The sequence below is a fragment of the Hibiscus syriacus genome, unplaced genomic scaffold, assembly GCF_006381635.1.
Source record: "Hibiscus syriacus cultivar Baekdansim isolate YM2019G1 unplaced genomic scaffold, ASM638163v2 tig00013680_pilon, whole genome shotgun sequence".
Lineage (NCBI taxonomy): Eukaryota > Viridiplantae > Streptophyta > Magnoliopsida > Malvales > Malvaceae > Hibiscus > Hibiscus syriacus.
Genome location: NW_024062306.1, coordinates 149453 through 293631, shown reverse-complemented (window position 1 = coordinate 293631; position 144179 = coordinate 149453). Strand labels below are relative to the sequence as shown.

General features: G+C 35.3%; 11 protein-coding genes, 1 non-coding gene and 3 pseudogenes across 12 annotated transcripts; 7 read left to right on the top strand and 8 right to left on the bottom strand.

The window, feature by feature from the left end:
• Positions 1 to 7492: 7492 nt before the first annotated feature.
• Positions 7493 to 11841, bottom strand: LOC120206289 (annotated as a pseudogene).
• Positions 11842 to 14708: 2867 nt separating this feature from the next.
• LOC120206287 (LOB domain-containing protein 12-like) lies at positions 14709 to 29674 on the top strand. The gene is made up of 4 exons (XM_039205985.1): positions 14709 to 14719; positions 19065 to 19070; positions 29086 to 29268; positions 29357 to 29674. The coding sequence occupies exons 3-4, from the start codon at positions 29113 to 29115 to the stop codon at positions 29672 to 29674; spliced, it is 474 nt and encodes a 157-aa protein (XP_039061916.1). The 5' UTR covers positions 14709 to 14719; positions 19065 to 19070; positions 29086 to 29112.
• On the bottom strand, positions 19218 to 27877 carry LOC120206288 (annotated as a pseudogene).
• Positions 29675 to 35439: 5765 nt separating the features above from the next.
• On the top strand, positions 35440 to 35510 carry TRNAG-GCC. Its single transcript has one exon. It is a non-coding gene; the product is annotated as a tRNA-Gly (tRNA).
• Positions 35511 to 35564: 54 nt separating this feature from the next.
• Positions 35565 to 36279, top strand: LOC120206272. Its single transcript, XM_039205974.1, has 2 exons — positions 35565 to 35668; positions 35765 to 36279. The coding sequence occupies exons 1-2, from the start codon at positions 35629 to 35631 to the stop codon at positions 36241 to 36243; spliced, it is 519 nt and encodes a 172-aa protein (XP_039061905.1). The 5' UTR covers positions 35565 to 35628; the 3' UTR covers positions 36244 to 36279.
• A 584-nt stretch (positions 36280 to 36863) lies between these two features.
• Positions 36864 to 39821, bottom strand: LOC120206312 (malonyl CoA-acyl carrier protein transacylase-like). The gene is made up of 10 exons (XM_039206000.1): positions 39516 to 39821; positions 39286 to 39371; positions 38700 to 38766; positions 38433 to 38575; positions 38166 to 38214; positions 37941 to 38078; positions 37740 to 37820; positions 37412 to 37588; positions 37248 to 37334; positions 36864 to 37148 (listed from the first exon to the last, which is right to left on the bottom strand). Exons 1-10 carry the CDS (start codon positions 39765 to 39767, stop codon positions 37086 to 37088), a joined length of 1143 nt encoding a protein of 380 aa, XP_039061931.1. The 5' UTR covers positions 39768 to 39821; the 3' UTR covers positions 36864 to 37085.
• A 19696-nt stretch (positions 39822 to 59517) lies between these two features.
• Positions 59518 to 61874, top strand: LOC120206311 (SWR1 complex subunit 6-like). Its single transcript, XM_039205999.1, has 6 exons — positions 59518 to 59620; positions 59705 to 59811; positions 59917 to 60019; positions 61315 to 61421; positions 61498 to 61703; positions 61796 to 61874. Exons 2-5 carry the CDS (start codon positions 59707 to 59709, stop codon positions 61684 to 61686), a joined length of 504 nt encoding a protein of 167 aa, XP_039061930.1. The 5' UTR covers positions 59518 to 59620; positions 59705 to 59706; the 3' UTR covers positions 61687 to 61703; positions 61796 to 61874.
• Positions 61875 to 62351: 477 nt separating this feature from the next.
• LOC120206310 (laccase-3-like) lies at positions 62352 to 64694 on the bottom strand. Its single transcript, XM_039205998.1, has 6 exons — positions 64551 to 64694; positions 64305 to 64456; positions 63985 to 64229; positions 63774 to 63902; positions 62742 to 63695; positions 62352 to 62634 (listed from the first exon to the last, which is right to left on the bottom strand). Exons 1-6 carry the CDS (start codon positions 64665 to 64667, stop codon positions 62504 to 62506), a joined length of 1728 nt encoding a protein of 575 aa, XP_039061929.1. The 5' UTR covers positions 64668 to 64694; the 3' UTR covers positions 62352 to 62503.
• Positions 64695 to 81287: 16593 nt separating this feature from the next.
• LOC120206309 lies at positions 81288 to 85538 on the top strand (annotated as a pseudogene).
• An 8667-nt stretch (positions 85539 to 94205) lies between these two features.
• On the top strand, positions 94206 to 96388 carry LOC120206308 (exocyst complex component EXO70B1-like). The gene has a single exon (XM_039205997.1). The coding sequence runs from the start codon at positions 94275 to 94277 to the stop codon at positions 96189 to 96191; it is 1917 nt and encodes a 638-aa protein (XP_039061928.1). The 5' UTR covers positions 94206 to 94274; the 3' UTR covers positions 96192 to 96388.
• A 211-nt stretch (positions 96389 to 96599) lies between these two features.
• LOC120206286 (GDSL esterase/lipase At2g31550-like) lies at positions 96600 to 97836 on the bottom strand. Its single transcript, XM_039205984.1, has 3 exons — positions 97210 to 97836; positions 96880 to 97138; positions 96600 to 96796 (listed from the first exon to the last, which is right to left on the bottom strand). Exons 1-3 carry the CDS (start codon positions 97834 to 97836, stop codon positions 96600 to 96602), a joined length of 1083 nt encoding a protein of 360 aa, XP_039061915.1.
• Positions 97837 to 113433: 15597 nt separating this feature from the next.
• Positions 113434 to 113907, top strand: LOC120206285. Its single transcript, XM_039205983.1, has one exon. It carries the CDS (start codon positions 113434 to 113436, stop codon positions 113905 to 113907), a length of 474 nt encoding a protein of 157 aa, XP_039061914.1.
• A 4001-nt stretch (positions 113908 to 117908) lies between these two features.
• Positions 117909 to 120166, bottom strand: LOC120206307 (WRKY transcription factor WRKY24-like). Its single transcript, XM_039205996.1, has 5 exons — positions 119810 to 120166; positions 119514 to 119702; positions 118815 to 119431; positions 118548 to 118709; positions 117909 to 118338 (listed from the first exon to the last, which is right to left on the bottom strand). Exons 1-5 carry the CDS (start codon positions 120149 to 120151, stop codon positions 117912 to 117914), a joined length of 1737 nt encoding a protein of 578 aa, XP_039061927.1. The 5' UTR covers positions 120152 to 120166; the 3' UTR covers positions 117909 to 117911.
• A 3416-nt stretch (positions 120167 to 123582) lies between these two features.
• On the bottom strand, positions 123583 to 127692 carry LOC120206306 (F-box/LRR-repeat protein 3-like). The gene is made up of 8 exons (XM_039205995.1): positions 126900 to 127692; positions 126351 to 126476; positions 126073 to 126177; positions 125591 to 125984; positions 125388 to 125517; positions 124789 to 125083; positions 124443 to 124694; positions 123583 to 123906 (listed from the first exon to the last, which is right to left on the bottom strand). The coding sequence occupies exons 1-8, from the start codon at positions 127563 to 127565 to the stop codon at positions 123844 to 123846; spliced, it is 2031 nt and encodes a 676-aa protein (XP_039061926.1). The 5' UTR covers positions 127566 to 127692; the 3' UTR covers positions 123583 to 123843.
• A 10441-nt stretch (positions 127693 to 138133) lies between these two features.
• LOC120206305 (U2 small nuclear ribonucleoprotein B'' 2-like) lies at positions 138134 to 140358 on the bottom strand. The gene is made up of 4 exons (XM_039205994.1): positions 140226 to 140358; positions 139692 to 139782; positions 138712 to 138794; positions 138134 to 138492 (listed from the first exon to the last, which is right to left on the bottom strand). Exons 1-4 carry the CDS (start codon positions 140256 to 140258, stop codon positions 138214 to 138216), a joined length of 486 nt encoding a protein of 161 aa, XP_039061925.1. The 5' UTR covers positions 140259 to 140358; the 3' UTR covers positions 138134 to 138213.
• Between the last annotated feature and the right edge of the window lie 3821 nt (positions 140359 to 144179).

Genomic DNA, 144179 nt, shown 5'->3' with positions numbered 1-144179 from the left:
TAATGCAACAGTCCTCCATAGGTCTTAGGGTTTCTCCTACAAACGCTTTCAATTTTTAAATAGAGAAAATAACCTCAGTGACCGAAAATGCCTTATAATATATGATTTTAACCAACTTTTTTTTTATTTGCCAAAATGACCAACAAATTCGCAACGCGAACTCCAATTTCGCAACGCGAATATGTAAATCGCATTGTGATTTTCCAAATTCGTAACGCGAATCTGTAAATCGCAACGTGAATTTGTAAATCGCAACAAAGAAGTCAAATTCGCAATGCAGAAGTCGAATTCGCAACGCGAAACACAATTTATTTTCGCAACATAAATGTAAACAATATTATCGCAAATCATGACCTAAAACCCTAAATCACAACTCAGTCCCATCTCCATCTCTCACTCTCTACGGCGACATCCGTCCCCATCTCCGGTGAAATCCGTCTATCTCCATATCTCAGAGCAGCCCTCACAACCATTCACGGTCAGAAAAATCAACCACCGAGGGTTAGTTTTTAATCTCTAATTTTTATTTTGAAATTTTTGTACTATTATTAGATTTTTCTTATATTGATGATAAATTTACTGGTAATTTCAATATTTATAAAGATTAACCATTTCACTGAGATTGCTTAGTAAATTCATTCGGTTGCTGCCAATACTGTTAAATTGTTTAGTCTTTAACCCTGTGAAGTTAGTATTTGTCTTTGTTTTGTCTTTTTGTTGAAGAAATGCAATTCATTCAAGTTTCAATTTGCAGAATAAGAGTAGTTTCTGAAACTTAAATTCGCAACGCGATTTTAGTTTCGCGTTACGATTTTCATTTTTCGTGTTGCGAATTTAAGTTTCAGAAACTACTCTTATTCTGCAAATTGAAACTTGAATGAATTGCATTTCTTCAACAAAAAGACAAAACAAAGACAAATACTAACTTCACAGTGTTGCTAATTTAAGTTTCAAGAATAAACTACTACTATTTATGTTATCCTTGAACCTGCACTAAACCTATATGTTGTCCTTTTAAATGTTTATATAAGTGTTTACTTCTGGAATGTTATTTGATGCATTTTGTGAACTATGATGGAATAATGACAGCATGTGAATACCGTGCTAGTTTGAAACATATTTGGCTTTGTTTTCACTGTTTAATATCATGTCTGTTTATAGTGTATAATTTGTAGTTTTTGGTATATCTAACTTGGTATGTTTATTGTTTTTGTAGAATTTTTTTTCGGCTGCATTGACCTTAAGGAATAAATTAAGCCTAGCCACTAAAATTGCGTCGACGCTTACACCTCTACAAAGGAAATTGTTTGAGGATACTTGCTTCGGGCCATGACTGAAAGTACAACATACGGGTAGAGATGCTATGTTGACACATTTGTTTCTTCAGACCATGACTAACGATCTACCCGAGAGGATACAATGTGGTGATGAAGAGATATGGTTTCATTTTCCTCTGGCACCGGCATATACTTGTTTTGGGTGGGAGGAGTTTTGCTTAATCACTGGTCTATGCTTCGGACACGATGAAGTAACCCGGTACACTAGTCTTATCTCTCGCCCATCATGGTTATCTCGGGTTTTTCTTGAGCTGGCAAAGTCGAAGCCGAGTTTACACGTCGATGACTTAAAGAGATTATTTGTTAAAGATGGTTTTACTCAGATGGATGACCTTGATATTGTCCGAGTATGCCATTTGTTACTTTTGCATGCCCGTTTTTTAGGCAAAGAGGGAAGACAACCTAATATTATTGGTAGAGGACCTAAATGCATGGAACCTGTTTCCGTGTGGTTCATATCTATGGAAAGCTACCTAGAAAAAGTTGTCGTCTGCCTTTGAGGACCGAAAAAGTTTGTGGGGCGATGGTTCTAAATACACTTTGACAGGCTTTACTTGGGTCTTTAAGGTAAGAATTTCTATATAACGTTTCCAAAATTATATTAATTATTTAACAATTACTAATGTTTGTGTATTATATTGTTTTGTAGATTTAGATATTTGAGGCTTTCCCCAGCATGCGGACATATGCGATAAAAAGAGCAAATGATGTTCCTAGGGCTATTACCTGGAAGAGGATCCACATGTTAGATTGGGAAGAGTTACTCCCATATACGACGATGAATGATGTAAGTTAACAAACAAATAATACCATATATAAACAAGTTATTACTAGTACAAATTTAACTTTGTTTGAGCATTTATATTGTTAGGAGGCTAACTATCCATTACAGAGACTGACACCCACAGATGATGAGCACCCCCACTTCGAGAGAACAACTGAACAGATCATAGCAATGTTCAAACTCAAGCTAGCAAGCTTTTATATTTGACTTTCGCGTTGATCGCAACATACAACATCAAGTTATATACAACATCAAACACATTCCAAGCTATAAATACAAGCTAAGGACACTTGAAGAAGCAAGAGAACAACTATCCAAGCAATCAAAAACAAGAGAAAATCCCAACATGATAACAACTGAACAGATCATAGCAATGTTCAAACACAAGTTACTAATATATGTCAAACTGAAAATGTATGCATTCACACATAAAATACACATAATACAAAGTTTGCATTTAAAAATCACCTAAGTTAATAAGTCCCAAAAGGTGAAACCAGTAGTGATTGGGATTTTGATTTTGATTACGATTTTGATTTCCTTTTGCTTGGCACCATATGAGCTTTGGACTTTAATGAGGATCCATTTTTCGGTAGAGGAAAAGATGATTGTGATGGAACTGGTGATCCACATGTCAACCTTGTCTGACCACTTTCCTTGCACCGACTACATGTCGATATCCTCTTCTCTTCACCCTTAGACGGTATACGATTGTGATTTTTTGGTCGGCCAGGTAGCCTGCTGTCCATGACTGGTGGCAAAACTGTTTGTAAGTCATCTGGTATGTCCCACTCAGAAGGATGTGGACATGGGTAGACAATCTCGGCATAAGTCTGTCGATATACTTCTGTAGTGTAGCAATCCATAGCGTATACACTTGAATCATCTTGGTTTAGATAAAGAGCAACTTTTATAACATGGCCATACAGATAACCAGATGTTTGCCATTTCTTACAACTACACGTCTTTGCATTTAGATCGACAAGCCCATTTAAGTTATTATCTAATACTTCAAACAAAGTGTTTGAACATGGTTCAACTCTCCATGACGTTGACTTCACAACACGTTTCGTTATCTTTTTTTCAGTCCATGGTGTAACACGATGTTCCAATGTTCCTGTAAATTTAAATAAATAATACTTAGTAAAATATATGATAAGTTACGAATTTAAAGAAATAATACCTGTATGGTTTCTTTTCTTGTAGTACCACTATTGAATAGAGGCTCGAAAAAACTCCATTAACATAGTAATGGGTAATTTCCGAGAATGAGGACTTAGAGCGTTGATTGATTCTGCACTATTAGACGTCATGAAACCATATCTTTCTCCAAGTTGATGTACTATTGACCATCTTTCAAACCCGACATCTTCTAGTGTTTGAGCACATTGAGGCAAAACACGTCTTAAACAATTTATATGCTTATTAAAATCCACTTCCCAATAAGCTTTTCAGCCTTCTAGTATGTCCATTTGTGATTTTTTATACCAGCATACCTTGATTTTAGATTTCTGTACAAATGAACACCACAAAGTCCATGAAAAGCATCTGGGAAACACCTTCTAACAGCGTTGTCAATTGAGTTTTCCCTATCGGATATGATTATCATATTGCTAATAGGACCTATGCAATCCCTAAGATGCCCCATAAACCATGTCCATGAATCAGAGGTTTCAGATTTGCCAATCCTGTAAGCTATTGGCAGTATCTCATTGTTAGTATCCATGGCTATTGCTAATAAGTTTACTCCAAGGTATCGACCTTTCAAATGTGCTCCGTCAACTATAATAACTAGGCGCATGCAAGTAATAAATGAACGAATCTACAAAATCATATACACAAGAAATATAATCATTTAAATGTGAAATGCATGCAACTAACAAAAATGAGTCAACAAAATTATAATTATTTACTAACCGCAGCACCAATGGCGATAAACAACAACTCAAAGCGTCCATCTCTATCTGTTTTGATATGAGTTACCGACCCAGGATTTTCCAGCTTTAAATTGTGACAATAAGCCGGCAGTTGGGAAAACGATGCTTCTGGCGACCCCCTCAACAATTCCAAGGCATAACATTTGGCTCTCCAAGCTTGAGAATATGAGATACTAATCTTGAACCAAGAATTCATTTTAGTCATAATTTCATGTCCCCGATATACCCTTCCATTCAAAAACATTAACTCAGCCAGAAAACCACCCAACACCTTTTTGTTTGCCTGTCTATGGTGAGGAAAACTTGGGTTCTTGAACATGTATGTTTATCAATAAAAGTCCTAACTTGAAACATTTCGCAATCTTTTATCCTCTTTGCAATCATACGCCACATACATTTTTTGTCAATCATACACCTTGTTTCGAAATGATCTTTGCTTGATTTGTTAACTTTTAGTTGATAGCCATCTTCCACACATTTCGTATACAAAGCTATCTTCAAGTCTTCCTTTGTATCAAAACAATCATCTTTCTTGATACGAATAACTTTTGTATAACAATCAACTGCTATCTTTACCAACTATTCTTCCGGTATATGAAGTAATTCTGGCATATTCCAGTTATACTCCCGTGGCATTTTATTCTTTTTTTCTTCTTCGGGGACTTATTCTTCTTCTTTTTCTTCTTCAGGGTTATATGAATTATAGAATGGATGTTCAATAAGTTCATTCACAGTCGTAACTTCCTCCTCATTATCATCAACAACATCTTCTTCGGCAGCGGTTGTTTCATCATCAAAATTCGGGTATTGACCAATATCAAAATCATTACATGCAGGGTCTGTTTCTTCTTCCATCACATCATCAAAATCCGAGTATTGGCCAAGATCAAAGTCCGAGTATTGACCAAGATCAAATTTCGAATACTGACTAGTACTCACAATTTTTTCTGTTGGCTCATAATCGTCTAACTGGTCAATACGAAAACCGGAATTTGGTGTTGAAAGTTGATTGGGATTTGGATTAGGAAAAGGTTGTGGGTTTTGAGATTGTGTTTGGTATTGGAAATGTGGTGAAACAAAATTTTCTTGCTGATAAAAATTATGGTGGAACCATTAAATTTTGAGGTTGATAATAACGTTATACATTGTGAGCACCATAAATTGGGGTTGAAGAACTTAGTTGATTACTACCCGCTACTGACCCAACTTCACTACTTATAGGTTCAACAACATACAATGTAACATCATCTTCTTACTAAACACTAATGTAAGCAATGAATCGTTCAACATCTTCATTGTCGGTTAACAAATAAACTTTACATTTTCTCTGATAAGATATCCTAAATCCACGTAGAGGCTCTAAATTCAATTTCTTTGCAACACGTAACATTAGAGTTTCATAAGTTAACTTTTTTAATGACAGTTTTAGTTGAAGATTCATGGGTAAAGACACATATTGTAAAACACCATGAACATTATCTCATGACCCTCCAAAACACAAATCTATCCAAACATGATCAACACTAGATGATTTCATTCTACAAATTGTAAATTAATTTTCTAAACAAACGAGCTATAAACTACATATCATCACTAACATAGAGAAAAACATACCTTTATTAAGTTGATAGTTGATAATTTGGGAGAGAAATCATTGAAAAATTATATAGAAATAAAATTATGTAAAAAAAAATTAGAGACGGGGAAGGATATCGTTGGATATAGGAACGAATGTCGCCGGAAAGAGTGATAGATAGAGATGGAATGCGTTGTTATATACCCAAAACATTTATGTTGCGAAACTAAAACCTGTTGTGAAATTAAATTTGTGTTGCGAATTCGAAAATCTAGTTGCGAATTTGAAATTCAGTTGCGAATTTGAAATTCCGCGTTGCGAATTTGACTTTTGTGTTGCGAATTTGACTATCGCGTTGCGAATTTGACTTCTGTGTTGCGATTTACAAATTCGCATTGCGATTTACAGATTCGCGTTGCGAATTTGGAAACTGGGTTGCGAAATTGGAGTTCGCATTGCGAATTTGTTGGTCATTTTGGCAAATCCAAAAAAAGTTGGTTAAAATCGCATATTATAAGACATTTTCGGTCACTGAAGTTATTTTCTCTTTTAAATATTCTTAAACTTCAGTCCATGTCGGATCTCATTAATTGCTTCTACGTTTACTAATGTATGCTGTTAATTTTTTTTACTAATGTATGCTGTTAATTTTTTTTAAGGCAAAGATGGATGGAAGGGCGAAGTTATCACTGAAATTTTTAAAAAAATTTATTATGATTTTTTTTGTTTTCTAAATTTTTATAAACTAATTTTTCTCTATAATTTTATAAGTTTGTCTCCCAACATAAAACTTTAGGTTTATCTTTTTGTAGAGATAAAGATGGTCAAAATACACGAACCCAACGGGTCCCGACCTAATCCAATCCTATAAAAATATTTTTTTTGAAATTTCAAAGTTGGTGGCTGGGCGGAAAGAGTTATATAATATATAACTTCGGGTTGGGACAAGGTCTAGTTTAAGGTAAAAAATTTACCGAACCGACTCGACACGATGTAAATTATTAATTTATTTTTTATATATAATATATTTAAGAAATATTTTATTTATAAACGTACTTAAATAAAAATAAAAAGAATTAAAAGAATTAAAATTATTTTGTTATCAAGTGACATGGATTAATAGTGCTAATATATATTAATAATAATATTAGTTAAAATGAACCAAAATAATAATTTAATATTGATTTGAGATTCAAAGTTAATATATATATTCTTTGGTGTTGTTTTAAATTTATTGGAGGTGGAGCATACCAATCTTGATTACTAATTTGAAGTTGTCGCGGTCGTCTTTTGGTCGGGTCCGGAATTAGGCTTCGACTTGGATTAAATGAATTGGAGTCACCACTGACTATTTTAAAATAAATTTAGGTGGGTCGGACACCGTCTTACCTGATATATGTTGTACCAGAAACGTGTCGGGTTCGGGAGTCGGTTACGGTTAAGGAAGGATTAGCACCCTTGAGCCGCTCTTTAGGTACCAATTAATTTATCGGTTGTTTTAATCACAAAAACTTAAATTTTCAATTCGAATTAATTACCTTTGATTGATTGAAATTACCCCTAAAGAGGATAAAAAAAGGTTAGAAAAAAATAAATATTAAATAAATCAAATATAAAAATAAATAAAAATGTAAATGATCAAAATAGAAAAAAAGGTTAAATGACTAAAATATCAACAAAAAAAATGAAAGTACTAGAACAGAAGAAATCAAATATTTAAAAGATTGAAATAATAATTAAATCAAATATAAAAAATTTAAAAACAACATGGCCAAATTAAAATATCAAAGGAAACTCACAAAACAAATTAACTAACCATTCCACCATTCCACAGCCAATTAACTAAGAATTAAAGCCTTTAACGTGTACTCCATAGCAAAGTCCAGGCGGACACATAAGAGAGTTTAATCATTTCGATTTTTTTACCTTGTTTCTTCTTGATAACCTCGTCAATGTACATTATACCTTTGCCTTTGTAAACTTCTGGAGGCTTGCAACTTCGAACAGTAGCGACAAACTGATGCACTCTTTACTGGTCCAGTCCAGTACAACAAACAACATTGTTTTTTAAGCAAAAAAAACACGGACAGCTGGAGGAACGGTGAGTTCGACTTCGTGACTGTATCCTAGTTTCAGAAATAAAAGTCTTCCCTCGGCTTCAGATCTGGCTTTGTAGCCGACTCCAACGATTTTAAGAAACCGAAAGAATTTTAGCTTCCATGACGATCGAATGCAACAACCTTATTCAAGTTCAGAAATCCTTCGTTGGACGCTGATTTGCCCGAAGTTGAAAGGTTCGCTCACCGTCTTAGTGTTTTGCTTCTCATTTTAACAGATTATTCTCTCACAAGCGTATCCTCTTTTTTCTGTATATTTTTTCTCCGTATTTCGTATGTTTCCCTGGTAATTTCCGAATTTCTCATTGATTTTCTTTTTGAATTTTTGCAGAGAAAAAAAGGAACTTCGTATGCTCTGAATATTTTTGAGATTTTGCTCGTATATTTCTTGTATTTCCACTGTAAAATCGTGTACAACCTCCCCCGTTCAATGTATCGATTACAACGTATTTATAATAAAAAAGAGGTTATTTTTAGATTTCCCTAATGACACTAAACTTGCTTGGTTGGTTGGTGAGTGGGTTGTTGTTATTACCGAGGAAATCGCCGGGAAAATCGACACCAGTTAACCGAGCGGTTGAGGGCTCTTCTGTAACATCCGCAATACCGGGTTAGTGACCAAATTGTAAAGTTTCAGAATTTGGTGACTAAAGTATAAGAATGAAATAGTTCAATGATTATTGGATATATATGTTGAAGGTTATTTAGTAATTAGTAAAGGAAATAAAGGGCAAAAGGGTTAATTGACCAAGAAATGAATAAAAAATAGGATTTGTAAGGATAAAGGCACGTGGAAAGGGAGAGAGTTCTCCAGAGTTCTCTTCTCCTTTCTTCTTCTTCTTCACGTGGAAGCCAAGAGCCAAAGGTAAGTTTCTTTGTTTATAATTGAATTGTTGATTTTAAGGTTAGGTTTTAATTATTAGATGATAACTAAGCTTAAGGAAAGCTTAAATCATCTTAAAAGCAAAGGATGGTGGAGTTAGGAGAGATTAAAGATTTAGAGTTTACAAATGAAATCTTGGAATAAAGTTCATTTCTTAGATTGGAAGTTTAATTTGACTTGTCAATGGTTAAATTAAGAGATTTGGAGTGATAGAATTGGATTTATATCATATAGAAAATTTGGTATGATTCTTGAATCTCATAAAGAAGATAGGATTTTGAGGTTAAAGATGATTTACATGAATATAAGTTGGTTCAAGTTATAGTAGTTGAGTTTAATGTCATAAGAGGAGCTTAAAATAGAAGAATTAAGGGAAGAGTTAATGATTTACGTGCTAAAATGTCAGTTCTGGGCAATGTGCATCGATGCACATTCATTGTGCACCGATGCATCGATGATAAATACCAGAAATTGTTTAAGGTGCATCGATGCACATGCAGTGCATCGATGCATGAATTTAAATAGAAAACATCGAATGAGATTTATGCATCGATGCATAAGGAGTGCATCGATGCATCTCCATTAAATACAAACATCGAATAGGATTTATCGATGCATGGTGTAGTGCATCGATGCATACCTTCATTAAAAGATGAAATTGGCTTTTCTTTGAGACTAAGGAGTGATAGTTTCGAATATATCAATCAGTATACTGATAAGTATTAATGTATTATTATGTAGATATAGAATGAAAGCTTGTTCCGAAACAAACTAAGGATTAGGATTAATTCAAACAACGAGGCCCAGGTGAGTGCATACTAGTGATATGTAGTGTTTAATGGAAATAAGACTTGCGATGAGTCTATTTCCTAAAGTAATATGCATGAAGTCATGGACATGATTATGTGTGGTTATAATTATATGTGATTATCTGTATTACATTGATTGTATGTATGCATGACTAAAGATAATGATATGCTTTGTATATGTTATATGATGTATGTAAGACTTTAATATATAATAATGGAAGAACATGAGATAAGTTATATGATAGAGTCATAAGAAATGAAATGAATATGAGAGAATAAGATAATAAAGTATAAGTTATATGATATGGTATAAGTAATTATACGAGAAATATTAGGAGACTTTAAGAGAATAGTATGAATTCGAGGGCATAAATAAGGATACATAAGTAATATAGGGAAGATTGATAAATTAAAGGAAACTATGGTTTATGTATTATAGTGAAGAGCTACAAAGTTTTATTAAAGAGTATTGTGGAAGTCATGAGAAATTGAACTAAATAAATAGATGGTTGATGTGAATAAAAAGGGAAAATGATATAAAATAAGTTATGAAATTATAGGAATATAGAAGATAAGTCGAGAGATGTAGGGAAATAGAAATATATGTTTATTAAGGGTCATAGGAGAACAAGTATATGTAATATGATAATGAAATATAAGACTATGTGGATATATGGTTATGAGATAAAATATGTAATAATAGGAAAATATGATGAAAGTGAGTTTATAAGAATTGATATGAACTAGGTAAACATGGGTAACAGTATATGCATAATGGAAACATGAGTTGGACAAGTACTTAGTGGTATGATTTATTATGAGAATTAGTATAATGGAGCTATATGAAAAGATTATAATGAATATATGAAATTGAATTAAGTAAAGAGATTAAATTAGTACCTAAATAAAAATACTATTAAATGATATATGTTTAGAAATACAACATAATTTATAATCTATGGGAATACAAAGAAATAGAGCATAAGGTAGATAATATGATATCCGTTATTATATATCTATATGATATATGTCATCAGGTAATATGAAAGAACTCTGAAAATTGATATAAGCTAGGAGGAAGTGTTCTATGTGTTATATGTAGCATATATGATCTTATGTGAACAAGATATGATAAATATGTTTACATGAATAAATGTGATTGGGGTGAGAAATGATAGAAATTATATGAAAACATGATATATGTGACATGAGAATGATATGAAAATGATCTACGTGTAAGTGAACTATGTGACTATGTGATAATATGAAACGAAGCTATGTGATACGTGATATGGGAAGTGAATTACAAGTTTATGTGAAATGATAAGTATAAAAGAAAATGCCCATGTTATGTGTCTTGAGAGCTAGGGGTATAGTTGGCATGCCAAGAGTAGAGGGTCTACGCGGTCCTTCGGGACAATATTCTACGCGGTCCTTCGAGACAATATTCTACGCGGTCCTTCGGGATATATATATATTCTTTGGAACATGTGTGAAGTCTGGTGAGACACATATATGATCCCTAGCATATGTATATGATTCTTAAGGAATTCTATGTGGTCCTTATGGACATCATTATATGGCACTACGGTGCAATTCTACGTGGCACTTCGGTGCATTTATACGAGCTGTGGTGACAGCATAGTGCACAACCTCACAATACTCAGATACCTTAGGTTCTCAATATGATATCATGGGCCAAGAAACTCATTAATACAAATTCATGAATGTTAAAGTAATATGCTTACAGGTATGGATATTGGTGATATGAGAACAATGTATGTGATATATGTATATGATTTATGATATGATGTTGTGTGTGTGTATAGTGTTTGATTGAAAAGGTTAACCATAAAAGTATGTGACTACAAGATAAACTGTTAATGATGAATTATGTGTATGTATGTATTTACTGTAATTAATCTGATATGAGTTTATAGGATACAAAGAATGCATGGTATTGGTATAACATGATAGAACAAAATATGCATGTATTAATATATGTTATAAAGTGCATTATAAGTTGTTATGCCTCACTAAGTCTTCGACTTAGCGTGTGATTGTTTCACACGTAGGTTTCGAGAAGAGTAAAGAGTAATGCGGAGCAAGACAGGTCAGTTCTCCTTACCAAATGTCGGATCAGAAAATATATGTACTGTTTATAGAGTGTAGTTGGCATGTAGTCTAAAGATATAAATTGTATGAACTCTGATATATTTTGTAAACGTTTTGAATAAGTTAAATGTTATCAAAGTTTTTAAATTACTCACTATTTTATACGAATAAATGTTTGAAAAGTCAATGTGACACTTCGGACTCGTATCCGGGTCGGATACGGGTTGGGGGTGTTACATCTTCGAAGTTTACGACCCTGTGGAGATGGGTCATTGTTGGCCATTGCTGATTTAAGTGGGCTTTTGGGTCTTGGTCATTGTAATAGACTTGTAACATAAATTTTCGTTCGGCATGAAAGAGTCTCTGAGTCTAATTAACTATGATATTGCAATTAGAAATAACTCCATGTCAAATTGAGTTGTGGATGACTCATCCGTCGCGAAGCCGAATCTATCTTGAAACGATGTGAAATTGAAGTCGTAGTTCGGAATTTGAATCGGATGTGGCTCTCGTTGCCAAATTGTAGTCAACTTCGGTCTTCTTCTCGAATTAAAGATCTTGGTTTGAAAATTCGACTGGAAAATGGTTCATTGACTTCACCATGTGGTTGATAGTCCCTCGAGTTAAATGAAATCGAACTCGAAGGGTCTTTGTTGACAGATAATTTTTCTTGACTTAAGCTACGCTGTCGGAAAACGATTTCTTGTCACTAAGGCACGGTTAACCCAGGTCTTCTTCTCGACTTGAAAACCTCGATTGCAACCGGACAGTAGTGTGATTGAGGTGTTATCGAGCTGAATCGAACTCGACAATTTTATTGACAGATAACCTTTCTAGCCTTGAGTTATGTTGTAAATAATGTACCCTCGAAACTGAGTGTAATCGAACTCGAGGGTCTTTAGAAGATAACCCTTCTCGACTTAAGCTATACTGCAAACGATGCGCTTTGGAGCTGAGTGTAGTCGAACTCGAATGTCTTTGGTTGGTAGATAACCCTTCTCGACTTAAGTTATGCTGTAAATGATGGTGCCTTTGAGCTGAGTATAATCGAACTCAAAGGTCTTTGGCAGATAGCCCTTCTCGACTTAAGCTATGCTACAAATGATGTGCATTGGAGTTGAGCGTAATCGAACTCGAAGGTCTTTGGTTAGTAGATAACCCTTTTCGACTTAAGTTATGCTAAAAATGTTGGTGCCTTTGAGCTGAGTGTAATCGAACTCGAAGGTCTTTGGCAAATAGTCCTTCTCGACTTAAGCTATGCTGCAAATGATGTGCCTTAGAGCTGAGCTTAGTCGAACTCAAAGGTCTTTGGTGACAGATAACCCTTCTAGCCTTGAGTTATGCTGTAAATAATGTGCCCTCGAAGCTGAGTGTAGTCGAACTCGAGGGTCTTTGGCAGATAGCCCTTCTCGACTTAAGCTATGCTGTAAATGATGTGCCTTGGAGCTGAGCGTAGTCGAACTCAAAGCTCTTTGGTTGGCAGATAACCCTTCTCGACTTAAGTTATGCTACAAATGATATGCCTTAGAGCTGAGCGTAGTCGAACTCGAAGGTATTTTGGAGACAGATAACCCTTCTAGCCTTGAGTTATGCTGTAAATTTGATATGCCTCTGAGCTGAATGCAATCGAACTCGAAGGTCTTTGCGTTTCAAGAGAAACACTTTCAAAGGTTTTTTTTTCAAGTGAAACACTTTCAAAGGTTGGTGTTTCAATGAAACTGTCTCAAAACTTGTTTCAAGGGGAACTGATTCAAATATTTTGTGTTTCAAGGGAAATATTTTCAAAGTTTATGCTTCAAGAGAAACTGTCTCAAGGGAGACAAAATATGCTTCAAGAGAAACTGTCTCAAGGGAGACAAAAATTGTTTCAAGGGAAACTATCTCAAGAGAGACAAAATTCATTTCAAGGGAAATGTTTTCAATGTTTATGTTTCAAGAGAAACTATCTCAAGAGAGACAAAACTTAGTTCCAAAAGAAAATGTCTCAAGGGAGACGAAATTTGTTTCAATGAAAAGATATTCAAAGATTTTGTTTCAAGGGAAACTGTCTCAAGAGAGACAATGGTGAGCACGATTCCCTTTGTCGTGAAGTTAAAACCGTGGATGGCCCATTCGTTGTGAAGTTGAGCCTTGGAATTGGATATCCTTCGTCGTGAAGTTGAAATCCAAGTAAGTTGTATTGTTCTGAGTCCAATATCCTCCGTCGTGAAGTTAAAATTGGCTCTGGAACTGGGAAATCGTTTGTTGACAACCAGTTGTCCCTTCACTATGAAGTTAAACTTGTGTTGTCTCGAGTCCAATATCCTTCATTGTGAAGTTGAAATTGGTTTTGAAACTGGGAAATTGTTTGTTGACAACCAGTCATCCCTTCGCTGTGAAGTTGAACTTGTGTTGTCTCGAGTCCAATATCCTTCGTTGTGAAGTTGAAATTGGCTATGAAATTGGGAAGCCCTTTCGTCGTAAAGTTGAGCCTCAAATGGAACGATATCCTCCATCGTGGAGTTAAAATCGTGGATGTGTGGGTACGATATCCTCCGTCGTGAAGTTGAAATTACGGATGGCCCATTCGTCATGAAGTTGAGCCTTGACTTGGATATCCTTCGTCGTGAAGTTGAAATCCAAGTATTGTATGTTGCGGGTGGACACGATTCCCTTCGCCGTAAAGTTGAAACCATGGATGACCCCTTTATTGTGAAGTTTGGCCTCAAGCTAGATATCCTTCGTCGTGAAAGTGAAATCTACTCTCGAGCAAATTGTGTCACTTTGAGTTCAATATCATTCGCTGTGAAGTTGAAATTGACTCTGACTGAAACTAGAAAGTTGTTTTGTTGTCAGACAGTCGCCCTTTCGCTGTGAGGTCGAGCAACCACTATCAACTTTGAATGTGCTTTTGAATCGAGTATCATTCATCTTGAAGTTGAAACTTGACTCTAAAAGCTGCAAAAACTTATGTATACAAAAAATGATAAATGCGATGCTCTTAAGTATGTCTAAGACGTATGTAACATGAATTAGTTCTGTTTTATCCCCTGGATGGAGTCTCATGCTTTGTGTGCTTGTTCCTGCAAGTGGAGGAAATGCCTTCAGAAGGTCTGATAATTCGCATCAGGATGTTGAATTCCCAAAGATGCCCTAATATTCGATGTTGAATCTAAAAAAATGTCCCAATATTCGATGTTGAATCTAAAAAATGCCCCAATATTTGATGTTGAATCTTCAAAGATGCCCTCATTGTTCCTGATTTCTTGCTTCAGCATTGATTCTAAGCATGAGCTTTGTGTTTGAGAGCCACATGTCATTTACCAAGATCCACTCTAGAGAGGTTGTCTTGTTTTGAAAAAAAATGTTTTTCTTTCTTTTTTATTTTCAAAGTTCTGAAAATATAAAAAAAAGCTTTGAAAAAATGTTTAATCAAAAGTTTTGAAAATATTGCCCCTTTCACGGTTTTATAATTGAGACAAATCATAAAACTAGAGTTAATTGGATATTAAAGAATTAATTACATTGTTAATCATTCAATAAATTATAACTGTTTGACACGTGCCAAGATCAAATCTATTTTTGGGAAATGGTTAAGTAAGAAACATATAAAAATGTCTCAGGTTATTGTGTTTGGTCACAAGTTTGGCATTTTTGTTTATTTTATGTTCAAAGGTTTGATGGGGTAGATTGTATGCTCTTCTTACTAGAAGTGTTCTCCGACTCCTAGCTTTCATGGTCACGCTTGGATTGTGTGATGACTTATCAAGGAATTTGTGCGATCGTCTCAATTGTACAATTTTTATATTCGAGCCGCCTTTTCAGGTTTTCAACTCGAATTCTCCTTTGGTTTCAAGACGACATTCAAAATTTACGTCTTGAACCCTCCTTTGTTATTTTTCTCTATCATGCATTAATTACACTATTTTTTTGCAAATAAAAATTAATCCTGATGGGCGGGATGAAATCTGAAGATAGTCTCTTCTGTTCAGAAATCCATGTATGATTAGAAGGGACTTTTAAGGCACGTAACGTAGGTCATGGTTCATGGTTATGAAAGAAATGGATAAAAGGCCCAAACAAGTGTTTAAGGGTGATTGAACCAAGGATCAATTCATTCTGATGTCTTCAATCATATCTTGCTCAATTTGAATCTGCTCGTATGTATCTCTCTCTTGATGCTCTATGATCTTCGAGTGAAGTGATTCAGTGATTCGGAAATGATTGTGCTTGATCAATCTCATTTGATACTCTATGATCTTCGAGTGAAGTGATTCAGTGTTTCGAAAATGATTGTGCTTGATCAATCTCATAGTTTGAATCTCGATGCGTTGTTTGAATCAATAGAATCTTTGCATATGCATCTTGTCTTCTTTTTTCTTCAATTTTTCTTTGTTTTTTTCTCTTTTTATTTTCTCTTTTTTCTCTTTTTTTTTCTCTTTTTGTTCTGATTGAATCTTCGCACTTGGCATTTGGTTCACCTTTCGGTATCTCATCTGAATCAATGTCTTCACTCATGCGAGCAGATTTTCTCCACCTTGCCCCTCAGTGTGGAGGGTGATACTATAGGCTCAAAAGGGGACACAAAGGATATATATTTTCTCTTGTTGTGAAGGGATGAAGAAAGAAAGTCGTTCATCATTTCATACATGGAAATCCTCACAGAAGAGGTATCCCCAGGGGGATAGATTTTTCAGGATTATTTTTATTAACATGAAAACAGTGTAATTAATGCATGGTATAATTATTTCGAGTGAATTCTTCTTTCTGCTTCTTGCCCCCAACATGTCTCAATGTTCAGGCTCCTTGCGAGATGCCCAAGTTGTGTCTTAGAAGAATGCTCATGTTCAAATGAACAACTCAATGCCTTGGGTTTTAATGGTATAAAAATGTCAATTTTGAGTCTAAAAAGACAATGGTGTGACTTTATTAACTCAAAGAAAGGTATGGGTGTATCAAAAATATAAAGGCATTGTTAAAAAAAATTTAAAGGGAGGTAATGTCAAAATTTGGTCTCTTTGGTAATAACCATGAGTTATGTTGGGTAGAGAAACAAGGTATTTTATTTTGGGGTTTGAGATAGGATAAAAAAAGGTCTAATCTTGCCTTATGTCAAAAATCTACAATTCTTGAAGAATTAAAAGAATCCTTAATTCATTTAATATTCGAAGAACTAAAGATTCAAATTTGTTCAATTGCTCCACCTTAGAAAGTAGCATAAATTCAATTGTTTAAAAGATTAAGCGAACATGAAAGATCAAAGACGTGTTCAAACAAAACAATCCTCTGAGTGTAAATGATATATGCAATACCCCCTTCTTCGGCTGTCCATGCCCCTGAAGTCATCAAGTTTTGGATCTTGCGCTTCAGTGCCTTACAGTTCTCAGAGGAATGTTTGGGGGTTCCTATGTGGTAACTGCAAACAGCTTCAACATCGTAGCCCTTAGAAGATGTGGACTCTTTTCTCAGATCATCCTGGCAGGCTTAGTCCTACAATCAGCTGATCGAGCTCCCACTGTACTGATTTCAGTTTTTTCTTTAATTGTTAAAATCTTGCTTCCATGTGGTATCATGTGGTTAAGACCACTTCATCGAATCCTCCGTGAAGAAATTTCATGCTTATGAAAATGCTTAAAAATGAATGTAGATGCAAAATGCAAAAATGCATGAGATGTTCGAGGTATTGATCCGAAAACATGTATGTTATTATAAATAATCTTTATTGGGACAAAAGTGTTTTATCTTTTAAGAGACAATAAACATATTTAAAGGTATATCCGGACTAAATCCTCTAGACCCTGAAACAAGTTAACTAGTCATTTACCTTCATCTTTCACCGGTTGAATAACCTGTCGAAACGTTCCGGCCTCTATGGATGAACCGTGAAAATGTTGAGTTATTTTTTGTACTGGTTCCCAAAAGTATCGAAGGACTGCATCTCTGGCTTTCATCCTTTGCTGAACTTGTTATATAACGAAAACGGCATTGAAATCCTCCATCAAAGGGATTATCTGAAGTTCATTGAATTTGTCGACAATGGCTTCCAATTCAACTATCGTTTTGTCATCTTGTTCTTGTTGTCTTTGAAGGGACTCTCGAGGCCAGTAACTCATTTTTGAAAAGTTAACTTTTGATCTATTTGATTGTGGGCACCATGTCTTCTTGATCGAATGTGACACATAGTTGTTTTGCAGATTATCCTCATTTTCTTTCTAAGTGTTTTCTGACCATAGCCGGACCCCTGAGTTTTTCACCTCTTGTATTACAACCCCTTTGTCCATTAATACAGATTATTCATGTTTTAACAAACACGTTTTTGGTGGATCAACACCTTTTTTAAATGATGTAAATAATGAAAAAAAATAAAAGAGAACAAAAATTAAAAATAGTTAGTAAGGTAAAAATAATAAAAAACAATAATGAAAATAAAAGTTCTACCCCACATGATATCTACTCGGACATGATCTCTATCCCGCATGCTAATTCCACACAAATCCTAACCACATATTTGTCTAGTTCGCATGCTTTGAACAGAAAGTAAAGCATTAAACAAAACAGCCTAGGGTTTGGAATGAGGTTTTGGGGGGGCTCTAATTCTTCATAGCCTCTCGGTTTAGGTTCTAAAAAACGGTACCCGAGTTCTCCTTGTCGGTGCACCCTTGGGCTTACCAGACCCTTAGTCCTAAGCCCATTACAAGCTTATGTGGACTAAGTTAAACTCGAGAGGAAATATTCCTTTATGCCCATACGGAGAATAAATTCACACGAAGACATAAGGTATATGAATCCCGAATGTTACTTGCTAGGCCCATAGGGTGAATAAATTCACACGAAGGAGTCGCTTTTGCCCCCATTTAAAAGGGTTCGGAGCTCGGGTATAGAGCCAGGGATGGAAACTTTTCAAAAATATGAAATCATTGAAAAAACGTCAGTACAACTATTTACTTGAAAAAAATAATCAAAGATAAATAATTGGAATCGAATAAATAAATTAAAATTTAAATTAGTAATTTTCGCTAAAAAAAGATAACCAAAAATTAATTTCGGCCTTACTCACTTACCTGTCCCAAGCGGAGTCGCCAAGCTGTCGCGGCCGTCTTTCGGTCGGGCCCTGAATTGGGCTTCGACTTGGATTAAATGAATTGGAGTCGCCACCGACCATTTTAAAACGAATTTAGGTGGGTCGGACACCGTCTTACCTGATATACGTTGTATCAGAAACGTGTCGGGTTCGGGAGTCGGTTACGGTTAAGGAAGTATTAGCACCCTTGAACCGCCCTTTCGGTACCAATTAATTTGTCGGTTGTCTTAATCACAAAAATTTAAATTTTCAATTCAAATTAATCACCTTTGATTGATTGAAATTAACCCTAAAAAGGGTAAAAAAAGGTTAGAAAAAAATAAATATTAAATAAATCGAATATAAAAATAAATAAAAATGTAAATGATAAAAATAGAAAAAAGGTTAAATGACTAAAATATAAAAAAATGAAAGTACTAGAACAGAAAAAATCAAATATTTAAAAGATTGAAATAATAATTAAATCAAATATAAAATAATGACTAAATTAAAAAAATTTAAAAATAACATGGCCAAATTAAAATATCAAAGGAAACTCACAAAACAAATTAACTAACCATTCCACCATTCCACAGCCAATTAACTAAGAATTAAAGCCTTTAACGTGTACTCCATAGCAAAGTCCAGGTGGACACATAAGAGAGTTTAATCATTTCGATTTTTTTACCTTGTTTCTTCTTGATAACCTCGTCAATGTACATTATACCTTTGCCTTTGTAAACTTCTGGAGGCTTGCAACTTCGAACAGTAGCGACAAACTGATGCACTCTTTACTGGTCCAGTCCAGTACAACAAACAACATTGTTTTTTAAGCAAAAAAACACGGACAGCTGGAGGAACGGTGAGTTCGACTTCGTGACTGTATCCTAGTTTCAGAAATAAAAGTCTTCCCTCGGCTTCAGATCTGGCTTTGTAGCCGACTCCAACGATTTTAAGAAACCGAAAGAATTTTAGCTTCCATGACGATCGAATGCAACAACCTTATTCAAGTTCAGAAATCCTTCGTTGGACGCTGATTTGCCCGAAGTTGAAAGGTTCGCTCACCGTCTTAGTGTTTTGCTTCTCATTTTAACAGATTATTCTCTCACAAGCGTATCCTCTTTTTTCTGTATATTTTTCTCCGTATTTCGTATGTTTCCCTGGTAATTTCCGAATTTCTCATTGATTTTCTTTTTGAATTTTTGCAGAGAAAAAAAGGAACTTCGTATGCTCTGAATATTTTTGAGATTTTGCTCGTATATTTCTTGTATTTCCACTGTAAAATCGTGTACAACCTCCCCCGTTCAATGTATCGATTACAACGTATTTATAATAAAAAAGAGGTTATTTTTAGATTTCCCTAATGACACTAAACTTGCTTGGTTGGTTGGTGAGTGGGTTGTTGTTATTACCGAGGAAATCGCCGGGAAAATCGACACCAGTTAACCGAGCGGTTGAGGGCTCTTCCGTAACATCCGCAATACCGGGTTAGTGACCAAATTGTAAAGTTTCAGAATTTGGTGACTAAAGTATAAGAATGAAATAGTTCAATGATTATTGGATATATATGTTGAAGGTTATTTAGTAATTAGTAAAGGAAATAAAGGGCAAAAGGGTTAATTGACCAAGAAATAAATAAAAAAATAGGATTTGTAAGGATAAAGGCACGTGGAAAGGGAGAGAGTTCTCCAGAGTTCTCTTCTCCTTTCTTCTTCTTCTTCACGTGGAAGCCAAGAGCCAAAGGTAAGTTTCTTTGTTTATAATTGAATTGTTGATTTTAAGGTTAGGTTTTAATTATTAGATGATAACTAAGCTTAAGGAAAGCTTAAATCATCTTAAAAGCAAAGGATGGTGGAGTTAGGAGAGATTAAAGATTTAGAGTTTACAAATGAAATCTTGGAATAAAGTTCATTTCTTAGATTGGAAGTTTAATTTGACTTGTCAATGGTTAAATTAAGAGATTTGGAGTGATAGAATTGGATTTATATCATATAGAAAATTTGGTATGATTCTTGAATCTCATAAAGAAGATAGGATTTTGAGGTTAAAGATGATTTACATGAATATAAGTTGGTTCAAGTTATAGTAGTTGAGTTTAATGTCATAAGAGGAGCTTAAAATAGAAGAATTAAGGGAAGAGTTAATGATTTACGTGCTAAAATGTCAGTTCTGGGCAATGTGCATCGATGCACATTCATTGTGCACCGATGCATCGATGATAAATACCAGAAATTGTTTAAGGTGCATCGATGCACATGCAGTGCATCGATGCATGAATTTAAATAGAAAACATCGAATGAGATTTATGCATCGATGCATAAGGAGTGCATCGATGCATCTCCATTAAATACAAACATCGAATAGGATTTATCGATGCATGGTGTAGTGCATCGATGCATACCTTCATTAAAAGATGAAATTGGCTTTTCTTTGAGACTAAGGAGTGATAGTTCGAATATATCAATCAGTATACTGATAAGTATTAATGTATTATGTAGATATAGAATGAAAGCTTGTTCCGAACAAACTAAGGATTAGGATTAATTCAAACAACGAGGCCCAGGTGAGTGCATACTAGTGATATGTAGTGTTTAATGGAAATAAGACTTGCGATGAGTCTATTTCCTAAAGTAATATGCATGAAGTCATGGACATGATTATGTGTGGTTATAATTATATGTGATTATCTGTATTACATTGATTGTATGTATGCATGACTAAAGATAATGATATGCTTTGTATATGTTATATGATGTATGTAAGACTTTAATATATAATAATGGAAGAACATGAGATAAGTTATATGATAGAGTCATAAGAAATGAAATGAATATGAGAGAATAAGATAATAAAGTATAAGTTATATGATATGGTATAAGTAATTATACGAGAAATATTAGGAGACTTTAAGAGAATAGTATGAATTCGAGGGCATAAATAAGGATACATAAGTAATATAGGGAAGATTGATAAATTAAAGGAAACTATGGTTTATGTATTATAGTGAAGAGCTACAAAGTTTTATTAAAGAGTATTGTGGAAGTCATGAGAAATTGAACTAAATAAATAGATGGTTGATGTGAATAAAAGGGAAAATGATATAAAATAAGTTATGAAATTATAGGAATATAGAAGATAAGTCGAGAGATGTAGGGAAATAGAAATATATGTTTATTAAGGGTCATAGGAGAACAAGTATATGTAATATGATAATGAAATATAAGACTATGTGGATATATGGTTATGAGATAAAATATGTAATAATAGGAAATATGATGAAAGTGAGTTTATAAGAATTGATATGAACTAGGTAAACATGGGTAACAGTATGCATAATGGAAACATGAGTTGGACAAGTACTTAGTGGTATGATTTATATGAGAATTAGTATAATGGAGCTATATGAAAGATTATAATGAATATATGAAATTGAATTAAGTAAGAGATTAAATTAGTACCTAAATAAAAATACTATTAAATGATATATGTTTAGAAATACAACATAATTTATAATCTATGGGAATACAAAGAAATAGAGCATAAGGTAGATAATATGATATCCGTTATTATATCTATATGATATATGTCATCAGGTAATATGAAAGAACTCTGAAAATTGATATAAGCTAGGAGGAAGTGTTCTATGTGTTATATGTAGCATATATGATCTTATGTGAACAAGATATGATAAGTATGTTTACATGAATAAATGTGATTGGGTGAGAAATGATAGAAATTATATGAAAACATGATATATGTGACATGAGAATGATATGAAAATGATCTACGTGTAAGTGAACTAAGTGACTATGTGATAATATGAAACGAAGCTATGTGATACGTGATATGGGAAGTGAATTACAAGTTTATGTGAAATGATAAGTATAAAAGAAAATGCCCATGTTATGTGTCTTGAGAGCTAGGGGTATAGTTGGCATGCCAAGAGTAGAGGGTCTACGCGGTCCTTCGGGACAATATTCTACGCGGTCCTTCGGGATATATATATATATTCTTTGGAACATGTGTGAAGTCTGGTGAGACACATATATGATCCCTAGCATATGTATATGATTCTTAAGGAATTCTATGTGGTCCTTATGGACATCATTATATGGCACTACGGTGCAATTCTACGTGGCACTTCGGTGCATTTATACGAGCTGTGGTGACAGCATAGTGCACAACCTCACAATACTCAGATACCTTAGGTTCTCAATATGATATCATGGGCCAAGAAACTCATTAATACAAATTCATGAATGTTAAAGTAATATGCTTACAGGTATGGATATTGGTGATATGAGAACAATGTATGTGATATATGTATGATTATGATATGATGTTGTGTGTGTATAGTGTTTGATTGAAAAGGTTAACCATAAAAGTATGTGACTACAAGATATACTGTTAATGATGAATTATGTGTATGTATGTATTTACTGTAATTAATCTGATATGAGTTTATAGGATACAAAGAATGCATGGTATTGGTATAACATGATAGAACAAAATATGCATGTATTAATATATGTTATAAAGTGCATTATAAGTTGTTATGCCTCACTAAGTCTTCGACTTAGCGTGTGATTGTTTCACACGTAGGTTTCGAGAAGAGTAAAGAGTAATGCGGAGCAAGACAGGTCAGTTCTCCTTACCAAATGTCGGATCAGAAAATATATGTACTGTTTATAGAGTGTAGTTGGCATGTAGTCTAAAGATATAAATTGTATGAATTCTGATATATTTTGTAAACGTTTTGAATAAGTTAAATGTTATCAAAGTTTTTAAATTACTCACTATTTTATACGAATAAATGTTTGAAAAGTCAATGTGACACTTCGGACTCGTATCCGGGTCGGATACGGGTTGGGGGTGTTACATCTTCGAAGTTTACGACCCTGTGGAGACGGGTCATTGTTGGCCATTGCTGATTTAAGTGGGCTTTTGGGTCTTGGTCATTGTAATAGACTTGTAACATAAATTTTCGTTCGGCATGAAAGAGTCTCTGAGTCTAATTAACTATGATATTGCAATTAGAAATAACTCCATGTCAAATTGAGTTGTGGATGACTCATCTGTCGCGAAGCCGAATCTATCTTGAAACGATGTGAAATTGAAGTCGTAGTTCGGAATTTGAATCGGATGTGGCTCTCGTTGCCAAATTGTAGTCAACTTCGGTCTTCTTCTCGAATTAAAGATCTTGGTTTGAAAATTCGACTGGAAAATGGTTCATTGACTTCACCATGTGGTTGATAGTCCCTCGAGTTAAATGAAATCGAACTCGAAGGGTCTTTGTTGACAGATAATTTTTCTTGACTTAAGCTACGCTGTCGGAAAACGATTTCTTGTCACTAAGGCACGGTTAACCCAGGTCTTCTTCTCGACTTGAAAACCTCGATTGCAACCGGACAGTAGTGTGATTGAGGTGTTATCGAGCTGAATCGAACTCGACAATTTTATTGACAGATAACCTTTCTAGCCTTGAGTTATGTTGTAAATAATGTACCCTCGAAACTGAGTGTAATCGAACTCGAGGGTCTTTAGAAGATAACCCTTCTCGACTTAAGCTATACTGCAAACGATGCGCTTTGGAGCTGAGTGTAGTCGAACTCGAATGTCTTTGGTTGGTAGATAACCCTTCTCGACTTAAGTTATGCTGTAAATGATGGTGCCTTTGAGCTGAGTATAATCGAACTCAAAGGTCTTTGGCAGATAGCCCTTCTCGACTTAAGCTATGCTACAAATGATGTGCATTGGAGTTGAGCGTAATCGAACTCGAAGGTCTTTGGTTAGTAGATAACCCTTTTCGACTTAAGTTATGCTAAAAATGTTGGTGCCTTTGAGCTGAGTGTAATCGAACTCGAAGGTCTTTGGCAAATAGTCCTTCTCGACTTAAGCTATGCTGCAAATGATGTGCCTTAGAGCTGAGCTTAGTCGAACTCAAAGGTCTTTGGTGACAGATAACCCTTCTAGCCTTGAGTTATGCTGTAAATAATGTGCCCTCGAAGCTGAGCGTAGTCGAACTCGAGGGTCTTTGGCAGATAGCCCTTCTCGACTTAAGCTATGCTGTAAATGATGTGCCTTGGAGCTGAGCGTAGTCGAACTCAAAGCTCTTTGGTTGGCAGATAACCCTTCTCGACTTAAGTTATGCTACAAATGATATGCCTTAGAGCTGAGCGTAGTCGAACTCGAAGGTCTTTTGGAGACAGATAACCCTTCTAGCCTTGAGTTATGCTGTAAATTTGATATGCCTCTGAGCTGAATGCAATCGAACTCGAAGGTCTTTGCGTTTCAAGAGAAACACTTTCAAAGGTTTTTTTTTCAAGTGAAACACTTTCAAAGGTTGGTGTTTCAATGAAACTGTCTCAAAACTTGTTTCAAGGGGAACTGATTCAAATATTTTGTGTTTCAAGGGAAATATTTTCAAAGTTTATGCTTCAAGAGAAACTGTCTCAAGGGAGACAAAATATGCTTCAAGAGAAACTGTCTCAAGGGAGACAAAAATTGTTTCAAGGGAAACTATCTCAAGAGAGACAAAATTCATTTCAAGGGAAATGTTTTCAATGTTTATGTTTCAAGAGAAACTATCTCAAGAGAGACAAAACTTAGTTCCAAAAGAAAATGTCTCAAGGGAGACGAAATTTGTTTCAATGAAAAGATATTCAAAGATTTTGTTTCAAGGGAAACTGTCTCAAGAGAGACAATGGTGAGCACGATTCCCTTTGTCGTGAAGTTAAAACCGTGGATGGCCCATTCGTTGTGAAGTTGAGCCTTGGAATTGGATATCCTTCGTCGTGAAGTTGAAATCCAAGTAAGTTGTATTGTTCTGAGTCCAATATCCTCCGTCGTGAAGTTAAAATTGACTCTGGAACTGGGAAATCGTTTGTTGCCAACCAGCTGTCCCTTCACTATGAAGTTAAACTTGTGTTGTCTCGAGTCCAATATCCTTCATTGTGAAGTTGAAATTGGTTTTGAAACTGGGAAATTGTTTGTTGACAACCAGTCATCCCTTCGCTGTGAAGTTGAACTTGTGTTGTCTCGAGTCCAATATCCTTCGTTGTGAAGTTGAAATTGGCTATGAAATTGGGAAGCCCTTTCGTCGTAAAGTTGAGCCTCAAATGGAACGATATCCTCCATCGTGGAGTTAAAATCGTGGATGTGTGGGTACGATATCCTCCGTCGTGAAGTTGAAATTACGGATGGCCCATTCGTCGTGAAGTTGAGCCTTGACTTGGATATCCTTCGTCGTGAAGTTGAAATCCAAGTATTGTATGTTGCGGGTGGACACGATTCCCTTCGCCGTAAAGTTGAAACCATGGATGACCCCTTTATTGTGAAGTTTGGCCTCAAGCTAGATATCCTTCGTCGTGAAAGTCTTTACTGGTGCAGTCCAGTACAACAAACAACATTGTTTTTAAAGCAAAAAAAACACGGACAGCTGGAGGAACGGTGAGTTCGACTTCGTGACTGTATCCTAGTTTCAGAAATAAAAGTCTTCCCTCGGCTTCAGATCTGGCTTTGTAGCCGACTCCAACGATTTTAAGAAACCGAAAGAATTTTAGCTTCCATGACGATCGAATGCAACAACCTTATTCAAGTTCAGAAATCCTTCGTTGGACGCTGATTTGCCCGAAGTTGAAAGGTTCGCTCACCGTCTTAGTGTTTTGCTTCTCATTTTAACAGATTATTCTCTCACAAGCGTATCCTCTTTTTTCTGTATATTTTTTCTCCGTATTTCGTATGTTTCCCTGGTAATTTCCGAATTTCTCATTGATTTTATTTTTGAATTTTTGTAGAGAAAAAAAAAGGAACTTCGTATGCTCTGAATATTTTTGAGATTTTGCTCGTATATTTCTTGTATTTCCACTGTAAAATCGTGTACAACCTCCCCCGTTCAATGTATCGATTATAACGTATTTATAATAAAAAGCAGGCTATTTTTAGAGTTCCCTAATGACACTAAACTTGCTTGGTTTGTTGGTGAGTGGGTTGTTGTTATTACCGAGGAAATCGCCGGGAAAATCGGCGTCAGTTGACCGAGCGGTTGAGGGCTCTTCGAAGGTTGCTACCCTGTGGAGACGGGTCATTGTTGGCCACTGCTGATTTAAGTGGGCTTTTGGGACTTGGTCTTTGTAATAGACCTGTAACATGTAAATATAATAAACGTAAATAATTATATAATATAATTATATAATATAATAATAATAAAAACGGACGAAATTAGGTGTCTTCAGAAGCTTAATTCAAAATTAGATGAATAATTGGACAAGTCACTACAGGACCCTAGTTTCTATATAAACAAAGTAGAATAAGAAATATTTATATTTTTGTTTACAAAAAAAATATATTTATATTGGCATATATACGATACTCGTTTTTGGATTTGGAGACAATCGAGGATAGTTATTTCTCTGAAATTTTCAAATTATTTTATATTTGAGATATTTTTTATTAATAATTTATTTTTATTTCTTAAAATTTTATAGATTCGTGTGTATGCGAATCATATTGAAAAAGTAAACGTTCATTAACGACACTTTAATTTCACATTCTCACTCTATATTACTTTAATTGTTCTCTCACTCTATAATTACTTTAATCCCGTTTAGGACATTTCTAATTTTTAACTTAATTTCACATTCTCACTCTATATTACTTTAATTGTTCTCTCACCTCTGACAGTGTAATTAAGAAGTTTTTTTTTCACACATTATCACTTAATTCTATTATATTATATTTTTTATTGGGTACAAATATTTGAAAATGAACCTAATTCTATTAATTTTATTGTCTTACAGGTTCATGTATAAAAAATATTATGAGGAGTCAAACAAGAGGAACGTGGGATCTACACAAGTGCAGCTTGCATGGATGCCAACCTATCACGCGCCGAGCCGGTGGTCTGGTCAGCTCATATCCCTTGTTGATCTTATTAGTGTGAACTGACCTCACTGCCCTTGACGATATTATGATATATATTTTTTTTTGAAATAACTTCGTTTGATGATATTGTCACGGGCTAGAAACTTGGGTCCGAGACATTGGTGTAAGCGGTCGACCAAGAGGTTTAATACTGAGAATCGGACTTACCGTGACCATCAGACTTAGCCAATTCTTGGAGAATGCTTAACAAGCCCGTGAAGGAACTATTCCGAGGCGTCCGAGAGAAGCGACGAGGGCGATGGGGGCAGTGTTGTCGAGGCTCGTGGATTCGAACCGAGACAGGCGAACAGATATCTGTAAGAGAATTATACAGACTATTGGGCTTGCCCAGAACCATCAGATCTGGCCGTTCCTTGGAGGATTCTATAAGGATAAGGTTAGGTGGGATTTCCTTGATTTAAGGGATTGGGTTAGGTGGGAATCAATCCTAGCCCTTCATGTAAAACGATCTTAGCCATCGATTGAAAGGGAGCTCCCCTATAAATAGAGAGCTCTCCTCCTCATTTGTATTACTCTGAGGCATTTGCTCTATTCTTTCTGAGTTCTTTAGTTCTTTGTTCTTGTTGCCTATCTTGGTGGCCAAGAGTAGCCACCTTCGTGTTAGCACTTCCACACGATAGTCCGACCTTGTGGCTCGGAGTAGCCACGTTGGTGTTTTAAAGCTTCCGCAATCCGAAGCCTTGAGGGCTTGGTTCAAACCTTTGTGAGTTTGCACACTCACTTAGCTTGGGTAAGACTTACTTAGTCGCCGAGAAGACCGAGGAGCGTCTAAAGCGTCTAAGGCCGCACGACCCGTCAGGCCTTGACTCTGATATTCCGACGGTGTGAGGCGTCGAAGTTCTGGGGGCGTGACAATATTATGAATGCTTGTGCTAAATTGGGACATAAGTAGAGATGAATCTAGAGGAGGAGACAATTTTATCATAATACCATTTAAAAATAGTTAATTATCAAAATAATATTTATTGATGATTATCTTCGATCTAGCATCTATTTTTGTTATATAAGTAGTCTCGCAAGAAATGTTTTTTTTGTTGATCCGGCAAAAATGTGTTCTACAATAAACATTTTTAGTTGATCTCAGTTAAAATGGTAAATAATCTTTTTGATTATATTCGAGTAAAACAACCTCTAAAAGAGGGAGGTGGGGATGGTTGTCCGTTAAAAATTTTAAATTCTTATATATTTTAGATATATTTTTTTATATTTTTATTAAAAATATGTTTTCACCCCTACTAAAATTTAATAAATTCTCTCCTATTTAAATTTTATAAGTTCATTCCTTTATCGTAAAATCTTGCTTACATTGCTTGAACATGAATGCAAACTGAAACATTAGTTTGCTTAATATGAATTAAAGTTAGTACGATATTTGATTAACATATATAGAATATTAGTTGGCCGCCTTTCATCAATTCGATCCCAATGGTAATTTAGTTATTAAAAAATCATGAAATATGTGGAGCAATCCCATTCAACCGTTATAAATACCCCTTTTAATCTCCATTCTCTTCAGAACTAAGACTTGGAGTTTCGTTAAAGTTTCTTTTTTTGGGAGTTGATCAGTAGATAATGGGGGGCTCTTCGCCATGTGCGTCTTGCAAACTGCTGAGGCGTCGATGCGCCAAGGACTGCATCTTTGCTCCTTACTTCCCTTCCGAAGATCCTCATAAGTTCGCCATTGTTCATAAAGTCTTTGGTGCAAGCAATGTTAGCAAAATGTTGCAGGTTTCTCTCACCTCTCTTTTCTTCTTTAAATTTCTTATCTTCATTTTATGATTTATGTTTGAAAGTTATGATGCATGTTTTGTTATAGGAGCTCCCGATTGAGCAGAGGGCGGATGCTGTAAGCAGCTTAGTTTATGAAGCAAACGCAAGAGTGAGGGACCCGGTGTATGGATGCTTAGGTGCCATATCCTACCTTCAAAATCAAGTTTCACACTTACAAATGCAGCTGGCGGCGGCTCAGACCGAGATACTTTGCATTCAGATGCAGCACGAGTCAACTCAGATCGATATACACCAACCCACTAATAATAACTTAGATACCATCTCCCGATACCTTAACTTTTCTTCTTCTACCAATGTAATCCAAGGCCCTGTACCTCTCAAGAGAGAGTCTCTTTGGATTTGAACAAAAAATCTTTTAATTATCATCTCCTTTTGCCTTTCTATTGCGAAGAAAATCATCGACCATGGTAGTTTGTCTTTATACCATTAGAATTTAGAAATGGGGTTTGACTACCAACATTTGGGGTGCTAATAAGACCTTAAACATGGCGTTAAATTAAAGTCAAAAATTAAGAAAACCTCATTAACAAGTGTGTGTATTCTTTAGGTGGGAAAAGGGAAGATCAATTATGATCCATAGGGTCAAACTCTGCATGTGAGGTACCGATAATTTTAGGGTTTGGACTTTATAAAGCTCCTCTTCTTTCTTGACAAAGACGCCATAACTAATAACCTACGATTCTTCGAGTGAGGAGGGGCTTTCTTTATGGGGAAAGCTTAGATATTTAATACTAGATGATATATATATATATATATAGGGTGAATTCACGGGATAATGTTCTCGATTTTTTTTTCACGATATGGTGCACATCCCAGATTAATTGTTGAAATGGGGTGAATTCTACAGTGATGCCATAGGACGCCATGCAATCCAGGCGATCTTGTAGGACGCCATGCAATCCAGGCGATCTTGTAGGACGCCATGCAATCCAGGCGACATACGGGAACATACGAGCCAATGGTTCTCCCCATGCATACGAGCCATACGAGCCAATGGTTCTCCCCATGCATACGAGCCATACGAGTGCGAGCCATGCGAGGTGGCCATGCAGTGGAATAGAGAGGTCGTTCTCCCCATGCGAGGTCCCCATGCATACGAGCCATACGAGTGCGAGCCATGCGAGGTGGCCATGCAGTGGAATAGAGAGGTCGTTCTCCCCATGCGAGGTGGCCATGCAGTGGAATAGAGAGGTCGCCATGCAGCCTAGGCGACCTTGTCTAAAGTACGTCTCTTTCACCACACTCGCTATTGGGAGATGGCGTGTACCTTTTAGTACCGAATTAATGGCCTCAACAAGGTTTGTGGTCATATGTCCGTATCTCCGACCTTCATCGTATGCTTGCGACCATTTTTCCCGCGGTATTTTTGAAGCCCACTTCCAAACACGCTGATCATCGTAAAATACCTTCAAATTCTCCAATCTCTTGTCAAAATTTGGTCGACGTAGTTCGTATCCTGTTCCATAATATATTGTGTTAAACCGCAATTAAAAAAACCACGTAAAAAATACACAAATATTGAAAATAAAACTTACCCATGCTGACTATCTCGCTACGAATATGTGCGTTATGAAACTGGTCGATACTATTCTTGCCAATATGACGGATACAAAATGTCGGATATGCATACGGAGGTATCCAACGACTTCCTGGTCGTTCAATTGCCGCCAAAATACCCGTTCCTCTATCGGATATCAAGCAAACTCCATCTTCACGAACGACATATTGACGTAGATTGGTCAGAAAGAAATCCCAAGCCTCTGTTGTCTCTCCCTCAACAATGGCGAATGCAATTGGGAAGATATTTCGCTCACCATCTTGAGCAACTGCCATCAAAAGTACATGCCTATATTGACCATACAACCACGTACCATCTACTTGGATCATACGTTTGCAAAATGGAAATCCTTCAATACATGCCTTGAATGCCCAAAATAGTCTATGAAATATTTTCTTCCCTTGCAGAAGTTGACCTTCTTCGTCATATGGGCATGGTTTGAGACTTCACTATAGTTCCTGGGATAAATCGCTTCATTGCTTGTAGCAAATGTGGTAGCTCATTGTACGATGTATCCCAATCTCCATACGTCAACTTCATTGCCTTCATTTTCGCATTCCACACCTTGCCATATTTTACTTGATATCCAAATTGGCTTCGAATAGATGCAGCTAACACTGAACAAGATATCCTTGGATCCTTTTCAACCATCGCCTTCACGTATTCACATATTACATCGGAGTCCAATAGTCGGTGGTCTTGTTCGATGGAGTTTCGCAAACATGTGTGCGAACCATTGTACCTCGTGATGACCCAAACATCGTGCCTTTGATTTTTCGACACTCTGATCTTCCACTTGCACTCTGGGCCATATTTTACACACTTTGCGTATAGGGTTTTCTGGTTGGACTCTGCAACATGGACATCAACATGGCATTTGATGCAGTACTCTTTAATAGCCAGCGTAGCTTCATTTTTTCCTCTGAATTGCACCCCAACTGAAAATTCACCAGAATTATCGAATGATTCAGTCATTTGGTACGGAGGTAAATGTGGCATGTCTGGGAATTCAGGTGCCCTCATTGCATCATAATCTATCTCGTACATGTGAGGAGTAGCTTCATACGGTGTCGGAACTTCATCAATTGCACCTCCACCAAAAATATTTTCGTCGCCGCCCAAAACGGGTTCTTCAGTTTCTTCATCTTCGCTTGAATCATCATGAATTTCTCCCCATCGATTTTCAGCGTCAATATCAACAACCAATTCCGGTATGTTTCTCGTCTCATACTCTGCTGCTATAGATGTCCCCCCGACTTCATTTACACTTTCCAATAGTGCCATAAAACTGTTCGGGAACCTGTATGTCGGCTCCTCAAACTGACTATAAAGCCATTTCAGATGGATTTTGAGCCACAACTCTTGATGACCCAGGAACATCACATATGTTACGCACATCAACAAATAATTCAATAACTGCTATATTGGTTGACTCATGTAATCCAACCATGGTTCCAATATCATCATCTTCTTCAAGTGGAACTGCAGCATATCTGACTGGGTTAGAGCATATCATAAACCTATACCTCAAACCATCCACTGCAGCTCGAATTTTTCTTTCTATCTTATGCTTCATTTCTATAAATATGATGTCTTTTTTGAACATCATATTTATTGGTTTTTCAGACTGAAAAACTACTCCGACCTCATTTTCCATAATCTGTCCATTATAATGGACAATCGTGAAAAAGTTGTTGCTCATTTTCTCTACAAATAAAAAAATAAATTAATTTAGATTAAAAAATTAGATAAGATAATTTCATAAATTATTAAATATAATATAATATTATATTAATGATCAAATAAAAGTTATTATTTAACTTGATTGATTGCTTACTAATAAACCTAATAATGATTTGATAATTACTATTAATCTAATGATTTGATATTTAATGATTTAATAATAATATGATTTAGTCATAATCACTAATAATTATTTATTATAAATATTTAATGATTTAGATTTGATACTAATCATTTAGTAATTATTACTAATAATAATGATTAGTTTGATAATATTTTTTTAAAAATATCAAACAAATTTGTTAGGCAAAACTGTCGAGATAATGTTCTCAAAATAATTATTTCGCGAGATAATGCGTTGTCCGGATTATTTCATTCAATTAATTTTTACTTCTTACTAATATACACATACAATGTAAATTAAACAAAATATTTTTAAAACAACACTAAATATTTTAAACACAATATTTTTTAAAACGGAAATTATCTCGCACAAATTAGTTTATATAAATCTAATATAAACTTACTAACTAACTAATTTACACATACACAACAACAAAAATGGACAACAAAAAATAATAAATTACTCACGTCTTTATGCCTTCTTCCTTTACTTTCTTTTCCTGCCTTGTTTCTTTCTTCGAATCAATCTGTACGTGGGCAAATATTGTAAAATAATGTCATGTATGTGTAAACAAAATATTTATTTAAACAACAATAGCTCCCACAAATTAATTTTATATAATCTAATATATTATAATATACCTTAAAGTAATAAACTATTTCTTTATTATAATATAACTTAGTTAAAATAACAAACTAATTAAGCACTAATTAATTTTATTATAATATAACTTCAACTTCAACGAACAACCTAATATACGTTTAAAGACACTAACAAATTAATTAATATTTTTATATTTAATAACTTAAACTAAGAAACTAATTAACTAATTTTTATATAAATAATATATAACTTAAACTAATAAACTAATATAATATAACTTAAACTTACAAACTAATAATTTATACTAACAAACTAATTAACTAGATTTTAGTTTTAAGTTGCACCCGAAACTAACAAACTAATAATTTCATATAATAAACTAAATTAAACAATAAAAAAATTACCTCAACTATGTTTGAGCCTTTATCTTCTTTTCTTCTTCTTCCTTTTATTTCTCTCGGCAAAATTTATATGTGCTGGTTCTGCTTGTGCTTCTACCCTATACCCCATATCCTTTATATAAAACAACTGAGCGTTAACTATTGAGCATTGAAAGGCTCACAGCTAAATTAACGCTGCAATAACGTAATTATAGATGCAACACATACAGGTACGGGTGCAGGAATCTCTGAGCTATGAGCTATGATGCAACGCATGCATGCAAGCTATGAGCTATGATGCAACGCATGCATGCAGCAGGACCTTGGTCGCCGAGACTCCATGGCGACCACCGTGACCTACAGTTTGCCGTGCATATCCATGCACAGTTCCCACGTCCAATGCACCATCCCCTCCCCCATGCATTCCCACCCCATGCATTCCCACGTCCCATGCATCCCCTCCCCCATGCATTCCCACATCCCATGTTGATCCCTCCCCATGCATTCCCACCCCATGCATCCCCTCCCCCATGCATTCCCACGTCCCATGTTGATTGCATGCATCCCCTCCCCCATGCATTCCCACGTCCCATGTTGATTGCATGTCCCATGTTGATTGCATGGCCCTATTCTGTAATACACACAGGTCGCCCGGATGCCATGGCGACCTCCAAGGTCGCCCGGATGCCATGGCGACCTCCAAGACCACTGTAGAATTCACCCCATTCCAGCAATTAATCTGGGATGTGCACCATATCGTGAAAAAAAAAATCGAGAACATTATCTCGTGAATTCACCCTATATATATATATATATTTACCAGCTGCTCATTCATTTCAAATCGGTGAAATGTTGTACAATTAAAGGAGTGAGTAAGAAACCAAAGCAGCAAGTTTCTAATATTTTATGAGGTATGAAGTCATGTTTTTGAAGCTGGTTCAAGTTGCTTTAATTGCCTTGTTCATCTTCTATGCACTAGTTACTTTCACTACTTAAAGTTCTTCTGCAATTCAACACAAATAATGGAAGATTAATATCTCAGTTATTTAATTTAAAAAAGTAAAACTAAGCTAATTCAATTGAAAAGGAAGAAAATCTCAGAGTGATCACCAACCTATGAGCGTAAAAGGGTATGGGGCTCTTCCAAGAACTCAATGATGCAGCTGCATGACCAAGACCAGAAATTACGGTGGAGAGTTTGGCTTAACACAATCGAGGTGGAGGACTTACTGTCAGTAATATCATCAGTTTAACTGGCAATCAAAAGGTGTATACTTAGCAGTTTAACTCAATCAATTATGAAGATTGAGTCATTTCCTGCCCTGTTATTTTGTTAAATCCATCATCTGAGATGGCTTTTACTTTTTTGTTTTCTGGTTCATATACAGTGTAAGGTTTTGGTTTTTTTGTTGTTGTTATTTTCCTTGCGTAGCAATGTTCAAAAGATTATGGGCTACTGTTTCTTGTTGTACACTGTCAAGAGTTTATCATGTAAAAGATGAAGTCATATACTAGACAAAAAACAACATAGTACATGCTTTAAGCTGTTAAATTAGGAAGTTTAATGATAAAAAATACAATTTCTCATGCTAAAAAAATAAAGAAGATTATTGCGCATCTCCTGCAGAAGAGTGCTGATCAAACGGTAGTCTTTTTGTATTATTATTATATAAAATATTTTGTTGATTGACATTCAAACAGCACCAGTGGTCTAGTGGTAGAATAGTACCCTGCCACGGTACAGACCCGGGTTCGATTCCCGGCTGGTGCATCGTTGTTTTTCATTTTATTAGTTCCTACAATTTCTGCGTTTTCTTTAAAAAGTTGCTTTTGGTCCAGGGGCCTATCTTTCTGATTCTGATCTCTCTGTATTTGCTTCACAACGAACAATGAACGCCATGTCCACCTCTCCAATCGATCTTGCCGAAGGTATTATTTTAAACTTTTTGTTCAATTTTTATTAATGTTGTGTAAATTCCCCAGATTCAAAACGGTTCATCACCTATGCGCACAAAAATTATGCAGAGAGTAAAAATGGCAGTGACAGCGACTCCGATACCAATCACAATGACGCACCTGAATACTACCAGCCTATCTCAGCCGTGGATGATGACGATGACGATGCGGATCAAGAAGACTTGGATGATCAAGTCAACTCAGATGAAGAACACCAGCATCGTAACCTATCGAATGGCTATATTAATCGACTGGAAAACGGAATCTCGTTTCTTCATGTAGGCACCGTTGATGCGGAGCAAGACGAAGAAGAAGAAATTAGGAGGAGAGAGGCGTCTGATACAGCGATAAGGAGGGCGTTTAGGGAAGAGGAGAGCCGTAGAAACGCTCCGTTAACGCCAGAGAACGCTATGAGAGTCAGGGAAGCGATGCGTGGGGTTTCATTTGCTGGATTGACTCCTGACTGGTCCAATCAAATTCCTGAGGATCGGTGGATCGATCAGCTTCGGGGGCTGAGGCAACCTCAACGCCCTTCCAGTATTGTTTAGAAACTAATCAAGTTTTCGTTTATGATTCCGATTTTGGAAAAAAAATTATCTTTGTTCGATATTTCACTTTGAATCCCATTATGAGACAATGGGTGTTGCCGATCATTTGAGTTTGATTCCATAGATTTTGGTTTTTGAGTTTCTGGCAAATATTAGGATCGGGATTTCAAATCACGGTTTGAAAATGTAATTTATCCGCGAAATAACGATTTCGCCGCCGTCAGAGTTACCCGTTACACCGCAATATCGCCAAATAACACCCACGACAACCACAATCACGATAAACCCAAAATGAATGTGATTTAAAACCCTAGTTATGACTTATCCCATCTATTAGCACTCCGCTGGTTAGGTAGATTTTTTTGGGATCAATTTCGAGACTAAATATTCGAATTGAGTACATCAGATTTTACATGTCAAAAAGACTGATAATTAGGTGAGATGTAAGATTTTATATTAATGGAAGAAAACATATTATATCTAAACTATATAAGAATTTAAAATATTCTCAGTCTCTACCATTTGATCCATCCCTGTTGGCAACCTTGATAACTTTAACTATCCATTTTATTTTGAATTTGATTATACTATTGATATAGTTGATGACGCTATTAATTTGATGTCATAATAATAAAATCTTTATTCTCACACAAAATAACAAAAAGCTCTTCGTAATGTCAATCAGTCATTGCCTAAGTGATAAATTTGGAAATTCAGTCCTCCTAATGAACTTGCTGACGACATACACACCAACCATCATAACAGCTCAAAACTTCAACTCTCATTTTCTTGTTCGAATATGATGGCATTGGATAACTTGAGTAGCAACATCTAATGACCCCTCAAGCACCAATGTTCTCAATCTCTGCACTTTTATCCATCCTCTTCACAATGCCAGCTATGACCTGACACATGACCCAAACAAACTCGAAACGATGAGAAACTGAAAGACAATGAAAGAGAGAAGAAGATGCTAAAGCAGTCGTAAGATTTTAGTCTTTTACCTTTCCAGGCCCCAACTCGTAACTCTTTTTCAGCCCTTTGGTCAGCAAAGTTTTCACTGTTGTTTCCCATTGAACAGGAGAGGTCACCTGCAATTTCATCCACATGCTTAATCGCGCTATTCTTACCCCACGGGAGAGACAAAAAACAGTATTGAGCAGCTTACTTGGTGTGCTAGTATCTTCTTTATCGTCTCGGGATCTGCATGTGGCTGAGCATCAACATTTGATATAACAGGTATTCTTGGGGTTCTAATCTGGGTTGCTGCCAATGCAGCCTCCAATCTTGAGACTGCAGGATCCATGAAACTAGTGTGAAAAGCACCAGCAACAGCTAAACGCACCTGTGAAAGGGGAAAACTATGTTATTACTAGCAGTCGTATTATCACTAGATGGCCACGTTAGCACAACAAAATAAATTTAAGAATTTACAATCAATCAAGGTAAACACAAAAGGATCACATTTTTTGATAGAAAATGAAAAGGAGAATCACCGTCATCCGAGCCTTGAATGACTTTGCTTTTGCTTCCACTGCTTCTACTCCTTTGAGACCTCCAGAGACTGCATAATTTCCCTGCCAAAGGAAAAATACATTTTCAGTGCCAAAATTTGGTGCATATATGGTCTCCTAATAAGCATAAGACCAAGCACAACTCATTTGATCAACAAAGATAAATGAATTTCATATTCTTACAGGACACAGATAATTCGCAATTTGAACTTTATCAGCTACATCAACTTCTTGGTTGGCAGCATCACATAATTGCTGAACCTTCTCGGAGTCAAGTCCTATGATACTGACCATAGCACTTTTAGCAGCATCTGCGGCATCCTAATGGCAGAAAGAATGATGATCACCGACAGCATCAATAAAATCAGCCACACTACAAGGCACTATCAGATAGAAACAGATCATTACTTGCATTGCTTCTCCTCTTAGTTTCACAAGCTTGAGTCCATCTTCAAAGCTTTAGTACATGAAATCAAAATTCACAGGGGAAAGAGCGTCAGTCATATTTTTCTTCTTGTTTTAAATACTAACTCAAATAGTAGTAGACTGATGATGGAACCTCTATATGCTTTAAACATGGAAATACGACATCTTTGGATGATTTAATTAGTTATTATAAAGTGTTGAGTATACGCTCAAGATAATATTTCGGTAATTGGTGCTGAAAACACTCACCTAAAGGCCCCAGCAAATGCTAGTGCAGTATATTCTCCCAAGCTGAGGCCACATGTAACATCAACAGAGTCAATAATCTGCTGGCCTCCATCACGGGCACGAAGAAGCTCCACAGCAGCTAGACTTGTGACATAAATAGCAGGCTGCAAAGATTCAGAGTAAAACTAATTTGTTGCTCCCTCTTGACAGAACAAACCCTAGTAATACAACATTGGCAACACAACATCATTTGTAAAGGAGGGCAAGTAAATAAGCAATGCAAGGTACCTGGCTTATGACAGTTGAATCTAACTTTTCTTTAGGACCATTGATGCAAACATCTAGAAGATCAAAACTGCAAGCAGCTGGAACATAGTTAAACTATAAAGATAATTTTAAAATAAGGGGATAGCATATTATGGATTAAATTTTGGTCAAATATGGTTCTCGTCATGGTACTACACTCAATTTGAGGATTTAGTCTTTATACTTTAATTTACATAATTTGATTGTCTTACTATTATTAATATTTGGGTTTAGTCCAAATACCAAACACTGTTAAAAAATTCTGTTCGTGAGCTGATTTGGAATCTTTAAAAAATAACAACTAAAACTTGACCGTGATTCCTTATACCAGTTAAAAGGTGAAATTATGATTATCAAAGTAGCCATTTTCCACTAATTTATCATTTCAAAAATACAAATCTAACTCATCCTCATGAATTGGATTTTTATTTATTTATTTCTTATAAACTGGTTAACTAATTCTTTTTAACGTTGTTAGTGATTTGGACTAGAGCATATCATGACTAATAGTAAGAGGACTAAATAATCCCAAACCAAAGTACAAGACTAATTCCCAAGTTTTGCGTACCCTAACATATTGTTTGCCTTCTTATATAATTCTGCAGCAGCAGGCACATTCTGCGCTTCTTTTCCCATTCCAACCGCTTGAGCGCCCTGAAATTTTTCATGTTACATATTGGAACTAATACAAAATAGATTTATCCAGGTAAAAGCTAAAAATAATTTTAACATGAGAATAAACAGATTTAGCTTAGTAGAGCTTGAAGTTGTCCAGAATTGATGGATTAAAGAACAAACCTGGCCGGGAAAGAGGAAGGCGGAGGTGGGCTTGTAATCAGCTAACAAGGCATCATCGACGGCAATTTGGGATCCAACGGAGACGCTCATGAAAACCCTGTATCGAGAGGGGTTGTTGAGGCGGAAGCATCGAGAAGGAAGAGGTCCATTGGAGCGAATCGAAGAGAGGGAAGAAGGGAGAGCGAGAGAGGCAGCGGACATTGTGAAGAGAGGGTTGGGATTAGCGGAAGAAGCGAGGCGCAAAATGTGCATGCCAATTGTTTGATTTTTAGTCTGTATTAAATAAGCTTAATGTTGGCGGAGATATCACAATGGTAGACGTTAGAGATTAGCTTGAAAAAAAACCAACCAAACCTCCCCTGCCTACACACCATCTACAATATTATTACCAAACCAAAATTTAATGATACATATACATATTAGTGTGCAAGTTTGTAACATTCATTTTAAACTTTTTACGATAATTTTGTATTATTATGATTAATAATAAGAAAATTAAATTATATGACGATATTTAGAAATAATCGATAATATTTAACACTTTCTACAAGACTTTTTGTTATAGCGTATTTAATTTTATTAAAAGAAAAGCAATATAGAATAAAAGAATATAATTCAACATAAAAATTCAAAAGACCTTAAGATAAATAAAATTAAAACATTTATTTAAATATATGCTTCATCTTTAAAAAAATCTAATAACTATCAATAATCTCCATGTCTCTATTCAAAACTAGACATAATATTGATGTAGTTATGGAGATTGATAATCAATTTGATTATTCTGTTGATCGTTCTCAATCCATCAACAAATTGTCACAAAAGAGATTTAACTATAGAAGACTGTCAATATTTTCTGATCAGGAGGTGCGTTGTGATGAATGTAACACGAAACACCAAACTATCCTAATGATAGAGAAAATCATACCATAAAAGCAAAGGATCAAACGAGTTATAAAAACAGACAAAAATAAATACATCTAGCATATGTAAAAAGCAATAAATTGAAACAAAAAATGTATATTTAGATCTAATTCAAAAGAAATTAAATGAAAATTAAAAAATAGGTGGTACTATGTAACATCCTAAACTACGGGTTAGTGACTAAATTATAAAATTTCAGAATATGGTGATTATAGAATAGTTGAATAGTTTAATGATTTATGTGGAGATATTTCCTGAAAGTTGTTAGTAAATATTAAAGTAGTCAAAGGGCAAATGAGTAATTGAACAAGAAAAATAATTAAATAATAATTAATGGGTATTATAATACCCATGTGGAGAATGATTGAAGAGATAAGCTTCAAAGCAATTCTCTTCTTCATCTTCTTCCCTTCTCCACGTGAAAACTCAAAGCAAAGGTGAGTTCTCTGATTTCTTGATTGTTTGTTGATTTTAAGCATGGGTTTTGATCCTTAGATGATAACTAAGCTTAAGGAAAGCTTAAGTTATCTTAAAATCAAAAGATAAAGGAGTTATGATAGATTAAAGAAAATGGGTTTTTAAGTGAAATTTTGAATAAGAAGGTTTAAATAAATTTGGAGGATAAATTTGACTTGTCATCTATGAGAATAAGAAGTTAGAAGTGTTAGAATTAAGTTTGGATGAAATGGAAAATTTGGTATGATTATTGATTTCTATATGGAGAATAGAATTTTGAGGTTTAAGATGAAATAAATAGATATAAATGAGTTTAAGCATGTATATTTGAGTTAAGAAAATGAAAGGGAATGAAACTTGAAGAATTGAAGTTGAAAGAGTGAATTTTCGTGCAATGAACAGTTATTTATGGGTAGGTGCATCGATGCATTAAGGGGTGCATCGATGCATGGAAATTTCGAAGCTATTTTGTGTACCGATGCACCCATAGTGCATCGATACACTCCTAAAGGAAAAGTTGAAATTTGGTTTATTAAATTAGCTTGAGTTATTAACATCAAGTTATAAGGTTTAAGCTTTTGATAATCATCTCGGAAATTATATTTATGTAGATATCGAGCCTAAACGAGTTACAGAACAATCGAAGAGTTAGGATTGAATCAAAGCAAGCAAGGCTAAGGTGAGTGCAATTTAAATTGTACTTATGTGATTGATCAAACATTGGCTTGCGATGAGCCAATGATAGAGTTACTATGGTAAGAAGTAACTTATAAAATGTTATGTGATTACTATGTGTGTATTAGTACATAGAATTGGATGTATGTTATTATATGTTACATGATTTACATGCTTACGTGAAAATGCAACATATGATATATGTTACTTGATATGACATGCAAGGTTACATGAACAAATGAGAAATGATAAAAGCCATATGAAATTATCTATGTGAATACATGCATTTATGATACGTGTTATATGATACTAGATATATGTTTACACATACATGTGGTATGTGACAGAAGAGAATGAATATGTGATTATGAGATCAATGATTACACGTACATGTGATACGTGACTGAAAAAAAAAGATATGTGTTTATAAGAGAAAGGATATGAATAAGTAATGTGAGCTGTTATAAATGATAATGCCCATGTTATGTGATATGAGAGCTAGGGGTATAGTTGGCATGCCAATGGTCGAGGGTTTACCTATGTTATTCGGGACATATGGACTATTTACCTATGTTCTTTGGGACATATTGACTGTTTACCTATGTTCTTCATAACATATGGATTGATTACCTAAGTTCTTCGGAACCTATGGACTGGTCCTTCGGGATAATTATACGAGCTGTGGTGACAGCATAATAGTGCACAACCTCAATGTACTCACATACCTTAAGTTCTCACTGGTGTACATGGGCTAATAAAGAGATTAAACAAATATACTGAAAGTGATATGCATATGTGATTTATTATATGGAATAAATTGCAGGATTCATGTATTGGTTATATGAAAGCATATATGTTTTAGTTATATGAATTGTATTACATGAAGTATATGGTGTTAAGTGTATTTCTTTATGAAATTATATATGATGTGTATAAATGATAAGTATATGATTATATGATTAAAGGTATTAATGATAATAAGAGGATAATGATAAGGAATAGGATAAACATATATATACATGTGTGGATTTGATATATGAATAGAAATATGATAGTATATGTGCATGTATGTAATTTAATAAATGAAATGTTTTATGATTTTTATTATATGTTTTATATGCCTCACTAAGTCGTAGACTTAGCGTGTGATTGTTTCACGCGTAGGTTTTGAGAAGATGAAGATTGATAAGAGTTATGCAAGATAGGTCAGTTCTCCTTTCCAAAGATCAGATCAGAAAAGAAATGTATAGTATGTATTTTGTAATAATGAAAGTGGTTGGCATGTAAATAAAGGATTAAATCCAATATGTTTTAATCGGTTTTGAAAAGTCATACGATTGAGTTTTGTAATGTTTTAAATGTGTTTATATAAAGGACAATTGTATAGTAATGAACGGTTAAATTTTTACGAGTTTTATGAACGTTTTACGAAAGTCACTGTAGCAGTGCACCGATGCATTGTAGCAGTGCATCGATGCACAATTTTTGCTTCGATTTTTTAATGCATCGATGCACTGTAGCAATGCATCGATGCACTATTACACTGTTCATTACTGTAACATCCTCAATACCGGGTTAGTGATCAAATTGTAAAGTTTCAGAATTTGATGACTAAAGTAGAAGAATGAAATAGTTCAATGATTATTTGAATATATATTGAAGGTTATTTAGTAATTATTAAAGGAAATTAAGGTTTAAATGGTCATTTGACCAGAAAGATTTTTATATTTCTTTTTAAGGTAATATAAACGTGGGAATTTGGAGAAACATCCAGAGTTCTCTTCTCCTTTCTTCTTCTTCATACGTGGGAGAGCAAGGCAAAGGTGAGAGTTTTATTAGTTGATTATTATTTGAATTTTAAGTTTGGTTTTGATTCTTTGGGTATTAAATAAGCTTAAGGAAAGCTTATATGTGATTTAAACAATAAGATAAAGGAATTATGAAGGAATTTGCAATATGAGTTTTAAGATGAAATTTTGATATGGTATGGTTGTTGAAGTTTTATGGATGAATTTGACTTGTCATCAATCTAATTAAGAAGTATGAAGTGTTAGAATTGGAATTAGAACACATTGAAAATTTGGTATGATTTTTGAATCTCATATGGAAGATAGGATTTTGAGGTTTAAGATGAAATAAATGAATATAGATTGGTTTAAGTATGTGTACTAGAGTTAAGAATGAAAAGGGGATGATATATGAAGTGTTTGAGTGGAAATGAAGTAATTTTCGGGTTGAAAATATGATTTATGGGCAAGGGGAATCGGTACCCATTCAAGGGGAACCGATACCCCTTCAAACGAACAACATTTCCAGAATGTCATTAGGGAATCGATACCCCCTTAGTAGGGAACCGATTCCCCCTAAAGGAAAAATGTGCATATTGGTTTAATAAGTTCGTTTAAGTTGCTAGTATCCAATTACAAGGTGTAGGTATCTAATGATTGTCATAAAATGTATAATTATGTATATTCAGAGCCTAACCAAGTTCCGGAATCATTGACAAGTAAGATCGATCAAGGGGAAAGATAAGAGATTGGAATTGACTAGTGAGGCCAGGTGAGTGCATATTCAATAGTATATGATGTGCGATGGAAATAAGACTTGCGATGAGTCTATTTCCTGAAGTGTTACACATGAATTCATGATTAAAGGCATGAGTTGAATATGCATGTATGTATGCTTGATTATATGAATTGATCTGTTCTTTTATGTGCTCTAAGTGATATGACTTATAGGTATTTCTATTATAATGTTACATGATATGTTATGTATGTTAAATGGATTATGTGATGGTATAAGAAATGATATGAAATATATATGTGAAAACAAGTATATGTTATGAGATAAGATCTATGTGATTACATGCAACATATGATATTAGATATATGTTTACACATACATGTGGTATGTGACAGAAAAGAAGGAACATGTGATTATGAGATCAATGATTACACGTACATGTGATACGTGACTGAAAAGAAAAGATATGTGTTTATAAGAGAAAGCATATGAATAAGTAATGTGAACTGTTATAAATGATAATGCCCATGTTATGTGATATGAGAGCTAGGGGTATAGTTGGCATGCCAAGGATCGAGGGTTTACCTATGTTCTTCGGGACATATGGACTGTTTACCTATGTTCTTCGGGACATATGGACTGTTTACCTATGTCCTTCGGGACATATGGACTGATTACATAGGTTCTTCGGAATCTATGGACTGGTCCTTCGGGACATTGATCGAGCTGTGGTGACAGCATATGTGTGCACAACCTCAATGTACTCACATACCTTAAGTTCTCACTAGTGTACATGGGCTAATAAAGTGATTAAACAAGCATACTGAATGTGATATGTATACGATGGGTTTATAAGTGGTTTGAAATGTGTTACGTGAACCATATGATGTGTGTGTACAGTGTTTGATTGAAAAGGTTAACAATAAAAGTATGTGATTACATGATAAACTGTTAATGATGAATTATGTGTATGTATGTATTTACTGTAATTAATCTGATATGATTTTATATGATACGAAGAATTCATGGAATTGGTATAACATGATTGAACAGAACATGCATGTATTGATATATGTTATGAAGTGCATTATAAGTCGTTATGCCTCACTAAGTCTTCGACTTAGCGTGTGATTGTTTCACACGTAGGTTTCGAGAAGAGTAAAGAGTAATGCGGAGCAAGATAGGTCAGTTTTCCTTACCAAATGTCAGATCAGAAAATATATGTACTGTATATAGAGTGTAGTTGGCATGTAGTCTAAAGACATAAATTGTATGAACTCTTATATATATTTTGTAAACGTTTTGAATAAGTTAAATGTTATCAAAGTTTTTAAATTACTCACTATTTTATACGAATAAATGTTTGAAAAGTCAATGTGACACTTCGGACTCGTATCCGGATCGGATACGGGTTGGGGGGGTTACATTTAATGGTATCAGAGCTAAGGTTTAGCCGATTCTCGGCATAAACCGAAGTACAAAGTGTCATAAAAGGTGTACATGCCAACATAGATTGAAAAATTTCTGATCTGATAGTGTAAGTAATATGTTGTCTTGCTAATAAAATAAGAATAGTTTAATACAGTAGAAAATCCGATCGTGATAATTTCGAAGTAAGTGAAAGGTGATATTCCTGATTGTGATAGCTATTCACCTGCCCTTGCCAGGCAGGATGAAGAGCGGACACCTCAGGAAATGCCTAGTAAGATCAAAAGTTGATTTCAGAAAGCTGAAATCATATCTGAATAATGATAGAAAGTTTTCATCGTTTGGAATCGGAAACACGATATAGAGTAGTTTTATTATTATGTGGATAAGATAGAATATGGTGAACAGGTGTCACCATAAGAATGTTAAAAAGATCTAATGACGTGATGAGTACGTATAGAAGAACTCAAGGATAAGTGCATCAGTGACAAGTGTATAAGATGTATAAAGTCAGAGCTTATGAGTTTGAAACGAAGTGATAGTATTGCGCATGAACAAGATTATGTTTATGATAAGGGTTTGCAGTTAAGATGGAAAGAGTTAGCATTGGCTAACTAGAGTATGTGATAAAAATGTACTTGAATTATAAGATTTTAAGATATTGTCAGGATATGATAACCAAATCCGCAATGGATCTGGATACAGTTGCATATTTGGATCATAGTAATGTGGTATAGTAAAGGAAAATGAAGTAAGAATTTGTATATTTAAGTAAAGCTGAGGATTGATAAGAAGAATTTGAGAATATGTATATCGATGATCAGATTATAGGACACAGGAAGTCAGAATGTTGAGTTTGAGTAAAAGAAATTTCAGGATGTATGAGAATAGAGGTGAAATTGATAAGTTGAGTAAGCGAATGTTGAGATAATTTAGATTGGAAAGAATGTATATGATTGGTATAAGAGGGCTTGTGCCCTAGACTGAACAAAAGTTATTATCTAGCTGTCAGAGTAAAGGTGCTAGAGTTATAAGATTGGAGGAAAGATATAGTGGAGTTAATTGATTATGATGTGAATTTGAATATAGTTGTATATTCTGAGCAGATAGCTATGATGTAGAAACAGAGATAAGTATTTGCATGGAACCTTCAGGAAGGAAAATACAAGTATAAGAAATGATAAAGAATGAAGTTATGTATAAGAAATGGGTTATCAGAGTAATGAGGATGCAATGAAGATTGGTACATAAAGATGAGTATAAGTGATAAGACAAGAGTATGTGAATATGAAAGGAAATATATGATTTATGTATAAGGAATAAGGAGTAAAGAAATGAAAGGGATTGATTTAAAAGAATCAGATACGATAAATATGGAAGTACAGAGGACAATTTTGATATAGAGTGATGAGATGAATGTTACTGTCAACGTGATGAGTGACATTATATGGAATTTTAGAAAGGTCAAAGGAAAAATGCATAATCGAATGAGAGAAAAGACAACAATGGATTGGTATTACTGGTTATTGTTTATATGATAAACAACAGAAGATGAAGGTATAAACGAAAAAGATAGTCAGAAAACTAAAGGATTAAAAAGTAAGTTTCTGATGATGACAAGAAAGAATAAGTTAGGGAAGCAACATAAGAACATTAGAAGATATGTTCCTATTAAGATGTGCAGTGAAAATTCGAGGACGAATTTTCTTATAAGGAGGGGAGATTTGTAACATCCTCAATACCGGGTTAGTGATCAAATTGTAAAGTTTCAGAATTTGATGACTAAAGTAGAAGAATGAAATAGTTCAATGATTATTTGAATATATATTGAAGGTTATTTAGTAATTATTAAAGGAAATTAAGGTTTAAATGGTCATTTGACCAGAAAGATTTTTATATTTCTTTTTAAGGTAATATAAACGTGGGAATTTGGAGAAACATCCAGAGTTCTCTTCTCCTTTCTTCTTCTTCATACGTGGGAGAGCAAGGAAAAGGTGAGAGTTTTATTAGTTGATTATTATTTGAATTTTAAGTTTGGTTTTGATTCTTTGGGTATTAATAAGCTTAAGGAAAGCTTATATGTGATTTAAACAATAAGATAAAGGAATTATGAAGGAATTTGCAATATGAGTTTTAAGATGAAATTTTGATATGGTATGGTTGTTGAAGTTTTATGGATGAATTTGACTTGTCATCAATCCAATTAAGAAGTATGAAGTATTAGAATTGGAATTAGAACACATTGAAAATTTGGTATGATTTTTGAATCTCATATGGAAGATAGGATTTTGAGGTTTAAGATAAAATAAATGAATATTGATTGGTTTAAGTATGTGTACTAGAGTTAAGAATGAAAAGGGGATGATATATGAAGTGTTTGAGTGGAAATGAAGTAATTTTCGGGTTGAAAATATGATTTATGGGCAAGGGGAATCGGTACCCATTCAAGGGGAACCGATACCCCTTCAAACGAACAACATTTCCAGAATGTCATTAGGGAATCGATACCCCCTTAGTAGGGAACCGATTCCCCCTAAAGGAAAAATGTGCATATTGGTTTAATAAGTTCGTTTAAGTTGCTAGTATCCAATTACAAGGTGTAGGTATCTAATGATTGTCTTAAAATGTATAATTATGTAGATTCAGAGCCTAACCAAGTTCCGGAATCATTGACAAGTAAGATCGATCAAGGGGAAAGATAAGAGATTGGAATTGACTAGTGAGGCCAGGTGAGTGCATATTCAATAGTATATGATGTGCGATGGAAATAAGACTTGCGATGAGTCTATTTCCTGAAGTGTTACACATGAATTCATGATTAAAGGCATGAGTTGAATATGCATGTATGTATGCTTGATTATATGAATTGATCTGTTCTTTTATGTGCTCTAAGTGATATGACTTATAGGTATTTCTATTATAATGTTACATGATATGTTATGTATGTTAAATGGATTATGTGATGGTATAAGAAATGATATGAAATATATGTGAAAACAAGTATATGTTATGAGATAAGATCTATGTGATTACATGCAACATATGATATTAGATATATGTTTACACATACATGTGGTATGTGACAGAAAAGAAGGAACATGTGATTATGAGATCAATGATTACACGTACATGTGATACGTGACTGAAAAGAAAAGATATGTGTTTATAAGAGAAAGCATATGAATAAGTAATGTGAACTGTTATAAATGATAATGCCCATGTTATGTGATATGAGAGCTAGGGGTATAGTTGACATGCCAAGGGTCGAGGGTTTACCTATGTTCTTCGGGACATATGGACTGTTTACCTATGTTCTTCGGGACATATGGACTGTTTACCTATGTCCTTCGGGACATATGGACTGATTACCTAGGTTCTTCGGAATCTATGGACTGGTCCTTCGGGACATTGATCGAGCTGTGGTGACAGCATATGTGTGCACAACCTCAATGTACTCACATACCTTAAGTTCTCACTAGTGTACATGGGCTAATAAAGTGATTAAACAAGCATACTGAATGTGATATGTATACGATGGGTTTATAAGTGGTTTGAAATGTGTTACGTGAACCATATGATGTTGTGTGTGTACAGTGTTTGATTGAAAAGGTTAACAATAAAAGTATGTGATTACATGATAAACTGTTAATGATGAATTATGTGTATGTATGTATTTACTGTAATTAATCTGATATGATTTTATATGATACGAAGAATGCATGGAGTTGGTATAACATGATAGAACAGAACATGCATGTATTGATATATGTCCATGAAGTGCATTATAAGTCGTTATGCCTCACTAAGTCTTCGACTTAGCGTGTGATTGTTTCACACGTAGGTTTCGAGAAGAGTAAAGAGTAATGCGGAGCAAGACAGGTCAGTTTTCCTTACCAAATGTCAGATCAGAAAATATATGTACTGTATATAGAGTGTAGTTGGCATGTAGTCTAAAGACATAAATTGTATGAACTCTTATATATATTTTGTAAACGTTTTGAATAAGTTAAATGTTATCAAAGTTTTTAAATTACTCACTATTTTATACGAATAAATGTTTGAAAAGTCAATGTGACACTTCGGACTCGTATCCAGATCGGATACGGGTTGGGGGGGTTACAATTACTGTTCACGGTACTGTTCATATCGTATTTTGTTGTTCATAAATACGTTTTTATCTCAAAATTTTATACCAGTCACAATTAAACAATATATGATCGTATTTTCTTAATATAAATTCAAATGTTCTGTTATTTTACAAGAATAAAGGTTTTGAAATGTCAATGTGACATATCGGACTCTTTCTACTCTTTCTTCCGTTTGTGGAAAGTTTACGATGAAATCTATCGTTTATTTTAAAAGTAGAAAAGTTAGAAATCATATTTTTATTTTTAATTAAAAAAATTAAAATATAATTAAACCAATAAATTTTAGAAAAGTAAAATTTCGATTATAATAATTTTAAAAATATTAATTAAACTATAGTTGGGGTGTGGGCAATTGCTCCTTTCATCTCCGACTCATCATTGTAGTACAAATATAAAATCATTTAAGTTGATCGTTTGCAGAATAATACATCTAAAAGAAGGTTTGACCGTCATTGATTATGCAGCTATTTCTTCTAAATTAAGATATGCTTAACCAGCAATTAAAAGAAGATGTTTGCCAATCCCAAATATATCAATTTCTCTAATAGAATATATATTAAGGGGGTTAACCATAGCCGCTATCCCCCCTTTTATTATTATTTTTTTAGAGTTTATAGTGTTTTTTTTTATAGATCATATTAACCTTTTCTGCTTTGATTTTGTTAAATCTATTGTCGATCGTTGATTCTCTTATCTCATTATTTCTTTTTTTAGTTTTTTAATAAGAATAATTCTTCGTTTGTGGCACGTTTGTCTTTTTCTTTATGCCACATTTTCCTCTACCTTTGTGGCGTTTTTTCGTCTTCTTTTTGGTCGTTTGGATGTTCTTTTTATTTTATGTTTTCTCAGGGTTAGATTTGACGACGCCACAACTGATTAAGAGCGCTTATTTGCAATCCAGTTGATCTTCCCTACTATGAACCTTCATATTGAATTTGAATACTTGATTTTGCAATCGTGGATAGTTTATCATGACGTTCGACTTTGATTTACGATTCTTGGTGGTCTTTCAATAGCTTAATCCCATCTTGTGGTTCGTTTACTGATGCAGTCAGATTCACTTGTGTCTATTTTTTGTTCAAGTCTTCTGGTTGAGTTTTTAACCTTTTCCATTATGTCCTTATATGATCTAAAGTGACTAGTTCAATGCTATAGAAAAATGTTGAAATTATGTATTTAGTTTACGATGATAGTTGTAAACTCTTATTGTAATTTTAAATATCCACTTTGTAATAAGATTAGCTGTTTTATTAAAAATAAATAAAAATTAAGTGGGTTCGTATAGGAATACCGTGAGGCTTTCCTCATGAAAACTTTTTCTCTAATAAAAAATGAGAAATTAGGGTTTGCCCCCAGGCAATGCTGCAACAAGTGGTTGAAAAATGAAAATCGTGATTTTATTTATTTTAATTTGGGGCCATCTGCCAGCTAGTACGTAAGATCCTTTAGTCGACAACCTAATAGATAAAGTAGTCGGCAAGCAGATTCAATGCATAATATGTTTTAAAAAAATCGAAATTAAATTCATGCTCTTATCAAATGGCAACCATAGTCAAAACCGTCCCTCCACCATAGTTAAAAAAGATTGTTAATTTCATGGTCAAATAGAAGGCGAATCATCATACCCCCATCTTCTTTCTCCCTCTTATAAATACTGTGAACCCACTTCTTTCTTTCCTCAACATGTGAGCTCTGACCACATATTTACAGGTTCTTTAATGGAGTCTTGGAGCCTTATAAAACCAAGTATGGGAGAACCTGTAAAGCTCAGGAGGGATAGCGCCATCTTCAGGGTGTGTTTTGTTTTTCAAATGAACATCTATGGCGCTATCTATCCTGAGCTTCATGGGTTCTTCCTGCTCTATATATGTAAGCTGCTGCTGTTTCAGCTTCAAGAAAATGAAGCATCCCGAATTCTGGTAAGTTCCTTGATTGAACTTCGTTCCCGTATGTTGATTAGCATTTGGTTTACTTTTGAATTTTCTCTGCCTTGTAGTTTGTGTTGTAAGCTGCAGGTTTTCCCCTTGCTTTATGGGATAAGGGTAAAAGATCATTCTGCAATCCTCTCTGCAAAGTAAAAAGCTGATGAATATTATAGGGTTGATCTTGGATTTTCTTAGTGCAATATATTTTCTCTCATCTCTCTTAAAATTTTCCCAGATGGGTTTTGTTTTTGTTTTCCTTGTACTGCCTTCTGGGGATTTTTTGTATCATATTTCTATGTATTTTCTTTCTAGGTTACAACTTACAACCATAGTTTTATGTATTACCATGAAATCTTCCTACGTATTTTCTGAGGGTATTTGTATCATTTTGCATTATTCTTTTCGAACATACAATAGATTCACTAAATACAAGATATTATGTGCAAGTTTCTGAGCATGGATTTAAATAGTTATCCGCTATTAATAGTATCGATAATCACAATAAATACAATGTAATTAAAAACGTAATCTCAACCGTAATTTAAATCAATGTCGTCAGTATTTGTGAATGACAAAACCAAGGCTAAGTGATTTACTCCTGCGGTTCATCTTCATCCTCAAGCTTAAGCGAGTGTGAGGTAAGCTAGGGTTTTGGCTTGAAATTGTTTACAGGCTTTTTTGACTCCTTTTCGATGTCGTTGAAGACACGGTCTGATTCTCACAATCTCTTCCTTCTTCGATTATTGGTTCATCGCCATCGTTATCTGTCTTAAAAAGCAAATTTAACGCAATTAATTAACAAATAAAATCTGTTTTTCTTCATGCAAATGGAACATTAGTGATTAATAAATGAACCTTTTCTTTTCAATTCAGGGTGGATGATGATGTTGATGTTGACTTTAAATTATTCGAATTTTTTTAATGTAAATGCAGCAATCCCTTGTCTTCCCCGTTAAGATGCAATGAAAATCATGTGGTTGGCCATTAATGGCCAAGTGTAGGGCTAGGATGAATTAATTCGAGGTTGAGTGCGAGTTTTAAAAGAAAATTGATCTGACTTTAGGGTACAGATATGTGAAACGAAATAACCAAATCTTCTGTTATCATTCTCACTGTGCATATTATTTACTCATGTAATAAAATATATAATGATCATCTTCACACCAAGTTGGAGAATGCGCTTCAACAGAGACACCCACCTCTACAGTGTTTGGAGTTTAATCACTCATTTAGTATAATTAATATTTTTGAGTTATTTAAATTGACAAGTTTTATTTTATAACTCAAATTTTATTTAAATTTCTTTAGAGTCCAATCGAATTTATGAAATTCGAGTCAATTATTCGAGTTTCTGATGTAAGGCTATCCAGTCTTCTTCAATAATAGAGAAGTTGGCAACCTTGTTATTTCTCGATCTAGGAGAGACACCAAAACGCTACACTTTGAATTGATAAGTAATCTGCAAAAATTAAAGAAAGAAATGATTAAGATGGAAACATAAATAAGAAATGGAAGAATAAAGGAAATGATAAGAATTGAAATAGATATAAATGTTATCAAAGATGGGATGCGGAAGTGTTGTTGAATTGTCCTTCAAATGTTGATGAATTCGGCCACCATTGGTGATGATGCACGTGATTCTTGATGAATGTTGATGGATAATTCAATGGTTAAGAGATGGTGATAGAGTTGGCGTGAAAGTGATGGATAATGGTGAAGGAAATAGTATCTTATAAAACTAAGAAGGAACCAATAAAGAACAAAGACCCGTTTCTTATAAGTTTTATAAGGGATGGTAGCAAGGACTTTGACCCACTAGTTATATGAACTAGGAACCAGAAGTATTAAGGAAGGGATTGACGCCATAAACTTTAGAAAAGCTTGCTTAATCGATATAGTTCTAAAAAGAACTTGAAGAGAGAATAATCTCACAAGAGTTTTAATTTATCAAAGGGTTGTCTTACAATGTAAATAGCCTAGCCTATTTATAGTTTTCAAAGGATTTAGACCGAATAAACACTTGATGGTTCGGCCAAGGTTGAAACCCCTTTGAAAATACATGATTTTTTATGAAAATACATGATTTAAATGAAGATACATGCTCTTGGCCGAATGGTTATGTGTTGGTTCAGGCCTAAGGATGTTTTAAAGGCATTTGGAAGTTATTTGGGCGCCAAAATGAAGAGGAAAGAGTCTTTGGCCGAATATGAAGCATCCCTTGGTGTTTTGGCACCAATTTGATGTCACATGGAGTGCACATGCTTGAATGATGCACATGGCAACCTACTTGAATGCACATGGGTCTTCTTGCAAGGCTTTGGCGAGGTTGTAACCATAGGATGATGTCTTGAAGTCAATGGAATGAAGATAGGTAGCAACTAGGCCTGACTTAGCTTCCAACGTGCATCTAGGTGTCATGGTCTTCAATGGGCAGCAACTTGTCATGAAAAGTCACATTTGTGGAAGGTAACCTTTCATCATTTGAGCTACTTTCCATGTGTTTGAGCTGAAGATGAGCTGGTCAAAGATGAATTACATGTATGTGAGTCTTAGGATAACTCCTTGTGAAAAGACACTTCTCGGAATGGAAACTCTTCGTGAAAAGGTACGAATCCACAAAATTTAACCTAGACCATATTTGTAGTGTTCTGTATGGTGATGATGATGGTGTAACTCTCCAGCTGAAATGAGGTCTCTAGCTAGCTCAAAAGTCCAGCTCAAGTGAGCTATGAGCTCGGGGGTCAGCTGACAACTTTTCACCATTTGTTCTTCATGATCTCCCGAGTCATCTTATATAAGTTTTCCTAGCTCATTGATTCCCATGCTAGCTTTAAGTTAGCTCCAATGATGTGGCCGAACATGTACCTACAAAAGAAAGCATATAATAAGCTAAATAATATAAGATATAATTATGTAAATATGTGGTTCATAATAATAACTTCATACATTCATAATATCATCATCATAACTATAAATATAATGTATGTAAGCTATTATCATAACTATGGTATAAAGAAAGATTAAGTTAAAGAAAATCCCCCTTAGATTATTGAGAAAGGTTGGAGATGCAAGTCCATTTTTGACGCTGAATTAGGTCACATCATCCCCCCTTCTTTAAAGTGATTTGTCCTCAAATCGAAGGGTGGTTTCTTTTCAATGTTCCTCCATTCCATAGTTATTGTTTCGTCGGAAATTAGGATCCCTTCAATAGGCTCTTGAGTGAGATATGTCTATGTAATTTTTCTTGGAACGTTTAGGTCCCTTGATTTCCCAAAAGAGACGTCTCTTAATACTCCAATAGGCATGATCATTGAATCCTCATGGGTCACGTCCATTGGTTCTTCCAAAGACACATTCTTTGAATGAAAAATTGTGTCCTTTTGCTGCTCAATGGATACGTCTTTTGGATTTCCAAAGGTCATGTCTCCTAAACCTTTCTTTTGGCAAATGGCGTCTCTTGGTACATCCTGCAAGTCAAAGAAAAAATCTGCTTGTTCAAAGTTAGAATAATCATCTTTAACCTTGCATTCTGTCAATAGACATTCTCGAATCAAGCACTTTGAAGAATAAACACTAGTTCTTGGATCAGTTTCCTCTATGGTTGTTGCTTTTCCTTTCCTTATAGCCTCAACACTTTGCTTCATTTTGGCTTGATCATTCTGGACTTGTTTAGGCATTAAAGGAGTAAGAATAATCTTCTTCCCTTTATAGCTGAACGAATATTGATTGGTAAAGCAATCATGAATAGTTCTTTTTTCGTATTGCCATGGCCTTCCAAGAAATAGATGGCTAGCGTGTATAGGGACAACATCACACATAACCTCATCTTTGTATTTGCCAATGGAAAAAGGAACTAACACCTGTTTGCTAACGTTGAGTTCTCCTCGTTCATTGAGCCACTGCAACTTATATGGTTTCGGGTGCTTCATTGTTTTCAAACCAAGCTTTTCCACCATTATTGTACTAGCCACATTAGTACAACTTCCACCATCTATAATAACAAAACATAAATTTTCATTTACATGGCATCGGGTATGGAAAATGTTCTCTCGCTGTGCATTGTCTTCCGTGACTTGAACATTCAAACTTTTTTAATTACCAAGGCTTCTCCTTAATCAACGGGATCTGCAAGAGTTATTTCTTCATTGACTTCAATGGGTACCTCTTGTTCTTCCTCATATTCAGATTCTATTTCACAATTTCCAAGTAAAAGCATGGTGTTCCGGTTAGGGCATTGTGTAGATACGTGGCCCCTCCCAAGATATTTAAAGCATCTAATGTCTCTTGAACGTTCAGTAGTTTGCTTTCCTCGGTTGAAGTCTTTATTTACTTGCTGATTCTTTGAAGATTTGACTTGATCTTTGACAGGAGGAGGCGTTGGCTTCTTGATGTTGTTTGGACTCTATTTTGATGTTGTGGGTGCAATATTGCGAGATGTATGTCTCCTCTTTAGTTGCCTTTCAATTTTCATTGCTATTTGCACCATCTCATCAATTTCGATGTAATGATACAACTCTAAGGTATTGACAATTTTGGGATTAAGTCCAGCAAGGAATCTCGCCATAGTTGCTTCACGATCCTCCTCAATGTTGACTCGGATCATTGCCACTTCAATTTCTTTGTAGTAGTCCTCCACACTCCTTTGGCCTTGTTTAAGATTCTGTAACTTTTGAAACAAGTCCCGGTGATAGTGAACAGGAATAAATCGTTTTCGCATAATACCTTTCATTTAATGCCAAATTGAGACTGGTCTTTCTCCATTCCTTCTTCGGTTAAGGGTAAGTTGATCCCACCATATTAAGGCATAATCTATTAATTCCATGGCTGTCAATCTTACTTTCTTCATCTCGGAATAGTTGTAGCAACTAAAAACGTGTTCCACTTTGCTTTCCCATTCGAGATAGGCTTCATGATTAGTCTTTCCTTGGAATTAAGGAATTTTAATCTTGATATTGCTCAAATTGTCATAAAAATGGCACATCTAGGGCCTTGGTATGCTGCTTGTTCTTCATCGTCTATATTTTCTTAAACATCTTCTTCTGGAGGTGGTGGTTGTTGTTGTCTTCTAGGGGCTCCATTATTACGGGCTGGTGGTACATCCTGACGTTGATCTATCTTTTCATGAAGAGCATCAAACTCTTCACGAAACATTCTCATCATTTCGCCAATGAGTGCCTGTATTTGTAAGTTTGGTGCTCCTGTATTTTCTCTAGGGCTTTGAGACATGGTTAGTGCAATAAAACAAATTAAAACCTTACCAGTACACTCACAAAACCTCACTTGATTACTCCAAAAAAATTCAGATTGCACTCCACTCACACTCGTGTTTGCACTCGGGGATATATTCTTGGCTTTTTTTTATCCCCCTTCTGATATCGCCCTCTCGTTTATCTTTTACCACTCGATTCTCTCTTGTGGGTTCTTTTTAAGAACTAACTCAAGATTGAGCAAGTCTCTTTAGTTTGTGAGTCGGTTTAGAATGGTTAGGAATAGAAATGGTTATGATATAGGGTAGGAAAAAAGAAGGGTAAGAAAATGATATGGTAATGAAATAAGAAAAGATAAAAGAAAAGGAAATGAAATAGTAAGAAAGTGAAGATAACTTACAACTCAAGTTGCAACACTTACTATCTTCCTTCACAAGAAACAACAAGGATACCTCCTTCAAGTTTGATGTTGAGCAGATGGTAATATGCTTCTCTTTGAGTGTACTTTGCAACTTTGCTTCACTTTTTTTTTCTTGAATTTTCTTCTTTTCTTTTCTTTTCTTTCTTTTGCACTCCAAATTTGATGTAGGAGTCTTTTTCTTTTTTTCTTCTTTCTTTTTCTCTTTTTGTTTCTTTTTTTGCAGCACTTGATTGTCAATCCACCAAAGCTCTGATACCACTTGATGTAAGGCTAACCAGGCTTCTTCAATAATGGAAAAGTTGGCAACCTTGTTGTTTATCGATCTAGGAGAGACACTAAATGCCACATTTTGAATCAATAAGTAATCTGCACAAAATTAAAAGAAAGAAATGATTAAAAATAGACTATGGAAGAAGAAAGGAAATGATAAGAAAGAAAATGGATATAAATGTTATAAAAGATGGGTTGCGGAAGTGTTGAATAAATCTCCTTCAAGTGATGTTGACTTCGGCCTCCAATGATAGTGATGAAGTATGTCTTGTGGATGAATGAAGGATGATTTAATGGTGATGAAATGGTAATGGAAGGATGATGTTATTGGCGTGATATGGAAGATGGTGATGTTATAGATAGTATCTTATAAAACTAAGAAGGAACCAATGCTATAAAGGAGCAAAGACCCGTTTCTTATAAGTCTTATAAGGGATGGTATGAAAGGACTTTGACTCACTAGTTATATAAACTAGGAACCAGAAGTATCAATGGAAGGGGTTTGACGCCACAAACTATGAAAGCTTGCTTAATCGATATAGTTCTAAAAAGAACTTAAAGAGAGAATAATTCTCACAAGAGTTTAATTTATCAAAAGGGTTCAAGTTACAAATGAATATCAAAGCCTTATTTATAGGCTTGCATAGGTTTGGCCGAATAAATAGGTGTCCATTCGGCTAGATACATGTCTTAAAGCGAAAATAAATGATGCTTGGATGAGGGGAGATGTCTTTGGCCTAATTGGAAGTATCCCTTGGTGTTTTGGCGCCAATTTGATGTCATATGGAGTGCACATGCTTGAATGATGCACATGGTAGCATACTTGAACGCACATGGGTCTTCTTGCAAGGCTTTGGTGAGGTTGCAACCATAGGATGATGTCTTGAAGTCAATGGAATGAAGATAGGTAGCAACTAGGCGTGACTTAGCTTCCAACGTGCATCTAGGTGTCATGGTCTTCAATGGGCAGCAACTTGTCATGAAAAGTCACATTTGTGGAAGGTAACCTTTCATCATTTGAGCTACTTTCCATGTGTTTGAGATGAAGATGAGCTGGCCAAAGATGAATTACATGTATGTGAGTCTTAGGATAACTCCTTGTGAAAAGGCACTTCTCGGAATGACAACTCTTCGCGAAAAGGTATGAATCCACAAAATTTAACCTAGACCATATTTGTAGTGTTTTGTATGGTGATGATGATGGTGCAACTCTCCAGCTGAAATGAGGTCTCTAGCTAGCTCAAAAGTCCAGCTCAAGTGAGCTATGAGCTCGGGGGTCAGCTGACAACTTTTCACCATTTGTTCTTCATGATCTCCCGAGTCATCTTATGTAGGTTTTCCTAGCTCATTGATTCCCATGCTAGCTTTAAGTCAGCTCCAATGATGTGGTCGAACATGTACCTACAAAAGAAAACATAATAAGCTAAATAATATAAGATATAATCATGTAAATATGTGGTTCATAATAATAACTTCATACATTCATAATATCATCATCATAACTATAAATATAATGTATGTAAGCTATTATCATAACTATGGTATAAAGAAAGATTAAGTTAAAGAAAATGCCCCTTAGATTATTGAGAAAGGTTGGAGATGCAAGTCCAATTTTGACGCTGAATTGGATCACATCAGTTTTTATTTAAATTTATTTGTAAATATTTATAATATTATGATATTATTTTATTCAAATTTAAATAGTTTTCTATAACTATATATGGTGTACATATATTTCTTTCTTATTTTTTAATATGTGATATATATATGTCATGCAAATTTGAAGGAATCGACTCGACTCGATATTAAATTTACTAATATTATGATATTAAATTTACATTTTTAATAAACATATCAGAACTTCAGATATCATTAGAGGAGTAATCGTTGGCACAGAATATTCCCAAATTAGACATTGTGATTAGAAAATAAAATAAACAGAGCTGAGCCCATTAAAGGTTAAAACAGAGCTGAGCCCGATATCCTTCACTACACTCTGCTGCTGCTTCTACACCCGATCCAATTGAATTACATATTATTTTCCAGAATTTGCCAACCACCCGCCACTCTCTCCGTCCCGGCCGCCGACCTCCGCATAGTTTCCTCTTTGGACACTATTTATCCTCCTGTATATTTATCCTCTACCGTTCTCTCTGACCATACAAATTTTAATTCCTAAATAAAATTGTTCGCCTTTTGATTTATTTTGCAGCTATGGATGACGACAATTCGAACGCGTTGCGGAGAATGTCGACCCGTACTCGTAAAGTGGCTCCTAAAATGGCTGCAGCACTCGGCAGTTCTGATAATCGAACCCAGGTTTTATTTCCCCTTTTGAATTTAGACATCTGTTAGTGTTTAAATTTTTGCTGTGAAATATTTGGAAATTAATTGGTTGGGGTTTCATGTTGTGGGGGGGAAAAGGCAGCTTTGGCCCGTCTCGAAGCTTTGGAGAATGATAACGCTGGGATCGAAACAGTTGAAATGAACGATGATGATGAAGCTTCTCTTGATGAAGATGATCAAGGTTTCCTTCTTTCTTTATGCGAATATCTTATTACGAAAAAGGGTATTTGATAGTTTGAAATGTTATATTTCTTTAGTCGAACGCAAGAGTATTAAACGTTTGAATTAAGATGCTAGTTCTATTTTGATACTGTATCAGAAATAGCAAATAAAAAAATCGGTCTTTTGTTTCTTGATTTGTTTTATTGGTGAAAGGAATTTTTTTTTTTTTTTTTTGATTAAGTAGACAAGTATTACATTCCCAAGGCAACTGCCGGGATTCAAATCTACACAAGGTGATACAACATGAGCATCCTTGGCCACTAAGCCAATTAATGGATTGGTGAAAGTAATAGTATTAATTAGGAAGAACTTTGTTTCAACCATTAGAATGCCTACACGAGAAAGTGAAGTTGAAAATATAAACTTTGTTCATCTTAGTAATGCTTAAGAGTATAATTTATGTTGTCAGTGTTAAACATCTTAGCCTATCCATCATTTTTGAGAGAGGGGTTTTATTCAGAGCCTTATAGATATTGAAGTTCATACCCTATAGATATACTAGCTCTTCTTAAGTGTGTGTTTCACTATAAGCAAAACCATGAAAGTCTTTTGAAAGGATATTGAACCAGATGTTATAGAATTACTAATATTCCTGTGTTCGATCTTTTTTTATTATTAAGAATCAGTTTTGTAGTCAAGTGCTTACTAAAAAGTGAACTGCATATAGCAGTTTTACAATTTTAATACACCCGTAGCACAGCGTCAGCAAAAATAAACCAACTTGCTAAACAGACATGTCATCTTCTAATCTGCAATTTTACACAATCTTCACATTAATTCTGTCCCCTGCGATCTTTCTTTAAGTCTATATCTGCTCAGTTTTTGGTTATATTAAGAAGTGCAATTAGAACCTTCTTGTCGAACCAATTGAATTCAGCGATCCAGTTGCCACCCTGCCTTGTAGTACCCCGTAGTTGAAGGACTTTCTGCCAAACCGGCTTGGTAACATCAGTATCATACTATCTTCGTTATTTTCTGCCTTGGTTTTGTTCATGTACCCTTGCTATACTTATTCCTTTTGCCAATTATTTGATGATTCTTTACAGTGAGTTTGGACTGTTAAAAAAACTACCACTAAACGTTTGAAGCTTCAAAGTATTCTGGCATTAATATGTTTCCTACCTTCATGGCCTGCTTTATTCAACCAAAACAATTTTAAAGGGCAGTATCAGTAATTATTTGAAGTTGTTAAGGAAATGTAACTATGTTTTTCTTGTTTTAGAACTTTGTTTGTTTTTTAACTTCTATTTTCAGTGTACATGCAAAAGAGATCCAAGGGCACGAAACGGAAAACACGACAGGCAAAAGCACTTGAAAATGCTAGGAAGACTCCCAGATCATTTCTTGAGCTTTTACATGAGGTAAAAGGATAGTGATGTGTCGAGTCATCCTAATTTTGCCTCGGTTTCCTGAACTAACTAATTCCTATTTTTGAAGGCAAACTTGGAATCCTTGCCTCCTCATGTTCCATCCTATCTGAGGGCAGCAGTTGGACCTCCAAGCTCTACCTCCCGCAGGCATTTTTGCAGTGTTTGCGGTTTTAGTGCAAGATATACGTGTGTGACTTGTGGTATGCGCTTTTGTTCGTGCCGGTGCCAAAATATACACAACGATACTCGATGCTGAAATTTGTTGCATGAGCGATGAGACAGGAACCAAAAGAATTCTTTTAATATTTGGTCTCATCAAATGGCAAAAAATATTCTGAGGATCATGTTGTAAACAGAAATTCCAGATGAATCTTAAGAAATTTAGGGTTTCTATGGTACTGTTTCTTGGTAGGGTTTATAAAGGGCAATAGAGAAACAAGAGGAACCATGGTATTCTGTTTCAATGCAGCAACATCATTCTGACGATGGCCAATACGAATATATATAGAAAGGGGTTAAAATCAATATTGTGCCAGATGATATTAATTATGTTATGTAAAAGTCAAATTTGTAGAAGAATTATCACCGCCCCTCATTAGGGGGTCAGTACAATCCTGTGGCAGAAGTGGTTGATTTGTCTATTGTCAGAAGGGTTTCATGGAAGATGCTTGGGGATGACAACGCAATGATATTTGGGGATCGATCGAGAGGGACTGGTAGGGCGATTATAAATTCATCTTTAACATAAAATCATATGCGTCTCTGATAGTGTTTTCCTATTATACATACGACCAGTTTTATCTGAGAAGAAGAGCTTAAATGTGTTGAATGCTGAGACTTTGAGGGTTGAGATCATCTGATATTTTATTATATACTAAACATAAAAAACGATGGAACTCGTACTAATAATCTTTCTTCTTAGGAACACAACATTGATCATGGCAAATAGTAAGCTGATTAGCAATAGTACAATTAGAACATACAACATCAAAGCATACAAACCCATAAAATCCTTGAAACCAAATCCAGGTATCGAGTAAATGGCTGAAGCCGGAGGGGGTAATACTCGATGCTTAACATCGTGGCAGATCGAGTGGGGGAGGCTGCACTGTCTGCAATTTCCCAATCCCGTTCTCAACTAGCAATGCTGTGGCCAAACCCCAAGGGAGATGACTGTCTATATGACAATGGAGCAGCCAGATTCCTGTTTTTGGACCAGTCAATAAATTACAAGGATATCAACACATGGAAGCCGTTTAATTTTGACTTGAGGAATGTACTTGGTACCATTATTTAAGTTTGGCATCTTACCTGGGTTGTCAGCCTCGAACCGGATGGCTACCCATCCACCAGGAGGTGTTCCAATGGTATTTCTCTCTGGCGGATCGATAAGGTTGAATTTGGCTGGATCGTTTTTGGGATCAAAGTTTCCAAAACCACTTCCGACAACATAGAATTGGTAGCCATGAAGATGCATAGGGTGATCTTCAACTGTGACGATATTTGTATCCTGGAAAACTATTTGTACCTTGGAACGGTACTTCAGTTTCAGGAGCTTTGTTGCCTTAACAGGTTGCCATAGACCTCGGGGCACATTACCTGAATAATCGAATTGAATGGGAGGAAAAGGTGGAAAGTCGGTGGTGAAGATACCGGGCTGACCTTGGTAGTAGGCCTGCATTAAGGAGTTCCTTCTTGGTAATACGAATGAGACATTGTTGATGCTGGCAGCAAAGCGAGTTCCGTTGGGGCCTTGGCACCGAGGGCTATTTGGATTTGTGCAGTTGATTAGTCCTAAACCCACTGTGAAAAACAAGCTCTCATCTATCTCAAGGGGAACTTTGGCTTTGGAAAGACTCCTTAGCTGTGAAGTGAATGCAGTCGCAGTAGCTGTGTCGTTGAACCCCGGTAGCTGAGGGAATATTGGTTTTAAAGACTGCCCTTTCTTTGCACTGCACGGAGCGGATTTATATTCAAGGATTGCAGTCGTGGTGGTATTGTCAAAGGGCGCATTGGCGGTGTTGTAGGCATGTGCTGCCATGTAGTAACGAGCCGGAGTCTGGTCCACCGTAAGAAGGACATCGGTTGTCTGGCCAGGAGCTATCATTATGACATTTGTCGCGAATGGCTTGGTGTAGGCAGCATCAACAGAAACAACAGTTAGTTTATGGTTAGCCACACCAAAGAACATCTCTTGATTCATAGCAGAGTTGATGATCCTCAAGAGAATCGTCTCGCCCGCCTCCACGGGAAATATCGCTGTTTCTGCATTTGTAATTGATGAGTTACTATACCATCTCCTATATCGATGCTCCTCTTTCGATTTAAATGGTAAGAACATACCTTTGCTAGAGCATCTATATAAATCCCCTGGTTGACCATTAATTGTCAATGCATCTGATACATTTGGAGCAGCTCCAGTGAAAAGTGCCAACCTTAGAACATCCATTGGATCCCTATCCCACCATTCTCCTGTTTATCATCATCATCATAGTCCATTTGAGTTATGCTATATATATATGTATATGTACAAAGATTGAAGACAAAGTGTTACCAAGAAGAATAGGAATTTCTCTCTTGGGCATAGGGAAAGGGTATGGAGAACCCAATTTAGGATATATGATGAGAGCTCCATAAACTGTGGCTCTAAGCCACCTGCTATGAGCATGCCACCACAAAGTCCCCTCCTGGTTTTGGATGGTGAATTGGTATGTGTAAGACTGCCCTGGTCGGATGGGACACTGCGTCACAAACTCGGGTCCATCGGCCCATGGATTTCGCAATTGTCGCACTCCATGCCTGATTAATAGAATGTCAGAAAAATGATACTACAAACAACAGTACATTAGTTTTGAATAGTTGTTAAAAGATTACCAGTGGAGGGTGACATTGTATCTGCCTCTGTTTATAGCTTTGATTACCAGAGTGTCCCCGTCTCGCACTTCCAACGTCGGCCCCGGGAATTGTCCGTTCACTGTAATCGTACTGTGAGTTCTGCACAGCCTCTTCACTGGTTTTGCTTCAATCTGTGTCAACAAAACAAGAAAAAAAAAAGGTAAATTTTCAACAAGAAGGGGAGTGTTATACTTGATTGAAACTATGTTTACGAAGAAGTCGTACAACAAATTCATGGAAGTGAACTGCTGCATCTGCAAAGGATGCAAGGAAAGCAAAGAAAAGAATGTGAAAGAATAAGTAAGAGCTGCATGGTTTTGCACTGAGTTTGTGATACTCCATTGCTTTGTGTTAGCCCTTTTTGAGGGATGAGGAACTGATCTGTGAGCTTGGAGTTCATGGAGAGCAGCTATTTATACTGTGGAAAACGTGGGAAAAAGACAAGAATTTAACTGTTTCATTTACATTGGATTTTTTAAAAAAAATGTTGTTGCAAAATTAGGTTTCAAGTCAACCAGAGAACTTAAAAAGTTTTATGGCAAAGTTAGTCTAACCATAAAGAGGATTTGGTGCACCCACTGTTGGACCAATATCATCTAACAAAGGGAGATTCTGCACTCTTAAATCATTACTTGTATTCTCTCGTAGTGTTATTAGGTATGAGTAAAACTCGACTCTATTTAAAAAAAATTAAAAATAATTTGACTTGACTCGAAAATTTTTCAAATAAAGATTGAATTATAAAATAAGACTCGAATAACTTCAATTTTTTAGTAATTAGTGAATTGATATATGTATATTGCATGTGAAGAAATATATATGTGCATCGTATATGGTTATAGAAAGTCGTTTAAATTAAAATCAATTAGTGTCATAATATTATAAATATTTATAGTTAAATTTAAATAAAAATCGAACAACTCGAATTTCATAAACTCAACTTAACTCAAAAAATTCCAAAATAATGTTTGAATTATAAAGTATGACTCGTCAACTAACTAACTCAAAATTCTTTTACTCAACTCAATCGAATAATCACTCGTAAGTGTTGTCATTAGTATGTACTTCCACATCTATCATTAACTTAAAATTCTTTTGATCTCAATTGAGGTTCGAAATAAAAATCATGTAAAGTTGTAATAGATTTAAGGCATAATAACAAAATTATCTATCAACGTTTGCACAAATGATCACTTTGTCCCCTATTCTTTTTTTCTGGAGCATTTTAGTCCCTCAATGTTTTATTTTACAGCAAAATATCCACTGATTGAATGGAAATCACTAGTTAACAAAAGGTCAACGCTTCATATTAACATGACAAATCCATGTGTAATGTCATGTCATCATAAATTATTTTTAAATATATTTGTACAAATGTATATGTAATTAATTACAATTATAGTTTACTTTAAAAAAAATTATTGACTTGTCACATCCGCATGGTAATTAATCGTTAGTCAACTAATAATTTTCATCCCATCAAAAGACATTTTACTCCAAAATGAAACGTTGAATGCTAAAATGCTTCATAGAAAATAACAGGGATAAAGTAATTATGTATGCAGACGTTAGGAAATAATTTTGTGATTATGCATAAATTTAGATCGTATTAATTAAAATTTGATTCTATATATAATATTTTAATCATTTCTTTGATAGAACCAAGTTTGATACCAAACCTACATGTCCTATGAAATATTGATGAGTTTTAGAGATCGAAACACATGGTGAATACGTTTTGTCAGTTATATTCTCTCTAGTTATTAATAGAACAATTTATGATCTTGGCAGATAATGTGAACCAATCATTTTCCCACCTGACCAATTAACATCTATTTACTTTCATCGGCTATGAATCTCTGATTACTAGGTAGCAAAGGGCAGCTAGGATGGAGTTGAATTTCTGTTTCGATTTGGTAGAGGAAGATTAAATTATGCTTTCAGTCCCTCTATTATGTTTAAATTTGGAATTTGGTCCTTTTGCTTTGTTTCGTCATACTTTGTATGTAACAAATTTGGTGCCATTTGATAAATTGAGAGAGTTAAGTGCTGAAAAATTATATACTGAAAATTAATTTTTGAATTCAAATTATAAATATATTTAGCATTCTACTTAAAATTAAATACTGGTTATAATTAGATTGTTTGATAACGTGTATTTTAAATGATTATATAATTAAAAGAAACAAAAATAAAAGAGTGTTGAAAATATTCTTCATTAATTGATAAGTAAATACTTATTTACTCAAGAATTTTTATACTATTTCATTGAAGCATATAATTTTAATTTTAGATTGTGAATCTCCGATTAATTGATTAAATAATTAACTAATTATATTATAAAAAATCAAATTATGTCGTATTAAAATTCAAGGACTAAATTTAAAATTTCAACATAATATCGGGATTCGACCATGAAAAAGGAAGAGGTGTAATGTTGGGGTTAGGTTGAGTATTTTATTTTATTTTTGTGAAGAATGCTTGAAAGAAACAAACCGAAGTCCCATATTTGAAGTTAAGTTAGAAGCTCAAAAGGATCCAATAGATAAGACCCCTCATAAAGTAACAATAACCAAAGTTTCCAATTGATCCTCTAGAGACAGAAAACTGACAATTTTTGGTTTGACTGAACCAACATCTTTTTATTAAGTATTACATCATATTTAAATATTGAGATTCGAATCTATACAAGATGGATCAATATAAATATAATTCGTTACTCGATCAATTAATGAATCTCAAACTGATATTTTCTTTAACCATTGAATAGAGTCTTACTCTGGTGCTTAAACTAAATGAAGTCTTAGTGCAGAGTTCATCAAATTCTTCATGTCATGAATGCAGTCTTTTAACAAGGAAACTCTGCCCTTGATTAGCGGCAGCAGGGCCAACTAATAGGGAAGCATTTTGAACGATTGTTAAGGACTCTAAAAATGTCCGAAACGACTCTTATCGACGTACGCTTTGCATCAGATAAAATGAATGAACAAGATGTACTTCTGATAAAAAAAAATCAATAAATCTGCATCAGGTTAATTAGCATAAAATTCAGGGCAATCATGTAAACATCAAACAGAAGGGTTAGTTTTCTTCAATAATCAAATATATTATGTATTTAATATTGAAACGAAGCAGGTAATATCAATGCAAGTGCCCAAAACTTGGGACTTTATCAAGTAGGTAGCCTGCCTACTGACTTGGGGTTAAAAAAATGAACAATTACCATATATTTTTTTCATACAAAATATATATTGTATATTAATTAGGTAAATTCGTTATTTTTTTCATAATAATAGAGTTTAAACATGCTAAACCTGCAGTTGGTGGTGCAATCAGACTAATTTATTCCATACACAATGTCTATTTTTAGGGTCAATTACAAATTTACTCATCGAATTTTTTTTTCTCCTATTTCACTTGTTGTACTTTCGAGTTTTTCAATTTACTAACTAAACTTTATACATTGAACAGTTTTGGTCACTTTCTATTATTTTCTATGACATGACATTTTTTAATATTATTAAATATAAAAAGAATCTAAAATAAATAATAAAATAATATTTACTTATTATTAAATTTAAAAATATTTAAAATACTCATTGTCGCTTGTCGTCACTGTCGACCATCGTTGCTTTCAAAATCGACGGTTTTTCACCGGAAAATATCCCAAAGCCCGTAAATCGCGATTGGAATGTTTCAATTTCCTTACTTCTATCTCGTATTCGTGGACTTCGGAGCACGTTCCGACAAAGTGGAGGCCAAATTCGAATTCAAGGGACCGAAACAAAGCGACCGGTGAAATCTGAGATCGAAGGGCCATCATCTACGACATTTGGTGATGGCGTCTGGGTGACGATGAATAGCTTGAAATTGCGTATAAGGAGACCACCGTACCTACCTGTTAGAGAACAACTTTTTCTAACGATTGGAATCGACATGTAGCGGGAGGAAATTAAGAAGCAAAGGCAAAAACCTAATTTTGTGGTGCTGGAAGTGATTATACAGAGGGAGCTGCCTGTCACTCTAGAGAACTAATTGAAGAGGTGGTTTGTTTCACTAAAGCTAAAGCCTTTTATTTACATGTTTGAACTTCAAGGCCGTGAAAAATCTTATTTTAGGGTCTGTTTGTTTGGTTGTAATTGGTTTTCTGAAAATTGAACTGTGAAAAATGAATTACTGGAATTTGAATTCTGGAAAATGAATTACATTTCTGGAAAACGTTTTATGGAAAATATTTTCCGTAAAATTAATTACATTTTTCTGAAAAACATATGGAAAATGTTTTACGATGTTGTTTAAACATTTTTTTCCAATAGTTGATGAGTTTTTTTAAAATTTATTTATTACAAATATTAAATACAATAAATAATAGAGAAAATCGCCTCAGTGACAAAAAATGCCTTATAATATACGATTTTAACCAACTTTTTTTGGATTTGCCAAAATGACCAACAAAATCGCAACGCGAAATAAAAATCGCAACGCGATCCCCAGAATCGCAAATCAGTTTCCAAAATCGCAACGCGATTCTTGACAATCGCAATGCGATAGTACAAATTCGCATTGCGATTTTACAGAATCGCAACGCGAATATGAAAATCGCAACGCGAACACATAAATCGCAACGCGTATCCGTAAATCGCAACGTGTATCCGTAAATCGCAACGCGTATCCGTAAATCGCAATGCGTATCCGTATATCGCAACGCGTATCCGTAAATCGCAACGATAATCAGTAAATCGCAACGCGTATCCGTAAATCGCAACGCGATTTTTAAAGCGCCATTATAATCGCTACGCGTATTTTTATTTTCAAATTACAAAAACGAATATTAAGACAAAATCCCGTAATCGCAACTCATAACCTAAAACCTAAAATCACAACTCAGTCCCATCTCCATCTCTCACTCTCTACGGCGAAATCTGTCCCCATCTCCGAAGATTTCCGTCCCCATCTCCGCGAAATCCCTCACAACCATTCACGGTCAGAAATCCCTCACAATATTCAGAAATGGAAAATCAACCTCCGAGGGTTAGTTTTTTTAATTATTTTTATTTTGAAATTTTTGCATTATTATAGGTTTTTTATATTGAAACTGATGATATGTTTACTGGTCATTTCAATAATAGATTAACCATTTCACTTAGATTTCATTTCGCGTTACGATTCTCTCGTTGCGATTTTCATTTCGCGTTGCTATTCTCTCGTTGCGATTTTCAAGTTAGTATTTGTCTTTGTCTTTGTTCTGTCTTTTGGTTGAAGTAATGCAATCCATTCAAGTTTCAATTTGCAGAAGAGTCGCAACGAGATAAATGAAAATCGCAACGTGAAAATGACTATCTGCAACGAGAAAAATGAAAATCGCAACGAGAGAATCACAACGCGAAATGAAAATCGCAACGAGAGAATCGCAACGCGAAACCAAAATCGCATTGCGATTTTCATTTCGCGTTGCGATTCTCTCGTTGCGATTTTCATTTCGCGTTGCGATTCTCTCGTTGCGATTTTCATTTCTCTCGTTGCGACAGTCATTCTCTCATTGCGATTTTCATTTCAACCAAAAGACAAAACAGTGTTGCAAATTTTAGTTTCAAGAATAAACTACTACTTTTTATGTTTATTGTTTTTGGTATATCTTCACAGTGTAGTTTTTGGTATATCTAACTTGGTATGTTTATTGTTTTTGTAGAAATTTTTTTCGGCTTCATTGACATTAAGGAATAAAGTTAGCCTAGCCACTACAATTGCTTCGAAGCTTTCACCTGCACAAAGACAATTATTTGAGGAAACCTGCTTCGGGCCATGGCTGAGAGTACAGCATCCGGGTGGAGATGCTAATTTGACCCATTTGTGGCTTCAGACCATGACATCAAATCTACCCGACAGTATACAACGTGGTGAGGAAGAGATATGGTTTCATTTTCCATCAGCGTATACTTGTTTTGGGCGGAAGGAGTTCTGCTTAATCACTGGTCTACGATTCGGACACGATGATGTAGGCCGGTACACTCGTCATATCGCCCGCCCATCATGGTTATCCCGGGTGTTTCCGGATGAGTCAATGGAGAAGCCGAACCTACACGTCGACGACCTGAAGAAATTGTTTAATAAGAAAGCTGGTTTCACTCGGATGGATGACGTCGATGTTGTCCGAGTATGCCTTCTACTACTTGTGTATGCCGGCTTTTTAGGCAGAGAGGCCAGACAACCTATTCCTCGGGAGCTAATAATATTGGTAGAGGACCTGAATGCATGGAATCTGTTTCCGTGGGGTTCGTATATATGGAAAGCTACCTGGACTAAGTTGTCTACTGCCTTTGATGACCGCAAAAGTTTGCGTGGCGATGGGTCGAAATACACTTTGTCAGGCTTTGTTTGAGCCTTTAAGGTAAGAATTTCTATATAATGTTTCTAAAATTATAATTAATTATTTAACAATTACTAATTTTGTTATTATATTGTTTGTAGATTTGGATATTCGAGGCTTTCCCCAGCATGCGTACATATGCAATAAAAACGTCAAATGATATTCCCAGGGCTATTTCCTGGAAGAGGAAAAATCTGTTGGATTGGGAAGACTTAATACCATATGCGACAATAAATAATGTAAGTTAACACAAATACTTTCATATAATATATAAACAAGTTATTAATAGTAGACGTTTAACTTTGTTTGAGTTTTTATATTGTTAGGAGGCCAACATTCCATTACAAAGACTGACACCCACGGAGGAAGAGCTTGCCACTGATTGGTGGCAAGCTAGTCATAGTTTTTTTGATGGAATGGATGATGAGCATCATCCACTTCCTCCAATTCGAGAGCCATCACCTCACCCAGAGCCATCACCCGATCGACCCGACTATACACCTCTAGAACGAGAGCCATCACCTATCCCGTCACATCATCGAGCCTCTTCTCCACCATCACCTCATGATAGGCGACCGGTAAAGAGGCCACGACATTTATCTCCTTGTTCTCCACCTCCACGGGATGAGTTACGTGATGAGGTCAATGCCTTGCGTGAGGAGATCGGTACTCTACGCGATAACGATGGTGCATGGCGTGTGGAGGTGTCAACTTTACGTGGTGAGGTTGCCGCTCTACGTGAGATGATAGTATCGTTGCAGAATGAGGTTCATACTCTACGCAACGAGGTAAGTTTAAGATTTTCCATATTTAACTTAATGATAAATTTACTCGTAATTTCACTTAGATTAGCCATTTCACTTAGATTGCTTAGTAAATTTATTCGGTTGCTGCCAATTCTGCTAAACTGTGTATTCTTTAACACTGTGAAATAGTCTTTGTCTTTGTTTTGTCTTTTGGTTGAAAGTAAATTTGTTCGGTTGCTGCCAATTCTGCTAAACTGTGTATTCTTTAACACTGTGAAATAGTATTTGTCTTTGTTTTCTTTTGGTTGAAAGTAAATTTGTTCGGTTGCTGCCAATTCTGCTAAACTGTGTATTCTTTAACACTGTGAAATAGTATTTGTCTTTGTTTTGTCTTTTGGTTGAAAGTAAATTTGTTCGGTTGCTGCCAATTCTGCTAAACTAATACCCTGAAGTCAGTATTTGTCTTTGTTTTGTCTATTGGTTGAAGTAATGCAATCCATTCAAGTTTCAATTTGCAGAAGAAGAAATAGTTTACTTTCGCAACACGAAACTTAAAATCGCAACAAGAGAATCGCAACGCGAAATGAAAATCGCAACGACAGAATCGCAACGCGAAACCAAAATCGCAACGACAAAATCGCAACGCGAAACCAAAATCGCATTGCGATTTTCATTTCGCGTTGCGATTCTCTCGTTGCGATTTTCATTTCGCATTGCGATTCTGTCGTTGCGATTTTCATTTCGCGTTGCGATTTTGGTTCTCGTTGCGATTCTCATTTCGCGTTGCGATTTTAAGTTTCGTGTTGCGAAAGTAAACTATTCTTCTTCTGCAAATTGAAACTTGAATGGATTGCATTACTTCAACCAATAGACAAAACAAAGACAAATACTAACTTCAGGGTATTAGTTTGAAACATATTTTTCTTTGTTATCTGATGCATTTTGTGAACTATGATAGAATAATGACTTGGGTGAATACAATGCAAGTTTGAAACATATTTGTCTTTGTTTTCACTGTTTAAATATCATGTCTGTTTATTTACTGATTTTTGTATTTAATTATTTAGCGGCCCGATAGAGTGGATGCTTTACGTCGGGTTATGCTTGCACGATGGAGTTCACGCATCAGACAGCGTGCACGTGCTATTAAGTCTCCGTACACCCCAATAGTGCGAAGACACCGCAAGAAGAAGCCCGACTCGCCTGTCATCCCTCAAGAGTCCACTCCTATCGTTGAAGAGGCCCCCCCTATCATTCCTCGAGAGTCCCCTCCCACCGTTCAAGAGGCCACTGTCATCATTGAAGAGGTCCCTCCCACCATTCAAGAGCCCGATTCACATGGCGTCATATGTAGGCTTCTTGAGAAACCCTCTGACGTGCCGGACATGATGGATTCAAGTTGGCTCTCGTATGAGTTACCGGCCAGTACCATACCGGTATCTGAAGAGGAGAGGAAAGAACTACCGGACACAATTCTGGATAACACCCTTTGGGCTAAGACCGCAGTTGATTTTTATCTACATGAGCTGAGCCAGGGGTGTTTCACTGACATATGCAAGCTCACCGATGATATCTATTTGTTGCTTGATCGGTCTTGGTGGGGCGTATTATTAGGTGTCGAAGACAATGGCTATTTCGATGGGGGGGTAAGTCTTATATTTTTCTTATATTTCAATTTGATTAATTTTTTTTTTAATTTATGTAAGTCACTAATATATGTCTTTTTTTGTAAAACAGCATATCGATGCGTGGGTGACACGTCTTCTAATAATAAGAAAACTTAAGAAAAATAAAAATATACGATATACAATTATGCTGACGTCTTTTAACGCCGTTCACTTGAAGAATGCACGAGATGAATCATTTGATTTGGGCAATGGACAAGCTAAACTTTATCCTGCATGGTGGGAGGTCGATAAGGTTAGTATTTATTTTAGATTGAGTTTAAAGGTTTTATGAAATAAGTGCGCAAATGAATGAATTATTACTTATGATTGCAGGTGTTTATCCCTGTTTTGGAACGTAAACATTGGATTCTCGTCGAGCTTCAGCTCCCATCCCTTAAGACAATAGTGTATGACAGCATGATAAATTACATATCATTGGCTGATTTAAGAGATATTATTAAGGGATGGAGCTCTCATTTGGCTAAATTCTTGGATGCGATCAATTATTGGACTCGTTCTGGAAACAAGAAGCCAAAGAAGGTCAATATTACAGTTATTAGAGACGAGACCGCGCCACAACAAACGGGAGGAGCCAGAGGAGATTGTGGTCCTCTCGTATGCTTGGCGTTGGAGCGTTTGACGACGGGAAGCACCAAGTATCTACCTCCCACCGATAGAGATAGAGCTGCAGTAGGCTTGTGGTTTCGGCATTATATGGCTAAATCGATATATACGAGACGCTGCCTACCTGCATCTGCGTTATAAGAATGTCCATAAACAATTGGTAAGTTTATAGACTTTTGGTTTGAAAATGTTTGGTTAAGTACCTAGAATAGAATAATTTGCTGTTTGTAGGTTTTAGATGTGTATAAAGTGTTGTTTGAGCAAATGTTTGGTTTCTGCAGGTTAATCTCAGAAGTGAACTGCGTGAAAATGATGTATGGCTGCAAAAGTTGATTCAATAGTTTAATTGATTGTTTTTTGATTGTTTAATTGATTTGTAAAAGTTGATTCAATAGTAAATGATTGGAAATAAGAATTATTGCTTATTTTTTGATTGTTTAATTGATTTGTAAAAGATGATTTGTAAAAGTTGATTTGTGTAATTGATGCGAACATAATTCTTATTTGTGCTTGTTTAATTGATTGAAATGTAATGGTTGATTTTGTTGATTTCAATCTGCATTATGTTGAAATGAAAATCGCAATGCGAAATGAAAATCGCAACGAGAGAATCGCAATGCGGAAATGAAAATCGCAACGAGAGAATCGCAATGTGATTTTCATTTCGCATTGCGATTTTCATTTCCGCATTGCGATTCTCTCGTTGCGATTTTCATTTCGCATTGCGATTTTCATTTCGCATTGCGATTCTCTCGTTGCGATTTTCATTTCGCATTGCGATTTTCATTTCCGCATTGCGATTCTCTCATTGCGATTTTCATTTCGCATTGCGATTTTCATTTCGCATTGCGATTTTCATTTCCGCATTGCGATTTTCTTGTTGGGATTTTCATTTCGCATTGCGATTCTCTCGTTGCGATTGTAATTTCCGTGTTGCGATAGTCAATGCATGCCTAATAAGTGATAACAACTGAATAACAAGAGTTGGTTTAGTCAAAATGGTTGGCCTGAGTCATTAATTCAACTGAAAATGTTAAAAGTTCACACATAAAATCCACATAATACAACGTTTGCATTTAAAAATCACCTAAGTTAACAGTCCCAAAAGGTGAAGCCAATTGTGATTGGGATTTTAAAGATGATTGCCTTTTGCTTGACACCATATGAGCTTTGGATTTTGATGAGGATCCATATTTTGGTAGAGGAAAAGATGATTTTGATGGCACTGGTGATCCACATGTCAACCTTGTATGACCACTTTCCTTGCACCGACTACATATCGATCTCTTCTTCTCTTCACCCTTAGACGTATACGATCGTGACTTTTTGGTCGGCCAGGTAGCCTTCTGTCCATGGCTGGTGGCAAAACTGTTTGTAAGTCATCTGGTATGTCCCACTCAGAAGGATGTGGAATAGGGTAGACAATCTCGGCATAAGTCTGTCGATAAACTTCTGTAGTGTAGCAATCCATAGCGTATGCGCTTGAATCATCTTGGTTTAGATGAAGAGCAACTTTTATAACATGGCCACACGGATAACCAGATGTTTGCCATTTCATACAACTACACGTCTTTGCATTTAGATCGACTAGCCCATTTAAGTTATTATCCAGTACTTGAAACAAAGTGTTTGAACATGGTTCAACTCTCCATGACGTTGACTTCACAACACGTTTCGTTATCTTTTTTTCAGTCCATGGTGTACACGATGTTCCAATGTTCCTGTAAATTTAAATAAACAATACTTAGTAAAATATATAAATATGATAAGTTACGAATTCAAAGAAATAATACCTGCATGGTTTCTTTTCTTGTAGTACCACTGTTGAATAGAGGCTCGAAAAAACTCCATTAACATAGTAATGGGTAATTTCCGGGAATGACGACTTAGAGCGTTGATTGATTCTGCACTATTAGACGTCATGAAACCATATCTTGCTCCAAGTTGATGTACTCTTGACCATCTTTCAAACCCGACATCATCTAGTGTTTGAGCACACTGAGGCAAAACACGTCTTAAACAATTTATATGCTTATTGAAATCCACTTCCCGATAAGCTTTTACAGCCTTCCAGTATGTCCATTTGTGCTTTTTTATACCAGCAGACCTTGATTTTAGATTTCTATATAAATGAACACCACAAAGTCCATGAAAAGCATCTGGGAAACACCTTCTAACAGCGTTGTCAATTGAGTTTACCCTATCGGATATGATTGTCAGATTGCTAATAGGACCTATGCAATCCCTAAGATGCCCCATAAACCATGTCCATGAATCAGAGGTTTCAGATTTGCCAACCCGTAAGCTATTGGCAATATCCCATTGTTAGCATCCATGGCTACTGCTAATAAGTTTACTCCAAGGTATCGACCTTTCAAATGTGCTCCGTCAACTATAATAACTGGGCGCATGCAAGTAATAAACGAACGAATCTACAAAATAATATACACAAGAATATAATCATTTAAATGTGAAATGCATGTAACTAACAAAAATGAGTCAACAAAATTATATTGATTTACTAACCGTAGCACCAATGGCGATAAACAGCAACTCAAGTGTCCATCTCTATCTGTTTTGATATGAGTTACCGACCCAGGATTTTTCAGCTTTAAATTGTGACAATAAGCCGGCAGTTGGGCAAACAATGCTTCTGGCGACCCCCTCAACAATTCCAAGGCATAACATTTGGCTCTCCAAGCTTGAGAATATGATATACTAATCTTGAATCGAGCATTCATGTCAGTCATAATTTCATGTCCCCGATATACCCTGCCATTCAAAAACATTAACTCAGCCAGAAAACCACCCAACACCTTTTTGTTTGCCTGTCTATGGTGAGGAAAAACTTGGGTTCTTGAACATGTATGTTTATCAATAAAAGTCCTAACTTGAAACATTTCGCAATCTTTTATTCTCTTTGCAATCATACGCCACGTACAGTTTTTGTCAATCATACACCTTGTTTCGAAACGATCTTTGCTTGATTTGTTAACTTTTAGTTGATAGCCATCTTCCACACATTTCGTATACAAAGCTATCTTCAAGTCTTCCTTTGTATCAAAACAATCATCTTTCTTGATACGAATAACTTTTGTGTAACAATCAACTGCTTTCTTTACCAACTCTTCTTCCGGTATCTGAAGTAATTCTGGCATATTCCAGTTATACGCCCGTGGCATTTTCTTTTCTTCGGGGACTTTTTCTTCTTCTTTTTCTTCTTCAGGATTATATGAATTACAGAATGGATGTTCAACATGTTCATTCACAGTCGTAACTTCCTCCTCATTATCATCAACAATACATTCTTCGACAACGGCTGTTTCATCATCAAAATTCGGGTATTAACCAATATCAAAATCATTACACGCAGGGTCTGTTTCTTCTTCTGAAACATCATCAAAATCCGTGTATTGACCAATATCAAAGTCCGGATATTGACCAAGACCAAATTTCGAATACTGACTAGTACTCACAATTTTTTCTGTTGGCTCATCATCGTCTAACTGGTCAATACGAAAACCGGAATTTGGTGCTGAAAGTTGATTGGGATTTGGATTAGAGAAAGGTTGTGGGTTTTGAGAAAAACTTAGTTGATTACTACCCGCTACTGACCCAACAATACTACTTCTAGGTTCAACAACATACAATGTAACATCATCTTGTGAAACACTAATGTAAGCAATGAATCGTTCAACATCTTCATTGTCGGTTAACAAATAAACTTTACCATTTCTCTGATAAGATAGCCTAAATCCACTTAGGGGCTCTAAATTCAATTTATTTGAAACACGTAGCATTAGAGTTTCATAAGTTAACTTTTGTAAAGACAATTTTAGTTGAAGATTCATGGGTAAAGGCATATATTGTAAAACACCATGAACATTATCCCATGACCCTCCAAAACACAAATCTATCCAAACATGATCAACATTAGATGATTTCATGGTTGTAAATTAATTTACTAAACAGACGAGCTGCGAAACTAAAACCTGTTGCCGGATTGGGAAGGATGTCGTTGGATATAGGAACGGATGTCGCCGGAGAGAGTGATAGATGGAGATGGAATGAGTTGCGATTTAGGGATTTAGTTTATGATTTGCTGCTGTTGCGTAGTTATATACCCAAAATTTCAGTGTTGTGATTTACAGATTCTCGTTGCGATTTACGGATTATCGTTGCGATTTACAGATTCTCGTTGCGATTTACTGATTATCGTTGCGATTTACGGATACGCGTTGCGATATACGGATACGCATTGCGATTTACGGATACGCGTTGCGATTTACGGATACACGTTGCGATTTACGGATACGCGTTGCGATTTATGTGTTCGCGTTGCGATTTTCATATTCGCGTTGCGATTCTGTAAAATCGCAATGCGAATTTGTACTATCGCATTGCGATTGTCAAGAATCGCGTTGCGATTTTGGAAACTGGTTTGCGATTCTGGGGATCGCGTTGCGATTTTTATTTCGCGTTGCGATTTTGTTGGTCATTTTGGCAAATCCAAAAAAAGTTGGTTAAAATCGTATATTATAAGGCATTTTTGGTCACTGAGGCGATTTTCTCTAAATAATATTATTTATCATAAAACTTAATTATTATTATTTTTAAAATATTAAAATAATTTATTTATTATTAAATATTATTTTTATAATTTTATTAATAAAAATATTAATATTAGTATATTTTATTGAAATAAAAATATTATAAATTATATTAATTATTTATTAAAGTAATTGTTTTATATTATATTTTAAAAATATTAATTATTATATTTTAAATATTTTTATTAAAATATTATTAGATTATTATATTAATATTAAATATATAAATAAAATTATTCATTATTAATAATTTAATAATATTATTCTATGAAATTAATAAATAATGTAAATTTTATTAATAATTTATATTATTAAAATAAAAATACAATATCTTATATTATTATAATATAATTGATTATTTTATTATAATATTAGAAATATAATATTATTAGAAATATTAATAAATATATTTTTAATAAATAATATTTTGATTAAAATGATATTAAAATATTTTATTAATATTAAATTCATAAAATAAAATTATTTAGAGTATTTATTCTTTGAAGTGAAAAGTTAGGAAAATGACTTACGGAAAATCAGACCGTAAGTCATTTTCCAGAAAACACAAAGGAAATTTTGTTCACCAGGAAAATGTTTTACGTTGACCAACCAGTTTTACTCCAACCAAACACTGAAAAACATTTTTCGAAAAACGAATTACGTGAAACAAACAAGGAAAAACATTTTCCGAAAAACAAATTACGTAAAATAAACACGGAAAAGATTTTCCAAAAAACAAATTGCGTGAAACAAACACGAGATTTCGAGAAAAATCAATTCTGTAATTCATTTTACAACAAACAAACAGACCCTTAGATTCAATCAAACTTCTTATGGACTGGTCGCACATCGGTGCTTGTATCGAGTGCTACTCCGCTTACTCCACTTCTCCTCGCTCGGTTGCATGAAAGCTATGGCCAAGCCCCAAGTCGGCGATGGGGGGATAACTTAGAAAGTTATAGCGAACAATGGACGGCGAATGGATTTAATTTTATATTTTAAATTGTTTTTATATTGAATAATAATAATAATAAATCTTATGACATACCATTATAATAATAAAATAACTTAGAGTGATCAAAACAAGAATAATTTGAAAGTTAGTGAGTAAATTAAAAAAATTGAAAATATAATGAGTGAAATATAAGAGAGTAAAATTATATGAGTATATTTGTAATTTACCCTTATTTGTATTAATGGGGTGTTAGGACTGGCGTCATGGCATTGACAAAAGAAAGCAAGAGTCCAATGCCAATGCTACTCTTCCTACTTTTCTTCCAAATGGAAGAGCGGTGTTTTCAACCCTCTTTATTTAAATAATTTATTGGGTAAAGTACATCAATAGTTCTCGACTATAATACACTGCTATGTTAAGTCTATTGATTATTAAAATTTATAAAATGATTATTCGACTATAGGATATTATTTTGTTGAGTCTCAGACTATTAAAAGTTACAAAATAATCAACTGACTATTCATATGTCCCAAATTCATCCTTTTCTATTAACAAATTGAAGGACGTTTGAGTTGGACATTAACATGTTGACTAAGATATAATAAAATTTGATCTCAAAACAGTTTGACATGTATTTTGTGGATCGACTCTCCATTTACATTAAGTCATCGAGCTAGTGCTTGAAACATTTTGTATTCGAGCTAATGCTTGAGAGCAACGATGATACTAGTAGACATTATTAAAATATGATTTTATTATATCTTAGTCAGCAGGTTAAGGTACAACTCAGACAATCTAAAATTGTTTTAACAGAAAAGACCTAGTTTGTGACATATGAATAGTTATATTATCATTTTGTAACTTTTAATAGTCAGAAATTCAATAAAACAACATCCTATAATCGGGAGATCATTTTGTAACCTTTAATAGTTCGAGACTTCACAAAGCAACATCCTATAATTAGAAACCATTTTATAACCTTTATAATCGGGAGAATCTGCAACATAACACCTTATAATCAAAGGGCCATTTATATCCTTTGTCCTAATTTCTTTCACTTGTTTGAGAAAACATTGTTACTTAAATAAGTAAATTTTTACGGCCTATTTCCCATCTACAATATTACACAATGCATGCTAAAATAATATGCAATTAACTTTTATATTTTTATTAATTATATCATTATTTAATTCACAGAGTCATTTCACTATACTACAATGACAGAACTTTAACATACATAAAATTATCAAGAGTCTTATAGCTTTTATCCAACGACTTGTGATAAATATTTTATCTGCATAGATATTTGTGATCCTTTCAAATTTTATCCATTCATTTAGTTCGATCTCTTTTGTTTTAATGTTCTATTGTAAACCATATTATAAAAATGATTATTACACGAAGTGATAATTAAATTACTCATCATAGATAAATGATCCTTGACTATATTTTATTTTTCATAAACCATATAAGAAACATTTTGCCCTTTTTGACGTAAATAATTTTGATATATCAAAGCATGAAAATTACGTAAGTAGTTCTACATTTACTCGTGATTGAGTTAAATGTATTTTGAGCATCACATATTCACAAGTGGGTTTAATCTATAAATAAATTTAAAATGAATTCAGTTCAATATGTTGTCAATCTAAACCAATACATATATGTCTCTATTCATGAGTTAATGTGCTTTGATAAGTAAGACAAGTTATCTTTTATTCTAACTTTTACACGGTATAGTGGTCCTAACAGAAATTATTTATTTGAGATAATTCTATAATCTATAAACTTATTTAAATTATCAACTAATATAAATTGTTTCTTCATTACCGACAATCTTATAATACAACATATAATTAATTAATATTTAGTTTCATGTTCGAATTTGATAACCCAAACCTTAAAAGGTCTCCAAAGCCCAAACAGAGGCCCAGCAACACACATCAATCATCAATGTAGCTTAATCTATTCAATTACAGTTTGAAGATAATCCACAGGTTTTTTTTTATCACATTTTCCCATGCCCCCAACCCCACGCCCCACGTGCTTCTCATTAGTCTTCCATCTTCTTCTTCGCCTCCCACGTAGCGCCACTCTGCGTATTGCGCACTCCTGCTCCAGTTGACGCGCCCCCCACGCATGCACCATCGGAATTGTAAACGATGATGGGCTTTGAGAACCCTGGCTTCGAAGAAGCTCACCTCTTCGCTGCCCGTGAAGAAATGGAAAGCCTCGTTCTCGACGACCCACTCACCACTAACCACCCCAGTAATGACAACTCGTACTCCAGTTTCCGGAGCGCCAACTCATCAATCTCCGAATCCACGCGCCACCCGCTTTCACCGCCGGTGCTCTCGACTCCTGCCGACTCCGACCCGTTGCTCGCCCTTCCCGTTTATCGAAACCCTAACGCATCGGACAACAACTCCTATATCGAGCCTCCGTCCTACGCTGATGTAATCTTCAGTCCTTTCGATGACAACTCTGCCAACGAAATTAACCGCATCGACTCCACGTCTCAGGATCCGGATTCTTCATTCGCACTCTCCAGCTCCGATTACATCAAAATCACGGTTTCTAACCCTAAAAAAGAGCAGGAGACTACAAATTCACTTGTGCCAGGAGGGAATACTTATTACACTTATCTAATTACCACGAGAACCAACATTCCAGATTTTGGAAGCACCGAATTTAGTGTCAGGAGAAGGTTTAGGGATGTGGTCACATTGTCAGATCGGTTAGCGGAAGCTTACCGTGGGTATTTTATTCCTCCAAGGCCGGATAAAAATGTGGTTGAATCTCAGGTGATGCAGAAGCAAGAATTCGTGGAGCAAAGAAGGGTTGCATTGGAGAAGTATTTGAGGAGGCTTGCGGAGCATCCGGTCATTAGAGTAAGTGATGAATTGAGGGTGTTCTTGCAGGTGGAAGGGAGACCTCTATTGTCTACAAGCACCGATGTTGCTTCTCGGATGCTTGATGGTGCTGTGAAATTACCTAAGCAGTTGTTCGGGGAAAGTACTGCAGTGGTGGCACCGCATGAGGTGGTACAGCCTGCGAAAGGTGGGAGGGATTGATTTGTTTCGATTGTTTAAGGAATTGAGACAGTCTGTTGCAAATGATTGGGGTGGTTCTAAACCGCCTGTAGTAGAGGAGGATAAGGTGTTTATGGAGAAGAAAGACTGGATTCGTGATCTTGAGCAACAAATCAGCAATGCTTCTCAGCAGGTAATGTTATTGTTCTTTTAGGAGTTTGAAACTTGCATTTGAATCTTGTGGAATGAAGTTCTTGATCATAGTTTTGTTTTTGGATCTTGTTAATTGTTTTTAGGCTGAGGCTCTTGTTAAAGCACAGCAAGATATGGGAGAGACAATGGGAGAATTAGGATTGGCATTTATTAAGCTGACTAAGTTTGAGAATGAGGAGGCTATGTGCAATTCTCAGAGGGTGCGGGGTGCTGACATGAAATGTTTAGCAACTGCTGCAGTCAAAGCTAGCAGATTCTATAGAGAATTGAATGCGCAGACTGTCAAGCATTTGGTGATGTGCAAAACTTTTCCTCATTTTATTCATGAACTTACACATGGCATTTAGATATCCACAAGTATTCATTTGGTGGAATAATTTTGTTTTGTACTAGATTATGTGTTTGCAAATGCTGAATCTCTAGTAATCAGTAAATTTGGCAATGACAACTTTTAAAAGCACCAATTTTTGTTGAGATTTCCATCTTTGAGCCGAGTTCCAATCATTTATAATGTACTTTGCTTTTTATCCATTTCAGGATACACTTCATGAATATCTTGGGCTTATGTTAGCTGTGCATGGTGCATTTGCGGATCGATCAAGTGCTTTGTTGACGGTTCAAACTCTTCTATCAGAACTATCTACACTCCATTCAAGGGCTGAAAAACTTGAAGCGGCATCATCAAAAATATTTGGTGGCGACAAATCTAGGGTTCACAAGATAGAGGAACTGAAAGAGACTATACGGGTCACTGGAGATGCTAAAAATGTTGCCATAAGTGAATATGAGCGGATCAAGGTAAATAATTGTCGTAATGTTCTTTGTATCTTAATCTGAAGATAACTTTTTTCTGCTTTGTTGATGTATTAACTTTTTTTTGTGGCCATGCTATGATCATTAATATCTCCTTTGTACATTGCATGTTTGAATCAACACTAGATATCTCTGAAATTTTCTGTGATAAAGGTAGTTCACTCTTAATTTTTGTCGAGTTTTCCCTATATGAAAGTCTTATAACCAGATAGATTGAGGCATATCTATTATACCCTTTAGGCTTTAGCTATTATTAGACTGTAGCTCTTGTCCATTCATATCATATATGTTTTTCCCACTGGTTGGACTATTTCAGTAAGTTGGCTCTTATTAATATTTCCATCTGTTCGTGTGTGTATGATGCTATGGTAATAACCATACTTACTTTTAAAAAGAACTTAGAAAAGTTATCATCCTTGCATTTTCATGGAGCCAAATGGGGAGCGATATTTGGTGTGTAAGCTCCTTTAATCATGAAGGAGGTTTTTAACGAGGCTTGCAATTCCTATAAAAAAATAATAAGAAATGTATAAAAGTGATTCTATAATTATAACGGTAATATTAAAAATATTACAGCTCTTAGGTTGACGCCTTTATTAAATCTCAAGTAAAGCTATTAAAGCAGGATTTAAAGAGCAGCTGAAAATGTGGTAGGCAACCGTGACAAGGGTGCAAGGTGCACTCAAGGCACTAAAACTGTTATATTGCCTGATCTAATTTTATCTATAAAACATGCAGTTTTTTTGTTGGTCAACATGCATTTTTTCCTTATGGAGAGTTTGATACCACTACATTCTTACTAGTAAGGTACATCTAATGAAGAAAGTGAACTAAAAGAAATGAAAGAAAACATCAATGAGGAAGGGTTTTTTATGCTTGAGGACTTACAAAAATCTGGCTTAGTGTGCCAGGCTTGTACTTGATCAAATGTGCCTCACTTGAAAGGGTGTGAGGAATTGTTTGTCTAGCACTAAAGTCCAAGGTGCAGGTGCACCTAGGTGAACGCCTTGACAAGACCAATGATAGGATAGGATTAACTTGAAGGGCATAATGGTATATCTAGCTATGCATCCCTTGCTTCAAGTTCTCCCTCTCTCTTCTTCATGTGGTAAATTGAAAGAGTTCCTGTGTTTTACTAAGATTTTCATTTCACTCTGTTGTATCAGACAAGTGTACAATATTGGGTCCTTTTATTGTGAATTTTTAGGTACTTGCATGATGTGATTTGTATTTGCATTTTCTAGTACATGGTCTTCATTTTCAAAGTTTGTTGCATGATGATGCAACTGCAGGAAAATAACAAGTGTGAACTTGAAAGGCTTGACAAAGAAAGACGTGTGGACTTCTTGAACATGTTGAAGGGGTTTGTTGTAAATCAGGTAATTTTAGCTTCTTGTTTTCCAGTCCATGTTGATGATCTTATTATGCAAAAGGTCTAATTAACTTTGTTTGAAGATACTATGTACATTATATTTTGTTCAACGTGTTTAATTGAAATTGTCCTCTGCTGTACCTCAAGTTCATAGGGGAAAAATGGTGTTAGCTGACCAAGCCTTTAAGGTGTATTTGTTCAGTTTTAATACCCTAGTAAAAGGTGGTTGTATATTTCTTCATTCTGACTTGGTGATCATGCCCCCCCCCCACCCACCCCCAACACTAGAGGTCCTTGCTAATTGTGTTTGATTTCATTAGCAAACTGCAATGTGAACTGATTTAGTTGTCCTTGTTTCAAGAGGGTATTACTATTGTATGTGGATGGTCAGAAAAGCCACTGGTTCTGTTTTGTGTGTTAAGGCTGCTTGCCTATAGTGTGTGGGTAATTCATTTTCTGCTGTTAAATTATTGTAATGCACTTATGAATTTGAAAGGAAGAAAAAAAGGAAAACGCTGCTATCTAGACTAAGACAATAGAGAGAGTTGGGTTGAAATGTAGCTTTTACATATATTTGTGAAATGTAACAGGTGGGATATGCTGAGAAAATTTCAGATGTGTGGGCAAAGGTTGAGGAGGAGTTGAGTGGATATGCAAAAGATAGCTGATGAATATGTGGATGTATATTAACTGTTTTGTTTTTAAAATTTTTGTTCTCATACTTTTTATCATTATTATTATTATTGTCCATGTTAGGTGACAGATTTAATAATAAAAATGAAGAAGAAAACGGAGGGAGTACTGTGGTTAGTTATGATATTTGTTCAATTTGACAGTTTGGATTAGAGTAAAAATTTTGAGTGTTATAATTTGTATGTGTGAGAAAGGTTGTTGAACGAGTGCCAAACCTGCACTTCAGTTTATGTTAAAAATTGTTTGATGTTTCATTATATATTTGCCTGCAGCTAAGGGAGGTGAGCTGGAAAGAATTTGAAGATAGGAATATCTCCTTGTTTATATTTGCATACATATAATTTCTAAATAAATGAGCAATAGCTTGCAGGTGAATTTTGAGTTAATTAGACGGTTTATTTGTGTTGGTTCAATTTGGATTTTAAAGTTTTTGAGTAATTTCTGTCCAGTTGTATTGGTTATTTTAGGCACAATTCATTTTTGGGTTTGGGTCATTCTGTTTGGATGCGTTCAAGTGGTTTATTTTTCATGCTCAAATCATAAGTTTACTGAGTCGGAGAGGATGTGTTTTTAACATCCATTTTACTATAAGGTAGTTATCCAAGTTATTATGATCATATACCCCAAGTATTTTAGTCATGTTATTTCTCCAACGCTCTAATTATCCCTATGTATTTTTGCATGAATCAACCTACATAGTCGGTTAAAGGAATCATTATTATTCTTAGAGATCACGAGTCCGAACATCCATCATTGTTGTTTTTAGAGATCACAAGTTATAACACCTGGTTGAGTGTTTATTATTAAATGGTTGAAAATATTTAGAATAAATGATATTTTGTAATTACCTTTAGTTTGATAAAAAAAAAATCTTCATTTTATGATTGATCGAGCTCAAATCTCATTTAATTAGGCTTATATTTTACCCAACGATTTTACTCGTACATTCACATCGATCCATAGAACGAACTCTCAAGTCAACTCTTATACATTAATTCAAAAATTCAGGACGTGATTATCAAAATCCTAAATATGTCTAATGCGTGTTCCCCCTTTTCAAATACAAATAACATTTTTTAAAATAAATATCTTAATATTGTATGTGGAATTTTTCTAAAACAATAAAAAATAAATTGAGGTTAGACAGTGTACGTATCTTGTAATAACGTACATATTACATGAGTGATTTGAGTAAAAAAAAAAGAAAATAGAAAATCCATCAAAAATACAATAGAAGATTAAAGCACGTGGAACATTAATGGAATAAATTAGATTATGAGGATATTTTTAAATTGAATCTTTATAATATTCGATTTAAAATAATTTATTAATAAATTAATGTCAGTGATTATAAAAAAAACATGTAGACTGGTGAGCACTATATTATATGCATAATAATGAGAATTAAAACTATAATGGAGAGTTAATTAGGATTTATAGAAAAAATGACAAGGAATAGTATAATTGTGTGTGGTCCAAATCTTACTGAATTCCAGCTCTAATTGTAAGAATGATTAGCGGTTAATATATGTTTAAAATATTTTTTAATTATTGATAATGTATATAAAATTTATATGTAGATATAATTGTTCAAATCTAAAAGCTTTAAAGAGAATAATATTAACTTTATTCACTTAGATTGTTTAATGGATTGCACTATAATATTTTTTTTTTGTTCTGTTTTCAAGCTTCACCTTAACTAATCGAATTGATCATGCACATTTAATTTTGGTGGGTGAGTATCTATAAGAATTTTTTTGTATATATAAAAACTCAAACTCGAGACTGATTAAACAATATCAAATTACTTATCACTTAAATCAACCTCGTTAATATTACGTTATAGTTTAATTAATGTTAGAATCAAACCGAATCGAACCAAACCAAACCAAACGGAAGGAGATATGTAGGAGAGCAGTCCAGTCCATGGTTCTTTTTATTTATGAATTCATTAAATTCAAGCATTCAACATTTCTGGTTTGCTTTCTCAAACCGCGTTTCCCAATGCCTTTTCCCTTCTCACATCACTTTCACTCTCTGTAAGCCTAAATCAAATTCTTTCCCTCAATTTATATTTTAAAACCTTAACTTTTTAATTATTATTTTTATTAAAATACACAGAAAACGCGTTGTTCTTTGGCTATTTTTTCGATATATCACCGGTGACCGATAATATTATTAATTTAAAATCAATCAGATTATATTTTTTGATCTAATACCCTTAGCAGTAAAACGCGTCCCCTGCACCACGTTATACGGTAAGCTGGTGCCACGTGGGTATAGCGCGGCCCCTGCAACGCGCTATACGCCACGTAGGGGTATAGCGCGGATCAGGTACCGCACTATACTTTTACTCCTAATAATTTTATATAGCGCGGGACAGGTACCGCGACATACATTTACTCCTGACATAATTTTATATAGCGAGGGGCATGTACCGCGTTTTGTATAACTTTCCCCGCTATAAATACCATTCTCGGCCGGTTAATTTCTCTCATCTCTCCTCTCAACTTATAAATTAATACAACAATTCCTTCAACGAGTCAATAATTCTGGCAATCTTCTCATATTTTATTAAGAAATTCGTGCGATTTTTCGTTATAAGGTAATTTTGTTATAATTTTATTTATTAATTGTTTATTATGATTATTTGAAAAAAATATATTATACTAATTATTTTCAATTAATTTTTGTTTTTGTAAAATTGGAAAGCGGGAGCATACGTCGAAATAGTTTTGCGGTGCATGTAATAATATTAAATTATATTATTTAATTTATTTATGTTGATGTGTAAAAATTTTATTGTGTTATATGTTCGTTCATATATAATTTATTAAATCAGGTTTGTTTCATTTTTTTCCAGATATAATAGTGCCGCACTTTTAAACTCAAATAATGACGCGACTTTCGGCTACTGTTTATTATGATGGTGAAATTCGAGAAGATAAAACCGGCGTTGTTTTCGTATCAAATGAGCATGTTAAAATATCATTCAAGAGAAACATAACTCTTGAGGAGCTTATAACGAAGATTTCGAGGAAGATTCATGTTGGAAGTAGTAGAAGAGTGTCGTCGTTGCAGTATAGATTTCCAACATCATTGTTGCCATTAACTTATACAGCGTTCGAATTTTCGAACAATGATGATGTTGAAATGATGGTTGAAGCTCAAAGTAATTATTCAGACACCGCTATTGAGATGTATACACATTTTGTTCAAGTGCGTGTTGTTCGGGGTCAATCATTAAGCTCCCACTATGGGCTGACTGAACAAGTTGATCAAGTTGACAGCCTGACGACAGTAATGTGTAATGATTTTAATGCCATAATGGGGAGACATTCATCCGCAACTCCTTACGATATGCACCAAGGTAGGTCGACGAACAATCCGTATGGCAACATCGCGTCCAGTTCAAGGGGAAGACATTCATCTGCAAATCCCTTTGACCTTAATATGGAGATGCCATCGACGCAACCATCTGTGTAGTTTTCATTTGACGCGATGGCTTCAAGCTCTAGGGGGAGGCATTCGACTGCGAGATTTTTCGATCTCAATGTCGATATGCCTTCTAGTTCAAGGGGAAGGCGTGCAAGTAGTAGGTTCTTTGACCTAAATGTGGAGAGCATGGAGGAACCATCATCTCTACCAGAAGAACCGCTTCGTGAGCCTGGTGCGGATGGTGCTGAGACTGGACTGTTCATTGACCCATAATCACCGCAATTCAACTCCGATGATGATGAAGTTCCAGGAAATATGGCACAAAATGACCCTCCTGCACACATGTATGAAGCTGATTATGGTGCAATGTACGGGCCAGAATTTACGAATATTGCCTCATCTCGGTGACTATGGGTATTACTTATCAATAAATAATGGTGAGTTATCTTTAGGCATGGAATTTTCAAGCAAAGAAGAAGCGATGATGGCTATAAAAAATTACAATATTTGTAATTATGTTCAGTCCAGAGTAGACCTCTCCACGACCGAAAAATATGTATGCTACTGTGCCCAGCACGAAAATGGATGCAATTGGATGGTTCGCGTATCGAAGAGGAAGAGGAAAAACAACAGATGGGAACTAACAATATACAACGATCCTCACACATGTTGTGCTGGAGGGGTCAACCAAGATCATCCCAACTTGGACTCTGAAGTGATATGCCAAGCCATCATGCCCATGGTCAAAGCAAGCTCTCATATAGCTGTTGCAGTGTTGATTTCAGCTATACAATCGCAGTATGGGTACACTTTCTCCTATAAAAAAGCTTGGTTGGCAAAACAAAATGACATTGTCAAACTTCATGGCGAATGGGATGCATCTTACAACGAACTTCCAGGTTGGTTTAGGCTGGTGCGAACGTTGAATCCTGGGACAATTGTGGACTTCGAAACCTCCTATGCATACCATAATGATCGAGTTTTTCATGATCGATGCCAATTCTACCGGGTTTTTTTGGAGTTACCCACAGTGCGTTAATGCTGTCAAATTCTGCAAGCCTGTGGTCCAGATCGATGGGACTTTCTTGTATGAAAAAATACAAACAAGTTTTATTATTGGCAGTTGTCCAAGATGGCAATCACAACATTCTTCCAGTTGTTTTTGCTCTTGTCGAAGGAGAAGATGCAGCTTCTTGGGCTTTTTTCCTCTGAAATTTACGTGCACATGTTATCACGAGGGAAAACATCTGTGTCATTTCAGATCACGGAGCTGGGATCAAAGCAACAATGGTGTCTTTGGGTCTAATGTGGCAACCACCCTTTGTCCAACATAGGTATTGTCTTCGACACATTGCCGCGAACTACCATGGAAGGTACAAGAAGAACGATGAGCGTCAATTAATTGTGCGCATGGGTAAGTGAAACTTAGCAAGTTTGTTATCTTTCGATCGTTTTAATTTTGCAAAGACATCAAGTTAGTAAGTTATATATTTTTTGATCAGGTTACGAACTATTTCCTCGAACATTTGAATCAATGTTTCAAGAGTTGCGGGCGAAGAACGAGGAAGGATATGATTACATCAGCCTCATCGATAAAGAAATGTGGACGAACGGATATGATGGTGGATATCGATATGGACACATGACTACCAACTTGGCAGAGGCAATCAATTCAACCTTAAAGGGTGCACGTCACTTACCTGTAGCGGCTTTGGTAAAGACTACATATTTTTGTTTGGGGGCACTTTTTGCGAAACTCGGGGGACAAGCTCAAACCTGGATGCAAGGCGGTCATGTCTATCACCCTAGATTAGTTACAGATCTACAGAAACAAAATTGATGCATCAAATAGAATGTCTGTAACAAGCTTCTCTAGAAGGCATGAAATGTTTTTTGTCACAGAGTTATCGCGACCTCTTCAAGGGATTGAAGATGTGTCGTTAAGAGTAAATCTAAGGGACAGAATGTGCGACTGCGGGTTTTTTCAAGCTCTGAAGTATCCATGCTCTCATGTGATAGCAGCTTGCTCGCATACACGTCAAGACTATAACCATTTTGTGGATCCTGTATACCTACTATCTGAAGTTTTTAAGGTATACGAATTTGAGTTTCCCCCCATAGGTAATGATAAAGACCCTGATGAGGTTCAAGATTGGCTTCCTATTGTACCAAATATGAGTTTATTGAGGGAGCGTGGTCGTCCAAAATCCAATCGAATTCATTGCGATATGGATATTAGAGAAAGATCTAGACAAGACAGAAGATGTGGGCATTGTAGAAACCCAGGACACACTAGAAAAACATGTCCACTTTTGTTTTCATCAAGTAACAATTGATGAGGAAATGATGTATTTTATTATCAAATAATAATTCTTCTACTTTAATTTGCATTTACTTCAAGTTAATGTCATTTGATAATCACCGATGAAGATTAAAAAAACAAACACAATCATTAAATTTTAACAAACTAATAACAATAAGTATTAAATGGTAAATGATAATCAAATTACAATAACTGATATTAAATGGTAATAAAAAAAACGAACTGAAATACATTAAAAAAACAAAATAAAGTAAGTATTAAATGAGAAATAAAAAAAATTACAATTTAACAAAATAAAATAAATACAAATATAATAAAAAATAAAATCTATCGATGCATGGGACGCGAATGTGTTCCGTAGGGCGGTGGCTGTCGGTCTCGAGGAGGATTCCTTCGTATCACTGGTTCTGACTCCTCGCTGTCATCATCATCACCATCGTCGTCGTCGTCGTCGTTGTCGTCGTCTTGCGCAGGTACATGAGGAGCTGATGACGATGAAGCACCTCCGTAGAATAAGGACCCTGGAGGTGTATGACTGACTATCCCACCGGCCTGCGAAAACTGGGAAAAGTCATAAAACCCAGATATCGCTGAGTGTGAAAACTGTACAAGAGGCGGTGTCTGTGCTGCGACCATGGGTCATGAGGCTGAACCCGCCAAATATCCAGTATATGAACCCTAAGTCGGGTCTGCAAACATAGACCCATAATAGCCTCCAGGAGGGGTCATCTGTGACGGTGGCGGTGGTGGGGTCATAAAATCGGGTGAAGGCGACGGCGTCGACATCTGATAATGGAAAGGCGATGGTGGCATCATATATGGTTGCGGCATCATATATGGCTGCGGCAGCTGAGGATGAACCGGAAGCACCTGCTCTCCGTCCACGAGTCGAGGGACGATGGTGCTGTGTCGGTGAATGTCTCTGTCGACGTCGTGGAAAGGTCTGCCCTCGTGCATCCTCGGGAAGTAGAAACGGTTTCCCGTTACTGTTGAACCACTCATAATAATCCTCAGCATACATCAAGAAGTCAGTAAAAATGGGCTCTCTAAATGGAAGGCGCCGAAGTCGATCCTCCCACAACACGACCCACTCATGATGTCTCACCAGCCAATATGTATCTGTCTTGCCGCGTCTATCTAAGCTATGCAACTCATCCATATTGCGAGGTGCTTCCTGAATTGGTTGAAAACAACCAAACTGCCAGAGCACGCGATCAGTGGAGTGCTACTCGACGGTCGCATAACAGATCAGAGGGACCATCGCCATCCAAACATCTAATGGACCCCTCAACTCAGGTGGGATCACCGCCCTCACATCATCAGTAGAATATGACACTCATTCAAACTAAAACAAATAATATATAATTTTTTTCAAAATAATAATCTAATTATATAACTATAATCTAAAATCGATTTTTAAACATTAAAATTCATACATGTGTGTCAGCCTTCTGATCGATTAGCACCCTAATCTTTTCTAAATCATCAGGTAGCTCCTGATGATTTTTCCTATCAGTAGACCACCTATTCAAGGAAAAAAAATTGTTATACGCTGTATAAAATTATTAATATACAAAATCAGTTTTATAATTACCTCAGAAGTAGTGGAAATAAAAATGGGTTCTTCACAACGGGACATAAAAAGGGCAATCGATACCATGCCCAAGACTGCAGCAGCAGGAGACATCCGCCGATAGCATTACGCCTGTAGTCAGTGGCTCCGCACATCTCCCTGTACAGCAAAGCCAAAATTGTCGAGCCCCAACTGAATGATCCGGCGAGACGAAAGTTGCTAAGATGTCGCAACCACATGCAGTGAACTAGGTTGCGCGATTTGTCCGGCATCAGTAACCCTCCTATCAGCTGCAGTATGCATGCCCGTGCATACATCTTAACCTCATCCTTAGAGGCGTCTGCGATCAACTCCCGAAAATTGGTATCTAACCAATTTAACGGTATCCTACCTCCGATAAAATTTTCCGGGACACGTCCTAGACTATCCCGACACAAACCAGTCCAATAACCAGAAGCTATCCCCGATATCACATCTCCATCCACCGGAAGCCCCAGGTGCATAGAAACATCCTCAAGAGTGATCGTGCACTCTCCGCACGGAAGATGAAATGTGTGGGTCTCCGGCCTCCACCGCTCTACTAAGGCAGAAATCAAGTCTGGCTCTATCTTAAAGTGACCCTGATATCTACCTATGTAACCGAATCCAGCCTCTACTAAATACGACAAGACACGACTGGGTATCACTAACTTAAGATTCCTAATAAAAGAATCTAATACACGGTCATTCTCCTAAAAATAAATAATTACAAATATTAATTCTTAATCTAATAATCATGCATTAAATGAATCAACTAATTATTAATAATAATTTAAATTAAATTAAAACGTTAAAATGTTACCGTATCAGCAAAGTGTCGAGATATTTAATTATTAATATAATAATAATGCATTAAATAAATAACTAAATATTACTAATAATTTAAATTAAATTAAAACGTTAAAATGTTACCGTATCAGCAAAGTGTAGATATATATGATTTCCATCCGAGCGAAGTAGAATGCCTTCCATTATATATCTGCAAAAGAATTAAATAAAGTAAAAATATAATAGTAAAAATATTATAAAATATACCTTAAAAAGAGAGTATTTGAGAGAAATTTAGAAAATTTGAGAGAATTTGGTATGATAAAATTGATTTAAAATGGGGATATTTATAAGGAGGAGGGGTCGGTAGTTAGAGGTATAGCGCGCCCCCTGCACCGCGCTATATCCCACGTGTCAGATATACATGTATAGCGCGCTGCAGGCCGCGCTATACCCATGTGGCGCCAGCTCACCCTATAGCGCGGTGCAGGTGATACGCTATATCCCACGTAACGTCAAATCATCGTATAGCACAGTGCAGGCGCTTTACTGCTAAAATGTTAAATCATAAAATATAATCTGACCGATGTTAAATCAATAATATTACTGATAACGATGATATATTACAAAAATCGCCTTGTTCTTTGTTTGTTTGGGCTCTGAATCAGAGTTAGAAAGAGATAAAGAAGAGAATCAAGGAGATACTTACTTTGCCTATGGCTGACAACGGTGAGGAGAAGCTGCTTGCGGTGGCTAGGCATATAGCCAAGACGCTGGGCCAGAACGACACCATGGCCGACGATATTTTGCAGATCTTCTCCAACTTCGACGGCAGGTTTTCTCGCGAGAAGCTCTCTGAGAATATGGTTGACGGCAACAATCCTCGTGGCTGCGCCGTCCTCGACCGAGCTCTTCATTCCTTGGACCGTCAGATCTCCCAATACGTGGCGCTTGATCACCCCATCTGGGCTCACTCCGCCGATTCCTCTGCCTTCCTTGACGCTATTGACGAATTGATTCGTACGATTAGGGACTGGAGCCCCATGGCCGCCGAGAAATCAGTTGGCGCTTGCCTTGCACGCGCCGACGACCTTATGCAACAGGCCATGTTCCGCGTCGAGGATGAGTTCAGGTCTCTTATGGACCGAGGCGCTGATTCGTTTGAACTGGGTCGGAACAACCACGAGTCAACCGGGAACTTATCATTCGATTCTGACGATGACAACGAAGAAAACGAGGAAGGTCTTCTTCACAACGGTGCAGCTCTTGATCATCAGATCCCTGTAGCCCAACCGGTAACGGACTATGACATCGTAATCGATGCCCTTCCTTCGGGGACTATTAACGACCTTCACGAGATCGCCAAGCGCATGGTAGCGGCAGGGTTCGGTAAAGAGTGCTCTCACGTTTACAGCACCTGCCGCAGAGAGTTCCTCGAAGAGAGCATCTCGAGGCTAGGATTACAGAAATTGAGCATCGATGAAGTCCAAAAAATGCCCTGGCAGGAACTGGAAGATGAGATTGAACGCTGGATCAAAGCTGCTAACGTTTCCCTCCGTATCCTCTTCCCGAGCGAACGCCGGTTATGTGATCGCATCTTTTTCGGATTCTCCTCAGCTGCTGATCTCTCCTTCATGGAAGTCTGCCGTGGCTCCACCATTCAGTTACTTAATTTCGCTGACGCCATTGCTATAGGAAGTCGATCGCCCGAGAGGCTTTTCAAAGTTCTTGATGTGTTCGAGACTATGCGAGACTTGATGCCTGAATTCGATTCTGTATTCTCTGATCAATACTGTTTGGTTCTTAGAAACGAAGCCATTACCATTTGGAAGAGATTGGGAGAAGCAATTAGAGGGATATTCATGGAATTAGAGAATTTGATTCGGCGAGACCCCGCTAAGGCAGCTGTTCCTGGCGGTGGACTCCATCCAATCACTCGATATGTAATGAACTATCTCCGTGCAGCTTGTCGTTCACGACAGACATTAGAACAAGTTTTTGACGAAAGTAATGTGGTCGTTCCATCGCTTGATGATAGACGTGTGTCTTCATCATCAATGTCAGTTCAGATGGCATGGATTATGGAGCTTTTGGAGAGTAATTTGGAGATGAAGTCCAGGATTTATAGAGACTCTGCTTTGTGCTCCATTTTTATGATGAACAATGGAAGATACATCGTACAAAAAGTGAAGGATAGTGAGTTGGAGTCACTTTTGGGTGATGATTGGATCCGAAAACACAATGCCAAAGTCCGGCAATATTGTACGAATTATCAAAGAAGTTCATGGAACAAGATTTTGGGTACGTTAAAGCTCGACAATTCCTCTTTAGCTTCGAATGCAATTGCCAAGTCCATGAAAGAGAAGATCAAGTCATTCAATTCTCAATTCGATGATGTATGTAAAACACAGTCATCATGGGTTGTATTCGACGAGCAGCTGAGAGAAGAGATGAGGATTTCAGTGTCTAGACTTCTATTACCAGCTTATAGAAACTTCATCGGGAGGCTCCAATGTATCCCTGAAATAGGGAGGAACGTCGATAGGCTTATCAGGTACGGTCCAGAGGATATTGAGGCCAGGATTAACGAGCTGTTTGAAGGCGGCAACGGATCATCCGGTGGAAGGAAGTAGTAGCTGATGCAACTTCAGGGTTCTTGTGTGGGTATGTGTTATGCATTTTAGCACACTATTTCGGCTTATATTTGCGAATCATAATCCTGCGGTCTTGTCCTTTTTTTTGTATATAGGGAATCTGATCATACATGAGATATTATCATTTGTTGTATGAACTGTGTAGAATCCTTATAACATGTATTTTTCTTTCTTTAGGTTCCTTGTGCTTTGTAATTTGGTTGGTGGGTCCAAATATCTCTCCTTAAACTGAAAAGGCTGACATTTTATTATTAAAAATAGACCCAAAAAAAACCATAAATGTCTAATGTTTTTCCTTATGTGACCTGCCCTGCTCCAATCTCAACTAAACGTGTGGACAATAAAATCAATTGTCTAATATCATTTGTGACCAAAAACTGAGGTTGTTTACTTCAAAGTAAGCTTTTGAAGGATTCGGTTTACCAACCAATCACACAGGGCCCTGTAAGCTGTCTCGCTTGGATGAATACTGTCCCAAAACATGAACTCTGAAGGCTTCTCACAAACTGGAGTCTCTGCATTGCACAAAAATGCAGCTTCGACTAATCCAGTCCCGCAGCATCCTTTATTTGTCTCCGTGAAACCTGCACCCACAAATCGTTACTCAATTTCCTTTACCGTGCTCTGGATCGAGTTCGTTAAATTAGGCATGTGTGTGTTGTTTTACCATATTTTTTCGGATTAGTCGTCATGTCCAGTAACGGTGTGTATATGTCGGCATACACGATTTTGGCCCCAGGGAGCTTAGCCTCCAGTGGTGGTAGCAAGTTCAAAAGCTTTTTGTTGTAGGACCGGGCGTCGGCGTTCTCGTCCTCCAAACAACTTCGATCGAAGGGCTTAAGTCTTTCCGTGATTAGGACCGGAACACATCCCATTGGAGGAAGTCCTGCTATGACGATTTTACGACAGCCCTGCTTGTATAGTTCCTGTAAACAGATGGAGGGTTAGAGGACTAAAATTGCTTGTTGGAGATTTTAAAGGGCTTTGGATGTATAACCTTGACGAAGTCTTGTAATGCTTTTAGCATAAAATCTTGAAAGCCGCTAACATCGTACTGTTGTTTACGCATCGGCAAGAGGTAGTAATTGAAACCAAAGTCGTTGGTCCCTGCACTGACGATTGTCAAAGACTTTTCAATGATGTTTTGAGCTTCAACTTCACCAAAAATCCTACTAAGGTTTTCTCTATGACTCCTGAATTGCTGGAGTTGCTTCGGCAGCGGGATCGCTCCTGTCATGACAGTGGTGATCTCATCATATCCGGATCCAGCCGATGCGAAACTTACACCGGTTCGAAGGTCATCTTTCGAGAGACTCGGGTCTAGAGAAGGAGGGACTGTTTGTTTAATGCCTAGAAAGTATGCTACAAAGTCCGGAATGAGTTTTCCATTCGAAAACCTACCCGTAGGAATGTGACCTGGGAAATCTTGGCCATACGGTTCGTGATTTGCTTTAAAAACCGTATCGACGAAGTTGTTATTCCCGGTATCAACAGTGGAATCGCCGAAGATGAGAATGGAGGTGAAATTCGGCACGGTTGCCGCACCGGTCGGAATACTGCATGTGGTGATGAGGATTATAGTGATTTGGAGCAGTATTAGAAAGAGCAGTGTAATGAGAGCCATTTTGAACCGTGTGTGAGATGATATTTAGAGACGGCTTTTTATAGTAAAGGGTGCAACAAGTGTAGTAATACAATTACTAAGCTGAAAGCGTAACGCTGAAAACAGGAAAGCAAATGGTAATAAAGCAATGAGTTATGAGGGAGCGCAGGTCTAGCAATTCTGATGTTTTTTATTTGACAGAAAACCAATTAAGAAGTAAAAATGCTACGGTTTCCAACATTTAGACAATAACGATCTCAAACTAATTACTGGTTGTAATAACCATAAATACATTGACCAACACATTGAAATGATATTGCACACGAAACAAGGTGCCAAGTCAGAAATGTGTATATAGATTTAAAGTAAAAAAAGTTATTACGAAATATTTGTAAAATATATTTATTTATATTAAAAAATTCAAACGTCTTACAAGATAGATTTGTATCGGATAAGGGTTTCTTTTAATCAAGTTTGACTTGATCTGGAAATAAATAAAATGAATATAAAAATATTAGATTTAAACAGTATATATATATATTTATTTATTATTGAAACAAATATTATATAATTTTCATATAGAATTAAAAGATCATTTTTAAATATCACGAGTAAAGATTTATATATATTATAAGAAAATTAAAATTTTATTATTAAAATATCAATAAAATAAGAATAGAATAATTTTATATGAGTAAATTATAGAATGTCACTCCTATTTCATAAAGCATTATTTTTTGTTATCAAAAGATAACATTTTAATCATTTACGCTATAGTTTTATAATATTTTAATTGTTAAAATAATAAATGTTATTAGTTTGATGACGTGACACATTAGTAAAAATATTTCTTTTTAATTTGATTCATATTTTTTTAGATAAAATATCAATTTAACCATCGGACTTCAGATATCAATTTAACCGATGAATCTAAAGTCTCCTGTCGTCACTCACCATCGTTGTTGATCACTATCGACCACCATTAGCGGTCATCGTCAACGAGCTTTGGATCCAAAATTTTCAATCAACTCCTTTTTGAACTTTTAAATTTAAACATAAATATGATGTCTATATCATTAAAAAAACCCGAACTCTAAAAATTTAATCTAGAATCTTTGACTTTCTTTAAAATTAAACAATAATAATAAATTTATCCTTGACATTATTTTAAAAGAAAGGATATTAAAATTTTAAATTTATATTATAATCATAAGCTCGAACAAGCTTAGACAGTACACGAGACATTTAGTACTCAATTGTCTACAGTAATTGGAGTAAATGAATTAAATAAGTATGACCCTTAACGAAAACAAGCCTAAGAAGATAATAGGAAACGAGACATTGCCATTTCATATAGGCAGCGGCGAATCCACTTCTCGGGGAGCATTAGAATATTTTTAGATAATTATTTATTTTATTAATTATAATCATTTCTGAATTTTATTTGTGCTCGTTTTAGACAAAGATTTTATGCTATTATTCTAAAAATATTTTTAAATTTACCATTTTTTTTGCAATTTTCTTTGTTTTCTTAAAATTTCGTATCATAAACAAAACCTCAGCACCTAGCTCAAATAAATGGCTGAGATCGACCGAACTTTGAGGCCCAGGAGCAAGGGATATCCAAGAAAAACAATAGAACAAAACGTAAGTCAGCAGCCTATATCACCCATTAAAATGGCTTTCATGAATTTAAAAAGTAGAACATGAATATTGTTTAAATTGATATTTTGACCATATTCCAGGATCAAATTGATACTTTATCTAAATTCAAAAATTAAATTGACGTTATATCTAAAATGTAAGGATTAAAATAATATTTTATCTAAAATTTAGAGGTTAAATTAAAAACTAATCTCTTTTAATAGTATATCATATCATCAAACTAACGACATTTAAAACCTTAAACTCACAGCTTTTAACGTTCTAGCGACCAAAACATTATAAAATGATAAGGTAAGTGACCAAAATAATATCATTTTAAATATAGTGATTAAAAGTGAACACTTATAAAACGAAAATGACCAAAATATCATCTTTTAAAATTCGATGACAAAAAACGAACACTTATAAAACCAACATAACCATTTCGGTAGGTTACCCTTTTTAGATTACAAAAGAAAAGCATAAAATTACATGCATTACCAAAAGTAAAATGTAAAATTTATATTTTTTTTTAATATAAATTTTACTTATATTATCCAAAATAAATCAGACATTCCTAAATAAAAACAGGCAATCATGTTACAAGCAACAATAACATTCAATTAGGAAAGACCTACATGGAGATCCCCTGCCTACAACAAAGTTGAATATTAGATTTCACATGAAAATTACGAAGCATAACTTGCACAATCTCTTTAACAACAGCCACTACCGCAACAACACTCTAGCTTGTTCTCTAAATTGTCTAGCATTCCTCCTTTCCCATATAAGGTAAATATGGACGTTCCAAGCAATCTTGAGGATGTAATAAGAACGATTTTCCCTTCAGATTCCACATCACCCACTCAAGCTCTTCATTCCAACCCATAACCCCTTTATTCAACTTGTACAACCTCATAATGATCTCCCAACACCCCCTTGAATAAGGGCATTCAAACAATATGGGATCTATTCTCCAGCGTGCATCCACAAAGCAAGCAATTTCCTTTAACACAAAGATTCATCCGCAACAACCTATCCTTAGCAGGAAGTTTATACAAGACAGTGATCCACGCAATAATACCTTGTTTAGGGATATGGTCTGAAAACCAAATCAATTTATGTCAACTGACTCTAGTGTCTTGAATCCTAACATTATCCCAAATCTAACCAACCTTTAGCACCTCCAAATTAGGAGAAACAACAAAAATAGGAAGAGCTTCCGCCTGCAACTTGAGGATCTTTTTAAAGCTCCAACTGGCATTAGTCTTGAGCCTCACTTACCAAAAGTCAACCCCTTTCAAGATATAAGCACGGAGCCAAGCAATCCAGAGGGAGCCCTCACCAGCAAGCAACTTCCTAATAAATTGAATAAAGCATGCCTTATTCCATGATCGAAGATCCCTAAGCCCTAAGCCTCTTTCAAACTTCAAGCAACATATCTGCCCCCAATTCACATGAGAACCAATAGCTGGAATATCATATCCTTTCCAGAAAAATCGAGCACACAACTGTTCCACCTCCTAACGACCCCTTGAGGAAGCACTGATTGTTTGCAACAATAGTTAGTCATGCTAAGAAAGAAAAAATTGATTAGCTGTAGCCTTCCAGCATAACTGAGATGCATGTCTGCCCACTGCCTCAACCTGGCCACAATCCTTTTAATGAGATTGAGACAGTCCCTTTTGGTGAGCTTTTGAGTCACCAAAGGAACCTCATGTATCTAACAGACATAAAGTTCACATTTGACAGCATTAAGCCTAATGCAGACATTTCATAAAACTGGTCTAGAACACTTCGAACACCAATGACCGACTCCATCAAACCTTTACAAAAAAATTAACAGGTCATCAATAAAGCAAAGATGGTCAAGTTAACCCTTTTGCACCTCGGATGGAACTAAAAAATACCATTAGTAGCTACTAAGTCCACAAGGTGAGAAAGAATATTCCTGAAAAGAAAAAACATATATATGGGGAGAGAATATCCCCATACCGAACACCCTAGGCCCCGTTGAAGAACCCCATTAGGCTATCATTAAAAGACAGAAAATCTAGAGATAGTGAAGCACACACTAATCTAACCAATGAACTTCACAGACTGTCCTAAAGCCTCCAAAAACACTTTGAACAAACCTTCAACACAGCGAGTCAAATTCTTTTTAGAGATTAATCTTAAGAGTATATCTAGGGGATAAGTTCTTCCTAGTATACCCCTTCACTAAATCCTGGGCAAGAAGAGTGTTTTTCACAATATTTCTCCCCTTTACAAAAGTATTTTGATTCCAAGAGACCATGCCGTAGAAGAAATTAGATAATCTATAAATCAAAATCCTAGTGATAACCTTATACACCATTGAGAAGCAGAAAAGTGGCCTAAAATCTTTAACCATCATGGGATTAGGGACCTTGGGAATCAAGATAATTACAATAGTATTGAAAGCATGCAACATAGAAGAGAATAAAAAACTACCTAATAGCTACAACAAAATCCATACCTGCCACCTCCCAGACAACTTTAAAGAAAAAGATGTATACCCATCAAGGCCCAAGGCCTTTTCATTTCCTTGCCCAAAAACGATAGCCTTAATTTCTTCATCAGACACTACCCTTGTCATGACACCGCTTGCATTAGGTGACAAAGAATATTGAATGATATCCCTCAACAACTCACATCACAACCCCTAATATTCGGATCCCTGGAGCTAATCTATTTAGTAAAAAAATCAACAGCCTCATTAGCCATACTTTCAAAAGATTCTAGCCTCTTCTCATACTCATCCATAAGAACTATAATAATACTCTTCTTGTTTTTAGTAGCAACGATGGAATGAAAATTTTGGAGCTTTGGTCTCCATCTTGGAGCCACCTCACCTTAACCTTCTGCTTATAAAAAGAGAGTCTCATCATCCTCCAAATCCTTAAGTTCTTGCTGCAATTTAACATCACTCTCAATAGTAGCCTCACAACCACTAGTCAGGTTGAGAAGCTGTAACTTTTTTGATTCATCCCTATGTTACTTAACCTTCATGGAGATATCATTGAAATGAGTCATGTTCAGAGTTTTCAAACTGCCTTTAAGCCTTTGAAATTTAAGAAACAAGACTTGCATAAGGTTACCTTGAACTGGTGGTTGTCAAGATTCCTAAACAATATCTGAAAAAAATAAGGGTGTATGGTCCAAAAATTAAAAAACTTGAACGACTTCGGCTTATTGGCAGGAACCTCCTTAGAAAGCCAAAACACTGCAGGGTTGATCTGAAGTCTCAGGGGCTAAGAATTGTATAAAAGATTCAAGAAACACACATGACCAACAAGAGTTAATAAACACTTTATCCAACTTCCTAGCAAGAAAATTCACACTTTGTTTATTGGACCAAGTAAATTTAAGACCATAGAAAGGATGATTCATTAATCTCAAGTCGTCCACACATTCTTGAAAATCCCTAATGTCAACATTAACCAACCCCCATAGGCAAAATTAAAACTCTTAGTAAGATCCAGGAAAATGTTTAAATCACCACTTACAATCCAAGGAAGAGAACTCACACTACTGTCTAAGGATCATAAATGCTACCATAAAATCCTCCTATCAACTCCCTTATTGCTACTATACACAATAGAGATAATCAAATCATGACCATCATAGGTGCCCTTAATGGAAACAAACTGATAAAAAACCAAAAAACATACCAAAAATCCAACCCTTTATTCCACACAACCCAAATCCTATCGTTCAAAAGATGACTGTAATTACAACAGAAGTTTCAATCCGCAAATTTACTTTCAATGATCCTAGAAGCTTTACTCTCCTTAACTCTAGTCTTCAACATGAAAAAAAAATCCACACCAATATCATTTTCATGTGAACAACCCTATATTACTTAAGAAGATTATTTAATCCTCTATGACAATTAAGGTGAAGCAGGGTCAGGAACAACGATTCTCTTTATGATAAACATATCCATTTTGCAAGTTCGTTATTACGGGTAGTTCCTACAAAGGATCTGACTAATAACATTCCAAAAATAAATTATCATAAACAAGAGGCTGAGGAAGAACCTCTTGTCACAGCAGGCAACTCCATCGCTCACCTTTTTTGCTTTGTCCACCTGATCCCTTTTCTTCACCTTGATCTCATGCAAAAGAGTAGTAACACCCTGTGATGCCATACGAGGCCTCTTAGGTGCTCTATCCTAAGCCCCGATTAATTATCAAGATCAATACTACCAAGAATCTCAAATTTTTTTAATGATCCAAATAATCCAAATTTATTTAAAATAATTAAAATAATCCAAAATCTTAAAATACTTAATTTCAAACTCATTTCCAGCCATTATTCAACATCATTGGCCACGATATCCGTCATCGAAAGATCACCTACTCGTCGGTGGTCAACCATTGATTGGTCATTACCCTTAATATTACCCTAAACCCCTAAATACACCCCTAAATCTCTAATCCTAAATTTAAAATCTCAATAATCCAATTGCATTGGGAGATAGAAATAACATCACACACAAAGGAACTATGGGGGTGCCTAGAAGCCCTAGAATTTATTATAATTTTTAGGGCGTGTGGGAAAAAGAGGACGGGAAAGGGGGATGAAGGAGGAAAAGAGACAGGCCTGGGAGAATTTGTTATAAAAAATATAGGGTAATTTATGTCAAATACCACTAACCTTTATGCTCGGGATCGAAAATGCCGCTAACGTTTCAATTTTGCCAATTTTAGCACGAACGTTTATGTTTCACTTCAATTTTGCCACTCCGCTGTTAATCCGTTAACGACATGATGACATGACATGGACAGACCGTGACGGCGATGACATGAACGATTTATTTAAGTTTTTTAGTCCACATAGGATTGTTGTTGGCATTTGATTGGTATTTTGTGTGATATAAATACCTAATTTAACCCTAAATTACCTTATTTGCTTTCTTTCTCCTCTTATTTTCGGCAGTAGAAGAAATAGGAAGAATGAAGAAGTTCGCCAGTGGAAGAAGCAGAATAATGGAGCAATCTCTTGCATATCCAGTCTGTGGGTGTGGATATTCGGCTCAACTGAGGACATCATGGTCCAATGAAAATCCCGGGAGAAGATTTTTTTACTGCAAAAACTATGGGAGTTTGGTTCTACATAGTTGTCAATTTTTCTACTGGTTTGACCCTCCAATGACTCCACGAGCACGCGTTGTTCCTGTGGGATTATTGAAGAAAATCAAAGCAACTGAAATTAGGAGGAGGAATGAGAGAATTGTTTGGAGTGTTTTTTTATTTTAGGGTTTGTATTAGGTTAGTACATAAAACAAAAATGATGAAGATAAAAGTTTAGGGTGGAATTTGTGATGATAGTACTTTTGGTTTGTAATGGGACGAAAAATTGAGGGTGAAAATTTTAGGATTAACGGGTTAGTGCTTGTTAAAAATGATGGTGCTTGTTAGATGGTTTTGTAAAATTAACTGCTGAGCTTTGCTTGTTTAAAAAACTTGGTGATTTGGTGCTTTGATTCTTACCATTTTTTTATCTTTAAAATGTCAAACATGAATGATAAATAAAATAAATTTCATTCAATTAGAGTTGTGGTTGATAATCAACAGATGTGTACAAAAACATAAAGTGCACATAAGCACTTAAGTTAAAACAGTATCAATGTATAAAACCCAGCAAAATATGAGACAAAATATCAATGTGAATAAACACATGTGTTCAAAAGACATACTTCATAAACTTAAGTATTCAATCCAAAATATCAACCCAAGTTTCTAAGTTCTGAAATCATCCATATAAAGTTGGAGAATAAAAACCTATAATATCCTTGGTCGTTTTGCAAAAATAGTTCGACAGTCTTCTTGGGAAGTCTGGGTTATAGTGCTTAACTGGATTAATTGTTGGTTGGCAGTCACATCTTCTTGTGAGGGTGACATCCATCTAACTGTCATTACATTTTCTGTTTGGTGGTTGGTTGGATAAAATGTGTGGCCTGGAGTAGGAATAAAGATAAATATAGGCTCAGCTTGTGATGATGATGGTGCTTGTGATGTTGTAGCCTTTGATGATAGTGTAATCGTTGTTGTAGTTCTTCTCCTAACCTGTAGTCATAAGTGTACTAAAATCTCAAAACATAATTGTAATTGTGATATAAGGTTAAAAAAGAATAAGAAATATATACATGCAGTTTTCTCTAGATGTGCCTTGATTCAACCCTTCTTTCGTTGGTTTCCCTTGTTGAGTTGGAATTAGGTCGCCTAGGTGGCATGTTGCCTCCAACTATCCCTTTGCATGACATTTGGTTGTGTCATGATTGACTACACTTGGAGCAATACATCATCAGACTTTTCTTGCTCATTGTAGCACGAGAATTTATAGGCTTATTCGTTTCTTTTCTCATCTTTTTTTTAGGTCTTCCTGGTGGTCTTCTAATTGTTAGTGGTATAATTGGTTCACAAGTGGTGTCAGTTAGCCACTGAGTGGGCCTCTCATGGGTTGAATGAAGTGACTATAAATTTCTCGCTGAGTGGTTACAAAATAAGAGTTGTGAACATAAGCTTCAGGCCTTTGATTATTTAACACCATTACAGAAACAACATGTATGCATGGGATTCCTATCAATGAAAGAAATAAAAGTGGTTAAATTAATAAAGCAAATGAGAACAATATTGTAACATAAGACACTTGATACAAACCAGTGAGATCTCACTTCCTACATGAGCAGGAATGATTTTCTAAATCAATAACATGTTGGTTAGATGGTCCAGCAGACACTTGATATTTTTCACCTCCTGCGTGTGTAGGCCAACACCTACACATAAAAATGAATCATGAATAAATAACTTAAAGTTATAATTGGAAACAAACTTAACAGTACATACACATCAGTAAGAATTAATAGTTTAAAAATACCTAGTGGACTGTTGAATTGCAAGTTCAATTTTCTTTTGGATTCTTGGACACAAACTTCCAGTGTACTTGTTTGCAACTTCCTTTTTCTTGGCAATATTTTCCATTATCTTGGTCCTAATCATCTCCATTAAAGTCAAAATTGGTTTATCGCGAGCTTCCAGTCATCTTGTAACAGAACCAAAAAAATAGCTTAGAATCATATTGTAATATATTCATATTTAAATAATTTTATTCATTTTACCTTGTTAAAACACTCCAACAAATTGCTGAGAAGCATGTCTGATTTACTCCTTGGGGAGAAATGAGATTTAGACCATTGGGCAGGGTCTTTTGCATGCAACCAATCAAAGGCTGGTTTTGATAATGCTTTTAGTTCATCCATTGCATCTTCAAACTCTTTTTTGTAGGTAGCTCTAGCTTCCTTCCACAGTGCATGCTTTAGGTTCTTTCCTTTGAATTGAGCATTATTCTTAAAGTTGGAGTACAAATGTCTCACACAAGTCCTATGCTCAGCATTAGGTAAAGCATGCATTATTGCCTCAACGAGTCCCAAATAAACAAGACGCAAAGTATTAGAAAAATTGTTCATAACAGACCAGAATAAAGGGTAAATCAAAATTACTTTTTGCTTGTTTGACATAAATGTGATATTATGGGAGGTTTCAATCTCAAAATTAGTTGCCAACAGTAAAAGAAACCAAGTCCAAGATGATTCATTTTCAATCTCAACAACATCATAAGCAATTGGATAGATGTTGTCATTACCATCAATACCAACAGCAGCCAAAAGAGTACCTCCATTATAGCCCTTAAGGTGACAACCATCGATGCTAATTATAGGTCTACAACCTTTGAAACCTTCTTTGCATGCTTGTAAACATATGTGCATTCTTTCAAACACCCTATTATCCAATTTTAGAATGGTTGTGCTTCCAGGATTAGAAGACCTCAATTCTCCAAGATAATCATATATCTTTGAGTCTTGACCCTTGCGACTCCCAAGGACCATATCAATAGCTAAGTGCTTAGCTCTCAAGCATTTACTCAATGACACTTTATACACATGATCTTTTAATACATCCTGTCTTAAAGCTGTAATTGGGTACTGAGGATTAGCCCTAAATTTTTCAAGATATGTTGTAGCCATCCACTTATAGGTTGCATTTTTATTTTTAAAACCCAACAAACAATTATGATCTTCTATATAAGACTTAATCTGCCATGAGGTGTTTGTTTCATCTTTTCGATCAACCTTTGATGCCCAAATATACCACGAACACCCTTCTTTGCAAACAACATGCACCCTAACACTGTCAATTCTTTTGAATCTGACATCAACCCTATTCTTAATCCCATACTGCCTTACAGCCTCTTTGAACTTCAACTTATCACCAAAAATCATTCCAACTTTAAACTGTGGGTTTTCCATATCAGTTTCATCGTTAAACTTAGGACATCTATATTTTCCTCGACCATCAGAGTCAGACTCAGAATCAGATTCATTTTCAGTATGCAATGACTCTACTCCATCAGTTTCATTTTCATTATTCAAAGATGCATTAATATTTCCCTCATCTATATTGTTTAACCCATTAAAATCTCTTTCAAAATCTACTCTCACATGTACCTCATGTGTTGACCCCTCTTCTTCACTCACATCATTTTCACTGTATTCAAAATCACTTACAGAAGAATCAATGTCATCAGCAACATATTTTGTATCTTCTTCAGAGTTTAACTCAATCATGAATGTTTCATAAGTTTCATGAGTTTCATGCATTTCAGTTATAACAGTTTTATGAGTTTCAATTGCATTCTGATATCTAGTTTCAATGGTTTCGTTCGAGAAGTTTGCTTCATTTTCTTCTAAGTACAAATGAATGTGCCTATTCCTGGGCATATCTTCTAACATGCTAATGATATCACAATATGTTCTTAATGGCTTAACAGTAAATTTATACCTAGACTGTTTCCAAAACAAATGCCACAAACCAGAATAACCTAACTCTTCCACAATATCATACATTTCAAGCATTGACATATTGTCCACATGGCACATACCAATAAAACTTACCTCCTTTCCAGTGTATTTAAAAGCAGATGAATTTACCATAAAGCCACCATGGTGCATAACAATTGTGAAATATTCAGATTCCCTACCTGTAAAAATGCATTAAAATCAGTCAGCATTAAAAATTTACTTTACAATACTGGTGGTCCCCTTACACTACTTTTACAACACTGATAGCAAACAAGTACACAAAACCAATAGATGGGCAAGCATATGACTTGTAAAAAACTAAAATTTGGGACCACCATTGATGACAACTTTAGAACAATTAATCATACATGCAGCAAATTTGATGCAACAACCACCGACCATAAAAAGATTTAAAAATAGCCAACATCCACCAATATACATTTATATGGATAAACTATTCATTCAATACAGTCATAGGAACCGACATAAAAATCATATGGGAAGGCAACAACAATCATATTTTAGACTCTTTTGGAATACAACAAATAATTACATTGATATGCACCAGCATAAAACACTGTCAATTCTTTTGGAATACAACAACTATTCGTTCAATACAGTCATATGCAACAGAATAAAAATCATATGGGAAGGCAACAACAATCATATTTTAGACTCTTTTGGAATACAACAAATAATTACATTGATATGCACCAACATAAAACACTGTCAATTCTTTTGGAATACAACAACTATTCGTTCAATACAGTCATATGCAACAGAATAAAAATCATGTGGGAAATCAACAACAGAAATAAAACCATATTTCAAAAACAGAAATAAAAGTCATAACACTGTCAGTTCTTTTAGACTCTTTGGAATACAAAAACAGAAATAAAACCATATTTAAGTTACATAATTAACGAAGAAAACAACAAATAGTTAGAGATAGAGTGTTTTTATAAAAAAAACCTAAAAGTATTTCAAAAAAACTAAAAAAAATGTCAGTGGCTTTTCAAACGCCATTACCGTATTTCATGCTCGCCATTCCTTTCGATCGCAAGAATCGTTTCTCCATTTTGCTTTTGCAGTCATAGATGAAATGAATGAAATCTTTTTTCAGTCAGAGAGAATTTTTAGACTCTTTTGGAATACAAATGAACGAAATGCACGAAAACTTTTGGTTCATTCATCTGATGGGTTGTATTTGGGAAACCAACGCAAAGTTTTAAAAAAAATGGAATACTAATGAATTGTTTAATGGGTTTCGGGAATAATAAAACACAAAACTATAAAACTACATCGTTTTAGGAATACAAATAGTCATTGGCAAGACTACATCGTTTTAATAAACCGTCCATGTCATCGTCGTCACGGCCCGTCCATGCCATGTCATCGTGCCGTTAACAGATTAACAGCGGAGTGAAAAAATTGAAGTGAAACATTAACGTCTGTGCTAAAATTGGCAAAATTGAAACGTCAGTGGCATTTTCGATCCCGAGCATAAAGGTTAGTGGTATTTGACATAGATTACCCAAAAATATATTTTAAATAATATTATTTTTTAAAAATATAATAGTGAAACATGTCGGATAATGATTTTTTTTAATGTTCGTCATTGTCTAAACACCTAAAAGTACAACGCCAAAAATAACATACACTTATTTTAAAAAAAAATACTTTATATATCTAAAATTAATTTAAGTATAATTTAATCAATTATTTTTACATTAAACCTAAATTTCTTTAAAACAGATTAATGTTGTTTCCTTCCTATATTAGCTATAAGTGATGATGGCCCAATTCGTTCCATACCCCTAAGCCTGTAAACGAACCAAACGCACACGAACGCAGGTATGTTTATGTTTGTTCATTTAATAAATAAACGAACAAATTTTTTTTTGTTCATGTTCGTTCATTAAGAAATATAGCTTGTTCATGTTCGTTCATTTAATAAATAAACAAACATAAACGAACACGAACGAACGAACATAAACGAACAACACAAACACAAAAAAAACTTATTCGAACACAACAAATGAATGTGAAAAAAGTAAACAACAAGAATAACAACTTAAAATTCATTCATATAACCTGTAACTTTAGAGATAATTTGTTCGAATACGACAAAAACATACATAAATCATAAATAAGCTATATGAACATAATAAAATCTTAAAATTAATTTATTCAACAAAACAATCTTCTTGAAATCCAAACAACTTTGATAATCTTCATAACATATTCAACTTGTCCTCTGTTCGAACATAAATGAACGAACATATAATCGAACGTTCACGAACGTAAATGAAGGAACGAGACATTTGTTCATGTTCGTTCATTTAATTAAACGAACGCAAAATCTTGTTCATATTCGTTCATTTAATAAATAAACGAACATAAACGAACTTCCTGCCGCACGGTTCATGAACGATTCACTGAACGTTCAGTTCATTTACAGGCCTACATACGCCATCTATCCTTTGCCTTTAATCTTACCATTATTACTTCTTAATTCACAATATACTTTTCTTTAAGATTCAATGTATAATACAAAACTTATTATTCTTTACTTTCCTAAGAAACCCTTTTGGTCAAACTCTTCCTATTTTCTTTGTTTTAGTTATAAGTAGTTAGCCTCTTTTTTTTTTTTTTGTCATTTTGTGTTGTTGTTGATAATGTAAGCTGCGGAAAAAGTAATTTAGAATATTCGTTCAGATCATGAATATTAAGTTAATTTGGTTTCTGGAAATTTAGAATAATTAATAAGAACTATACTAAAAATGATTGAATTTTGTTTGTTTAATATTATTTTCGGTGTAATATATAAGATAATTATTAACATTTTTGTTTATACAAAGTAAAAATACCCTTAGTTATATTGTAATCGCTCACCTTTGAGACATCTATTTAATTTTTTTTATCGCACTGAGATATTCTTTGTACAATACAAAGTCAATAAAACAATTGTTTCTAAATTGTTAAAACACTTGGTCGATCATCTTGATTTTTCAAAATCTTTCAACAGATACTTTAATGTCAGAACGGCATAAGAATTGAGCAGTTTTCCTTCTATCCAAATAAAAAGAAGTGAACCATTCGTCGCCGCAATCCCATTAGAATTTTTACTAACACCAATAGTATCTCAGATTCATTGTTCCAAATTCATCGTGTAATTATATAATGCTCTTGAGAGATGATTATTACTTCACTAATAAATAAATAAATATTAAATAACATTTGTGAGACTAATCCGGGCTTCCATCAATCACTCTCAATAATCATCCTATAAATTTAAGGGTAAAAGGGTAATTTACCTTCTCTCTCAACAAAAAAGAATTTTCTTCCTTTTCCTCAAATAGAGATCCGAGAACCATTATATCCTTTCTTCCTCCATCCACATCAAGGCACTCATATAGGAGTTTAAACCATCACTATTAATGAATCTCAGCCCACTTCAAAAGAATACTCCCTCCGTTTCATAATTTGTATCTTATATTTATTATGTATATAATTTTAGAAGATATATTTAACCAAAGAAAATGATAAAATTATCCTTAAAAAGTGATTGATAAGTTTGATAGATTTATTTTGATAGGGTTAAAAGAGTGTTACATACAATGGTAAAAAAGAAAATATAAGTGTTATTGTTTGTCGACTTTTCTAACAGCACATTTTAAATGAGACAATTTTAAAAATCAAAAGAGACACATTTAGTGAGATAGAAGGAGTAAATCATCCACGACGGCCTCTAATCACTGTTTCACCGTTATACTTCAACTATTCGTCGATGAATTCAATAGCACACTACCTAAGTAGGAAACAAATTAAAACTCAAAGGCAAATTAGTTCTACATTTGATATTTCTTTTTAACTCTAAAATGCAAACTCTTTATTTATTTTAAATATATTAGGCATAGCATGTGCGGATAATATTTAGATCGCCATGGCTTATCTATAACGTCAGCGGCCATACGTCTCAAAGCAATTCAAGCTAAGCAACATATTTTAAGTGGTGAACAAAAATCGCTTTGCTTTCCCAATCACAAAACCTAATTTCATGTACAAGGCACTTACAGCTCAACGGCGTCTTAACATAATTTCATGTACAAGGCACTAGGAGTAAGCGTTCGATCGAGTCGAGTTAAGTAAAAAATTTCAAGTTATTTTTTCAAGTCGAGTCGAGTCAAATTTTTTATTTAAATTTAATTGTAAATATTTACAATATTATGAAATTATTTTATTCAAATTTAAATGTTATTTTATAACCATATATAATACATATATATATTTTCGTATTTTTCATATGTAATTTACATATACTATACAAAGTCGAGGGACTCAACTCATACTTCGACTCAAACTTGAAATCAATATACTAATTATTAAAAATTTTGAGTTATTCAAGTTGTATTTTACAACTCAATTTGAACTTGAAATTTTTTCGAGTCGAGACGAGTTTTACTCAACCCTACAAGACACTTACAATACATGGGCAACATTAAGAACAATGTAATTTCAAGTATTAATATAAATAATTAAATGTTTATATTTGATACAAAGTCAATATTAAATTTACGCAATGTTATGAACTACATACAAAAATAAATTCAAATAAGTAAAATTTTAAATAAATAATTAATCTTTTTTAGCACATCACATCATTTATAAAATTATAATACATTAATAAATGAAAAGTTATCTAACAGATAAATTATATAAAATTTAATTCATACAAATTTATTTATTTTATTGATGGCAAATACCTTATTTAGGGTTTAAAATTTGAAATTTAGATATACAATTTTAAAAATCAATATATTCATGGTTTAAGATTCAATGCACTTTGTATATATAAAAAAATTACTCTAAATATAAAACTAATTATTTATTGATTAAAACCTAATCTTTTATACGTGTATATAATATATATATTTAGGTTTATGAGCAGGACAGTTTCGTAATCTTGAATAATAATTAAAATATAGTATATTTTTAGCCTCCAGTGCATATGAGTACGGCTGCTGGTGTGTATATAAAGAAAGAAAAATGGCCGAGGAAGAAAGATGAGAATTCTGAAAAGTTGAGAGATGGGCAATAGTTTACGGTGTTGTTTGGCTTGTGTTCTTCCTTGTGGAGTTCTAGACCTCATCCGTATAGTCCATTTAAACGGCCACGTCGAAGAAATCACGCGGCCGGTAACCGCCGCCGAGATCCTCGACGCCAACCCTAATCATATCTTAAAGGAACCGAACTCTCAAGGTGTTGCACGCAAAATTTTGATCATATCTCCTGAATCGCACCTCAAAAGAGGCGGCATTTACTTTTTGATCCCCAAATCTTCGTTACCGACTGACGAGAAGAAAAAGAGGCACTTACGCCATAAAAAGTCTTTCACCGAGAGCAAAAAATGCGACCAAAATGATGCTTCCGATTCCGATAATCGTTCCCTACTAAACGCCGGTGTTTCAGAAACGAAGCGTTACGGCCGCAGTCACAGAGATCGTCGAAACAGTCGTGAACGAGTATGGCGGCCTCATCTCGCTAGAATCTCCGAGGACTAACGACTTTTTTCTGGTGACGGAATGTACATTTTGTGAATATAATCTACTTTTAATGACCTAATATTTATCGGGTCAGCGTGTAATAGTGGCGGATTCGTTTTATCAAATTCAACACTGCTTTTCAATCATTTACAAATCATTTTATTAATTAATCATTTACAAATCTTTAACCTTGTACAGTTGTTTGGATTTCATTTTGCAAAAAAGGTGTAATAAATATTGGATTGACTTCGCATCATAATTAATTCAATTGGTGTCCATAATTATAGGATTGATTTCGTTTTATATATTCTTTTATTGCACAAGCACGATGAGCATAATTAGTTGAGAATTAATCATTTTGTTATTTTAAATATTGGTTAAATTTTATATCTAACTTAAATCAATTAGTTGAACCAAATAAAAAAATCATATGATATTGTTGCTTTTGGATCTTGATTGGTTGGAGGAGGAGGAGCTAGGTGTTGTGCTGGGAAGACGACAAGCTTAAATCCTTGTATAAAAATACTGATTCTGAAAAATAATTAAATAACCGCATGATCTGTATTGTAAAAAAAACAATGCAAATAGTAATAATTGCAAAAAACAAGCTGGAAAATCCCTTTATAATTTCATTGGTTGATTCGTCAAACACATTAATCCAATTTCATGATTAGAAAAATAAAATGTTTAGATGGACAGGTTCCATAATCGGGCCGTGTGCAAGCTTTGGTCACCAATTCCCGAGGGAGAGAAGTAGGCAGATTTTCTCTGTATTAAGGATTTTATATTACAATGAAAAGAGAATAATATAATTACCGGATGCAAATTATTTAAAGTGAAATCTATGTTTTTTTTTAAATTATTATTAATATGAAGTAAATACAAGGTAATATCTGTTTAAATATAACTTTCAATCATTTAATATTGAATGTTTACACCCCTAACATTCATAATACTTGAATCTAGAACCTTAAGAAACAACAATAATTCTTTTATTACTCAAGTCACTTGGTTTGTACCCCTGAAATCCATGTTAAACAAGAGTTCTGCTATTTGTTTACAGTTAATGATGCAAACGTGAACATGTTGTTGTTGTTGGGCCGTGATCCGGACCTATCCATCTATTACGCGAGACATAGCCCTGATCAAACTTCAATTCGGATGGTCATTTTACCCAATTCCAGTTTGGCTGAATTTTGCGAGAAATAAAATTGGATTATATTTAGATTTCAGATAAAATACTTGATTTAATTTGAAATAAATAATATAATTGTTCCCTATATTTTTTTCAATTAACAATTTATTTTATCAAATAAAAATGATATTTTTTGGTAAAATATATCAGATACCACTGAACTTTAAGCATTAAATCATGTATGTCATTGAGCTTTCATTTTTTTTAAATTATTGCACTGAACTTTTATTCTCGTTTCATTATACCAATCATTAAATAACTAATGGAACATGACGATTGTCGACATTGTAGACACACCAAAACGACACAATATTGATAATAAAATGGTTAAAATTTTGCAATTGGAGGGAATTGAAATATGATCCTTTGGAAACAAAAGCTAAAGCATAACCACTTAGCTATACGCACAATATGTTTTATGGACCAATTATGGACTTGGACAAAATGCACGAAATCGACAGATAAGATAAATCAAACACGGATTGGGACCAGTAGTACATAGAATGATTAGTAATGTGGGCTCACGAGAGACCCTTATACCCTATCAATAACTAATTCTAAGTCTTGATATGATACTTTTAGAAGATTATATGTCGTGGTTTATGACTTATGGCAATAGGTGTCAATTATCTAAGACGGATCGAGCCCAAGTGATTCATCACTAAAAGGAAAAATCGTTCATCGATGCAATACCATCCCCTCCCCTCGTTAACTAGAGAAGAGAAATCCTTTCGACTCTTCCTCGTTTGTACTATCCAAACCCCACGGTCTATACAATCATTGTCATCGATCCCGTTGATGTAGTATATTTCAATCTCATTGAGTTCAATGCAAAATTGTATACACAAGTACTATCATGCCAGACGAATTCTACATGTTTGTGGATCATCTGCCACAACAATATCAATTACTAACCTCCTATTCAACGACGTCATTCCTCAAATTTTTGTTGATTCCATTTAACAATGTGATTGTTGATAAGATATCTCTACAATCATTATTCTTCACAATTATCATCCATCAATGTATGATTCGGGTGCATCAATGAACCAATTTGTCATGTTAGTACATGGTGATAATGAGCAAATTATTAGTGATGATGATAATGATGATCATGTTGAAGAATGCCTAATATGAAGAGATTCGACATGTAACCAATGACAATCACTATGAAATCGATTCACATAGACCTATTTAGATAGAGCATTTGTGAGTGGGATGATTAATATTTTTTTTTCTTTCATTATAAATACCAACTCAACCATTCTAATATAAAAAATCATATTTTTTATTTTGTATAACATAATCCTTTCAAATATTTATCAAACATTAGTACTTATGAAAACAAATTAATTTAGTATCAATTATTTTACAATTAATTATTTAAATAAGACTTATATAAACTAATTTATTTAAATGAATTAGAATAATGTGAAAATTTTATTAAATAAAAGTTAAAATGGGAGACACGAACATTAATTCATATCTTCTTTCACCAACCAATCAAAAAGTAATGTTTTGATACACCTTTCCACGTAGGAAAAAGACGTGATCAGCTTAAAATAGTTTTATAATTAACAGTGTTTTTAGAATTAATATTATTTACATGCTATTTTCATAATTGTATTTGAAATGAATATTATTGTTATAAATTAGCCAATAATTCACTTGGGACAAATCTTTCACAGTTCAGACGTACACATCCGGAGAGCTTGTGGTGTTCTAATGGTGATTGCTTTTTCATAGTCTGTCTGTGCTTTCTTAAACCTTGAAAATTGGGAATGGTTGGGATCTCACCCCGCATTAACTATTTGACAATGATTAATTAATAAGCAACCAAAACAAAGGCAGCCGCATGATTAATTAATATAATTAACAAAGCTTAATGATGGGATTATTAAGGAACAGCAGATGTGAATGTAGATAGATATTAGATGGCCGCGTCAATGCGGACCTGGATCTGACTGTTTGTTGTTATTAGGAAAACGAGGGCCCACTTGAAATTTTTCTTTAAATGCAGCACCGTGTGCACCACGGAAATGTCCCACCACTCCTGTTTTTACGGGTAAATTATGAACTTAGTCATTCTTCTATTCGTTCGATCATTAAATTATTTTTTAAAATTATATTTAACGTTATATTTTAATTATTTTTAATCATTTATCATTAAATTAATTATTGATATAATAATTTTTTTTAATTTTTTTAATGATAATTTAGTATTATTTTATTATAATATATTAAATCATCATTATTTTTTCAATGATAGACGATCAATACAAAATCAAAACTTACTGTTTAATATTATTAAAAAAATAATTGAATGACAATCAAAATTATAAAAATAGACGAGTGACTAAATACGAAATTTACCCCATTTTTATTTGAGTTATGTAAGTCCTTACCTTGCCCTTTCTCGAATGTCTAGATTCATTCGAGACGGAACCATCCATCTGTAATCTGCCCGTAATTGCAAGTTGACCTTGACTAAAATATCCACAGCTCTACATTTTTGACCCGTTCAAACCTCTTAATTCAAATCTTGCTTATGTAACTCATGACGGTTCAACTATGATATCATGACGTACCATTTTAACAAATTAAAGAGCAAAATGGATCACCGCCATGTGATGATACAAGAAAAAAAAAGGGAAATCATCATGTTCATGTCCAGCCCCAAGGCAGAGTGGCCTCAAAACAAATGAAAAAATCGTATACTTTTACACCATCCTAAATCAAATCGTGGAATATACAACAAACAAACAAACAGAATGTAATAAATTAAATGAACCTGAGCTTCTTATTCATATGCTTTTTTGGACTAATTTCAGTACAGCAATGACTCGATGAACGCTTCGTCTCTCGGTTCTTCCTTGGTTCTGGAGAACATCTTGTTTACATCATGTTGCTGATTCATCAGAGACCCTCCCGAATTTCCGAATCCCGAGAACCCGAAGTTTCCGGCTCCCTGCAACATCTCCAGCATGAAGGGCGATTCACCTTCCGATGCCCTCAAACCACGAAGAGGGTTGTTGCTCATCGGATTGTTAACAGGTGATGGCCTTATTGCCAATGCCCCATTGTTGTTGTCGGGTAATGGTCTATTGACCGAATGGTTGCCGCTGCCGCGAGCTGCGGGAACGTCATGGTTATGCTTCCCTTCATAGGTTGTGATCACTGCCCTAAGATCATGTGAGGCTCTCTCCACATGCTTTCTCACCGGACATCCTGGATGTGTGCACTTGTAGTAGCTCCTGTAGGCATTGCCGGTCAAAACTTAGAACACCGAAACCAATAAAGAAACAAATAACTTTAAAGCATTCCCCATTGAAGAGTGAAGAAAGTTTAAAGCTACACCTTATATTCTTGAAAGACAGACAGAGAGACAGAACCCATTTTTCAAGGCATGAAAACACTGGGACATCCTTAGAACAATTGTCACTTAAATGAAGCAGAAAATTACCTTGGATTCGGGTTTCCTTTGACCACTTTTTGCCCATATTTTCTCCATCTATATCCATCATCCAAAATATCAATGTCACTGGTTGTTTGAACTACAACTCTTGGTTCCCTCACTGTTCTACTCCCAGGTGCTGAAATTCCTTCATTTTCACCTTCATTCCTCCTGGAAACAACAAGTAATATCAATGTTAGTTCAGCAGAAACAAAAAAAATTAATATCAGTACCAAGCAGGAAGACAAGAATTTACAATATGAAATACAAACATACCATCTTTTAGCCTCAGGCTCGTCTTCATCGAACTCGTTTCCTCCGGATTTACTCTTCTGGGAACCCTCAAAATCATCATCCCCAACTGATACAGAAGAATTCTCAGTTGTTGTAACAGAATCCATGTGTCCACTGCCATAAGTTATAAGTGAATGCTCCTGAATCTCGGAGCTAGCTGCACTCGAAGTCTGAATAGCAATGGAAGACGAAGAAGCCGATGATCGCCTCGTCAACTGAGGCTTAGGATGGTTGTGGCTACCCTTGTAAACTATCTCGGTTATCTGCCCGTCTAAGGACCGCTCAACTTTCTTCTTCGTTGGGCAATTGGGGTACGTGCACTTGTAGTAACTTCTTGGATTCTCGCTTCCTTTCACTTGCTTTTGTCCATATTTCCTCCAATTGTATCCATCATCGGATTTCCGGTTCCCTCTGATTGACTGGGATTGCTTCTGGTAATTTCCGTAATCCGATTGGAAGCTTTGGGAGCTGCTTTGAATGTTGGCAATCTCAGGGGAGAAGCTCTGCATCTGATTGTACTCGGATTTTACCATGTTCTTCCCCGAGGAAAAATCGTTTTCCTTGGCGGATTCTTTGAAACTCCATGCTTGCTGTTGTGCCTGAATCAATAAATTCAATGAAAAATGTTCTTCTGAAAAGAAAAAAATGGACTTGAATTGCTTTGAAGAAGGATTTACTTACTGTTTGAATCGCGTTGGTTGAGGATTGAAACGTGGTTGAAGAATCGGTGGCTGGTCTTGGCTGAGTTTGGAAAGAGAAATCGTAGTTATTGTCTTCCCGTTTGACGTTCCGCTGGTTATTTCCAGAACTGGGTTTCCAATTGAAGAAAGCTTGAGGTGGAAAAGTTCCAGTGGTTGGAGATGGCAGAATCTGTAAAAATAAGAAACACCCATCAATCAAAACAGCTTTATAACTCCAATCAGATAATGCAAAAAAGGAAAGCTTTATAATATCATTTCTGATGCAAAGATTCTTACGTTTGAAGCGTTCAACAGAACAGGAGAGTCCAAGAGCTCGGCGGGGCTGAGTCCGGGGGGGATAGCAAAGTAAGAAGAAGGAGACACCTGAGGAGGAGAGATAGGTAGTGAAGGAGGAGGAAGAGACTTAAACTTAGGGACACCTAAGCCGGTTCTCTCAGCAATCCGATCGGACAAGGACAATCCGCCACCACGCTTGGCCTCGTTGGAAGAAGTATTATCGTTGGAGGCGGCGCCGGAAGCGAGGAGATCAGAGAAAGAGGTAGTCATGAAGGGGTGACCTGAGAAACTGAAGGCGTTGGAATTGGCGGAGGAATCAAGGGTAGTGTAAGAAGAAGCCATAAGGAGAGGAAGTTGTTTGAAGAGAGAGGTGGGTATTGATATATGGCGGAGGAGAAGAAGAGAAGATGGTCACGACTCACAAAGGCTCCCTTGGGGAGTTTCTGGGAAGCTTAAAAGCAAGTTTGAACGTAGAAAAGAGAGTAGGATTCACCTTTGGAGGCCAGTTTTGGTCAAAGCTAGTGGGGATGGCGGCACACTGTTCACCACTTTCCTAAATAGTTTAGCTCCCTTCACCTTCATCTACTAACTAATTACCATAAAGCTTATCAGCGTAATCTAAATAACAAGACAAGACACATAATTAGATTTTTTATTGATAATGATAATATTAATTTGGCCATTATTTATTTTCTCACTTAAATGTTGTCCTCAATTTAAATTGTTTCCTAATAAATTTATTATTTTTTAACCATATTGACGTCATATCTAATAATGTCACATTAACATTTCATCTCGCGAATGTGTTTATTCAATAAAAATTTATTGGTAATTAACTAATTAATAATTTCCATCTAAAATACTTTACAAATATTAAAATAATTAATTCATCATACGATAATGATAAATTTATTATTATTATAGTTTTTATTAGTAGTAATAGTAGGTAAAAAGGCGTTTGAGGCTATTGTATTTTTTTTAAAATAATATGGTCCTCAAATTAATTTTATTCTTAATGTGGTCATTCTATCGTTGACTTTTACGATACTAACATGGTAATTCACAGTGTTAATTTCACGAATCATGATAATTGAAGATGCGGCAAATGACATAACAAATAAGTTAAATTAGTTTTTTGATCTTGTTTGAGGACTAAATTGGTTTTTTTAAAAGTTCAAGAGCTTATTTAATTTTTTGAAAATAAAAATTATTTTAAATTTAAAACATAAAATATTCAAAAACAATAAATACTAAAATACTCAAAATAAAAATTAAATTACTGAAAAAAAAAGTAAATTTATATTAAAAATACTACAAATACTATTAAAAATTAAAAAATCAAATATATATCATAAATAATAAAATAATAAATGATGAATTATTAAAAAAATTAAAATACTTTAAAATATATATTATTCATAATATATACATGTAATACATAATCATATTATCAACACTTGTACAAAATATCATGACTGAACTAGTCGAGACTTACAAATTTTGTATCTAAATATATCTAGGAAACATCGTAAGTTGTATCAATACGCAAATATAATCATATTTCAAATAATTTTTAAATATCATTTTATATACTAGCTTATTATACGATATACAAGAGTTTACTAATACTTCTTAGAATTGTTTGAAGTATGATTAGATATGTGTATTGATACAAAAACTTATGTATTCTTTAATTATATTTAGAAATAAAAATTTGTAAGTATGACTAATCTAGTAATAATATTTTATATAAATGTTAACGATATGACTATATGTTATACATATGCATATTATGTACAATATATCTTTTTAAAAATATTTTAAATTTCTTAATTTTTTATAATTTATGCTTTTATAACTTATTTTGTATATTTAATTATTTAATTTTAATAATATTTTTAATATTTATTTATTTTTAGTATTTTTATATTTAATTTTTTGATATTTTAATATTTTAAATGTAAAATAATTTTTATTTTTTCTAAACATTAAATAAGTATCTGAACTAGACAAAACTAATTTAACATTCAAATAAAATCAAAAAGCTAATTTAGTCTATCTATCCGATCATCAACTATCATGAACCACGCCAACGAGTGTTGGCACAAGTGGTTGAGATTCAGGAAATTGAGCTTGTAAGGCCAAGTTCAAATCCTACCACCCTCACTCTTAGTGGACAATCTGTAAAGTCCTATGTAAATCCCAATTGGATCTTAGGTATGTCCTGACCCTGGACTGGGAGCTACCCAACCTAAACTTTTGTGTACAAAAACAAAAAACTATCATGAACCACCATGTCACATTAGTATCGTAAATTACCATGTCAACACCATAACAATAAAAGATAAAAACATTGATAAAAATCAATTAAAAGATCAGTTAAATTTATATTCTAAATTGAAAGATAATATCAGATCAAAAAATAATTTAATAACCACGTTAATTTTTCTAAACTACAAGAGCCTCGTATGCTATTTTGTATTGTTAATAATGTTGTTGTCTGCTGACGTATATTTCGTTTTTAGGGACGCTAAACTTACGTGGAGGAGATGGTTTTGTTAAATAACCAACAATATTAGCTGCACAAAAAGCATCATTACATTTTTTTAAGAGAATAATTAGAGTTGTTTCTTCATTACAATGATCTAACGGATGAGAAAAACCGCTAATCCCCCCCCCAAACCAATAAAAACAACCACCCGAACAACACGTATCTCATTTTAAAAGAAAAAGAAGTTTAACCATTAACTGCTTCCATGAAGTCATTGAACTTTCGCTCTCTTTTTCCTCCTTATATTTCATGTTAACTTCCTTCTTTTTCACCCATTTCCTCAAACTCCCTGTTAAAGATTAAAATCCTACCCAAGTCCGAGGGTGATTATGGGACGTCAACGGTGATGTTTAGACCTACAACACATGATACTAGACTGAACATTTCGCCACCTCCAATCATCACTCTGGTACAAGGTGCTACAGGCTAAGCATCACCGTTGCTGCCTAATAATCACCCTCGAACTTGGGTAGGGTTTTAATCTTTAAGAGGGGTTTAATCTTTAAGGAGTTTAAGTGCAATAGGAACTGGGTTGAGAAGAAGATGGCAAAAGTCTAATGACTCCATGCGATTAACGATCAAACTTTCTGTTTTTCACCCATTTCCTATTGCACTCAAACGGTCCAGGTAAGCGTCAAAAGTCCAGCTCAGTTTTTCGTCATCCATGTTAAAGATAATTGACGACGAATGACTAATTTATAACAAATAGATAACATTAATGGCCAATTTATAACTTTTGAAAGTTCAATAAGGAAAACATTAACTTACTCAAACTTTAGTGATCATCTGTTTAATTTACCCTTATTTGTTTAAATAAACTGCTTTGTCCAAATAAAAGGGATTTTTTTTCTTCACTTTCCTCTCTCTTTCCTTGCTCCAAGCCAGTCCAAAATATAATTCCTACAACTTGCAATCTAGAAGAAGCATCATTATCATAACGTCTAGAGGGGGGGCATCTCTATCTGTCTTTTGAGCCCAAAAAGATAAGAAAAGTCTATCCAATGGGGGATTTCCAAACAGCTCTGGAAGTAAATCGTGTTGGGGAGTTTCCCTTTGTTAACTGTTTTTCCAGAACAGATGAAGACGTGTGTAAAAATGATCCATATATTATCAATAGGATCATCATCATATAAATTTTCCAACTAAAAAAAAATTGTGCCAGTGACAAAATGCAGTGCCATATGACCATCATCAATTTCTTGCATATCCTCCAAAACTTGTTTCTGCTGTTGCCTCGGATTCTTACATCATATCTGTCTGTTAATTAAATTCTGGACAATGTATAAAAAAAAATTTCTTTAATTAGTTGTAGACCGGGTAGCAGGCATTTGACTGACTAACACACTTCCTTTACGAGGCTGACACACCCCATGCCCAAGCAGTAACGTCTTGCAACCAATTTCTGCCTACTTCAAGATAAACAAAAACTCATTTTCATATTCAGTTGAAAATAGCAACGACCTGGGCATGCATCCTTCTGCAACTACGGAACTTCATTGCTATTCCTTCCAAAATGCAGCTTCCATCCCTTGGGATCCATTTCCTTCTGTCAAACATACATAAGAAGTTTTACTTCCATAAATCATGATGTTTGTAGTAATAATGTCTTCGAAAGTAAAAGAAAAAAAAACAATTTCATATGGTCTACAAATTTCAAGATTACTTTATAGGGTTCGTTTTAATAATCCCAACTTCTGAAAATCACTTGTTAATAAGTACAGCATAATAACGAGTCATTATGGAGTATATCAACATAATCATTAGCTGAATGAGGCAGAATTGCAAGTGTCAAAACTAGAATACTTGGAAAGCACAACATAACTTCCCCTAGCATGCTGAAAATTTGCCAAGAATCTAATGTAAGAACAGGGGGACTGGACAACAGTTTCATGCTTACCTATCCTTTTAAAAACAATTATAAATTGATGTTAACAATAGCTGCTTCTGGGCCAATATTAATCAGGAAAGCTGCTGGTTTTTCTGAACTTGACCTTTTATATTTACAGAGCAAACTACATGTTATCTTATGTAAGTTCAAATTCTTCAAAATTATGCTTCTTTAAGATGTGAATAAACACTTACCTGAAAAGCTTTGTCCCTCCAGTGAAAGACGCACCCATGGGCTTCCATGTACCCCAGAATGGATTGAGAAAGTAATGGCCTAAAGGATGCATGGAGTTTCACTTTTGTTAATGCTCGGCATGCCAACAGGGCTGCTGCCAGGCCATTTGGAGTCAAGCCGGCCAAGTGCAAGATTGTCATGTTTTGTAGGCGACTGAGGCTAGCAAGTGCCACAAGCCCAACATCCGTAACAGAACAATATGACAAGTTTATCTGCAATGCAAGGAAGCGAAGGACATTATTAGTTTCCAACATTACTCCATAATGTTCCAATCTACAAGAATAAGAACTTGAGAATGTAAAATACCTGCTTCAGATTTTGGGAAAATTGAGCAAGCGGAAGCATTCCGTTATCATTAATGTTGAAGCACTTCTTTAAGTCAAGCACTGTAAGTTGCTTACATCCCACAGCAATGGCTGATACACCAGTTGACGAGACACCAAGGCATCCACGAATCTCGAGTACTTTTAACATCCCACATCTTGACAATGATATTAATGATTTATCTGTAATTTTATCATTATAAGCTATATTGATCATCTCAAGTGCAGGACAACCATCAGCAATGGCTGTAATGCCCGCATCACTTACTGCTGTGGACCTGAATAACAGAAGAACACTAAGTTCAACGGAGAAAAGAGATATCATGTTCTTTGCATAAGGGCACAGAAGTATTCCACCATGTGGGGCCCGACATGACAGCATCTAATTCTTTTTAGATCCTCATAATGACAATCAGGAAAAATTTTGTGGTTAAACTAGCAGGAGCTTTGTCATTGTTAAAGTTGATGCTATTGGAGTGCTGAATGCCCGTAGAGATTAAGGTGCTCAACTAAACACCTATGCATGTGGTAGTTATTGCTAGCTGGCATGAATAGTGTAAAAGTTAAAGGAAAGTTGCAAACCTGTACAAATCAAGCTCCTTAAGCTGTGAACAACAACTTCCAACTTTGGCAAGCCCTTCATCTGAAATGTTAGAGCATATCCCTAACTTTAAAATGGATAGTTTTGAACATCTTGAAATGGATTTCAAACCTGCAGGGTATAACATAAATCACTCATAGAAAGTTTCATTCATGTGTAAAACAGATTATGGTTGAGGTAAAACCTTCGTCATCAATTTCATTATCTGTGGCATCCAGCTCTTCCAAAAATGAGCAGCGTTCTCCAATCAAAACAAAGGCTTCCTTCGGAACCAAGCTACAAGATTCCATCCTGAGAGAAGTAAGGAAGGTGCATGAACTTGTTATGCTGTCTATAGAGGTATATGTTATTTTACGACAGCATGTGATGTCTAGTTTCCTTAGATATTTGTGTGACTGGACGAGGAAAGAGAGACCATCATCTGTCAGTCCTAAGCATTTACTGAAGCTCAGCTCCTTGATAGGGGCACGTAAACATGCCATGGCTTTGATCCCTGACCAAGTAATAATACAACCATCTAATTTAATTGATTGTAGCTTCGAATAAGTATGCAAACATTTTGCTAGATCAGAAGTAACCTGCAACATCATCAGAGATACATAAGCAACGAGAAAAAGACTAATATAAAGCTAATATGGAATTACCTTAAGGGATTTTTTGACTTACAGAAGAGCCATATGCCAATATAATCTGCTGTAGCTGTTCAGTGCCATTAATCAGAGATGACAATCCCGTGTGAGTAACATTTTGACAGTTTGACAAATTAAGCATCTGTAAAATATCCAATTTGGAAAAACTATCACTTACATTATTCAAGTAAAAGAAGATCTTTTCAAGTGCTGGGAAAACTTGTAGATGTTCTTTCCATAGTTATATTTACTGGTAAAAATATTAGGCGTGTTCAACAGCCGACCATTTCCAAAGTAACAAAAAGGAAAATATACCTTTAGTGACTTGCAACTTTGCTCGAGTGTTGAAAGGCCATCATCATCAATGCCATGGCATCCCTCTATAACCAAGTCTTCAAGATTTTGGAGTTTAAGAACAGAATTGAGGCACTTCTCTGTGATCTGTGGTGAAAGGCATATACGTTCTCATTATAATTTCTCATCTAATTGTGCATTCTCCAACCAAGAATCAATAAAACAAAGAACAGCAATCATGTATTAAAATCAATAGAAGAGTATATTCCAAGAGACATATCATCCATGAGAAATGATCAATTGCATATTATTCACTATTCAACCAATCATTCACCCCTTAGTTGGAGGAAGAAAGGGAAAAAATAGTATAGTGGCATCATATTTGAATGCCCTGTAAAGAAAGCAAAACGTGCCCCATTTAATTGAATAAAGTACATGGCAGGCCCAGCTACAGCCTAAAAATGCACACATTTGACAGAGTTGATAATGATTTTTCCACTTTCTGGATGCTTAAGAAAACTTCATTTTCTTTTCTTTGCCACAGCTGAGTCAAAAAGGAATTGAACTTACCGGTAAATAAGAGAGATCCAAGCTCCGAATTTGTTTGCACTTGAGAGCAATCAACTCCACACCCAAATCACCAACACGCAAGCACCACTTCAAGCAAAGGGACTTCAACTTTCTACACCCAACAGCAATACAGCCGATCCCCATATCGGTTATTAACTTGCACCTCGCTAAACTCAACATCTCCAAATTCCTTGCCTCTGCGATCGCCGAGGCCGCCAAGTCTGTCAAGTGCGTGGAGTTGCTCAAATCAACCTCAACAAGGCCCGAACAATTGATGAACAGGCTCGATAACCCGGCATTCGTGAAAAACCTTGACCTGGACAGGTTTATTGACCGCAGAGTAGTTTTCCAGGTCGACGATATAACGTTTAAGGTGCTATCATCGACGCGCGGACAGAGAGAGAGATCGAGGAGGGAAACAGAAGGGTACCGATGAAACGTTCTGGGGAGGAGCTCGGCGCGTAGAGGCCTGAGAGACCCGCGGTGGCGAGACTCTATGAAGTAAAAGGACTTGCAAGTGATGGAGAAGGATTTTATGGCAAAAGGGTCGTCGTGAAGGTGATCGAGGATCTTGCATACAATCTCTTCTGTTAAGACATTAAAGAGGTTAGATGAAGAATGGGGTGAAAGTGAGCGGTGTTGTATTCTCTTGCACTGGAATTTCATAGAAGCTTTTGTGAGAAAACGAGAATCGTCAAAGGGATGGGGAAGGAAAGGATAAGAGCAGGGGAAGAGGGTTATTAAAAGGATAGGAAAATTGGGTAGTGGATGGTGGGCTTCTGACCTAACTCTTAACAGAAAGAAACAGTAGTATCATCTGGGGGCGGGGGCAACTTGGCCTTCTATCTATCTGTATCTGTATCTGTATATGTATCTGGGAAGAAGAAGATCTGTCATGACCAAATTACTATACTACCCTTCAAGGCTTTTCTCATAAATACATTGACTGACCAAATGACCCCTTTTCCTTTTGTTCCACTAATAAATAAATAGTATATGTGATATTAAATGTTTGCCCAACGAAGCCTTCCATGGTGTGGTGTCCATCCATCCATGCATTTAGCGATTGGTATGGGTAGGTTTTTTTTTTTGTCTACCCGACTCGAGAAGAGAATATTGACACTTCCATCCGAAATTTGACTCGTATAAAATATACTCTCCACTTGATTTAATTTTTTGAAATAAAATCTAAACTCAACCTGACATGAAATAATAAAAATATTATTTTTATTCAATAAAAATAATTATTTAATTGAAAAAAAATAATATATAAAAGAATATTATTATAATTATTCCTAAATATATAAGGTAAAATTATATTTTTTCAGGTCGAGTATTTTTCACCTTAAACTCGAATCCAACCCGAACATTACCTTTTAAAAAACCAAATTCGCCCCCAAATTTTTTTAAAAAACCCAACCCGATAAGGTTGAAACCCGTCGGATTCGAATCACATGCCTATCCCTACTTGCATTCATCTCTTCCCCAAAATAAAGAACAATTCACAGAGATCTATATCTGCAACAAATTGTAGCTTAACTTACATGCCGACCTTCTTAGGTGATTTTCCCAAAAAAATCACCCTAGGGACCTTTATTTCCCTGTCAGGCATCGTTTAAACTATACTTATCGATCTAACATCCTTTGCAGAAAGACGCCCCCTGCAACACACTTTACGTTGATCTGGCACCACGTGGGGTAAGGCGCGCCTTATGTTGAGTTGGATACACGTGGCTAAAGCGCGGCCCCTGGGGCGCGCCTTACGACACATAGGGCTATAGCGCGGGGGCAAGGGCCGCGCCTTACCTTTAATTTTGACACGCGTCAGAAAGGCACACCCCTGTAACTCGCCTTAGCTTTAATTACCCAACTATCCCGGCCGTTCACACCCCATCCCTCCCTATAAATACTTCATTCTCAATCACTTTCATCACACCAAATCTTCTCAACTTCTCTCAAATACTCTTATATTCTCTTATAATTGTTTAAGGTATATTTTATTATATTTAGTATTTTGTTAGTAATTTATTTAAATTTAATTTTTTTAATATTTTATTTAATTATTTTTTTGCAGATATAAAATAGAAGGCGAGCTACTTTGCTTGGATGGAAATCATATATCTCGACATTTTGCTGATACGGTAACATTTTAACGTTTTAATATAATTTAAATTATTAGTAATAATTTATTTATTTATTTAATGCATGATTATTAGTTTAAGAATTAATTTTTGTAATTATTTATATTTTAGGATAAAGACCGTATATTAGATCCTTTTTTATGAACCTTAAGTTAACGATACCTACCCGTGTCTGGTCGTATTTAGCAGAGGCTGGATTCGATCATATAGGTAGATATGAAGGTCACTGTAAGATAGAACCAGACTTTATTTCTGCCTTAGTGGAGCGGTGGAGGCCGGAGACCCACACATTCCATCTTTCGTGCGGATAGTGCACGATTACACTTGAGGATGCTTATATGCACCTAGGACTTCCGGTGGATGGAGATGTGATATCAGGGATGGCGCACGGTTCCTGGACTGCTTTGTGCCGGGATTATCTAGGATGTGTCCCGGAAAGTTTTAACGGTGGTAAGATACCGTTAAATTGGTTAGATGCTAATTTTTGGTAGTTGAGCGAGGATGCCTCTGATGATGAAGTTAAAATATATGCACGGGTATGCATACTGCAGCTGATAGGAGGGTTGCTAACAAATTTTATACAGTGTATAATAAATTTTTTTCCTTGAATAGGTGGTATACTGATAGGAAAAATCATCAGGAGCTACCTAATGATTTAGAAAAAATTAGGATGTTAATCGATCAGAAGGCTGACACACAAGTATGCATTTTAATGTTTAAAAATCGATTTTAGATCATAGTTATATAATTAGATTATGATTTTGATAAAAATTATATATATTTGTTTTAGTTTGAATGGTGTCATATTCTAATGACGATGTGAGGATGACGATCCCACCTGAGTTGAGGGGCTCATCAGATGTTTGGATGGCGATGGTCCATTTGATCTGTTATGCGATCGTCGAGTGGCACTCCACTGATCGCGTGCTCCAGCAATTTGGTTGTTTTCAACCAATTCCGGAAGCACCTCGCAATATGGACGAGTTGCATAACACAAATCGACGTGGCAAGTCAGATACAGATTGGCTGGTGAAGTATCATGCGTAGGTCGTGCTGTGGGAGGATCGATATCGGATACTTCCCCATAGAGAGCCCATTTATGATGACCTATTGACAGTTGCTGATGATTATTATGAGTGGTTCAACAGTAACGGGAAGCCGTTTTTGCTTTCTGAGGCTGCACGAGGGCGGACCTTTCAGCGACATCGACAGAGACGTTCACCGTCACAGCACCATCGTCCCTCGACTCGTGGACGAAGAGTAGGTGCTTCTGATTCATCCTCAGCTGCACCAGCAGGACCTTCACAACAGCCACCGTCTGTAGCGACTTACATACCGCAGCCTTATATGATGCCGCTACCGCCATTCCCTTACCCGATGCCACCGCCGCCGCCGCCACCGTCACCTAGTTTTATGACCCGTCGCCGCCACCGTCACAAAGTTATATGACCCCTCATAGAGGATATTACGGGTCTATGTTTGCAGATCTGACTTGAGGTTCATATACTAGTTATTTGGCGGGCGCAGCCTCATCACACATGGCCGCCGCACATACACCTCCTGTACAGTTTTCACACATCGCGATGTCTGGGTTTTATGAGTTTTCGTAGTTATCTATGAGCGATGGTACAGTCGGTCATACACCTCCAAGGTCCTTATTATATGGAGGTGCTACATCGTCATTAGCTCCTCATCAACAAAATATTTCTGCTCATAACGACGACGACGATGATGGTGATAATGATGACAGCGAGGAGTCACAACCAGTTATACGAAGAAATCCTCCTCGAGACCGAAAGCCACCGCCCTGCGGAACACATTCGCACCGCAAACATCAATAGATTTGTTTTTTTAATTATATTTGTATTTAGTTGGTTATTGGACTTTTTGTATTGTAAATTTTTATTATTTATCATTAAATACTTACTTTATTTTGTTAATTTGGTTGGATAATTTTAAATTTTATTTTCTTTATTTTGTTGGACTTTTTGTTAATTTTGTAACACCCCACCCCGTACCTAACTCGAATACAAGTCTGAGGTGTCACATTGACTTCTTAAACTTTGACTCTTTTGAAAAACAGAGAAATTTAAAACTTTGTTTAAAGCAAAATACGTTAATTTACATAAAAGAGTCCACAAAATTCAAAATCGATCAGAGTGCTCATAATTAACGACTTATTACATGCCAACACTCTATACACAACAAAATACATACTTTGTCGATTACTTCTGATCTGATCTTCTAGTAATAATAATGTCCTTGCCACTTCTATTCTTGCTCTTCACGTTTCTTGGTACCTACGTGTAAATCACTTACACGCTAAGTCATAAACTTAGTGAGGCAATAAATAAACATGTAATAGTAGATTCATGAAAATGCATTCTTACCATTTGATCATGATGTTTCAATATGCATGGATATATTTCCTATGACATATATAATCAAGTCATGCACACATGAAACTTACCTTTTTGTATCACTTTCACTTTAATTTATATTTCAATTGTTGTTGTTGTTGCCCATGTATATTATTGAGAATAGAGGTATGTGAGTACATTGAGGTTGTGCACAAATGCTGTCACCACAGCTCGTATAAATTCCCTCATGGGGCATCGAACATTTGTTCAGTATTCGTCCTGAAGGACTGCTATATATGTCCCGTAGGACCACTACGTCCCGAAGGACTACAATACCCTCGACTCTTGGCATGCCAACTATACCTATAGCTCTCGTATCATATACTATGGGAATTTATTATGAATATATTTCTCATCACTTGTTCTTTCTCTTCTGTCACATACCACATGTATGTGTAACCATATATTTCATATCATATCACATATTGCATATTCATATGTCATTTCATATATTCACATAGCTTATTTCATTTCACATTGGTCATATCTCATAGCATATATCACATATGCATATAATCATGTATATCATATCATACATCTTATGTTTCATGCTCTTATGTTTATGCATATAATGTATTCATGTACATATAATAATCACATATCAAATAACATTTTATGAGTCACTTCTTACCATAGTAACTCCATCATTGGCTCATCGCAAACCAATGTTCGTTCAATAATATAAGTACAATTAAAATTGCACTCACCTTAGCCTTGTTTGATTTGAATCAATTCTAATCCTTTGATTATTCCAGAACTTGTTTAGGCTCAATATCTACATAAATATAACATTTCAAAACAACTATCAGAAGCCTAAACTTTAAACTTGATGTTAATAACTTAAACCGGTTTAATGAATCAAATTCCATTTTTTCATTTAGGGGGAATCGATACCCCCTAGGGGGAATCTGTTCCCGGGGAATCGATACCCCCCAGGGGGAATATGTCCCCCCTGCACATACTGGAATTTTCGTCCAAGAGGGGAAATCGATTCCCTTCACAGGGTATCAGTTCCCTCTACCCAGAAATTGTATTTTAACCCCGAAAATCATCAATTCTTCACTTAATTCTTCTATTTTAAACCCCTATCATGTCATTAAACTCAACTAACATTACTTAAACCAACTTATATCCATGAAAATCATCTATAACTTCAAAATTATATCCTTCATATGTAATTCAAGAATAATACTCAAATTTTAAAATGTTCTAAATACAATTCTAACATTTCATATTCCTTAATTAACATGATGACAAGTCAAATTTAACTTCAAATTCAACTTATCAACTCTTTCCCATAATTTCATATAAAAACTCGTTTTCTTAAATCTATTATAACTTCTTCATCTTTTGATTATAAGACAACTTAAGCTTTCCTTAAGCTTAGTTATCATCTAATGATCAAAACCTAACCTTTAATTTAATAAATAATCAACAAATCAGAAAACCCTTACCTTTGCCTAGCTTTCATGGTTGGGAGAAGAAGAAAGGAAGAATAAAGAGTTTTCAGATAACTCTTCCCCCCACCCCCCACGTGATTCATTCATATTATTGGGGAAAATATCTTTCATGCTAAATGACCATTTTGCCCTTTAATTCTTTGGATAATTACTATAAACTTTTAAAAAAAATTCCGAACAAATCATTGAACTATTCAATCATCTTACTTTAATCACCAAATTCTGAAACTTTACAATTTAATCACTAACCCGTATTTTGGGATGTTACAAATTTATTTTGATAATTTTGTTTATTACCATTTAATAACAGTTATTGTAATTTGGTTATTATTTTCCATTTAATACTTATTTTAAGTTTGTTGTATTTAGAATTATATTCAAATACCAAATTATTATTAGTTTGACAAAATTAAATAATTTTGTTCGATAACTTTCTTAAGTTTGTCACTTATTATCTCTTTTATTATAATCACATATAACGCCAACGTCCAATATCGTTTTCTTGTATCATTTTGTTAATCTTCATCAGCGGTTATCGAATGGCATTAACTTTAAGTAAATACAAATTAAAGTACAAGAATTCTCATTTGATAAACAACTACATCAGTTCCTCATCAATTGTTACTTGATGACAACAGAAGTGGACATGTTCTCATAGTGTGTCCTTAGTTTCTACAATGCCTACACTATTTGTCGTGTCTATTTGTTTCTCGAATATCCATATCACAATGAATTCGAGTGAATTTTGGACGACCACGCTCCCTCAATAAACTTGGATTTGGTATAATCAGAACCCAATTTTGAACCTCATCAGAGTCTTTGTCATTACTTATGGGGGGAACTCAAATTCATATACCTTAAAAACTTCTGATAGTAGGTATACGGGATCCATAAAACGGTTATAGTTTTGACAGGTATGCGAGCAAGCTGCTATCACATGAGAGCATAGATACTTCAAAGCTTAAAAAAAACCGCAGTCGCACGTTCTGTCCCGTAGATTTACTCTTAACGACACAGCTTCAATCCCTTGAAAAGGTCACGACAACTCTGTGACATGAAACATTGCATGTGTTCTAGAGAAGCTTGTTACAGACATTCCATTTGATGCAGTAATTTTTTTTAGATCTGCAACTAATCTAGGGTGATAGACATGACCGCCTTGCATCCAGGTTTGAGATTGTCCCCCCGAGCTTCGCAAAAAGTGCCCCCAAATAAAAATATATAGTTTTTACCAAAGCCGTTACAGGTAAGTGACGTGCACCCTTTAAGGTCGAATTGATTATCTCAGCCAAGTTGGTCGCCATGTGTCCATATCGATATCCACCATCATATATGTTTGTCCACATTTCTTTATCGATGAGGCTGATGTAATCGTATCCTTCCTCGTTATTCGCCCGCAATTCTTGAAGCATGGATTCAAATGTTTGAGGAAGTAGTTCGTAACCTGATCAAAAAATGTAGAACTTACTAACTTTGTTTCTTTGCAAAATTAAAATGATCGAAAGAAAACAAACTACATCAGTTTCACTTACCCATGCACACAAGTAATTGACGCTCATCATTCTTCTTGTACCTTCCAAGGTAGTTCGCAGCAATGTGTCGGATATAATACCTATTTTGGACAAAGGGTGGTTACCACATTGGACACAAAGACTCCATTGTTGCTTTGATCACAGCTCCGCGATCTGAAATGACATAGATTTTTACCTCGTGATAACATGTGCACGTAAGTTTCGGAGGAAAAAAGCCCAAGAATCTGTATCTTCTCCTTCAACAAGAGCAAAAGCAACTAGAAGATTGTTGCGATTACCATCTTGGACAACTGCCAATAATAAAACTTGTTTGTATTTACCATACAAGAAAGTCTCGTCGATCTGGACCACAAGCTTGCAGTATTTGACAACATTAACGCACTGTGGGTAAGTCCAAAAAACCCGGTAGAATTGAGATCGATCGCGAAGAACTCAATCATTATTGTATGCATAAGAGGTTTCGAAGTCCATAATTATCCCGAGATTCAACCTCCGCACCAGCCTAAACCAACTTGTAAGTTCGTTATAAGATGCATCCCATTCGCCATGAAGTTTGACAATGACATTTTGTTTTGCCAACCAAGTTTTTTTGTAGGAGACAATATACTCATACTGCGATTGTATAGCTGAAATCAACATATCAATAGCTATATAGGAGCTTGCTTTTACCATGGGCATGATGGCTTGACAGATCACTTCAGAGTCCAAGTTGAGATGATCTTGGTTGATCCCTCCAGCACAACATGTGTGCAGACCGTTTTATATTATTAGTTCTCATTTATTGTTCTTCCTCTTCGATACGTGAACCATTCAATTGCATCTGTTTTCACGTCAGGCACAGTGACATACATATTTTTTCTGTCTTGGAGCGGTCGACTCTGGATTGAACATAATTACGGATATTGTAATTTTTATAGCCATCATCGCTTCTTCTTTGCTTGAAAACTACATGCCTAAAGATAACTCACCATTATTTATTGATGAGTAATATCCATAGTCACCGAGATGGGACATATCTGTAAATTTGGCCCATACATTGCACCATAATCAACTTCATACATGTGTGCTGGAGGGTCAGTTTGTGCCACATTTGAGGGAACTTCATCTACATCATCATCATCATCGGAGTTGAATTGCGGTGATTCTGGCTGAATGAATAGTCCAGTCTTAGCACCATCCACACCAAGCCCATGAAGCGGTTCTTCTGGTGGAGATGATGGTTCCTCTATGCTCTCCACATTTAGGTCGAAAAACCTACTACTTGCACGCATTCCCCTTGAACTAGAAAGACATATCGACATTGAGATCGAAAAAGCTCACAGTCGAATGTCTTCCATGTAGCTTGAAGTCATCGTATCAAATGAAAACTGCACAGATTGTTGCGTCGATGGCATCTCTATATTAAGGTCAAAGAAATTTGCAGATAAATGCCTTCCCCTTGAACTGGACGCGATGTTGCCATATGGATTGTTTGTGAACCCACCTCGGTACATATCGTAAGGAGTTGTTGATGAATGTCTCCCCATTGAAGTTGATGAATGTCTCCCCATTGAAGTTGATGTGACGATACCATGATGCGGATTTCCCATTATGACATTAAAATCATTACATATTACTGTAGTCAAGCTGTCAACTTGATCAACTTGTTCAGCCAGCCCATAGTGGGAGCTTAATGACTGACCCCGACTAGTACGCACTTGAACAAACTTTGCATACATCTGAATATCGTCGTCTGAATAATTACTTTGAGAATCAACCATCATTTCAACATCATCATTATTCGAACGCTGTATAAGTCAATGGCAACAATAATGTTGGAAATCTGTACTGCAATGACGATATTCTTCTACTACTTCCAACATGAACCTTCCTCGAAATATTCGTTATCAACTCCTCAATAGTTATGTTTCTCTTGAATGATATTTTAACACGCTTATTTGATACGAAAACAACGTCGATTTCATCTTATCGAATTTCTCTATCATAATAAACAATAGCTAAATGTTAAGTCATTCTTAGAGTTTAAAAGCGCGACAATATTATATCTGCAAAAAAACAACTGAAACAAACCCAATTAAATAAATAATATATGAACAAAAATATAACACAATAAAAATTTTACACATAAACGTAAATAATTTAAATAATATAATTTTATATTATTACCTGCACCGCAAAAATATTTCGACGTATACTCCCGCTTTCCAATTTTACAAACACAGAAATTAATTGAAAACAATTAGTATAATTTTTTTTCTTCAAATAATCATATATAATTATAACAAAATATTATAACAAAATTACTTTATAACGAAATATCAAACGAACTTCTGAATCAAATATAAGAGGATTGTCGGGTGTTATTTAATGGTTGAAAAGATTGTATTAATTTCTCCGTTGAGAGGGAGATGTGAGAGAGTTCAAGGGGAGGGGGCTATTTATAATGGAGAGACGATGCTTAAAAGACGAGAAGTGAGGGTAAATTATGCAAGGCGCGGTCTCTGCACCACGCCTTGCATAATGCATGTGTTATAATTAAAAGGCGCGACCCCTGCCCCGCGCTATAGCCCTACGTGACGTAAGACACACCCCAGGGGCCGCGCTTTAGCCACATGTATCTAACTCAGCATAAGACATTCAGAGGGCGCATCTTACTCCACGTGACGCTAAATCAACGTAAAACACGCTACAATGAATACGACTTTCTGTAAAGAGTGTTAAATCGAAAAATATAGTCTGAACAATACATAACAAGAAAATAAAGGTCCCAAAAAAATCACCAACTTCTTATACTTTTTTTAAAAATTAATTTGATGTTAATTTTCAACCTCATCATTATATTGATAGGATCTCAACATTACTAAGAGAAAGGAATAAAACAAAATTATTTCTCCTGTATTCAATTTTTTAATTTTAAATTAAAAAATTTTAAATCTTAAACTTTAAAGAGAACGTGCAATAGTTTTAAATTTTACCTAGTGATTTTTTTTGCTTTTAATTTTGTTAATAATTCAGTTGATTTAATAATAGAAAAAGATATGTAAATAGAGAGAGACAGAGAGATAGCGAGAGGATAGGGGTAAAATGGGGAAAGAGGAGGAAGTAGGCAATAATAGGGGGTGGGGCAGGGTATGATGTATCTGGGGAAGTAAACATGTGAGGAAGGACAGATTGAATTCAAGTTGAAAACTTGAAGTTCAAAGTGCACATGTTTTGGTACGGCTTTGTTTGAAAAGTCTTCCGCCCATAACAAGGTACACGGGTGTGGTACGTTTTCATTTTTTTGGTGAGCCACGATGACTGCCACGTTTCTATCTGCGTACAACTACGTACCCCTTCCTATCCCTTTCCCATGTCCTCTTTGTCAAACATCATCTTTCACCCTCTCTTCTCCTTTTCCTTTATATATTTTATATAGTTATTGAGTGGGATTCCTTATCATCATTATCAAGCAGAGCCCCCCGAATCCAATTACATGATGCCAACCCTTTAAGCATAAGGACACCCAATTCGTATTCTGGACAACAGATACCTACCAAGTTAATGCCTTCCCTAGGTGCCCTCTTCCACTACCAACACCTATCCACCTCTCATCCCCTCTCCACTTAGCAACCATCAATCATCTCATCATTATGTATGTATGTAGCATGAAATATAATAATAATAATACTATTCCACCAGCATACTTGCAGGAATTCCCACCCGTACAAAGTTATACAAAGCACGGAATTAAACATCATCGACACAAGGATAGGTTCACTTCACTTCTTCGCGAAAGTGATGGCCATGGGATATTGAGGGGCGATTTTGAAACCCTGGAGGTTCTGCATTGCTGTACAAGACTGCTGTTCGTCTTCATACTCCACGAATGCAATACCCGGCTTTGCTTCAAGCATCCTAACTTCCCTGAACCCAGGGTACTGTTCAAAAAGCAGTTGCAGCATCATGCTAGTTGTCTCATGAGGTAAATTCTGTACGAACAGAATATTGTTCGGTGCAGCCTGCTCTTGAGCATTCACGTTTCCATGATGGAAAGGAGCCTGCACATTCTCGGATAAGAGTTTTCCCCAATACTATGTCAGCCAACTCATCCCTCTTACTAAAAAAGCAGCCCAAAAGGTGTAAAGTCATATCTTATATATTATCTAAGCACTGCAATCAAAATACATGAGCTGCAATTCCCATAGGTAAAGCCGTTGGGTTGAGGGAGGGAGACAGACAGGAAGCAACAATTAAATCAGAAATAGTTCCGCAATTACCTTCGGTCCACCATTACTTAGAGAACCTGCACCATTTGGCATTGCAGATTGCTGTGCTTCCTCCGTGCGTCGTTTCCTTTCAGCTGAAAAATTCAGTGTATAAGAGGATGTCATCAAAATATAAAACATTTAAAATAAACCAAAAGAAAAAGTAGTTTAAATATTGGATGTAAATTAATTAGTAAACCAGAGAGATGCAAAATTTTAGTTTTTTTTTTTTAATACAAACAGCAAATGCAAAAGTTAAAATATCTGGCAACAAAATAGCACCATTAAACAATAAATCAATGGTTCAATGAAGACATTATCCCCCACAGGAATTAACAGAAGTGCTATGACAATATCGTGAAAGGAAGTTGTATTCTCCTGCCTCATTGCACAATAAATTAGCGGTCATACTGAAATGTGTTGTTTCTAAGAAAAAAAGGTAAAGGAAACCCAAATATCCAAGTTCTAACCCAAAAATGCACCGTGCACTTAGAAACTATCTTCTGTTACTCCCTCTGTTTTCCTTATGATAAAAAAAGGCATGTTGGTGGTGAAAATATTTGGTCTAATTATGAATTTCATCCTTCTACTTTACAGAAAAGTGTGAAGTTAACCCTCTATTTTAATTTGTCAAAATTAGATCCTGGTACTTCATAAAAACTACAGAAATTAGAAAATAACCAGCAGTAACATTTATAGCAACAAATTAGCAAAAATCAACAGTTAAAGTTCACGATTTCACCAACAACTCAACTGACTTCTCAGCTTCAGTAAAGCGAGAGGACCAAATTCAGACATATTAGAGCGACTAGCTTCTCAGTTTTCATAAAGTAGAAACATGAAATTCATAATTAGAGACATATACATGCATAATTGTGATAATTACATTCACATTATAACATAATGAAATAAAGAAGAAACATTTTGTTTACGTCAAATAAGGACCATGAATTACGCATAAGGAAATTTTAACTAAAAGGTAAGGCAGTCACCTTTTTGATCTTGCTTCTTCTTTTCTCTGGGAACAAAGCTTCCATCATTTTTGGCAATAAAATCCGACTTTGTCTTTGTGTATTGTATCCGCTGCATCAAATTAATCATGCATACAATCTTAAACAACATATAAATTAAACCTGGAAAACAATTTGATTGCAATCACAAGTGAAGCCTGGAGAACGAAGGAAGTTTGGTTCAAGCAGACATCTCAAGGAATTTATGAACATGGGGAGATGGGTATAGTTTTAATAGCAGATGGTGCTATTGATAGGTAGAAAAAGTCTTCATTGGGTGCAGAAGGAACAAGAGTCCTAATTTATAATAAAAATAAATAAAATTGCCCCTAAGATTCTCAGCAAATAATGGAATAACTCCAACAACATTAGTACATTAGAGATTCCACTCAGTCAGTGATACAAAGCCCAAATCAAATGCAGCAAAAACATCATTAAAGTTAAAAGAAAGAGACAAGATAGGCTTCGATTTTGATCTTTGAAGCAATCAATGTCACAAGATATTAAGGTACTCACCATAAGTTTATCATGAAATGGAAAATTTTGCATCTGACGGAAGGCGTTACTAGCAGCTTCAACTCTTCAAACACAACCCATGCTTGTCTATGAAAGCTTGGGCGTCTTCAAGGCAACAACATCCAAAATCCTTCCGTATTGAGAAAATAAACAACAAAGGGAGCTCTTTATTTCTGAAAAGAAAAAATTGTTAATGGGGAATCGATGCCATTTCAAATTCCAAACCGTAGAGAATCAGCTGGATATTTGTAAAATGTTAAGTTCAATGTCCAAGTAAAATAGGGCGCCGCTAGGGTTAAATAGGGGACTCTTGTTCCTACAGAAGGAGAAAATAACTTGTTTTTTCCTTTCTAATACCCTAGAAAAAATTTTGCGTTCCATCTAAAAAAATACAAGCAGTTGGGGCAAGATTCAATTGAAAGTCAAGTGGCTTCAGGTTAGTCTAGTTTAAAATTTCCCTCATTTTCTCAGCAACCAAACAAAAAATTAGAGAGAAAATGGTGGTACCTTCTTTTTTGATCTTCTCGACTTCTCGTTGAGGTTTTTAATGTAAATGGTTTGACTTGGAGGTATGTTTAGCATTTTCGCTGGGAGTGAACAGAGATAAAATTACTGCCTTAAACAATCCACTTTTATTAGGCTTTTACAGATTTGGATTTTCTTTTTATTCTCATACTTCATATAGCAACTATATTGTACCAACTTCATATAATATTTTTAGGTTTTTTAACTTTAATAATTAAATTTTATAATAATTTGGTATATCTTAGTTTTTTAAAATTTAATAATATTTTAGTTTTTACCCAATTACTATTATCAATGGTTGCTCCAGTTCTCCGTGTAGCATATCGAGTTGCAACTCAACTTTCAACTAAAGAGCAATTAACACACTTCCAACTAGAGATGAACATTTGTCGGATTTCAATCCGATCCGGATCGGTTTTTATCCGATCCGGTTTTTTCTCATTGAAAAAAAACCGGTTTATAAAATAACCGGTTCGGTTTTTAACCGGTTTGGAGGACCGGATATCCTAACCGGTGTAACCGGTTTCGGTTTTAAAAAAACCGGTTTTTTTTAAAAACCGGTTATAAAAAAACCGATTTTAATATTCCAGATTGCTCATAGGGAACCGATTCCCTCCCAAGGGGTACCGATTCCTCACTGAATGGTTTGGCTCCGAGATTTCCAGAATGCTCGGAGGGAACCGATTCCCCCATAGAGGGTACCGATTCCCCCTATTCAACGGTCGAAATATTTAAATTTTACACTTAGGGAATCGATTCCCTATGAGAGGAAACCGATTCCCTATGAGAGGGTACCGATTCCCCCACGCTCCAAGCATTTTTATTAAATGTTTTCACACTTAAACGGCTATATTATCTTCATTAATTATCACTAACGTTCAGAAGTGATTCAATGTGTATTTAAGCAAGCTTAGAAGCCATTGATCAAAGACAAGAAACATCAAGCAACTAGAATCAATAGAGAATCAAAGAGAAAGCATCAAACCTCAAGTTCGATAAATTCAAATACTTAATTGAAATACTTAATTAACTCAACATAATTGAAATACTTAAATACTTCCAAGTTTGATAAATTCAAATACTTAAAAACTTCCAAGTTCGATAAATTCAAATACTTAAAAACTTCAAGTTCGATAATTGAAACAAAGTTTACGATAATTGAAATAAAGTTATAAAATAAACTACATTGCCATCTCTTCTTCATCATCTTCGCCTTCTTCGTTTGGAGGGGATATTCCAAGTTCGACTTCTTCAATGTGTAAGTTTGCTTCCAAATCGGCATCAATTGCATCTTCTAGGGTGGTGATATGTTGCTTACGAGCCGCTCCATCCAAATAATCCTTTAAACAAATGCATACTTCCACCGACTCGGGACTTAGTCTTGATCTCCGTTGCGATATAACCCTGCCACTAACAGAAAAAGCGGATTCCGAAGCTACCGTAGAAGCTTGGACGGTTAGTAAATCACGGGCCATGACGGCTAGAATCGGAAATTGTGCTTCCTTTTCTTTCTACCAAGCCAAAATATCCAAACTTTCAAACTCTTCAAATGTCATTTTTGATAGAAAATCGCATGACATGTAATTTACCAACTCGCTACTTGGGGTGGTAGTACGTGATCGTTTGGATTGAGAATTTACAAGAGTGTTAAAAAGATTCAAATTTATGTTACTTGGACGTCTACTAGATGATTCCGCATTCATTCTCATTTGATCGTGTATTACACTACTTGATCCGTATTTAGTTAAATAAATTGCAAACATGTCTCGAAAATATTTGTTAAAATAATTTATTTGGTTTTGGACAAAGTTGGGTTCATCATCGGTTAGATTAAAAGCAAACGCAATTTGTTCAATTAGTGTTTCAACCCCACCAACATTTAACGTTGGGTTTAAAGCGGCGGCACAAGTAAAAATGGGGGGAATCTCCTTAAAATATTTTAAAAGTTTTTCCTTCATTGCAAAGCCAATTTCTTGAAAAACTTCGGTTTCAAATTCAAAGTCATTTAGTCGGGTAGCCAACAAAAATATTTGATTAAGAACCAACGGGCTAGTAGGGTAATAAACACCGGATAAAAAAGTTGTTGCATTTTTAAAAACCTCAAGCAAATCAGTTATTTTGGCTATAGTTTCCCAACTCGAATCCGGATAAATGTTTGGGACATGACCCCTCTCGAAAAGCCGATCGTGAAATGTTTGCAATGTTTCCCTTTGCCTTAAGGCAGTATGCATCATCATCCAAGTTGAGTTCCAACGAGTTGGACAATCCAAATTAGGACCCAAAGCTTTTTTATTAACGGACTTACAAAATCGTTTATAATCATTTAGTCTTTTGTTGTTGTTACAAAGAACCGATTTTATCATTGTTTTAAATTCTAATCTAATCGGCTCAATAACCTCCAAACCGGCTTGCACTGATAAATTAATTATGTGTGCAACGCAACGGGTATGAAAAAATGCACCGTCTAAAATCGGTGAAAGTAATATTTTCAATCTTGGAACCGCGTTTGTATTATTCGATGCATTATCAAAGGATATAGAAAAAACTTTATTTTCTAATTTATAAAGACAAATTACCCTTTTTAAAAGTGTAAATAAATTAGCACCGGTATGCGGCTCACCGAATAATTCAAACGCGATTGTTCTTTTCATCATTTGCCAATTATCTTGATCTAACCAATGTGACGTAACGGCTAAAAAAGAATTTCCGGTATTATGAGGAGAACTCCAAACGTCACATGTAAGCGACACACCATAACGGTGTTCTTGGAATCCTAAAATCATTTTTTCCCTCGCCGTACGCCACATTTTTATAGCATCTCTTCTAAGGGTAGTACGACTTACTTGAGTATAACGTAGTTGCATTAGTTGTTGAATTGTTATCGTGAAATCTTCATCATCAAAGTAGTCGAACGGCAATGCTTTTGTAATCACGAACTTTGTAAACGTTTCTCGTAATTTTTCGTTGTCGTAAACAAAAACACCACCTTGCGGTGTAAGATTCGATTGACTAGGATCCGATCTTGACAGAAGTGCCTTGCATGATTTTGTCAAATGGTTCTTCAACGTTGTGTTTCCTTCCGATGCAAGAAACTTTAGACAAAGTTTACAACGCGCCCTCCTCGAGCCATTTGACATCTCACATAAATCGTAGTGATCCAAAATGTCTTTGTTTCGAGTGTGTTCGATCACTCTCACGACTTCAAGGTTTCCCCCGACGGAAGATTCAGCCGTGTTACTCATGATGAACAAAAAATTACAAAAGTAAGATTTGAGAGATGTTTAAGTGTTGTGTAATAAAATTTGAGAAATTTGTAATCAACCAAATACATCCCCAACTTATTTATACATGTTTAGGGTGGTACAATGGTAATTTTTAAAGAAAAAAACGGTCAAAAACGGTCACAAAACCCCCCCCAACGGCTATATT

Excerpts from the sequence above, each read along its gene's own strand:
- LOC120206287 (XM_039205985.1), top strand. The coding sequence starts at position 29,113 with ATGGGGGGCTCTTCGCCATGTGCGTCTTGCAAACTGCTGAGGCGTCGA. Across the intron at positions 29,269-29,356 it reads ATGTTAGCAAAATGTTGCAG|GAGCTCCCGATTGAGCAGAG; the intron begins GTTTCTCTCACC and ends GTTTTGTTATAG.
- LOC120206272 (XM_039205974.1), top strand. The coding sequence starts at position 35,629 with ATGAACGCCATGTCCACCTCTCCAATCGATCTTGCCGAAG. Across the intron at positions 35,669-35,764 it reads TCCAATCGATCTTGCCGAAG|AGAGTAAAAATGGCAGTGAC; the intron begins GTATTATTTTAA and ends AAAATTATGCAG.
- LOC120206312 (XM_039206000.1), bottom strand. The coding sequence starts at position 39,767 with ATGCACATTTTGCGCCTCGCTTCTTCCGCTAATCCCAACCCTCTCTTC. Across the intron at positions 37,335-37,411 it reads AGAAGATACTAGCACACCAA|GTGACCTCTCCTGTTCAATG; the intron begins GTAAGCTGCTCA and ends ATGAAATTGCAG. Across the intron at positions 37,149-37,247 it reads ACGAGTTGGGGCCTGGAAAG|GTCATAGCTGGCATTGTGAA; the intron begins GTAAAAGACTAA and ends GTCATGTGTCAG.
- LOC120206311 (XM_039205999.1), top strand. The coding sequence starts at position 59,707 with ATGGATGACGACAATTCGAACGCGTTGCGGAGAATGTCGACCCGTACT. Across the intron at positions 59,812-59,916 it reads GTTCTGATAATCGAACCCAG|GCAGCTTTGGCCCGTCTCGA; the intron begins GTTTTATTTCCC and ends GGGGGGGAAAAG. Across the intron at positions 61,422-61,497 it reads TTCTTGAGCTTTTACATGAG|GCAAACTTGGAATCCTTGCC; the intron begins GTAAAAGGATAG and ends CTATTTTTGAAG.
- LOC120206310 (XM_039205998.1), bottom strand. The coding sequence starts at position 64,667 with ATGGAGTATCACAAACTCAGTGCAAAACCATGCAGCTCTTACTTATTC. Across the intron at positions 64,457-64,550 it reads TTCACTTCCATGAATTTGTT|ATTGAAGCAAAACCAGTGAA; the intron begins GTACGACTTCTT and ends TTGTTGACACAG. Across the intron at positions 62,635-62,741 it reads GTTCGAGGCTGACAACCCAG|GAATCTGGCTGCTCCATTGT; the intron begins GTAAGATGCCAA and ends GTCCAAAAACAG.
- LOC120206308 (XM_039205997.1), top strand. The coding sequence starts at position 94,275 with ATGGCTGACAACGGTGAGGAGAAGCTGCTTGCGGTGGCTAGGCATATA.
- LOC120206286 (XM_039205984.1), bottom strand. The coding sequence starts at position 97,836 with ATGGCTCTCATTACACTGCTCTTTCTAATACTGCTCCAAATCACTATA. Across the intron at positions 97,139-97,209 it reads CATTACAAGACTTCGTCAAG|GAACTATACAAGCAGGGCTG; the intron begins GTTATACATCCA and ends ATCTGTTTACAG. Across the intron at positions 96,797-96,879 it reads GACTAATCCGAAAAAATATG|GTTTCACGGAGACAAATAAA; the intron begins GTAAAACAACAC and ends TTGTGGGTGCAG.
- LOC120206285 (XM_039205983.1), top strand. The coding sequence starts at position 113,434 with ATGGGCAATAGTTTACGGTGTTGTTTGGCTTGTGTTCTTCCTTGTGGA.
- LOC120206307 (XM_039205996.1), bottom strand. The coding sequence starts at position 120,151 with ATGGCTTCTTCTTACACTACCCTTGATTCCTCCGCCAATTCCAACGCC. Across the intron at positions 118,710-118,814 it reads GAGCCTGAGGCTAAAAGATG|GAGGAATGAAGGTGAAAATG; the intron begins GTATGTTTGTAT and ends TGTTGTTTCCAG. Across the intron at positions 118,339-118,547 it reads AAAGGAAACCCGAATCCAAG|GAGCTACTACAAGTGCACAC; the intron begins GTAATTTTCTGC and ends CAATGCCTACAG.
- LOC120206306 (XM_039205995.1), bottom strand. The coding sequence starts at position 127,565 with ATGAAATTCCAGTGCAAGAGAATACAACACCGCTCACTTTCACCCCAT. Across the intron at positions 125,518-125,590 it reads TAATGAAATTGATGACGAAG|GTTTGAAATCCATTTCAAGA; the intron begins GTTTTACCTCAA and ends TATACCCTGCAG. Across the intron at positions 124,695-124,788 it reads TTTCCCAAAATCTGAAGCAG|ATAAACTTGTCATATTGTTC; the intron begins GTATTTTACATT and ends CTTGCATTGCAG.
- LOC120206305 (XM_039205994.1), bottom strand. The coding sequence starts at position 140,258 with ATGCAAAATTTTCCATTTCATGATAAACTTATG. Across the intron at positions 138,795-139,691 it reads GAAGAAGCAAGATCAAAAAG|CTGAAAGGAAACGACGCACG; the intron begins GTGACTGCCTTA and ends TGAATTTTTCAG. Across the intron at positions 138,493-138,711 it reads TAAGTAATGGTGGACCGAAG|GCTCCTTTCCATCATGGAAA; the intron begins GTAATTGCGGAA and ends GAGAATGTGCAG.